Consider the following 144179-nt stretch of genomic DNA (forward strand, 5'->3'; position numbering starts at 1 on the left):
ACACAGGTAAATCGGCATATGAATGAGAGTAAATAACCTAATCATTTGTTTGAATTTCCTCTTATAATTTAAAAAAATACATTAGTTAAACATGTGGAAGGATGCAAAAGAGGTTTCGTCTCTAAGCTATTGTGATATAAAAGACAATGAACTCAACAACAAATACATTTCAAACTTTATTTAACAAAATGCCCGTAAACAAAATTCGACATCACAAGCATGCTTCAGATGCAGTCTACAGACACGGGTCTGAGGCCATGCCTGTACCTCTTCCAACATGTTCATGAGTCTATGAAAGTATAAGAATTTGAGGTCAATCTTCTGTTGCACTGGAAGCTCATCACTTCTCCAGCGGTGCATAATTCAACAACTTCTCAATCAGATCCACATGGGCCAGAAGCATCCGCCGACAGCAGTATCTCTTCAAACCCAGAGCATCAAGAGCGTCACTGTGAAAATAACAAGCAGAAAATTCCCGTTAGTCAAAAAACATCATTATTTATTCATTAATGTATCCTCATGTCATTCCAAACATATTTGCTGTTATTTTTTTCCTCCAACCAACTCTCTTTTCCATACAATGACAGTTCATGGTGACTGGCATGGCAGTCAAGCATGTCATCCAAAAAGAAAAATAATTTCTGTATCTCTACCACTAGAATCATCACAAAACATCACAATGTATATACTACAACAGTGTAGTAAAGCTTTATGTGAACTACCCAAGTGGTCTCAGACCCCCCTAAAAGTACCCAAAAGCGAACCATACTCAGACCACCAGCTCGTTTGTGGGTCCTTTTGTGGTTCAATTGATTTGCGCAACATGAAAGTGAAGAGGTACCAGTCCACTTTTCATTTTATGACATAAGTACCTCATGGCTTGCCATACATAGCTGCATTACATGCTTCATATTCCAAGTCACAATTTATTGTCCACATATGGGAATTTTAAGCTATATACCATGATTACCATGATGTGTTTTTGTGTCTCATGTTCCGTTCTTGTATTATTTGAGCAGCTAAAATTAACGGATTGGCCGCATTGAGCAGAGCAGCAGGTTAAGATTAACCGTTTTAAAGTGCTCTGATGGGCGTACCATCTACGGAGGTTCCCACCAAACTCCCACTACAATACAAGCGAGGATTAAAGTTTCACTTAAATTTTATTTGTGCCCTGACAAATGTTCTTGGCTCATACACACAATGTAAATGACACGCAGGAGGAGACGCTTGCTCTCTCCATTACTCTCGAGATGAACGATAAACAAACATATTTTAAAATGTACATAGAATATCAAATGTTTTCCTTAATGCGAAATAAGGGCTTGTAGGTTTATCAGAGGGCATTAACATAACGTGAGAGAGTGAAGAATTTAGGACAGAAATACAGATTACATTAATATAATTGCACATGTTTTCTGGGTTTCATAAATTATATAACATGTAAAATATTACTTTTCATGTCATTCTATCCCTGTGTAATATTTTTTAAGTAAAAATTATATATTTTTTAAGCCTTAAAATAATCATATAGCCCATATTTTTATATGATTTAGAGTTAAAAATCAATAAATTAAGGTGTAGGCCTATCTGTATGACAACTGCTTAAAATAATCTCATTTATTTAAGAAAAATTATTGTCAGACAAATTTCATAATCGTGACAGCCCTAGCTGTAATGGGGTCTGAGTTCTTAAAGAGTTGTGGTGTGAACAAGAAGGGGTCTGAGACCACATTAATGTGAAGATGACCAAAAATAAACTGGGTCTTCTTTTAAGTCCACTTCCACTGTGAACACCAAAAGCACTGAGGTCATTATTGGCTGGTTCCCTTTCTGGTTCACTTGAACTGAACTGGGTTTTGTTCACTAAAAACTTACTATATGTGAAACCACCCTAAAATAAATCTAATTTTGTGTCCATGGAAATATTGCAAGGTGAACCATAAACAGCATATGAGTTTGGAAATACATGGGGATGAGTATAAATGACAGAATGTTCATTTTTGGAGTGAACTATCCTTATACACACAAACAAGCACACATGCAGATATGATAAACTCACCCTTCTGTATACTCTGCTTGAAGAAGACCTAAATATGCCTCCCATTTGTTCCCAACAATTTTCCCACAAGTAAAACAACGAACTGGGATGATCATCGTGAAGGAGCAGAAGCCTGAATAAAATAATAAAAAAGGAAGTTTCTTAGAAAACACATGGCGAGGATCTTAAAACCTCGATAATATCAGGTTAGATTAGTTTCGAGAGGGCAGACGTGCCACTAATGTTAGTGACAACTTTGAAGTTTATCCGTAGGCTGTTATAAGTCCTCTTCAAAGCTGCAACATATACACAACATCGCCAAGATAAACACACTATCACCGTATTTCACATATATGTTATGTAAACATATATAAACTGCATTAGTGCCCTTCAGATCAATGAGCCAAATAGTTATGAGCCAATAAATAAACTATTAGATTGAGAGTCGGTTAACTGTTATTTCAGATGCCCGATCAATGAAATTGACACAATCAACATTTACCGAAATAGCCGCGCACTCTCCACGTGTCTCTTGCGCAGCTCACAACAAACGCATTTCAACTACGTCATTTCCTACTCCGTGTTGCTTCTCTTCAACGTTCACGGGCGGAAACAAAAGGTCATAAAAACGTTCCGTGACCCAGATTAGCAAACAAGCAACATGTGTGGTAATGTGTTAATATTCCACCAATTTTTTTTTTTACTTAACACCAAAATAATAATTATGAGAAATATGATACTTTTTTGCATTTACCATTAGTTAAAAATAGTTTAAAATTCATGACGCTAGATTATTACAATTATATCGTTTTTTTTTTTTTTCATAAAATACCTGCAATCATCATCAATACCAAAGGGGAAAGGACTCCCTTGTTCAAGCTCTTGTTCAAGCTCTTGTTCAAGCTCTTGATAGGACTGACTGGGTCATATTATGTTTTTTCTTAGACTTTCGGCTTACCCTCATGAAAAGACCAACATTGTTACTCACCAGCGTTTGTTGTATTTTGAGTGCTGGTCCCCATGCAAGCGATGCTGTTGTGCTGGTGACCCTACCAGGCTTTTAAACGAACTTAACCAGCTTCATCAGTTCCACTAGTTAGACCAGTACCAAACCAGCACTAAACAGCCCCAGGATTGGGCTGAAACCGATAACTAAGGTGATGGAAGCCAGATAACCGATTAATAGGCCGATGGCTTTTATAATCGATCGACAGAATTTAAAAAATCTTTCTGAGCCTTTTCTTACTGTTTTTGGGCACAGACACAGAGGCTGCAAGAGTCCAAAATTAATACAATTCTAGATGCAGTTTTTTGTGCAACCAAAATCCCAATCATTGATTCTTGAGATAAGAAATATATATATATATATATATATATATAAAATCACAATTTAGAACACTTGAGTTAGCTAATCAAAATAACCAAATTTGCATTGAAGTGAGCATAAAAATATGGGAGAACATTGTCTGTCAGTGATTTCCTAATTTTGATTTTACTTCTAGAGGCCACTGTAATATTGTAAGACCAAGTTGTTTTTACTGTAAAATCATCCAGCACCGTCTACAGAGGAACATGGAGGAATAATAATAATAAAAAAATAATAATAATAATAATAATAATAATGATCAGCATAGATTTTTGCATATGACCAATCGTTCCAGAAAGCAACTATCAGCACAGATTAATAGATAAAAACCGATATATTGTTCTCCCTCTAGTCTAGACCAGCTATGCAAGGTATAAGAATATGTGTTGGAATTATAATTTCAAGACTTTTAATTCCAGACCTATAGATATAAGAGCTGAATACCACACTCAAAACAGAACAAAAATAACTAGACAAGAAAACACTCTCAGTCTGGGAAAATATGGTTCATTGTCCTTTAATAAGGTCATCGAGTCACAAGGGAGCCATCTTATTTTAATTTTACACAAGGAACAGGAGGGAGACAACAGGCGAGGTTTTGTGCAAAATAAACACATTATGGCAGAAGGAAAGGACGGGCACATTAGAGGGATAAGTAAACTTCATTAGATCCAACAAATAAAATCATAAGCATTCATTATCAGCAGCATCACGATGATACGTTTGCCAACATAACCATCTTTTCTGATCATCTTATAATTACACAGTCCTATTTGAATTATTGCATTATATACGCACTTTATAAAAAATTAGATTTTCTGTAACAGTATGTAAGGTGAATTGTGTGTACATTAGGGTTATGTTAAAGTTGTATATTGTTTGTGTCTGCATGCATTTGGGGATTGTTTCTGTTGTGTAGCGCTTATCATAGTGGAACTGTGCTATTGAAGCTATTTGGCAGAGAGCCGTCACAATCTATGTTGCATCTATGTTGCATCACATGCTAAATCTAATTCCATTGGTCCACTTTGTAATAATCATCCAGAAAATCATCAACATCAGACAAGAAACTAAGAATTTTAAATGACACAGAGCTACTACAGTAGGCAAGATCCATATGTTGATAATAATTGAACGAATTGTTTTTAGTTTGAGGTGATAAAATTGTGATAGAAGAATCTGTTCGCATGTGCATCATTTGTCTAACAAAAAAACTACAATTGAGATTTCTTTACATGTTGACACTTTCAACAAGGCAAACTCCAATAGATTTCAGTGTTATTTACAAACAAATGCACCCTTACAATCACTGTACATATTGATTTGAACCACCATTTGAGTTGAAATTAATCAGTTTTATCAAGGTTTAAATAGCATTGAATTATCTTTGAAATTAAATTTCATGATTTATCTCCAGAAAAGTCCTGTATTTTGAAACTCACATCATGTATTCTAACATTGCCTTGTCTTACAGTTGGCAGTTATGCAATTAAAGGAGTAGTTCACCCAAAACTGAAAATTATCTCATAATTTACTCACCCTCATGCCACTTTTCAGCTCTGTAGGTCCATATAATGCAAGTGAATGAAGCTCCAAAAGCACATAAAGGCAGCATAAATGTAATCCATAAAACTCCAGTGTTTTAATCCATGTCTTCAGAAGTGATATGATAGGTGTGGTTGAGAAATAGATCAACATTTAAGCACTATTTTGTACCATAAATCTCCAATTTCACTTTCACATACATATTCTTCTTCTTTTGTTTTTGGACGATTTGCTTTCTTCATGAATATCGCCACCTACTGGGCAGGGAGGAGAATTTAAAGTAAAATAGGAGTTAAATATTGATCTGTTTCTCATTCACACTTATCATATCGCTTCTGAAGACATGGATTTAACAACTGGAGTCTTGTGGATTACTTTTAGAATTTTTTTTTTTTTTTTTTTTTTCAGTTGCATTGTAAGGACCAACAGAGCTGAGATATTCTCCTAAAAATCTGTCTTTGTGTTCAGTAGATTAAAGAAAGTCACACATCTGGGATGGCCTGAGGGTGAGTAAATGATAAGATAATTTTTATTTGTGGGTGAACTATCCCTTTAAGGCTGTTGAAACCAGGTTAAAAAACAGAAAGATTGACCTGTGTTAATTGTACGTCAGTTTTCAAGATGGATAACTGTATTCATATCAACATTGTGGTTCTAGTGAATATGACGTTATTTGAGCAATGTCACCACAAGCACTCAAATTAAAGCACAGCATAAAATTAAGATGCCTAGTGACTCCCAACCCCCTTATATAAACTTTGATAGTCTGTGAACTACTCAACCCTTCCATTTAATAAGCAATCACAGGCCTTAGGTCAGTTTTTCTTGGCTAATAAGATTACGCCCACCAACACAGCTCCAAGGGCAACTACAGCACCTCCAATCAGGAAAGGCTTCAAGCTTTCCAAGGTTTCACAGCAGCTTCCTGCGGACTCTACTGACCCCTGTTGGTTGGCAGCTCCATCTTCCTCTGGCTTCTCAGGTTCAGGAGCTGCAGGTGGCGCTGGTTCAGCAGGGATGGGGTCTGCCTTTACAGGGATGGGGTCTGCCTTAACGGGTGGGGCTGCCTCCTTCTTCTCTGCTTTTGGGGCAGACTTTGGTGCCCCTTTAGCTTTTGCTTCCATGAGGGAGTAGTATCAATTGGATCCAGCAGGTGGTGGGCTTTGAGAGAGAGATTTAGGTTCTTATTTTCTATTAACAGATATATGTGAACATAAAATATGTAGAGGCAGGAAGAGTAAGAAGATGACAATAGTTTTTGGGTGAACTATTCTTCATTTTTGTCACCCAAAAATAATGACACCACAAGTAACCTTTACAGTCTTCCTAGAATCTTTGACCTTGACATAGCAGTGACGTTAAATGCCATGACCATTTGACATTTTCCCATGCTATATTTGCTTGTATTAGAAACCCAAAGGAATGCATCCATTAGTGGCTGCTTCCGTAAAATGCATGTTTATGTGCCATTTGTAAAATGCAACATTAAAAAAAAAAAAAAAACATGGGACAAAAGTGACATGTAAGAGGTGGCTGATACAGCCTTATGCTCCCATCACACAAAGGTCAATACATATGTCTTCTGAGACATCACAAAGATATGCTTGATTCTCTGCTGCCAGTATAATGAACAACATGCAGAAATATTTCAGTATGGTTCTGTCTCCCTGTGGAACAACAGGAGTCATCCACATGATTGAAAAGAGGAGAGGAGGGCAAATTAGAAATAAAAAAGCTGTAAATTAGGTCTAAAACTGAGTCAGCTATGCAAAAAAATTCAATTATAAGCTGAAAAGACAGACTGAAAAATGGAGTAATAGAAGATGGGTGTGATAGCTGTTGGGATGCAGTTATGATGGGATTGCAGGCTGCACAGGCCACAGCAGCGCATCACATCTTCTCCCAGATAGACAGAATATAGACAGAAAAAGATTGTGATGGATGTAACATACCTTCTTGATGTTGCTTTGTAATTCTTCCTCACCTCCACCTTTTTTTCAAGGAAGGTTTGACACAGAGGATGAAACACAAAGAGATGTGCTCTGCAGGAAGGCCTGAATCTGTCCTCAAGGAGAAATAGAATCCACGGAAATGGAGTGATGATGGAGGACAGCAAGAGAAGGAGGAGAGCCACTGGGATGTACCACTTCATCTGCGTAAGCAGGGGAGCACAGGGCAGCTGGGATGTGTTCAAATTGGCTTCAACTTGTATAATGAGTGTTTTATTTGTTCTGTTCTAGCTCAACATCATTTAAATTATAGAGTCTGAAGCATAAAAATACAGTTATGTTCTGAAAAATACAGTCATTTTTCTGAGGCAATCTATGCATTCCTTTATCAAATTAGAATACCTTTTCATCTATCTATCTATCTATCTATCTGTCTGTCTGTCTGTCTGTCTGTCTGTCCGTCCGTCTTTCTATCAATCAATCTATTTATCTGTCCATCCATCTATCCGTCCATCCATCTCTCAGTCAATCAATCTATCTATCTATCTATCTATCCTATCTATCTATATCTATCTATCTATCTGTCCCTCAATTCATCCATCCATCCATTTATCCGTCCGTCGTCTGTCTGTCTGTCTCTCAGTTCATCCATCCATCCTTCCGTCCGTCCATCCGTCTGTCTGTATATCTATCTATCTATCTATCTATCTATCTATCTATCCGTCCATTCATCCGTCCGTCGTCTGTCTGTCCATCCATCTCTCAATCTATCTGTCTGTCTCTCAATTCATCCTTCCGTCCGCAGTCCGTCTGTCCATCCATCCGTCTGTCGACTGTCTGTCTGTCTGTCTCCAATCCATCCGTCTCTCAATCTATCTATCTATCTATCTATCTGTCTGTCTGTCTGTCTCTCAATTCATCCATCCATCCTTCCATCCGCAGTCCGTCTGTCCATCCGTCTGTTTGTCCGTCTATCTGTCCGTCTGTCCGTCTGTCCATCCGTCTCTCAGTCTATCTATAAATCCATCCATCCATCCTTCCGTCCACAGTCCATCTGTCCATCCGTCTGTATATCTATCTATCTATCCATCCATCTATCCGTCCATTCATCCGCCCGTCGTCTGTCTGTCCATCCGTCTCTCAATCTATCGATCTGTCTGTCTCTCAATTCATCCATCCATCCATCCATCCATCCATCCATCCGCAGTCCGTCTGTCCATCCATATGTCTGTCTGTCTATCCATCCATCCATCTGTCCGTCCGTCGTCTGTCTGTTGGTCTGTCCATCCGTCTCTCTGTCTATCTATCTATCTATCTGTCTGTCTGTCTGTCTCTCAATTCATCCATCCATCCTTCCATCCGCAGTCCGTCTGTCTGTCTGTCCATCCATCTATCAATCTATCCATCCATCCACCTATCTATCTCTTTGTCCGTCCGTCCGTCTCTCCGTCCATCGGTCATCTGTCTGTCTGTCCATCCGTCTCTCAATCTATCTGTCTGTCTCTCAATTCATCCTTCCGTCCGCAGTCCGTCTGTCCATCCATCCGTCCGTCGACTGTCTGTCTGTCTGTTCATCTATCTATCTATCTATCTATCTATCTATCTGTCTGTCTGTCTCTCAATTCATCCATCCATCCTTCCATCCGCAGTCTGTCTGTCCATCCGTCTATCTATCTATCTATCTAGCTGTCCGTCCGTCCGTCCGTCTGTCCATCCGTCTGTCTGTCTGTCTGTCTGTATATATATATATATCTATCTATCCATCTATCCGTCCGTTCATCCGGCCGTCGTCTGTCTGTCCATCCATCTCTCAATCTATCCATATGTCTGTCTGTCTGTCTATCCATCCATCCATCCATCTGTCCGTCCATCCATCCATCTCATCTGTCTGTCGGTCTGTCCATTCGCTCTCTCTATCTATCTATCTATCTATCTATCTATCTATCTGTCTGTCTGTCTATCTGTCTGTCTCTCAATTCATCCATCCATCCTTCCATCCGCAGTCCGTCTGTCTGTCTGTCTGTCCATCCGTCTATCAATCTATCCATCCATCCACCTATCTATCTATCTGTCCGTCGTCCGTCTCTCCGTCCGTCGGTCGTCTGTCTGTCTGTCCATCCGTGTCTCAATCCATCTGTCTGTCTCTCAATTCATTCATCCATCCTTCCGTCCGCAGTCCGTCTGTCCATCCGTCTGTCTGTCTATCCAGCCATCCATCCGTCTGTCTATCTGTTGTCTGTCTGTCTGTCCATCCATCTCTCAATCTATCTATCTATCTATCTATCTATCTATCTATCTATCTATCTATCTATCTATCTGTCTGTCTCTCAAGTCATCCATCCATCCTTCCATCCGCAGTCCGTGTGTCCATCCGTCTATCCATCCATCCATCTGTCCGTCGTCTGTCTGTCTGTCCATACTTCCATCTCTCAATCTATCTATCTATCTATCTATCTATCTGTCTATCTGTCTATCTGTCTATCTGTCTGTCTGTCTGTCTGTGTAGAAAGTAATTCAATTGTAACTGAATGGCCACATTCAAAATCTGTCTGATTTGGTCGAAATGTGTATAAATGCATAATTTATTAATTGGTTCATTATCTACAGCTGGTTGAAGTTACTCATACAAAGCCTTAAGAAATTCAGGAAATGACGTCGTTCCACGCCCAGCATACAATTTCGAAGTCTCCTCTGTATTCACTAAGTCCGTCCCAGCACTGTGCCAGTGGTTCCTAAGCAGCGGAAAATTGCAGCGTCGTGCGCCAATAACGTAGTGCCTCATACGGCACCCAGTAGATGACGTGAGATACGCCAGGAGCGCAGTCAGGAACCGGGATTCGAGTTAAACATGCGCAACTGGAGTGGAGAATAGCAACGACGTTGCTTGAATGGAAAAACGATCGTAGGGAAGGATATATGGCAGTCAATTCCACTGGAACCTGCTGCTGTTGCTGCGGCCAGTGCGTGATCAGGACTAACCGCACGATTTTCCAACGCGAAGAGGAAATGTCACGCCCAAGCCTGGCAAATAAAGGATTTGTGTGTAACTGAACATTTATGAGGGAATACGGTGTGGCTGCCAACGCGACGCACGCTCGGAAAGGCGTGAAAAATATCGGTGACGTTTCGCTGAAGTGTCAATGAAACGGTGGCGATCCATATCAAGTAAAATATCCGTTTCTGGACCACCGAACCGAGCCGCATTCAACACATCCATGCTCTTTCATGTGTGTGTAAATTAGGTTTGCATACACACCCGGTTTATAGTGGGCTGACGGGACACCGCATTAACGGGGACTCTTGTGGCTTTAGGGAGACTGACGCTGTTTTGAGACCTGTAGCTGCTTCGGGAACGTGATTTGGGTCGCTTCTGCGGTTCTGTGTGTATTTGCGGAGGATGGGAGAGATAAGAGAGTCCATGCAGAAGAAGGTCTCGGGAAGACACGATCATCAAACTATAGGTGAGAAGCTCTACAAGCGAACCTCTTACGAAATTTTGCCGTGGTTTGCCATAGTTTCCGCCTAAATCCCAATTACCATTGTATTACCATGTTTTTGGACACATAGAATGGTTGTACCATGTTATTATTTGAAGTACCTCGGACTATCCTGTCATACCATAGTACATGACTATGTTAATCATTCTGTACCATAGTATATATCGAAGTACCATAGTGTTGCCCTTTTAAAACTATCTTTGAATCATAATGCCAGAGTGCTTTTGTACGTTTGTTAGTGCTGGAAGATTCATAAATTAATATGAACTTTAAAAATATATATATATTATTAGTTGTGGACAATACAATAATAATTAAAGGGTTTTAGTGTAAAATAAAAATTGTACTTCCAAATTAAGTACTGTTAGGACAGAACGTTACCTTATTGATATACCGTGGTATTTCTATGGTTCTCCACAAATAATAGTAATAAAAAAAAAAAAAATGCCATACCCACCCTCATGCTGTGTATGACTAAAACATTTTTAGAACAATATCTCTGCTCTGTAGGTCCATACAATGCAAGTGAATGGTGACCAACATTTCTAAGCTCCAAAAGCACACCACAACTGCATAAAAGTAATCCATATAACTCCAGTGGTTAAATCCATGTGCGATTTATAAAAGTTTCTGTTATGTTGAAACCACTGTCCACAATTGAATCGAGTTCAGCTACAGAGTTATTATTCTGAGTGTACATTACAATAGTTACTGCATTTCATTGCTTGTGTAGATATCTGTTTATTTCCGGGCTATCATTATGACACTAATAGAGGATATCTAATTTTCTTTAGATATGTAGCCGCAGTTTTACTGATACTTTTAGTCTAGGAGACACACAGAGAGAGAGAGAGAGAGAGAGAGAGAGAGAGAGAGAGAGAGAGAGAGAGAGTGAGAGAGAGAGAGAGAGAGTGAGAGTGAGAGAGAGCGAGAGACGAGACAGAGCAGACAGAGCAGACTGAGAGCAGACAGAGTGAGAGTGAGAGTGTGAATGGATAGTGCAATTCAGAACCAAAAGCTTTTAATTCTTAATGGAAAGGTTGAGGTTGTGTCTTCAGTACTAGAGGTAGCCCATCAGTGATATGCAGGGGCATGCATGCATGCTCACTACAAGAGGAAATTGCTGTTAATTGTGTGCAGCTTTTAGTATGTGGAAGAAGAGCCTAGTTTATGATCATTACGATTAGTTGACGATGGATTTAACAATTGAGCTGTGTTTGAACATTGTCCTATTAATGTACACTTGTGGTACAGAACCGGCACAGGATTTTCAGTGGCCGATGCCAATATACTGTATATAATAAAATGTAACTATAGTAAATAAGATATAGGTACATAAAATAGCTGCTAAAATACACACAAAAACTATATTTGAAAACAAAAAAATTTTCAGTATCCATTGATAATGTGCAGTATCCAATTATTGCAGGTCCGTTGGTACATTTTGAATTTTTATCCTGATCCAGTGCAAAGTATTCCAAATATGTTTTTTGAAATAAATTCAACTATTACATAAACTAAAAAAAAGTTAGTCATCAATACTATATATATATATATATATATATTAAACATATCAGCCACAACATTAAAACCACCTGCCTAATATTGTGTAGGTCCCCCTAGTGCTGCCAAAAGAGCACCAACCTGCATCTCAGTATAGCATTCTGAGATTATATTCTTCTCGCCACAATTGTACTACTGTGTACTGAGTTGTTATCTGATTTACCGTAGACTTTAAGTTCAAACCAGTCTTGCCATTTTCTGTTGAGCTCTCATTGACAAGACATTTCCGTCCACAGAACTGCCTCTTACTGGATGTTTTTGGCACCATTCCAAGTAAATTCTAGAGACTGTTGTACGTGAATCATGACATGGACCAAATCAGTGAGATCCAATTTTTTCCCCCATTCTGATGGTTGATATGAACACTAACTGAAGCTCCTGACCCATATCTGCATGATTTTATGCACTGCACTACATTGCTGCCACATGATTTGCTGATTAGATAATCACATGGAGGATTGTTGGTGCCAGACGGGCTGGTTTGTGTATTTCTGTGACTGTTGATCTCCTGTGATTTTCATGTACAGTCTCTAGAATTTACTCCGAATGGTGCCAAAAATAAAATAAATGTGCGGCTGTTCTGAGGAATGGAATGCCTTGTTTATGACACAGGTCGACAGAGAATAGCCAGATTGGTTAGAACTGACAAAGTCTACTGTAACTCCGATAACTGCTCCGGAAAAGATGTGGGTTGGCACTGTTTTGGCAGCACGAGGGGGACCTACACAATATTAGGCAGGTGATTCTAACCATGACTGGTCATTTACATGTCTCAGTCACTTCAAATGCAAGCAGGCGATTTTCGGCACCCTCAAGAAAAAAATCGTCCAATGCCGATAATTAAAGTCAGATATCGTCCGATTTAATCAACCTCAGCTATATATTGGTCGACCACTATATATATATATATATATGTGTCAAATTCCACTGAAATTTTATAAGTTGCTCCCCCTCTGAAACAAAATTTACTTCTCGACTGGTATCTCCTAGGCCATGCGAGGCAGTAGACTGAGTTTACCATCAGCCAAATAGTCCTAGCTATTTAGGCATTGTTTTAGCTTACTTGCTTTCAGGTCTGGGATTGAATATACATTTTTCACAATCAAATCTAGATGGGGGAAAAAAACAGGTTTTGTCCTACGTGAATGAATATCCTGTTTCATGTGAAAGTATGTCACAGTATAGAAGTCTAATGAGTTGCCAGTGCTGTTACAAGCTGACTTTAAGGCTGTACCAAATCCCGAGGCCCCATTTAAACCTGCAAGTCTGCTAGACTGAGATTGTTCAAGCATACGTTTTTTTAAAATCAGATAATCTCCAGAATTTTACAGCCATCCCCAATATTGTTCACAAACAAGCAAAACAAAGCCTTTATCCAACCAGATTGCTGAACATCCTGTGTGATGTGGTGCTGTTTGAGGTTTGCAACAGACCCAAGATCCCACCTGGCTTACCTGCTGTAATCTCCAATATTGGATCACACTGAACATACTTGTGATCTTCATTGCACTAGTCCATTCAAGGCTCTTGCAGCATAAACAATCATCCAAGCAAAAGATACCCATTATTTGTATAATACAATTCATACGGAATAGTTGTTATTTTGGCTTGAGTCTTTTGAGACCGACTCTTTCCTCACAGCAGTGCAATAGCCATTTTTGAGACGATTAAAGGAATGTAACTGCAGTTCATTTCCTCTGGTACTTCCTTTACAGTGATTACAGAAATGGTGAATAAGGCAAAACATTCAGAGCCTGTGCACTATTCATGAATTTTTTTTTTTTTTTGCAAAAAACTGTACTAATATTATAAGTTAATCTTAAGGTACATAAAGACATGTCATTACCCCTTTTATGTTTCCTATAGAGGATGTCATTACACTAGTTGCACAATCTTTTATTGTCAGCAGCACCAAGGAGGTCCTACCCATTTATTTACAAATAAATAATAAAAAAGGCATGTCATGAACCCTTTAAACAGATAAAAGAAAGAAATATTAGTTGTAATTATTGTCACTGGGCCTCAATAATGAAACGTGTAAATCATTCAAAAACAATCCCTAGGTAAATTGTCCATTTGCCAAAGCAACAATTTTCATAAGAATGGCCTTAAGAATAATTTGTGCAGAAATTCCAAGTTAATTGGTGCATTGAATTTAATGTAATGCTTTAAATAAGAATAGTTTTACCAACAATTTACAGAGAAATTCTTCTTGTGTAGTATGATTGTGGTCAATTGTTTGATCTTGAGTTTCAATGGTTCATAACCTTTTCTACATTTCACATTTTTCGTGCCATCGCACTTTGCAGTCAAAACGGTTTGTGCCATCCTTGCGCTTATGCTGAAACATTGATAGCACAGAAGTGTGTGTGTGTGCGTGCACGCATGTGTGTGTGCGCACGAGTGTTTCCCAGATACCCAGTGTCTGCTTTAGAAATGCTAGAATTTTTTTCCCCCAAATTACTCTATGCAAGAACAAGAGGGGTATTGTGCCCTCAACACTCTGGCATCCGTCTCAAAAAGTGTATATATATATATATATATATATATATATATATATATATATATATATATATATATATATATATATATATATATATATATATATATATATATATATATATATATATATATATATATATATATATATATATTAGTAACTTTGCTAATCATTTTACTTTTTACATCAGAATTTAGCAGAGAAATTGGCCTGTATGAACTACACATGATTGCCTACTTGTTTGGTTTCAATAAATGTGTAATTAATGCTCAAGTAAGGGATTACTGCAAAGCGCCTTGAGAAAAAAAATGTACAAACATACTGAGTAATAAGGGGGTTAATTTGACAAAGCTAGTATAAAATTCGATTGGAAATCCATCAAGCCCTGGGCTTTTGTCACACTGCATTGAAGAAATTGCATTAGTAATTTCAACAAGATGAATGGGTTGATCCAACACTTTGTTCAGATGAAATGGTTGGTACATTTATTTTATTACAGAATTCTACAAGCCACAACTGAACTCTGGGTGACTGATTAGTTATAATATTATTTTTTTTTAAGCATTATAAATTGTGTTGGGATTTACAGTCAGACAGATTGAGTAATAATCTGTGATGCAGATCTTCATTTAAATTGATGGGCTAAGAGTCGACCAGCCTTTTCCCCATGTTCATAGAAAAATCAATGTGAACGAAGAATTAGCTGCTCTGTTTTAGATGTTGAACTCTAATTGTAATGAGTCTGAAGAGCAATTATTTCTTTATACATTTCAGTCATAGGTGATGTGGAATACTTGTGATCAATTTCTGATATTGCTGTAATGAGCTGTTATTGTTTTTTCCTTCTCTCTATTCACAAAGGCAGAATATGTTTTGATGTGTCCCTGATAACTTTAAAAGTCTTCCAAAAAAATAGGAGAAACCAAGTGTGATGAATTAATAGTTCAGAAAGTTGTCAATTGAGATTGATATGAATTGGCAAAATGCTTTGTCTGACAACAGCCTAGAATCAAAGGACAACCAGTGAGTGCAGTTCAATGAAAATAAGAGATCAAGTAGTAAGGGAGCATGGTCCGAATCCACAATGGCGGAGTATTCCACGCCTTTTAATGAAGTCAAAAGGTTTTTTATCTATGAAAAAGTAATCCATTCTACTATAACAATGATGCTCATGTGAGCGAAAGGAAAATGCCTTGCTATGAGGATTGAGGAAACGGCAAGTATCTACACACCCAGTTTGGCTCGAAACGAATTGTGGTCCCCGCCCAAAATCAAATAGTGTGGATTTAAATTGGACACCGCAGAAACCAGCTTATTCACAAATGCAGCATCGTACCAGTTGGGACTATAAACAATCACCAGAATGACAGGAGTGTGAAAGAAATGCCCCCAAACGATGGTTTTGTTACTTTTTGTAACAAAGAACAGTACAATGCTTACAACTCCTCTCAACAGATAACGCAATGAAATCCACAATATCCTAGCAACCTATCTAGGGCCATGTCAAAACAAAAAACTTCGCCCTGAAGGTAATCAAAACAAAAGTCTAAGAAAAAAGGTAATTACCCATCCCAAGTTCCTTAGAACCCCTTTTCCCTTGTTTACCTTCCTAACTGAGGCAAGCTGCAGTACTCCAAATACTGTAACACTTCCAATAAACCATTTGTACCTTATTATCTCGTCTTTAGAGCTCCCAAAAATATGAAAGTTATATGTTTCACCCCCCACAACAAATTGAAAAGAAAAACTCTAATGCTGGAGTTATTTATCACAATAACCAGTGCACCAACTTCCAATATTGTCCCCATATTACTCCAAGTACAGCACAAGAACCTATGAACAACTAAAAATGTTAACCGGTACCAGGCCAGTCTTTATCTGTCTAGATCTATAAGTGTTACTAGCTAGATTATTCACATGGTCTGTAACTGGAATGTCATCAGGTACATGTATACTGTTATTTTAATCCTTGGTCCATTCCAGTATCAGTAGGTTAAGTCATGTTGCGTTTCTACAGTGTTGCGTTGGTCCGCTGAGGCTTCAGCGTCAGATGCGGTTTCAAAGGTGACGGTCTCTCCCTCATATGTTATTCACAATCAGGCAGGATACACCAGTCTGAAGCAGATTCCTTTCTGGTACAATGCGGCTTTGTGTTTGAAGGCCATGCACTTTTTGGAGAGACTTGCACTCAAGTCGAGGTAAACCCTCAGAGTCTTCCTTCGATATCGCAGCACACACTGTTTGGCCCATCTCAAAGTACGCTCCTTATCCTGATTGGGATGAAAGCGGACCATAATGGGCCTCGAAGGCTGACCTTCCTTAGGTTTTGTTGCTAATGTGCAACACTCTCTTTCAAGTTCAGGTGATTTTTCAAATACCTATTCCCCCATGACTTCTTTCAACAAGATTTTGACCATCTCGGTTCCCATTTCGCTATCCTCCAAAACGTTCACAAACCAAAGAGTTTTGAGAGCTGTTCTCCAAATCATCTAGACCAGGGGTGCCCAATACGTCGATTGCGATCTACCAGTCGATCGCAAAGGCAATGCTGGTAGATCGCACAAAATTTCAATGTACTTTCGTTAAATTTTAATAAAAATAAATATAATGTATTTCCTTCTTTTAGTTTCTGTTTGACTTGCACTTGACGAGTAAATATTGACCAGGCGAGGTTTTGTTTATTCAGTTACCATGACAACTAGGTTTGCGCATATGTGCCTTCCAAGGACTTCTGAGAACAGAGCGTGAAATTGTCTGATTCCATTCAGTTTTGCCTAATCAGGGCAGTAGTATCGCAATTTCGCACTCTGTTCTCAGAAGTCCTTGGAAGGCACATATGCGCAAACCTAGTTGTCATGGCAACTGAATAAACAAAACCTCGCCTGGTAAATATTTACTCATCATCAGAATAAGGTAGATGCCCTGGCTATTGTAATCTATTGTGCTGTAGGTGTTTTGGGTTTAGTTTTAAAACTGGATGATATCAACATTGAACATTATTATATATTCTTTTATTAATTAGAAGATGAATTCCATGTAGGGATACATGCAGTAGTCCCAACAAGCATTTTCTTATTTTAAATGAAACAGTGTTTTTTTTAGTTGGTAGATCTTATTGAGTTGGTCATTTAAAAGTAGATCATCACACAAAAAAGTGTGGGCACCCCTGATCTAGACGGTCTAAAAGTGCTGCATTTGTTGCTCTTAATTCAGAAATATCCCCCTCCGCTTTGGCTAGAGCTGCAAATTTCTCACCCACCTTTTTTTCCACAGAAATGAGGCGCTTCCCAAATGTATCCACACTGAAAAAAATGATGTGCTGGATTTGCTTAAAAATATAGTGCATCATTTTTGCATCCAACTTTTTAAGCAAATTCCACTAGGAATTTTAAGCAACGTTAAATGCTAAACCGTAGTATTCAAAAGTGTTTACTTAAAATACTGTGCCACACCAGCTACTACATTTAAGATTTTTTTAACCTTAAGAGTCTCTGTTTACCCAACTATGCATTTTAAGCTCATTCAGCTCAATTGTAAGTGCTATTAGCCGCTTCAAATTCTAGGTTCTTTTCATTTACTTTCAATTAACTTTAAAATAAAAGGACCTGAAGAAATAACAAACAACTGGTGAATGTCAAAGGTTTTTTTTTTATTTTTTTTATTTACAATCTAACATAGATATTCATGCTCTCCTAGAACCAAAATATTTTCTCAAATACAAAAATAGTAACAATCATAACGATAAACAAAAGTGGGCAATGCAATGACTTAAAAATTTCAGAATCTAAATAAACTCAATTCAAAATGCATTTGAACAGATTGCACACTGCAGAAATATATGCAGGTAGGACAAAACTCTCTGAACTAATATTGTTACAAAAACACCAGAAACCGTTTGTATTTATAAATGAAACTATTCATTCAAAAGATCTTTTCAACTTGGTGTTGCATCTTGATGATGGCAGTGTCTGGCCATTTACTGTATGACCTCAAAAAAAGAAAGACAAAGTGTCAGCTTCTTTGGGTAGCTAATGTGAAGGGCATGAAGTAGCCCAAAAAGTCAGTGCACTGACCCAAAGTTTTGACAAATGTCCCCTGGTCATTTTCAAGGACAATCAATACATCCAGTGTTTTGAAAGGCAACTTTCACTCTTCCTGCTCCAAAGCATTGATGGCATCTGCTCCTCTTCCTAAATGCATAGTCAAATAATCTGTCAAAATGTATATTAAAAGTTTCCATTATATTTATTTGCAGAATTAAATATCCTCAAGGTAAATTACAGCTTAAAAAGAAAAGTGATGCTTAAAAGGATATTTCATCCAAAAATAAAATAAAATCTCTAATTTATTCACCCCGTGCCATCCCAGATGTGTAGGACTTTCTTCTGTTGAACTCAAAGATTTTTAGCAGAATATCTCAGCTCTGTTGGTATATTCAATAAAAGTGAATGGTGGTCAAAAAGAACATTTAAGGTGACATAATTTAATCCATATGACTCCAGAGGTTGAATCCATGTCTTCAGAAGTGATATGATAAGTGTGGTTAAGAAAAAGATCAATATTTAAGTACTTTTGTACTATCAATCTCCACATTCATATTTGTCTTTTTTTGTTTTTCGGGATTCACATTATTTGTGCATTTCACCACCTACTGGGCAGGGATGAAAATTCATATAAAAAGAGTCATATTCATAGCTTTTAATGCTACCTTTATGTCCTTTTTGTACTTTCAAAGTTCTGGTCACCATCCACTTGCATTGTGAGGACCTACAGAGCTGAGATATTTAATCTTAGTTTGTGTTCAGCAGAAGAAAGTAAGTCATGCACATCTGGGATAGCATGAGGGGGAGTAAACAATGAGATAAATTTCATTTGAAGCACACAGCTATTCAACCACTGTTGCATACATTTATATGAATGTAAGGGGACATGTTAAAATTGTGCTATATAAATATGAATAATGTCATTCAAATGTGTTTCCTAGATTTTAATTTTTTTTCGCCTTGAAAACCTCTGATGACTCTTCTTTCAGTTATAGTTGTAGACCTGCCCGAATTTAAATGACCCTATCCTGTTAGAAAAAATAAATCAATACAATAATAGTATAATTGTAACTGACAAGATAAGCAACACGTATGGCTAGTTAACATTTAAGATTCATGACAAGAGACAATTTTCAACTGCTGCAAAACCTGCTACATATTACAGCAGAATTATATTTATAATGTGATTTTTAAATTTTTTTATATGTTTAAAAAACATTTTTTTTTTTTTATAACAAACCAACTTACACATGTTGATATCAGGGTGTCTCCTTGAGGCAAACCAAAAATGATAATTCTCTCATCAATTACGCAGTCTTATGCCATGTCAAACTCCTTTTGACTTTCTTCAGGGCAAAACAAACAAAGATTTTTGATGGATATATGTGTGTTTGTATATACAATGGAGTCAGTGAGGTTAAAAATGTTCAAGATCCATAAAGGCAGCATCAATGTAATCCATATGACTTGAGTGGAATTTTTGATTTGTGTTCCACATAAGACAGAAAGTCATTGGAGTTTGAGAAGGCATAAGGGGTGAGAAGGCCAAATGACAAGAGAAATGACATTACTACTAAAATAATTTGATTAAGCTGAAAATGAACATAAACCAACACTCAGCTAATATAAGCTGGTTTCCCTTTAAGACTGAGGGGTTCAATGAGACATTTGCATTCAAACATGTAGAAAAGTTTACTTGTTGAAGTTGCCTGCTGCGTTTTTGCCATATGAGTGATGCCCGAGCAGCGGCTGAAGATGGTGAAACTCTCTCTCCGGTGAAAAATCTGCGGGAATTCTCTGCCAATGCCCGACAATGAGGAAGACCATATTTTCCCATGAGAAAAGTAGGTTTAAGCGCCATATATAGAATATTAACTATTGTCATTGACAACCTCAATGTCTTTTAAGGCAAGCGGCAATCACAACAGTGAAACTCGTTACAGAGACCGAAATTTATGCTTCTCATGATATTGTTGTATGTATTTATTCATGTCGTCTCAAACACTAACTGAGGTGCAATTTAAAAGCATAACCTGAATGCTCAGATGGTTCGTAAAGCAGCTTTAACAGGAAAAATAAATATAAACCAACACTCAGAAAATGTTAGCTAGTTTCAAGAAGTACAATTTGAAGTTTGCATTAAGCATTTTAAACTGGTGTAGAAATGAGATTTAACTTACTGGAATTACCTGTTGTTTGCGGAGTTTCTGCGATGCGAGTGAAGGCAGCGGTTGAAGATGAGTAGCATCTGCCTGGTGAAAAAATGCATGGGCTCTTTTGTGTTTGTTCGACTGTGAAGATGCCCACATCTAATTAGCCTCATGCAGACAAACATTTAATATACTGTAGATTTGCAAGCAAAACGCAATTTAACTTCTTTAAGCGAATAAAAACTTGAATACACCTTTACCTTTTTGAACTTTTTGGCAAAAACTTTGTGTTGTCCACCACTCATCCAAAATTGCAGACAGCCTCAAATATGCTTGCTTTATCACATTGAATCACATACTGCATCACGTGATTTCCCATGGAATCTTAAATTAGGCTTGATTTAATAACTTCAGATTATTGTCGCTTCACTCAAAATAAGTAGAAATGTTTCTTTGTTATTAAGAGTACAGCATAATCTCAATATCTTGTCACACATATAGCATATAATTATTACATTTTCAGTAAAATCTGTTTATTTTAATGAGCAATATTTGCTGAAGCAAGAAATATATATTTTTTTAGTGCACTGTTTGTTAAAGTCAGCTGTAACCATGGGCTGTATACAGCTGTATAGTAGCAAGGGAGGTTTGATTAATGCACTAATGTCTTCGTTATAATATTTGTGCTGTTTTTCATCGAGACATCCTCACTTGTGCACGAGGCCACTGCCATTTGCGCCACTTTAATTCTCAATGTAGACCGCATCGTGTCTTGATCGGTTTTATGTTTTGGGTTAAAATGATTCAAGTAAAAATTGAGAGACTCCCGCAGACTGTCCTCTCCATACATCATCTAAACCGGAAGTCTGGGAGTCTTTTCTGAGTTCATTCAGCAGCTGAATATAAGATTGAAACCGGATACAGAGAAAACATTCTGATGTTATGGTGTGGTTGTGAAGAGTATAAATCTGAACTGAAGATGTTGAGACCTAACAGTTGCAGAGTTTTCTTTTAACAGCTCTAGCCTATATAATAATTCTTGTTCTTGTTAGCATGTTGTATTAACAATGTTTCAACAAATGATTTAGTACACCACATGAGCTTGTCCAGGCAGATCTGCCCCCCCCCCCAAACTAATTCACTCTGGGAGATAATCATTACCTAACATAGATTACAACAGGTTGACGTGTTTGTTCCCATCTGTGCTAGCTTTTCCATTACTGCTCTGCTTTTGCTGTCAACGTGTTGTAGACTCATGAATAAATGAATCAATCCTTTGATTGACCGTGTCTTTGGTGCTATCGTCATGCAAAGTATGTTCATTATCGATAAAGCTTCTAATAATAGTTGCAATTTTTTTTTTTTGCAATTGGTAGAATAAGAGGCCATTCACGCAGGATCCATTGTTGTATTCCATGAGTGTGTGTGTGTATTCTATTTATTTTGGATCATCTGAGCATCTATAAACGTGTGAACTTAACATATTTTTGTACTTTAAAGTGCTGTAAAACACTTTATCTCTATAGGGCTAGTTATAATATTCATGAGTAAACCACTTTACTGATTTGGGACTGTGCTACTATAGTAAATGTTTGTTTCCTACTTCATAACAGATATTATTTTTATTTATTTAATTATTAATTCTTACAATAATAAAGAAAAGAAAAAAACATATATATCTGGAAGGGTCGGAGACTACTAATAAAATATTATCTGCGTAAAGCAAAAGCTTATGCACCACACCTCCCGCCATCACCCCTTGAAAATCATTCTCCATATCGTTGCTGCTAATTCTTATCGTGGGATGCTAATAATTCCAGGGCAAGACATGACAATAATGGGTAAAGATCCAGAGTAAAATAAACTAAAATTAAGACATTTGTTTGTACCGCTGCAAACGGGTGTCTATAAAGTAACTTCAGTAAAGTACTCCAAAACCAATACATTTCCAAAATCTTAAAGATAATCCCATTCTACCATATCAAAAGCCTTTTCGGCATCAAGTGAGATAGTAGCGACCGGAGTCTGATCATTCGCCACTGACAACATGATATTGATGAAACGCCTAATGTTATCAGAAGAGCTGCATTCCCGAATAAAACCCACCTGATCTATATGTATAAGAGATCTCATAACTTAATCGATTAGCCAGAAGTTTTGACAATACTTTTAACGTCTAGCTGGATCAGGGAAATTGGATGGTCACTCTTACACTCGCTTGGATCTTTGTCCTTTTCAAGAATCAGACTAATCCGGGTTTGCGTCATGGTTGGCGGAAGCATTCCATTTTTTTTTAATGATTCCATAAAACTTCTAGCAAAAGTGGAGCCAGTTTTGTCACATAAGATCTAAACTCAATGGCAAAGCCATCTGGCCCCAGAGCCTTGCCTGTAGGTAATGCCCTGATTACCTCACCAACCTCCTCCTAAGGTTATCTCAGAATCAAGAGAATTTTTTTGCTAGTCGGCAGTTTAGGGAGTTCTAAAGGTTCCACAAAGTTCTAATATCTTCGTCTGTAGATGAAGGCATGAAACCATAGAGATCAAGATAGCATTATTGTCAATGTTGCTCTGGGGGGCTTGCACACTTTTGCTTCACTATGATAAAAGAATTGAGTCCATCAAAAGAATAAATTCTACTCCAAATATTATATCATGAGGGGCACCAGTGGCCTGCAACATCCCTTCAAGATCTATAAAAAAGCCCTGATCATCATCATTAAGTGTGTAAATATTAGCCAAAATCAACCTTTGCCCCTGAATTCCTGCTAAAACAATAATGACTCTTTATCATTTATCATTAATCTGTTTGAGACATTTGAATTGTAGACGTTTACTTATCAATGTAATGACTCCCCTGTCCTTACTTGAGCCAGCACTAAAGAAAACTTGTCATTATCTTCCCATATTTTTCAGCTTCCTGCAGGGAAAGAAACAGTATTTCTTATGTTTAAGAAAAGAAATAACCTTTCTTTTTATGGGTGCTTCAATATAAATAATTCTGAGATGGAATTACACAGCAAAAAATAGTCTATAAAACATCCATCCAAAACTCCATCCAATAAATGGAACCAGCACAAGCAAACAAAAAAAAAACAAAAAAAAGTAAGGGGCTGTTCCAACTCAGTAAATGTCGACTCCATGGCCATTATCGATCGACGTATTACAGTATGATCCTCCAAGTCCGCAACGACCTTCGTCAGCATCACTGATATGCTGGACAGTTGCCGCTAGATTTCTCTCGCCACACAATCCAAACGGAGTCCCTGGTCTGCTCCCTTATCTGGGGTATCAGCTTGAGCACGAAAGTGTCTTTAATGTTTCTAGAACCCGAGGATTTTAAATTATTTTACATTGTCATCATAGAACAGTTAAGAATCAGGATGTAACGAATCTCACCAGTTTTCGACACAAATAGTAATAAAACTAGCAAAGTGCGCAGAGCTTGCCGTTCACACGTCCGACCCTCGTATGGTGCCACCGGAACTCCTTTTATCAGACTCCTAATAATTTAGCAATCCAAACCAGGCTAGTTTGTTTTCTAATACCAAACATCATTACATTACAATATTACACATAACTTTCTTCATAATTTGTATTCTACATTGTAGACTACTTGCTCTTGTGTTTACTGTAGTTAAGACCATGGATTACTCCTCAGTTGTTAATTAGGTAGTCTAAAATATACCGCTTATTTGTTAAAAATACCACAGTTGTAATGAAAAAAATCTTTAAAGTTTATTTGGTAAATATTACTAAGGGCGTGTAGATAAGAAAAGTATTGTAATTGATGCTGGTGCAGGTGTTTTCTATTTCCCTTGTCAGTGCTGTTAAGAATGTCAGTGCTGTAGCCATTTGAAATTGTTGAATCGCTTCATAGAGCTTTAAAATAGAAAATTATCTTGTAGAATTAAAATGGGTTGCATGAGGTTTGTCATACGCCATGATATCAAGGGATGCCCAGTTTAATCACGCATGTGATCTGCTCGGTGCTAGAGAAGAGCGCATCATTTGTGCAAGAGCTTCTCTGTGGATAGCGCAACATGCATGTTATACCAGTCTTCAATCACCCCGTGCACAACTGTGTACCACATGAGAAGCATAGCGCATCTTGCTTTCGACGCGTAATTTCGCTTCAGCGGCTCCCGGGAATTTTTGAATGCAGGAAAAACCATGCAAATACTTTAGGTCCTATGGCTGTACTGGTGGTGCTTTAAAGGGGTGAATTTAGAGACACTAGTTCTCTGAAAAGTTAAGCACACTAATTAAAATGCAATTGCTTAAAATATCAAAGCCAAATAAGACAAATACAAAACTGGTCAACCTCACTAAGTGACTGGTCGTTTTGTGGATGGCTAGTCAAGTAGTCGACAGTTGTGGCACACTTGATGTGGACTTGCAATCATGTGACCTTTTGTTTGTGTGTGTCTAATGAAGAATGTAGGGTGTTCAGTTTAATGAGCACTTTACAGCGGACGACTACCCAACAGACTCAAGTGTGTATTCTGATGAAGGTTGAGAGCACCATGAGAACCAAAGTGAACAACTCCTCCACACCTGTTTTAAGGTGTGCATGGTGTTCTGATTTGCTCAATACATTTATATTTACATATTGTTTTTTTAAATGGTTCCTGAAATCAATTATGGCCAGATATGCTATTCTGGGAACACATTTGCCCCATATAAGTCCAAGTCATGGACAGAAGTGTGACCTGTGTGATACTGAAAAAAACCCTGTATCCTTATGAACATCCTTGCATATTATAATCACCATTGGAAGTGGGCAACACTGTGAAACCAGGAAAATATAAAACATTTTGCTCATCACTTTAGGCTGTTTTCATTTGACTCACTGGGATTAGGTGTCATAATACAAGCATTAGCATATCATTTGTTTTAATGAGGCCACAAATTGAGGTGGGATGTACAATACATTTACTAGTGTTTTACAAGCTATTATTTAGCTATCTTATGCAGTGTCCTAATACCTTTTTGGGGCCATCGTAAGTGGGCGTCAAGATCCCATTATTACTTAACCGAGGAAGCATTTTATATTTACAGTATTGCATAACACTAAAATGTTCTGAAACATCATCTTTCAACACAAACTGTTGTCTCCAACACATTTTGTATGATTAGACAAGCTGATCATGAGATCTTTAACTGCACAGAATGATCTCACTGTGAAATCAGAAATAGTAGGTTGACTGTTCTTTTGCTAAAATTGTTCTGCTTACCAAAATTCGAATGCTGCCCCCAGTGGCCAAAGCGGTATGTGTTGTTGGGCGAATGGGCACTTGTGAGCTTCATTTTCAAGGGAAAATGTCCAAGGAGGGGCGCCAAAAGCAAGTTGTGAAGCAAGTTGTTTTCAGCTGTACAGGCTGTAATCCAGTGAAGAGTGCATGTTTTATAAACCGTACCTCCCAACCCTAAACCTAACCATCACTGGAGTAAAAATGGAAAGTTAGAGGGGAAAATGCAACCTCTGAATCACACTCATCATGGATTATGGAAAAACAATTACTTCCTGTTTATAACGCGTTATCTAAACCCGGGTTTGCCCCGCTACTAACCCAAAACGCTTCCTGTGGCCGGTCCTAGGGTACTAGAACTCTTGGAAACAACATGCCGAATTCCGTGTGATCATGTTGAACCCCAAGTATATTAAACCACAGCAGTACATTTTCTAATGATTTTATGTTGACACAACTTTACAAACTGTGTCTTTTTCTGATTTTTAAATACTTTACTGCTTCAATGTAATTAAAATCTTTGAGGGAATTATCTTCTCATGCCGTGAATATTGTAAATGTTATTAAATCAGAAACAATGGTCCAATATAAAGCTGTTGACTTATCATTGATTATAAGTATAAAAACAATATATATATTTAAAATTATTGCAAAATATTCAGATGCTAGAAAAATAGAATTAATAGTAATTTTAAAATGTAAGGAGTTTATGTTAATTGAAATGTTTCATGGGAATGGGCATTCACTGCTCAGCTCTTTCAGTGCGCTTCCTGTTTCCATGGTAATAGTGACTTCTGATTGGTGGATCTCTCTTCAGGATTATGGGTAGTGTAGATCTTCTCTGTGAATTTGACTATTTTTTATATATATATATATATATATATATATATATATTATTAATTATGTTCAAATGACATTGACTTACAGCTTCTAGAGAAGCATCGGTTAACATCCTGTTAGATCTAGACAGTTGAAAAAAATCTAATAGTTTTCTGGTAAAATTAATATCAGGTTTAATGTTGGAACCCCTACTGTTGCGTTCTGATGCTCATTCCACCCTAAGATTTATCTTATTGGTATATTGTTGAAACTTGGCATGGCATCTTAAAAACACAGTGCTTGGGGTGAAATACCAACAGGATGCGACCAAAACTGTCAGACATCTTTCTGGTGCATGTGTACATAGACCAGCAATGAAAAACGAGCTCAGATGGAAAACAAGATCATGTCTTGTGTGAACAGCCCCACAGAGTGCACAAATGCTAATTTTAAGTCCTAAGGCATGTTCAGTGTTGGTACAAGAAACCAGAATGACGGCATTACACCGACTGTATCCTGCTCTGTTCTATCTCTCATTCTCTCTGCTATATGCTCAACACCTTTTCCCCCTGTCATGCCCTATTTATTTTCAACATGCTGTGTTCCTCCTACTCTTTGTTGTACCATCCCAATCCTCAGTATGCCAATACATAATCCCTCTTTTCCATTATGAAGTCAACACTTCATTTCATGCATTTCAGAGCCAAATGCTGAATATGTTTCCACTTTTTACCCATCTTCCCTTTAAACTCATACATTGAATCTTTTTGACCAAATTCATTCACCTATTTTCTTTTTTCTCACCTCTCGGTTTCTTCTCATTTGTTATGGTATTTAGCATGTCTTTCCCCTATAATTCACTGTGACCTGTAGTTAGGGATGCACAGTATATCTGTACTCATATTGGACAATATGAGCATTTTCTTCCCGTTATTGTTCTGATTACAGATATTAGACTCACTAGGGAACGTTTTGTTTTGTTTGTTTTTTGGTCATGAATTTGTTAAAATAATAAATATAGCTTTGTCCTACTACTTGGACAAATGGTATGACTCTTGTGTCCTATTTAAGCTTTGAAGTCAGTCAAATCATCTGCCAATGTATGGAAATCAGCGAAAATTCCTCCTTTTTGGGGTTAGTAGGACATGAGGGTGAGTAGGCTGGAGTGGTGGTGGCATTGCTGGCTAAAGCACAGAACTTGTAAGCAGAAGGTTACTGGTTCAATCCTCACAGCCACCACCATTGTGTCCTTGAGCAAGGAACTTGACTCCAAGCTGCTCCGGGGGGATTGTCCCTGTAATAGGGGAACTGTAAGTCAATTTGGATAAAAGCGTCTGCCAAATGCATAAAAGTGTAGGCTGAATGATGATGGAATTTTTTCACTCTTTCCAGATTTACCAGCAGTGGTAAATGCTTAAGTCATGCTAGATTTTTCTTGATGTTATTGAGTATGGCTTTATATCTTTGATTTAAATAAAAAAAAACTGTTAAGTATTCATAGCAATGGGCACTAAATCTCTTAAACCCTTATCCGCCACACTATTAATCGTGGCTATCTACTTTGCAACAGCAATCGTGAAAGTCGCATTCACATTATTCTGGATATTTTTTAACTCCACATGAAAAGCGCTTGCAGAGAACTTCTTGTTTTGCTTTTAGCGTGGACACTGTGTACCTAAATAAAACTTTATCCAAATTTTCTGGTAAGACTGAAGTGCAGCACAGTGCCGGGGATATGCTGATGCTTCACTCCAGCAAGTCATGTGAATGCAGCTTTTCACATGTCCCATACCGAAAATATGGTTATCATGTCCTTTCTCAATCATTTATCATTGAAACGGAATCACTGTTGCATGTGTTTGTGGTGTGTGTGTGGATGTAATGTACTCTGACACCTCACAAAGGTTCTGCCCTATTCCAACCAGTGTTCAGCACTCGCACAGAGCTGAATGAAATTTCAAATCTGTAAATGGGCTAATTGCGATTTCAAGAAAAATGAACGCGTTAAATGTTTTACAATCACATGCGTTAATGCCTTAATTTCGACTGCTCTAGTAATATATCTGGCTGATAACTGATTTTTCTTAAACCGTTTTACCTTATTTTTCTGACTTATTTTTCTATTTAACCTCACCATTAAATAGTCTTGTTGGTTTTTCACCATCACTGTGTAACTACATCCTTCCATTTCTGTCATTTCTCCTTTTTCATCTCGCACATCCCGACTCTGAGTTTAGCTTCAACTGCTCTCATCTCTTGCTCAAATTCCGTTGCTCCCTCTTTCTTTCTCTCTCTTCCTCCTTTACTCATCCTTTCTATATCTTGTCTTCTGCTAATTTTCATGCTAGTTCTCTTTTTACCGCATCCTCATCTTGTTTTACTTTCACTGTCGCCCACTCGCTCCTTTCAACATCTTCCAGGCCCACCTGCAGTGTGTGTTTGTATGTTTATCTCTGCTTTTCAATGCATGTAAAGACACACAACAGCGACACAAGTTGACTAGACCCAGAATCTAGAGAATTTCCCCAATTAGTTTAGTTTTTTTTTTTTGAATCGGTAGAAATTGGAAGAAAAGAAACATGCCTACTAAAAATGGCAGATTAAAATAGGACAATATTCAATATTAATGGACAACACTTTAACAACCGCATGTATTGGATGATCTCAGTTTCCACAAATGAATGGTCAAAGCCATTTCCTCTTTAAAGATCCCATGGCACTTGACGAATGCAGTTTTCTTTCCTGTGCTGATGTATTTTCTGTTGAAACAGGACGTTGGTGTAAGGCGTCAACGAGCTTGTCCTTATTTTATATATCCAATAGCCTTTAGACTGTCACTTAAGGATGTGCACGAGTGCTCTAGTACTCTGGTACTCAGACGTGGCAGAAATAATTGATCATGAAAAAGATGTTCGATGGTGATGATGCATGATTTAACTTCTCAATTCGAAATTCAGTGACAATTTCCTGACAACTAAACACAAACTTGTCAAAGAAGAGCTTTTTAATTTTGAAAGTTTAACCGTGTTTTGAACACCTGTCTCCGCAAAACGTTTGCTAAACACGTTTTATTATCATTTAGATGACAAGAACTTTGACTCGATAATGGATATTATTTAATAAAAATTAACGTTTGTCACTGACTGTAAACCTCACTGCCCTGGGTGCCGTGATGTAACAAACCTGCATCTCGACTGAATGGTAGTTGAAGCATTTCCGCACAAGTTGAACTTTTGTGCATGAGTTTCCAAGTTAGAAGTCCAACATAAAGTGTCATTCCGTTGCACTTTCTCCAGTTGAAAGGTGGAAATTCAGACTGAGTTGAATGGAACGAGTCATCGCAGTAACCACAATACCTAGCATCACGACTTTTCCCACTGGAACGAACACTTGGGGAGACACACACACACACACACACACACACACACACACCAGGCATGTGGCAGTGGACTCAAACAGCTTAAACTTAACGAGCATATTAAAAACACAATGGTTATGACATCTCCTGTTCAGCCAACCATGATTTGAAAATAGTCTGTTCAGACAGTCACTAAAAAAACTGGTGTGCACTTACTAAGATTACTACGGTAACCTGAAGGAAGAACAGACAGATGCGTGTTGTGCACATTCTTTCATTGAGTTGGGCAACGAATCTTAGCATAATTACAAAATATGATGCATTATATTATGATTATACAATATTTTGTACATTTTGAAATGGATTATTTTATAACAGTCTCTAATAATGAGTAGATGATACATTGGAACAACAAGACGCAATGCAGCTGCCAAAGACGTTTGTCAGACACATTATGTACATGTCATTGACCATCGAGTGCTCGACGAGTAATTAGTCAGAGTACTCGAGTAGACAAAATTACCAAAATGCCCATCTGCATTGTCACTGTCTGGCAAAACCATGATTTGCTACTTGGAATTGCTAGTCATGGCAGGTGGTATAGAAAAGGGTATAGGGACTGGGTTCCAGAAGTTTTTCCCATTAATTTTCTCCATAGGCATTTCAAATAATTATTCGACAAAGATTTCCATGAACCCAACCAACCAGCTCACAACAGCTTGTAGAATCACAACACCCTATTGAATAAAAAACAATGGTACCTTAAAGAACTGGTAACTATATAATCAAAGATACTAATTATAAAAACAATATATTTAAAGTTTATTGCAAAGTGTGTGTGTGTGTGTGTGTGTGTGTGTGTGTGTGTGTGTGTGTGTGTGTGTGTGTGTGTGTGTGTGTGTGTGTGTGTGTGTGTGTGTGTGTGTGTGTGTGTGTGTGTGTGTGTGTGTGTGTGTGTGTGTGTGTGTGTGTGTGTGTGTGTGTGTATATATATATATTAAACTGTGATACAAGAAAGTGTTATTATTATTGATAAAACATAATAGAGGGCTACACTGCAGCTGTACAATTTAAAAAAAATAATAAAAATAAATATATATATTTTATTTTTTTTAAATAAAGTTGAAATCACCCTCACTTGTGGCTTCTACAGAAGCTTATCTCATTGCTTAACCATCTCAGAGCTGATGGTTGGTCTGTCTTGAAATGCATAATAGTCAAATCTATTTCTTTATGGAGAAAAATAATGGCATTATTACTTTCCCTGCTGTTGCACTTTTTTAGGGCGAGGGGACATTCTTATTTTGTCAGTTGTTGTTTTCCCCATAGAAATGAATGGGTAACTATATGGGTTGCCTGAGGAGGATGTTTAAATGCTAATTGTTTGTGATAAGTGTCGCATCATATTTGTTTTAATGTGTCTTTGCTATCTGTGGTGGTTAGACTGGCTGCATGTTATTGTTTGGTTTCAGGGACATGTTGCCATGGATAGAACGTTTGGGAGGAGGAGGGGTATGAAGAGGTGTAAAACCTGTTTTAACACGGGTGTAAAGAGAAACTGAAAGATTGGTAAATGGCTAGCAGAAATGCGGCACAGTGTAACCGTCTTTTGAATATGATTGTACAGCTGCAGTGTAGCCCTCTATTATGTTTTATCAATAATAATAATAACTAATAATAATACTTTCTTGTATCACAGTTTAATTTGCAGAAATTACTTCAAATAAGCCATTCATAGGTTGACTTCGCAAAGAGACTTTCAAAATATTAGTCTGTATTTTCAGCGGTCTGACTTGTCAACTTCTGACATAACCAATGGCATGAGATTGAGGTGGGACCACTTGTTTGATCGACCAATGGCTGAACGGGGGAGTCTTTGAAACTTATTATTTGTTATTATTCCTTATACTAGGTTAGAAATTTAAATAAATACCTTGCCCTAAAGCAGAGATGCCCAAACCAGGGCCCACGGGCCAAGGTTGGCCTGTGATGACCTTGCATATATGAAGGGGAAAATATGCTATTGATGCAGATTTCATTTTATTAATTTAGCATATTGCAGAGTAAAGTTTTTTTTTTTTTTTTTTTTTTTTTGTATAATGAAATCATAAAGGAGGGGTACCAGGGAGAAACTCTTATTTTAGTATAATGCGATTTGCAGGGCCTGAAAATCGGTGCGGTGTATTGCGGGGTTTTGGTAACAATTTCATTCATACCTGCAAATCTACCTCCATAATGCAGAAAACATTTATTCACTTTAAAGTGCAGCTTCAAATTAACAACAGGATGGGAAGGAGGACACAGGGAACTGGGTTTTCCACTCATAGGGAAGGCTTTAACACACTTCAGCGCTTTACAGCTTCACAATAGTAAATCAGCTTTTCAGCTTCACATTGACGGACAGCTTTACGACAGGACTCATAATTCCCAGACTGTGTCACTCTTCTTGCAGCTGGCACAGGTGTATGCACCCTTTCTGATTTCTCTCTCTCTCTCTCCAAAGGACCACGCCCCCACTGCCACAACTTGTTTTTGCATCAAACTGTAATTCCAGAAGCGCGCGCTCTCTCTCTCTCGTAGCTGTCAGCAGTGCAACCTAACCCTAACAGCGTTTAAACGCGCTTTGTTGCGTAGTTACTGAACTTAGGTTTATACATCTGTAAAATCTTTTCTAAACTTGTTACTTCGACATACAAATGATATTATACAGCGTCTCCGTTAGCGAGTGAAGCAATACAACACAATTGTTCCTGTTCATAATCAACAAAGTTGTTAACATTGCAAGCGCGTGACTGAGAATGACTTGCATGTCTTGAGGCTCCCTCATTAGTCATAATGCAGCACATTTGAAAGAAAGACAGAAATAGCAAACATGCTTTGTGTAATGTACCAGCAGCATGGTGAAGCAAGACACTTAAACCACACTTACATCTCTCATTTGCATCGATGGTTCCATCAAGGGTGAAAAATTATCGGGGGTTCTGGGGAAATGAATAAAATCACCTGCAATCTGATATAGTTCCAAATATATCCATCGTGATCTTCAATTTAATTTTTGCTGAACATTTATTTTGTTCTGTCCATTGTGCAGATGTTGCAGAGTCAGTGGCGGGTGCTCGTGCCATAAACGCTCACATGTGGGCACTCTGTCTGCTTCTCATGCTCCGTTGGTTTGAAAATACCAAATGTTAATAATAATCTATAATATTTTTTTTTTTACAAAAATTTAAATATATATATTATACTGTACATTATTCCAAATGTTTGGAATAATGTACAGATTTTGCTCTTATGGAAAGAAATTGATACTTTTATTCACTAAAGTGGCATTCAACTGATCACAATGTATAGTCAGGACATTAATAACATACAATTTGAAAATAATGTTCAGGACTTAAACTGCTTCAATGAGTTCTCATCAACTAATCCATGTGCAGCAATGCCATCTTTGTAGATTCATGGCATTCTTGCTGTTAGTTTGTGCAGGTACTCTGGTAACATTTCACCCTACACTCCCTGTAGCACTTGCCATAGATGTGACTGTCTTGTCGAGCACTTCTCACACACCTTACAGTCTAGCTGATTCCACAAAAGCTCAATGGGTTTAAGATCCATAACACTCTTTTCCAATTATCTGTTGTTCAATGTCTGTTTCTTTGCCCACTCTAACCTTTTCTTTTTGTTTTCTGTTTCAAAAGTGGCTTTTTCTTTGCAATTCTTCCCATAAGGCCTGCACCCCTGAGTTGAGGACATGTGAGGTGTCTATTTCTCAAACTAGAGACTCTGATGTACTTCTCTTCTTGTTTAGTTGTACATCTGGCCTTCCACATCTCTTTCTGTCCTTGTTAGAGCTGGTTGTCCTGTGTCTTTGAAGACTGTAGTGTACACCTTTTGTATGAAATCTTCAGTTTTTTTTTTTTGGCTGTTTCAAGCATTGTATAGCCTTCATTCATCAAAACAATGATTGACTGATGAGTTTCTAGAGAAAGCTGTTTCTTCTTTTACATTTTTGACCTAATATTGACTTTAAGACATACCAGTCTATTGCATACTGTGGCAACTCATAAACAAACACAAAGACTTAAGCTTAATTTAATGAACCAAATAGCTTTCAACTCTGTTTGATATAATGGAAAGTGATTTTCTAGTACCATATGAGCAATTTAGCATGATTACTCAAGGATAAGGTGTTGGAGCGATGGCTGCTGGAAATGGGGCCTGTCTAGATTTGATAAAAATGACTTTTTCAAATAGTGACGGTGCTGTTTTTTACATCAGTAATGTCCTGACTAGAGCCCAACCGATATGGAATTTTTTTAGACCGATACTGATTTTAGAGGCGTGGAAATTTGCAGATTACCGATAAGGTGGCCGATATAGTTAATTTTTGATCTGGAATGAAAACGGACCTTTTCTATGTGGAGTGTTCAATTCTAGAAATGAACACTGAGAACATTAAGTATAAAATAAAATAAATTGCATCAGTTTATCAGTACTGTTTAGAATCAGTCAAATGCTGACTATTTTAATACTGCCAGTCTATTAGGGGTTGTAAAACAAGATGAATTTACACCTGCCAAGTCAAGAGATGAACAGCGGAAACTTTCAATGGTGGAAAACCAGACTTTTAAATATAACGTTTAAATATAAAATTTTATGAATGCAATGACTGGAACTGTTTGGTTGAAGGGGGTGCCAAACTGTGAATCCTGAACAAAACCGTTTGGTGAATCATGTTTGCACATTAGCTTCCACTCAGCTGACGTGGTATGAAAGTAGCTACGTGGTTAGCTAGTTAGCTATAAGCTCGTTGTCACAGAGTAAAATGGACGTTGATTATTTACTTTCCAGCATTGCGTCTCATGAACTAGGTAACAAAAGTAGTGTGAAATCAACACTCAACAGACACAATCCACCACCGCACCATTGTCTGCTGAGCTGCAAAAAGATGCTCCGTTTGCCTTTCAATCTGCTACATTACTTACTACACTGACAAACTATAGCTGGTTAACAGCAAACAAATGTGATAAACATGAGTGACATTGTTGTCAGGGGCAGGGTTAACGTTATATTAGTTACAATGTAAAGGGAAAATGATGGGCTCACTTTATAACTTTCCAGTATATATTTCACAAACTAGTTAGCAACTTACCGAGAAGACACCGCTTAACTGCACCCCGCTTAACTCCGCCCTGTCTGCTGCTGAGCCACCATCAGTTCAGAGCCAGCTCTGTAAACAATGGAGTCAGAGCTGGCTATGCTGGACAAACTATGTTATGACACCAATTCTAAAGCATTGTTTTCTGCATTATATGTTCTGATAAAAAGTTTTCATATCTGCGCATATCGGTAAACATATACTGCAATACGATATATCGGTGAAAGGCTAATATATATCGGTCGGGCACTAGTCCTGTCTATACTTTGTGATCAGTTGAATGGCACTTTGGTGAATTAAAGTACCAAGTTCCTTCCAAAACAGCTAAATCTGTACATTAATCCCAAATATTTGTCGTGTTTGTGCGCGCGCGTGCATGCGTGTATACAGGCATGTATGTATAAGAATGTGTTAAATTGCCTTGATGTTAAAATGTTATTAATGATACAATAATAAATTGTACAGAACATTAACCACTTTGGCTTATGAATCAGATCTCATATTTTCATTGTTAAATGTTTATTTTTGCATTGTTTTTTTCAATTGGCATGAAGGTGCTATATTTTTATAATTGTTTTATAAGCTCCTCATTCAAAATCTGGAGAAATGCTATCATCTACTCCTTTGTGTCGGTGCATTAGTTTTGTAGGCTATGTTAATTTAATAGCCAAAATATTTGGAAATGAGGAAATAAAAGTTTTCTTTCAATTGAAATGCAAATTATGCATTGTAGAGATCATGCATTGATTGCAATATGCCATTTTGAAATGTAATTTAATTAAGTATTTGACATAAAAGGATGACAGAGTCATAAGGTTACCAGAAAATGTTTATTATAATTAGGGATGCACCGATACCACTTTCTGTTCCGATATCGGAAATGTTAGTATCGGCCGATCCAATACCAATATTGTTTTTTGCATAATCAGTTTAGAATATCTTTACATTTATTTATTACATCAACTTGCCTTAACTATTGACAAGATTTTAGAAAGGTGCATTACCTACAAGATTAGCCTAAAATGATTAGCTAAATAGATATTTGACATTGGTTAACGTTTAAACAATTGCTCGCACAGGCTAGTCTGTCCATATAAGGAAAGTCATTTCAAAGGCAGAGCAAGTTTTTACATTTTTAATGAAGGATTACAAAGACAAACGTTTTTGTCTTTTGGATGATATGCACTAATCATGCACAATTCTACCAAGAACATGTGTGAAGAAAGTAATTCAGGTAAATTTTGTATTCACCCCGATCCATTAAAAAGAACAACAAAACATGTGGTCGTCACATTTTGTATGATCATGCATAGGCCATCTAGATTTGTCTCCAAAACACTGTCGAACACTGTCCATTTAAATCTATTGATTTATGATTTCTGTTGTAATTAGAGTGATCTTGCCAGACCATGAAAGGTTTCTGTGTCAGAACGTTACGTGCTTTGGACTGAAAGTGGTTTCCGTGGAAACCATCTGTAGCACATGTTCACTGACAACCAAAAGATGTTTCTTCCTCTCTCTCTCTCTCTCTCTCTCTCTCTCTCTCAAGTAGGACTATAACTATTGGACATACAGTATTAGGGGTTGAGGGATTTGAAGAAATCTCTTTAAGCATTATATTTTAGTGTGTAACTTCTCCCGCACTGTATGCTTCGGACATACATGATACCTCAAATTGTGTGCGTTGTTGAGGAAAGGTGTGCTGCTACTTTTCTAAGCGATCAGACTTATGATTTTCACCTGACAGCCTTAGACTTATATCGAGAGTCATATCTAAGGACCAGAATTTTTTTGTGGAAATTCGTCCATTTACACAATGAAGATGAGTGATGAGCTCATGTAGCTGCAGAGTGTTTATATATGAGAGTGACATCTGCATTCTACAACCAAATCTATTCCTGAAGAACTCAAGCAGTGACAGCTGAATTCAGCACTGGTTATCAAATGGTTTTGTTTCAGGACCTCGTTTGTATTTAACTTTGGACCTTTAGTGGGGACCCCACCACACTACTAAAAAGTTTGTCATACAATTATAATCAAAAAAGTCCTTTTAAAACAAAGTATTAATATTTATTTTACATTGCATAGTTTTGTTAATTTCACCTGTGTTCCAAAGCGGTGGTTCTCTTGTGGCCCCCTTGTATGTTTGCTGAGGCCCCTTAGCGAGCCCCGCCCCCCTGGTTGAGAATCACTGGCCCACAGCAATCGCTAAAAAAATTTGTTGGTAGAAATAGCTAACACAAAACAGGTTAAACTGGCCGCATCTACAATACTGTGCAAAAGTCTTGGGCACATAAGATGTTTAACAAAAGCATTTGTCTTAAGATGATTATTTATATCTTTAGCTGTAGTGTGTCAATAGGAAATACGTTTTAGACTGCCAAACATTCCTTCTGCAAATAAGGACCCACAGAGACCCCCACTGAACATTGTGTCAGTCTGAGATTACATAAAGAGACAGAAGCGATTGATACAGTCTAAATGGATAGAAGAACTGTGGTGAATTCTCCAAGAAGCTTGGAGCATCCTATCTGCCAACAACCAAGAAAAACAGTGTCCAGGTGACCTAGGAGATTGGTGCTGTTTTAAAGACAAAGGTGACCACACTGAATATTGATTTAGCTTTTTTTATGTTTACTAGACCTTAGATGATGTTAATTGAAAAATGAGAACTAATGGCACTATTTCTGAACTAAAGCTGCATTTTGAGTCTCTGACGCATGATTATGGAAAATATTAATTTAAGGAACAGTTCACCCAAAAAATATAATTCTGTCATTTTTTACTTTAATGTACTCATTTCTTTCCAAACGTGTATGTCATTTTGTTTTCCATGTAGCACAAAACTAGAAGAATCTTCGTGCAGCTCTTTTTCGCACAACAACAGTTAAACTTGACCACAGCTGTCAAGCTTGTGGCATATTCCAAGACTTATGAAGCCATATGATAGCTTTGTGTGAGGAACAGATTGAAACGATGTTGTAATTTACTGACAATTTTCCACAGTCAAATCTCTGAAATCTTTCAGCTACAGGAAAAAAATAGACACCAGTGGTCCAAGACACTATAGGTTCTCCCATATGTCTTAACCGAACATAGTGGGCCAGTTCAAATATGCGGAATGGAGAATTAGGTTTTAGAGCTGCAATTGATAAATTCCCATCAGTCATAAATTACAGTAATGTTTATGTTGTGGAGTTTGGAATAGCCAACATGATCACACAGGAAGTCGGCATGCTGTTTCCGAGATTTTTGTAACCTAGGATTGGCAACATTATGCCGACTCGCTGACAAGCAGCATCTCCTATCAGACATTTTTGTACCGGCTCAAGCTTGTTTACCTTCCCTTGTAGTGCGACCGGAAAAGTGTTGTGTCATCAGCGTTGGAGACCTGGGATCACGTCCCGTATCAAAAACAGGAAGTAATTAATCACCGCTTAATCAGTGACTAGCGTGATTTGCAGGGGTGGAATGAGTACTGAAAAGTCATACTCAAGTAAAAGTATGGTTACTTCCCAAAAAATATAGTGTGGGTAGAGTAAAAGAACCAGTCCTAAAAACTACTCAAGTAAGGGTAAAAGAGTAGCTCATTTAAAAGTACTCTTGAGTAGTGAGTATTGAGTACTGAGCTGTTAAAGCTATGCCCCTTTATAATAAACACTGTATGCTGCAATTTCTAAATGTAGCACACATACAGTAATTTACATTCCCCTTTATGGCTGGTTATGGAAAGGTATTTTTGACTGGCAACTTATAAAATACATCGCTTATCTACGAAAAACACTACACAAATCTGATTCCCCAAAAAAATATAAGGGCGACTTGATTGCAGAAATGAAAAGATGAAAGTGTAGTTGTTTAGTGCAAGTTATTGTTGTGCATAAAACGTGTTCAAAACAATGCAAGGAATGCAAAAAAATGCTGAAAGAAGCAGGGTCACTTGGTGCGTCATGTCGCGCACAATAGAGCAGGTAGAGCAGGGGTGGGAAAAGTTGTTTGGTACAGAGGCCACATCGGTCTTTAAAGGAATAATTCACCCAAATTTACTCACCCTTATGCTATCCCGGATGTGCATGACTTTCTTTCTTCAGCAAAATACAAATTAAGATTTTCAGAAGAATATCTCTGCTTGGATCAATAAGTAAATTTTTACTATAAATTCTCTTCTCCGTCCAGTTAATCTCCACTTCTGAAGTCATGGATTTAACCACTGGAGTTGTATGGATTACTTCCTTTATGTGTTTTTTGGAGCATCATTTTGGCACCCATTCACTTGCATTGCATGGACCAACATAGCTGTAATGTTCTTCTAAAAATCTTCATTTGTGTTCTGCAGAAGAAAGTCATACACATCTGGAATGGCTTGGGAGTGAGTAAATGTGAAGATAATTTTCATTTTTGGTGAACTATTCTTTTAAGTAGCACTGTACATGGTGGGCCACAATGTCCTCCTTTTGAGATGCAATGTTTCACATTGATTTAGTTCTTGTATCTTTTAAGCCCAGAAATAGTTGTGCTCTCATTCTAATGCATGATGCACAATTTTCTGAAGTGTATTTGTGATTGATGATGGGCCTTTTTTGCCTGAAGTATTGCTCTATATAGGTTGATCCTTTTTTATCAGACATTAGCAAAATCTTGATAAAGGCTAAGCATAATTATAAATTTATTTTATCATCTCTACTTTCCTGGTAATGTATTATACCAATTAACACAATCTCTACATCAGAGGTTGGTATTATCAAAAAAAAACTAACAATATTATAAAAAAATATTATTAATATAAAAAATGTCACTGTTTTATTCTATTAAATTAATACTTTTAAAGCCAATCAAGTTAGTCAGCCAAAAGTTGTGAGTGTTATTGTTGTGTGATTTAATAGCCTTTATATGACATACTAGACAATGGTCTATTCGGTTACACTTCAAGTCCGACATTGATACAAATACTCTTTTTTTTTTTTTTTTTTTTGTCCCTCTGTTTATGTTCACTTTAGACCAAGTCAACTGTGTTTACATTAATGCCTCACCAAGACGGTCATTGGTGGAATTATGAAGTGTATTTGATCGTTTAGGTGCATACCCGCATTTTGACCAGTCAGTCAAACAGCGCGCAGCTACAGACGCCAGGAAATAAAGTCAATATTTTATATTTTATCTAGATCAACCAACCAGTGGTTGTCTTGCTATCGCAATTTGTATGATGTATTGTAATGATGTATTGACCACCCCTGTTCTAGATGTAGAATAAGTATAGAACATTACTCAAAAGTTTATCATCGATATTGAGGCCATCTTTTATTTTATTTTTTTTAATTTTTTTTCTGATAAACATCAGGATTGTTTTATTGCCCAGCACTATTGATAACATTTGCATTAATCTCTTACAGCAACCCAATAATCTCAGTGATAGTTAAATTACTGGCTACGTTAGAGACACAGAATCTAGTTAGCAGAAATATGAAATTTACCTTGAAAGGTTTCTTCAAATTAGAGGCAGAAATAATGCTGATATTTGGCTTGAGCAAGTTAAATTCACATAACACGATCAAGCAATTGGCCTTTTTCACCGCGAAAAGCGCTTTCAGGTGTTGGGACTGCTGTTTGAGGCATAGTCCACATCTATAACAGTTGCCGCCCTATCTACAGCTGCTGTTTAACATTTTCTTTTGTGTTTTGATTTGACGGGAGTCACAAGAATCTCTTAGCCAGTCACGTTGATTGATAAAAATAAAATCAGGACAGGGTAGTAGTGAACACAGACCGTGAGAAAATAGCATGGTAAAAGTACAGTTACTGCACTTAAAATGCACTCAAGTAAAAGTATACAAATTTTAAACTGCTTAACCCTCTGTGGTCCGAGGGTGTTTTGCCAGGATTTAAATTTGTATTTTTTTTATTTAAAAGTAGACATTTTAAGCTTTCTTTAGACATATGTTTCATGTTTGTGTGATAAGTATTCGTGGAGTTTCAGTTCATTTTTGTGACGTGTTTCAGAAATATGCTCGTGAACACAGAGACTGCTGAAAGCTCACCCTTTTTATTTTCTTTATTTTACAAAAGTACAAGGTTTTGTTGTTATTGTGAGTGTACACAAATAAAAGTAGACCCTTTATAGTCTCTAATGATGTCTTACACTTATCTCTATACCCCAAAATGATGGAGAATTTTATGTTGTTTCCGCTGTAATGACGGAAAAATCCAGCAGGACGAGCCGGCGCGTCTGTCGACCCCAGATGGTTAATTACTAGAGAAAACTACTTGCAGTAACATGACTTTTTGTCATTTGTTACTTTACACCCCTGGTGATTTTGGATTTTGCATTTTTTCCCTCCTAACGTAACATTTTTACTCCACTGATGGTTAGGTTTGGGGTTTTGTTTTTGGTTTTTGTTGTGTACAGTTTATAAAATATGCTCTGTTCTTCACCGTTTTACATCCTGTTCAGCTGCAAACAACTTGTTTCACAACTCTCTTTTGGTGCCACTCTGTGGACATTTCATATAGAAAATGGATCCCACATTTGTCCAACAACACTTACTACTTTGCCCACTGGGGGCAATGTTTTGCATTTCAGTAAGCACAGACCGAGCTAAAGAAACAAACCTACTGTTTCCGATTTCACTGTGACATCAGTCTGGAAATGTTTCTGCTGTAGGATTATCAAGTAGGATCATCATGTAGGGTGTCAAGGATTATCTTACCGTGATAGCATTTCCATGCTGTGTGTGTGTGTGTGTGTGTGTGTGTGTGTGTGTGTGTGTGTGTGTGGTAGTGTTTCTCCTTGGCTCTTTTTATCTCGTGTCTGCTGAAGAAATGAGGAAGTGGTGAGCGAGAGCTCTTTAACTGTAGTGTGTTTTTATGTATGTGTTTCAGGGCAGTGATGCCGGGCATGGTTCTGTTTCGGCGACGCTGGTCAGTTGGCAGTGATGACCTGGTGTTGCCGGCTTTCTTCCTGTTCATACTACACTGCATATGGTGAGTCTTTGTGTGCGTGCGTGCTCGTGTGTGTGTCTACAATATAATTTTGCATGTGACATTTATGCACAAATGAAATATTCAAACAGTAAGAAAATAAGTTGTTCTAACCAGTCCACGACACCATGTTTATTGAAAGACTTGAACTGAAATATTTAAATGAAATATTTTTTCATACAACACAGTAGGGGTTTCCGAACAATTGGTGTTCCCAAATCCAAATTATCCTTTTTTTTTTTTTCCTTTTGTTTTTTTTTTTTTCTCAACCCTTTTCTCCCCAATTTAGAATGCCCAATTCCCAGTGTGCTCCCAAGTCCTCATGGTGGCGTAGTGACCCTCCTCAATCCGGGTGTTGGAGGACGAATCTCAGTTCCCTCCAAGTTTGAGACAGTCAATATGTGCATCTTATCACGTGGCTTGTGGAGCGTGTTACCGCGGAGACGTAGCGCATGTGGAGGCCCATGCCTCCGCGGCATCCACCCACATCTCGCCACGTGCCCCACCCAGAGCGAGAACCACATTATAGCGACCATGAGGATGTTACGCCATGTGACTCTACCCTCCCTAGCAACCAGGCCAATTCAGTCACTCAGTACGCCCTGGATTCGAACTCGCAACTACAGGGATGTTAGTCAGCGTCTTTGCTCGCTGAGCTACCCAGGCCCATTAAACCAACCCCTTGCTGTTCCCTTGCAATTTTATTTTTTTGAGGCAAGGTGAGTGCCTACTCAATGACCATTGGGCCTCATTCATCAGAATTTGTCACAGATCCATTTACTCACATAACCACATTGAATTGAATGTGACAATTTAAGTATGTTAGAATGGGTTTACAACTGATTTACAAGTAAATTCTTCCTGGTTGTGTTTCATGAAAGGCCCATTGAATGGAATTGCATCAACATCACAGAAACCACTAGACTGTGTATTTTTCTGTTAAAGGATGTTATTTCTGGTATTTCATGCAGTCTTCCAGTCATTTCAGAATGATTGCATTTACATGATGAATGCCACCAAAACGTCACAATAACAAAACTCTAAAATATTAAGAGTACAAAACTTGTACTTTATTTTAAAGTCGTTTACTTTGTTTTGCTGTGCTACCACAAGATAGCTTCCTGTGTTTGTCGAGAAGTGAAAAAAGAGAAAGAATATGACATTTTCCAATATGTTATTTTATTCTGACCAAAACACATCCTGCTGTGATTACGTGATTTCCTAACTCTTACGTAGGCACTTCCCTGGAGGTCCGCATCAGTGCTCATGTGATGTTGTGGTTGTATTCTCTTGGCAGGCTGGTGGTACTGTCCGTGGTTCTGTTTGGGCTGCCGTACAGTTCAGAGCAGTCATGCTCAGTCACACTGGTGGATCACGGTCGGGGTTACCTTGGCATCCTGGTCAGCTGCCTGATCTGCGAGAGCGCCATCATGTGGTTAAGCATGAGAGGCAGCATCCTGTACACACAGCCCAGAGAAGCAGTGCAGTACGTGCTTTATATACGGCTGGGTAAGACAAACACTAGTTCATGTACCACAGAGACAACCCCGAAAGAGCTTTCATTAGTTTTCTCAGTACATGTGATCACATACGTAGGTTCAGCTCCAATAACTAGCGAGCTGCCTACCTAGACAGCATTTTAAGGCATCATTAGTGCTCTTCCAATGCAATGGCTGGTTCAAACAATAGACAACATAATTCTGCTGCCTTCAAAGATGCATAATTTTGGTCAAATTCTAAGGCAGCATCACAAATATACTTTACTGAGAAGGCAAGCCCATAAGGCATTGCGAGGAGCTTGGTGAAGAAAAATGTGAAAAGATGGTGGACTAAGCAAGAGAAAAGTCCTTTTAGAAATGTAATCAATTCAATACCAAAAGTATAAAAATAAATAGTTTTGATCTAATTATAAATAGATTATTTTACCCAATGTTTGTGTGTGCTATGTGTTTTTATGCTTATCAGAATATCATGTTGCTAGCTTAGCAACATGCTAACACCAAAATCTATTTATCAATTGTGAGACAAGTCTCTTGTGCACTTTGCGTGTGTTGCTGCCTATGTAGCATTCCACATACTGTATGTCATTTACAAGGTTACATTTTCAGTCAGGATGATACCTTAAAAGGCAGCTGCATGAGTAGGTAGTAGACATTAATGCAGCTAACTAGATTTTGTAATGGAGCCGTAGGTCTCTATGATTTTCTGGAGGAATTTCTTCACCTGTTTTATTGTCCACCAGGCAAAATGTTTAAATCTGATAGAAAAATTAATAGTGCTGCTGTTTTTATGAGTAAGGCAACCCTTGCCTGCAAAGGCAAACCTACGGCAACATTGAAACATTGACTTTAGTGTGGATTTTGTAGTTACTGCAATTGTCACGGTATTTTCTCTAAATCTTAGCATAGTTGAGCAAAATCTGTTACATGATGGATCAAAGTCTAGGAGACCCAATTTCAGGTCATACAGTAACTACATTTTGAATTATTGTTCTCTGTTCGATGACTGTTTGGAATACTGTTATTGACATATGACATATTCATTGGTAAATAATTTTTGTTCTGTGTGAATAGGCCTTAATTCTGACATTCTGGTTGAATTATTCCTCCTCTCTGCAGCCATCCTGCTGGTGGAGCTGGTGTATGCAGTGGTGGGCATCACCTGGTTGGCGCAGTATTACCAGCCTTGCTCTGACATCACAGCCAAGAACCTCACCCTGGGTAAGACACGGATACAAACAATACATGACATGTAGGGGTGGGCGGTGTGACAGAAATATTTAATCACATTATGAGAATTTCTATCATTTTATCAGTACGGTATATATTAGAATATAGTTATTATTTTTGATGGAAATTCAACAATCTTTTTTTAGAGGTACTTTGTGGAATCTGGGCTCTTTAGTGACATGGTATTATATAGACTACTTGTTTGCAAAATGAAATAACTGTCTTTTATATCGTCATTGTACTAAAGCCAAAATAAAGTTTTTAAATATTATCTGGACTATTATCAACTTATTAAGTTGACTGTGTATATTCTTTCTGTTAGAAAAATGTTAGATGTATTAACCCAATTATATATATTTTTTTTTAAAGCAGCTTAACAGAGAATAGTGAATTACAACACTTATTTATTACAAAAATAAATATTTTTCCTTAAAGGTGTAATATATAATAAAATAATTACTGTACTAAAGCATAAAATTATCATTATGTTATCAGGGATTTAGGAAAGATGCCAAGTACATTAGCTGATCAACTTGCAGTGTAAGGCTCGTCGCTTGCCATTGTCAGTTTGCTCGTTCCTGTTGCGTGTCCTCAACCTGGCAGCCCGCTTGAGCTTCGAGTCTGTGGAGGAGAGGGCGGGGGAGACAACTCTCCAATATTTTGAATTTGGACTGCAGTACCCATTTTAAATGCTTGATGTCAATGTTAAATATTGCTCCTTTAATGTATAAAATTATTTGCAGATGTATTTGTATTTTTTACTATTTATAACCGAAAATATGGCTATTAATAAAATAATCATGATCGTAATTATCCATGTAAACTGAATGATGCTGACTCACTTCAGGTCACCAACTGGCTCATAGTACACACGAAAATGGTCTTTTGCCTACACCTGCTGGCTAAAATATGTAAAGTCAAAAAATTTAATGAAAAGAGACTGATAGCTCTTAACACATCTGTACTGCTCTTTCACTTTAGTTTAGAACGGCATGAACACAAGAGGAGTGATTCACACAACTATTGTGTGTGTGCACATGCACTGGCAGCCAAAGGTTTGAAATAATGTTTGAGTAGTTGACCCAAAAATTAAATTTCTGTCTTTATTTACTCACCTTTGTGTTACTTCAGACCTGGGATACAAAAGGACAATTTTCCATTTAAATCACCATCATAGTAGTAAATAATCAGTGAATAATGTTTCATACACAAAGATATTGGATGACTTCAGAAGACTAATGAGTCATGAGTCATACTGTATATCTTGAAAATGTAGTTTTCCTCATTAAAATGTATTCAGGTAAAACGATTTTGTATCACTCTTCTTGATATCTTGATATCATAAACACATCTATATATGTGTGCGTGTGTGTGTGTACATTGGCAGCCAAAAGTTTGGAATAATGTACAGATTTTGCTTTTATGGAAATATTTTTTTACTTCTATTCACTAAAGTGGCATTCAGCTGATCACAATGTATAGTCAGGACATTAATAACGTGAAAAATTACTATTACAATTTGAAAAAACTTGAACTACTACAAAGAGTTCTCATTAAAACATCCTCCACGTGCAGCAATGCCATCTTTGCAGATCCTTGGCATTCTAGCTGTCAGTTTGTCCAGATACTCAGGTGACATTTCACCCCACACTTCCTGTAGCACTTGCCATAGATGTGGCTGTCTTGTCAGGCAATTCTCATGCACCTTACGGTCTAGCTGATCCCACAAATCTCAATGGGGTTAAGATCCATAACACTCTTTTCCAATTATCAATGTCTGTGTTTCTTTGCCCACTCTAACCTTTACTTTTAGTTTTTCTTTTTCAAAAGTGCCTTTTTCTTTGCAATTCTTCCCATAAGGCCTACTTATGGGAAGATGGTATAATGGTCTTTACTGTTGTACATGAAACTGGTGTTGAGCAGGTAGAATTCAATGAAGCTGTCAACTGAGGACATGTGAGGCGTCTGTTTCTAGAGACTCTGATGTACTTATCCTCTTGTTTACTTGTATTCCAGATCTCTTTCTGTCCTTGTTAGAGCTAGTTGTTCTTTGTCTTTGAAGACTGTAGTGTACACCTTTTGTATGAAATCTTCTCCTAATATTGACCTTAAGACATGCCAGTCTATTGCGTACTGTGGCACTTCAAAAACAAACACAAAATGAACCTGCTGAAATGGATTTAATGAATAGCTTTCAACTGTGTTTGATATAAATGGCAAGTGATTTTCTAATACCAAATGAGCAATTTAGCATGATTACTCAAGGATAAGGTGTTGGAGTGAGGGCTGCTGGAAATGGGGCCTGTCTAGATTTGATTGACTTTGACTATTTGACTTTTTTCAAATAGTGATGGTGCTGTTTTTTACATCAGTAAAAAAAAGTCCTGACTGTACTTTGTGATCAGTTGAATGCCACTTTGGTGAATTAAAGTACCAATTTCCTTCTGAAACAGCAAAATCTGTACATTATTCCAAACTTTTGGTCACCAGTGTTTTTTAGTTTTTGTTTGATTGTTTGTTTTAAGCTTGATGGGCAGTAACAAATAACACTGGCATCAGTGTAAAACTAGATTTGCATTATGTAAAAAAAAATAATAATAACAAATGATAAAATCAATAGTTCTGACATATTTCTGAAAGAGAACGGCGTGGGATATGCTTGCGACATAAAGCAGTCTAGACACGTTTATAGTATATAACAGAAATGGTATGTTTACAGTATATTAGAGTCCAATAAAACCTCCCCTTGTTAATCTTAGCTGATTCTTGTGAGCTCAACAGTAATCTGTAGCCATTCATGTCCAGATAGATAAAACATGCTTTCTGCATTTACAACAATACCGTTACTGCAGCTTTCCTGTGTGTGCTGAACATGAATCAGTGTCTCTCATTGTCCACCCCCTTTCCATAATAACACACTTTGTCCACTGGTGATCGACTGTCTGTTCAAGATACCAACAGACAAAAAGATGGTTTGTTTTACAGTTAACTGCATCCAGCTTAAATGGTGGTTTCATCTGTCTATATACAAATGATCTGTAATCGTTTACCCTCATGTGATTCCAAATTTGAATGGCTTTTCTGTGGAACACAAGGAGAAATGTTGATGCTGATTTTTTTTTTTTCTTTTTTTTTTTTTTTACATATAATGAAAGTGAATGGGGACTGAGGCTGACAGTCTGGATGGAGGAAAATTTGGATAACTTTTATTTTTGGGTGAACTATCTCTCGAAAAACGTGTTTTACAGGAATTGTGGCATGTAACTGGTTGGTCATCTTCAGCGTGTGTTTCACCATGATGTGTACCTTTGACCCCACTGGACGGACCTTTGTGAAGCTGAAAGCAACCCGCCGCCGTCAGCGTAACCTTACAACATACACTCTCAGGTATATTGTTCAGTGATCATTTTGAGAGTAATGTCTTTAAGTAACTTGTGGTAGTATTCAAAGCAGTTGAACAGCATTTTAGTTCTACCATTAACATTCAAATGCTCAATGGATAGACTGCTATATTGGCCAAACCTATGAATCTGATAATATTTGGCCATTTTTGTCATAGACACTGGCCAATAACAAGGCCCCCTCTGAATGTATTAACAGTTACTTAGTTTAATCATTTTAAACCATGACTTGCACTATACATAAGTAATATTGACATTATATTCATGATGTTAGCCAGAGGGGAACTGGTCCCCAGAGTGAGTCTGGTTTCTCCCAATGTTATTTTTCTCCATTAACCAACATCTTATGGAGTTTTGTGTTCCTTGCCACAGTCGCCTTTGGCTTGCTCACTGGAGTTATTAATACAATTATTATTTAATTACTTATTTTTATGCACGATTAACAATCTTATTTTATCTAATTACACAATGATGACTCATCGACATTACAGTTTCATTTTCTGTTAATGACTGATCTTCTGTAAAGCTGCTTTGAAACTGTGTGTTGTGAAAGGCGCTATACAAATAAAAATGACTTGAATTGACTTGACAGAACTCATAATATTACTCAGCAGAATTCAAACATTCATCATTCACAAAGATTTCCTGCACCCTGAGTATTCGTTTATTAAATATTTGGGCTAATTAAATAATGTTCTCTGCTCAGTTTAAAACATAAAACCATGTTTAAATCAATCTACTGAATATCACAGATCCCCCCCAAAATGAGTGCGGAAAACGTGAAAGAAGTCTGTAGATATCTTTTGTTCTCAAAATCTGAATGATCTCTTTCTTGTTTCTATTCCCAATCTTGATGAACTGATTTATTGGAAAGTAGAGTTCAACTGACCTTGGATTTTGCAGATACAATAACTAAGGTGATGGAAAAGGCAGATAACCAATTAAGTGGCTCACTTTAAAAAAAATTCCAGAATGTTCTTGTAGAGAAAGAAAAGGTTCATAGTCTTTCATTACTATGACATTGGTGCCAGACGGGCTGATTTCAGTTTTTCTGTAACTACTGATCTCCTGGGATTTTCACACACATCAGTCTCTAGAATTTACTCTGAATTGTACCTAAAACAAAAAACATCCAGTGAGCGGCATCTCTCTATCTCACTAGATCAGGTTTAAAGATACATACGAAATTGGAGACACAATGTATTTGCTGACGGAGCATTTATGTTTACTCATATTTTTCTTTGCATGCCTTGGCTTTAATTTAGAACACTTAATTATCTAATAAAAATAACAAAATATGCATTGATATGAGCTGGTATAAGAACTTTGGAATCCCCCAGCTCTGACCACAGTATGCTATGGAGGAGTAAAAGAAAACTATAGGCAACAATCAGCATAGATTTGAGCTGATAACCGATTGTTCCAAAAAGCAACTATTGGCACTGATTGATCGGTAAAACTGATATGTCTGTCTACCTGTATTGGAAAGGCAGATAAATCAGCCGATGTTTGGATATTTTAAAATATTGGCATCAGTAATAAGCTGCCTGCTTTTTGTGTTAATTTCCAAAATCTCATCATGGTATTTTATTATAAGTTGTAGTTTGGTGTCTCTCTCTCTTTCTTTCTCTCTCTCTCTCTCTCTCTCGCTCTCTCTCTCTCTCTCTCTCTCTGGTAGACACAGGCTAGAAGAGGGTCAAGCCAGCAGCTGGAGTAGGAGACTCAAGTTCTTCATGTGCTGCACTAGAGCACAAGATACACAATCTGTAAGACACAAGCACAAACTACAACACAAATGACAGTTACTATGAGGGTGTCTCCTACATACACAACCAATATTCTCAGTTGAATATATTGTTTCCCAGGATGCTTACTCGGAGGTGGCCAGCCTGTTTGCAGAGTTCTTCCGGGATCTGGATATTGTGCCGAGTGACATCATCGCTGGTCTGGTGCTCCTCCGACAGAGACAAAGGGCGAAGAGATCAGCCATTTTGGATCAGGTATAAACAAAGATGTCAACAATGAACTTGCCGTTTCCTTAAGGTGTTTATGCTGCACATGTCGGAATTTCTGTAAATACTCTACGAGTTTCAGACTGATAAGAACTGATAGTGTCTTGGACAAACTCATATTTAAGAGTAGGAAAACTCCAACTTCTTGGGAGAGCTCTTAAATGGTAGCGGCTTCATAGTTAAGGTTGATGTAGCTGCCTAAAACCACCCGTAAAGCTCCGTTCACATGGCAAGCGACACAGAGCAACAAAGCAACAGGATGCCATTCATTTTCAATAAGAACACAGCGTATTCTGGAGACGGTCAACGTTGGTGACAAAATGTTGGCGTGGCAAGCTGCGTTCACACTGCCAGCTACTATGTCGCTGCATGTCGCCAGTGGCTGGCGTTTATGTCGCTAGTGGTGCGTATGGAGAGTCTAAACGGCACTGTTTCTTTACAATTAATATTATTACAATAGCTCTACCATCTTCTCTCTCGTATTGGCTGTCGCTCGCGAAAGTCGCTCTTCATTTGCATAAAGTTAAACATTTCTCAACTTTGTTGTGTCGCTGGACACACCTACATCTGTTCGCCAACAGTCGCCATCGATTGTGTTGCCGGAAGTCGCCAGCTCTCATTGAAAATTGAGATGAGGCCGTTTTGTCACTTGCAGTGTGAATGCAGACAGGTGATGTAAGATCCACCACCATCCCTCTCATTGGCAGTCGCTCACTAGCGACTTCATAGTACAGAGACTAGCATCTCCAAGTGACAATGTCATTCACTCTATGAACAGTGCTTAAGGCCCCGGCACACTCACGGTGAAGTGCGGTTCTTTGCTCCGAGCCAAAAAGAAGTTTGAAACAGCTGAGCAACATCATACTGTTGGTGAACATTAGGGGGAGGCGTATATTAAAACATGAGGATGCTCAAGACTACATGTAAAATATCAACTAATATAACATTAAAATGTGTTATCAATGACTTCATGCCTCATTCTATGAGTAGAACTCACATGAGATCAGTAAAATATACTGTATTAACTATTTGATGATTATTTAAAGTAAAATGTATGCAGTAGATAATGTGTAATTTGTAATGTTTACCTTTTCCATTCATGGTGCTAATCCGCTAACATGCTACGCTGCTATAATGTGCCGGTTACACACTGTTATTGTAATTTATGATGACACTGATACTACTGCAAAAATGGGTGTACAAAAGAGTGTTAATAGGTTGAATACAGACAGAAGAATGATGATAGGCAAATCTTACATTGGGTATATGTGTGAATTGTTTTCGCTGCAGACTAGCAGCATCAAACAACAACAACAACAACGTCAATAGGAACTTGGAGTATTTGAGTAGATTTGATTCCTTCTGTAGACCAATTAAACAAGAAGCAGTAAGATGTTTAGCAGCTGGTCCAATGTTGTGCTGAAAGTTTGCCCAGGAGAGTCTGTGTGAAGGGTCCTTAAAGACTGCTTACAACACACCACCAGCCACCCAATACACCCCAACATCATACCAGCGAGTTTGCACAGCATTACTTTTGATTGGATTCCTTGCTGTCCAAATAGCAAATAAAATGTTTCTTTCTCTTTCAGGCAAACAACGATGTTTTAGCCTTTCTATCTGGGATGCCTGTTACTCGCAACACTAAATACTTGGACCTCAAGAACTCGGTATATAAAAAAAAAGCGTTAAATATCTCTTTGCAATTTGTGTTTTGTGTTGATCATTTGTTTTGAGTGTTTATGCTCTCCTTCTGTTTTCAGGCTGAGATGGCCATGTATAAGGAAGTGTGTTACTACATGTTGTTTGCCATGGCGGCGTATGGCTGGCCCATGTATCTCTTAAAAAAAACAGCATGTGGAATCTGCAGACTTGTCAGCACCTGCTCGTAAGTTAAATAAAAAGCTCCACAGAAGCATTACTTGTTTTCTAACCTGACATGACATGGTAAGTTAGGAGTTTTTGTCCTAACTAGCTTTGATGAGCAATAGGACACTGTGTTGATCGCTTGGTTTCTATTTCTATAGTGTTGCATCGGGTAGCCCGCCCACTGTGAATTCTCATTGGATCAAAATGATTCTCCTCATAACTGTACATTAAACATCAAATGTGTTCGGACTGGGTGTGATTGTGCCGTGTCCTGCAGCAGTTTTGTGTTCAGTGTGGAAAGACAATTTGCTAATCGCTGGCATCTTAACTGGCTAAGACAAGTGTTTTGAGAAAATAATAAGTTACCTAAATTTGGTTTATTTGGTTGAAAGTTCTCTACCTTAGTACTTTTAAAGTTTGCACACAGTAACTTTTTGTTTTTGTCATCTTGGACTTAGTGACACCTAGTGGTGTGGATGCAGCATCATTCAAATTCAATAGTTTTCAGTTAAATTGTATAAATTCACGATCCACAATCAGCCATGATTAATTAAATTCTTGGGACTAAAATTGGATCCCCCATGAGGGGCGCCCCTGCCCCATGTAGAATAAACCAGCTTTTAGAAGGTTACTAATAATCATGATTTTATACGTATGTTTCAAAATTACTGTTAATTTCTTTTGGAGTAAAACTTTTTTTTAATTGGGAAAAAATCCTGAGTGCACCTTTTTAAAGATACCTGCTTCTATATGGGAGAAAATGCTTAATGTAAACACCTCAAACTTTGGCTTTCTCCTTGGATTGCAGTGTCGTTGTTTTGGCAGTAGACAGTGTTTATGACAGGGGAGGTCATTGTTTTAGTGCATTAAGCCACATTAAGCTTTTTACAATGTTCCCAATAACTCAGATTAATGTGGAAGAGATTTGTCACATCTGTGTTGGTTTGAGTTGAACCTGGTTAGGACATTGTTAGCACATCAATGGCATCCATTGGCTTTAATTAATATTCCAGGTTCAATACATGTTAAGCCCAATTGACAGCATTTGTGGCATAATGTTGATTACCACAAAAATGTCAAGGTCACACTTTATTTATAAAGCACATTTCTAATACAACTAATGTATCCCAAGGTGCAGTACAAAGATAAATTCAACAGCAGAAAGTATAAATTAAATAAAACAAAAGCTAAATTAAAACCATTATTTAATACCCTTCAGAATGAGACTCAAAAGCCAGGGTATAAAAGTGAGTCTTCAGGGCTGATTTAAAAGTATAGAGAGTGGGAGCTTATATAATACTCAACGCTAACTTATTCCACTGCCTGGGACCAGCTATCTAGAAGTCACAATCACATTTACATTTTAGGCGTGCCCGAGGTATCTGAAGGGTGGTATCTGAAGGGAGTATAAATGGGCAGATCGAAAATTCCTTGCGGGCTGATGTAAATTCATCAGATCTGATAAGAAGGGGTGTGGCCAGTTAAAGATTTAATAATAGAACAAATAATAGAACCTTCAAATGGATCCTGTAATTGATGGGTAACCAGTGAAGAGAGGCCAGAATAGGAGTAATACTGTCGCTATTTCTGATGCCAGTCGGTAATCTTGCAGCAGCATTCTGTACCAACTGCAAATGGTACAGAATGTCAAAGACTACTCCAAGATTTTCTGCATAAGGGTGCTCTGAAGAAACCCCTCATATAGTTAGAAATTCAAGGGGTGGTGCTAAGAGAACCAAAAACAACAATTTCAGTTTTGCTCTCATTTAGATGGAGAAAGTCCAATCCAACATTTTACATCCTAAAGACACTATTAATATTTGCAGAGGAGCCATCATCAGGATGCGGTGGAAGGTACAGCTGTGTGTCGTTGGCGTAGCAATGATAAGAAATATGATATTTCTTAAAAATAGAACCAAAGGTAACATGTACAATAAAAATAAAATGGGGCTTAAAATGGAACCTTGAGGCAGGCCACTGGAGTAAGGGGCAGGGGGAGATGAGTAGTTACCTATACTAACTGCCAGAGACCTGTCTGAAAGATAGGAGGTAAACCAATGTAAGGCTTTGCCACTAATGCCACCCTCCTGCTTTAGACAATCTAAAAGGATGCAATGATGAACTGTATCGAACGCCGCAGTTCGATCATGCCAAATTAAAATGAGCTACCAGAGTCCAACATGAGCAAAAGGTCATTTGTCACTATAAGAAGAGCGGTTTCTGTACTATGATGGGGTCTAAACCCAAATTGGAAAGCTGTGAAAAGACATTCTTCTCAAGAACTTTCGATAAAGTCATTTTAGAGATAGGTCGAATGTTGTTGAAGTTGGTAGGATCAAGATTTGGCTTCTTAAGAAAAGGCTGAATCACTGCGTGCTTAAGGTAGGAAAGAACAACGCCAGTGCTAAACAAGCCATTCATAATGGCCAAAACAGATGGCCCAATCGAGCCTAGCACATCTCTAAAAAGCCATGTGGTCATAATATCCAAAGGTGAGGTAGTGGGTTTCATCTTTCATTAGCTTAGAGAGAGAGATATAGGGGTAAAATTGTTTAACTGAGCAGAATAAGATGTTTGAATAGAAGGATCATGGCTATTACTAGGAATACAGGAATGCAGAACAGTTACCTTGCTCTGGATATGAAGTAACCTTGGGATTAATTACTTTGTCCAAAGTATGACACAGAACTATTGAGTTATTTGAGTGTTTTTTTTTAGAAATTAAGAGCTGATAGATGGACTGACTGTTCTTTAAGATCTCGTAGGATACTTGTAACTTGACGTTTTTTCCATTTGTGTTCAGCTTTCTGGCGTTCCTGTTTAAGGGCTCGTGTATGGTTATTAGAGACTTGGTTCTAAAAGGGGCAATAGAGTATTTTGACTTATCCCTTTAAAAAAAAAAAAAAAAGCATAAATCTGGGTAACAGTGAGGCACTTGCAATGGAAATCAATGGGGCAATCCGTAAACATTAAAATACTCACTGTTTCAAAATTATAGCCACAAGACATAAACAACATCTGTGTTAACATGTTTTTTGTGTGATAAAATCACTTTGTAACCATTTCTGTGTAAAGTTATAGCCAATTTTACAACTTTATTCCCATGACGACATAACACTATAAGCCGTAAAACCTTAAATTGCAGTAGAACTGCAATAATGTACTTTTTTTTTTTTTCTCCCCAATTTTATATGCCCAATTTCCAATGTGCTCTACATCCTCGTTGTGGCGTAGTGACTCGCCTCCATCCAGGTGGTGGAGGACGAATCTCATTTGCCTCTGCATCTGAGACCATCAATCAGCGCATCTCATCACGTGGCTTGTTGAACGCGTTACCGCGGAAACATAGCGCATGTGGAGGCTCCGCTCTTTTCTCCGTGGCATCCACGCACAATTCGCCACGCGCCCCACCGAGAGCGAGAACCACATTATAGTGACCACAAGGAGGTTACCCATGTAACTCTACCATCCCTAGCAACTGGGCCAATTTGGTTGCTTTGGAGACCTGGCTGGAGTCACTCAGCATGCCCTGCCTTGAAGTGGCTCCCATTCACTTCACTTCCATTTTAATTGCCTCACTGAAACATCGATTTTTCTTTTCCCTTTTTTTTTTTTAATGGAGGATTTTTATTTTTGTGCTAATCAACATTATGCCACAAATGCTGTCGATTGAGCTTAACTTGTGTTGAACCCAGAATATTCCTTTAACTCCCTATTTATTTCTCTCTCTTTTTTCTCAGTTGTAATGCGTCAGTTTCAGGGTCTCGTCTCTCTCAGTCAGTCACTGTTGAGGAGGATAACTGCTGTGGTTGTAACGTTCTCGCCATCCGACGGCATTTTCTGGACCGAGATCTTAAAGAAGTCCAAATTGTCTACACATCCTGCCATGATGCGGTATGACTCCTGTTCTGTAACTCTAACCGTTGACTCAAAACCCTGAGGTAGAAATGTAATGCTGTCTTGTTCGATAAATATTTGTTTATTAATAAGTCATTGAAGCCTATAACTGATGCAATAAATGTGAGACGTGATTAAATTTGCTGTCCATATTTTGGTCTGATTTGTAGGTTTATGAGACGCCCTTCTTTGTGGCAGTGGATCATGCCAAGAAAAAAGTGGTAATCAGCATCAGAGGGACGTTGTCCCCCAAGGTGAATTTTACACTTAAGCACATACTTGTTCTTACTGAGGTCAGGATTCACCATATTTTCACAATATTCACGATTAATAGTGATATTTAAATGTAAATTTTACTTTATTTTGTAGTAAAAAAAACTATTTGATTATTACACAGCTCTGGACCTCTTGATTCGGTTTGGTCAACCTGCAGGCATATATTTATATTATGTCATGGTTGAATGCTTGATTCTGATTGGTTGACAGATGTTCCAGGGTGTTGATTTGGTTTTTAATTATCTGCACCACTATGAAATAGTTTGAGGTTTGATTACCATGTTACAATTCAATATTACTTAAAAGTAAATTACTAAAATATTGATCGGTTTCAAATTTTTTATGAAAAGCTGAATGGGACTACTCTCCAACCAAGTTGTTGCATCAGCTTAAAACTAGTTAAAGAGGCTTGGGTGACATTTTCAAGCTGGTAATATTGGTTTGGGATGTTTCTAAGCAAGGTGATCATTTGGTGGCATAAGAAAGCAGTTCTACACAAGAGAGACAAATATCTGAAAAATGTTTGAGATACACATGTGCATTTGATAATTGTGGTAGGAGAATTATTGACTACAGACATTATTAAAGTTTAGTTTCATGGTTCATGTATCACTCCTTGGTCTCTTTCTTTCCACATAATAACATAATTTTAACTCAAATCATTTTTTCATGTCCATTGATTTATTTATTTGGTTATCATTGGGCTGATGTACAGTGAGCTGGTCATTATCATAAAATAACCCTGATAGTTTTGCAAAATTGACCAGCAGGCCTTATATTAGCCCTTGCATTGATCTTTGGTTCACACTCTTTCCCTCTCACTCTTAGGATGCTTTAACGGATCTCACTGGGGATTCGGAGCGTTTGCCGTTAGAGGAACAGCATGGAACATGGCTTGGACATAAGGTTCTACGTACATGCATGTAGACACATGCATATTCAGAGGATACTGTACATGTCGACAGATATGAACATGAAAAATTCCTATCTGTGAATCTTTATTTTATAGGGAATGGTTTATTCTGCTGAATACATAAAGAAGAAACTAGAGCAAGAGATGATTCTCTCTCAAGCATTTGGGAGAGATTTGGTAAGTGGAAATCTTTCTTGCTTCAAACGTGATTTGGGCGATTCTGTGTATTTTGCCATAATTTTGTTTATAAATGTAATTTATTGTGACTGCTTATAACACCAAAAATTTTAGCATGCAAACATGATATTTAAAAAAAAGAAATTAAATTAGAGCAACCTCATTAGAGCGCATGTTAATGTAGAAACGTTTTGATCTGTTGACATTAAAAGCTTAACTTTTAGCTTATTAAATAATTTTTAATGAACATTTTTATTTATTTTTATATACATTTAATAATAACTTGCTTGCCTAATTGTAAAAATGTAATCAAACACATAGCCGTCAATTTTCTGATTAGGGTTTGTTCTAAATTCTAAAACTATTACAATTCAGAATTTTTTTTATTTTCATAATTTACTCCCACTCATGCCATCCTAGATGTGTATGGCTTTCTTCCCTATGCTGATCACAAACAAAAATTTTTAGAAGAATATCTCTGCTCTGTTGGTCGGTCACCAGAACCTTTGGAGACCCAAAAAGCACATAAAAGCGATTTGACAGATCTGGGTGAGAAAGTAGAAATGTATTGTTAAAAGTACTTCATATTGATCTGTGGTGTGACCCACACCTATCATATTGCTTCTGAAGATATGGATTTAAACACTGGAGTCTTATTGATTACTTTTATGCTGCCTTTATGAGCTTTTTGAAGCTTCAAAGTTTTGGCCACCATTCACGTGCATTAAATGGACCAACAGAGCTGAAATATTCAGCTAAATGTTTTCATTTGTGTTCTGCGGAAGAAAAAAAGGCACACACATCAGGGATAGCTTGAGGGTGAGTAAATGCTGAGAGATTTAAAAAAAAAAAATTATTATAAGAAATTTAATTATTTCTCTGATTTAATCTCAATTTAAATGTTCATAGTCCAAAAATCCTTTTCGGTGCTATAAACACAGTACTTAATCCTGTTGTCACCTTACTCCTCAACCCCTGCTGCCTGTGGGAGAAAAAATAAGGTTTTCATTAACAAAATGATGTTATAAGACCTGGCATCTCGCCCTCTCCACTAGACTTTACTGAGGTAACTTCAATTTCATATTATTCAGTCAAATGTGACTGTACAACTCAACTTGATGTAATTTGAAGCCTGCTTCCTGTTCTATGGATGTTGTTCCTCCACGTCGTCTTGTGGAAGCAGTAGACACTATTCGTTTACTTTCTAAAGTTCTGGAGAAGTTTGTTTTGAATAAAAATGAAATTTTAGACTAATATCAGTCCGGCTTCAGAGGAAGACACAGCACTGAGTCTGATCTCCTGAAAGTAACGAATGATTTGTTATTAAATTTGAACTCTGAATTGTGCCATTCTAGTTTTGCTAGATCTCAGTGCGGCCTTTGACACGCTCGACCACACCATCCTTCTGAAGCATTTACAGCAGTGGGTTGGAATTCGGGGTAGTGCACTTAATTGGTTTGACCCTCTTACCTCAAAATTAGAACCTTTTCAGTTGAGATTGGAAACTTTTCTGCATCAATTACCTGTGGAGTACCTCAAGGCTCCATTTTAGGCCCAGTTCTATTTTCTTTATATATATGCTTCCTTTTAGGCGCTATCATTCACAAACTCACCATCTCATATCATTGCTATGCAGATGACACTCAATTCTATCTTCCGATAGAATCACATGATGTCTCTGCCTTACAATCTTTGTTTGATTGTCTTGAGGACATTAGAAGTTGGATGGCAGCCAACTTTCTACAGTTAAACAAATTGAAGACAGGAGTCCTAGTTTAAGGCCTTCCTAATTCTATTACAATGGAAACCAGAGCAAGCAAAAGCTCTCTCACGTCTTCAGCTGGTTCAAAACGATGCTGCTAGGCTTCTGACTGGTACCAGAAAAAGAGAAGGTATGCAGTGCTGGCTTCTCTTCACTGGCTTCCTGTCCAATGCAGGATCCAGTTCAAAGTTGTAATGTTTGTTTACAAGTGGTTGCATGGTCTAGCACCTGAATACATTTCAGAGTTCATTTCTCTGCATCAATCACATAGACCTGTTCCCAGATCAAGATTAAAATTGAAGGGTGATCGAGCCTTTTCAGTTGCAGCACCAAGGCTTTGGAATAAGTTGCCTTTTCATATAAAGTATGCTCCAGCTCTTGATGATTTTAAATCAGGTCTTAAAACGCACTTGCTTGTTTTAGCATTTGATACTTTGCAATTGCAACATTATTACTTTTACTGTTTTGTGTATTTGTTTTTATCTCCTTTTGTGAATTGTTGTTCTGGAATTCTTGTAATGCATGCCTTACTTTTTAAATAGTTTCATTGTACAGCACTTTGGCCAAAGGTCTGTTTGTATACAGATCGTGTTAGATGACTCAGAGTTGGTGATCATGTTCGTGTATGTGCTTGTGTTTCAGGGTAAAGGAACGATGCACTATGGGCTGGTGATTGTGGGTCACTCTCTGGGTGCCGGAACGGCCGCCATCCTGTCCTTCCTCCTCCGGCCGCAGTATCCTTCACTGTGCTGTTACGCATACTCTCCTCCTGGTGGACTCCTCAGGTCAGTGTGACCTCTGATTGGGCCTACACTGCATTTATTAACAAAGTGCAAGATAACTCTGTGTGTTTAGCAGTCACTGAGGCATGATAACATTCATTAAGCCTCATGTGCAGAGATGAACTGATGTGTTAAAGGGATAGTACACCCAAAAATGGCAATTCCGTTGTCATTTACTCGACATCATGTCATTTCAATCCAGTATTATGTTCGGTCTTCCACGTAACTCAAATGAGATGTTACAAAGAATGTCAGAGCTAGTGTTTTCCATACCCTCACAAAGCCATCAATAGTGCTTTAGAAGACTTGAGTTATACAGTATGTTCTACTTCAGTGATACTTTTATGGTAAATTTGTGCCTTTTTGGAGCTTGACGGTATAAAGCGCCATCTACTTTTGTTGTATAGAAAAGAGCAGACGTTCTGACTAGCATCTCATTTTGTGTTTCATTGAAAACAAAAATCAGGTATTGGAATGATGGAGGTGAGTACATGAAATTGAAAAGATAGAAGGACTGACTGTCACTTTCATTTAGTTTTTCCATCTTTTCTGTTACACATCATTTACAATGCAAACCAGACCACAACTTGAACCTCCAGGATTCACTGTGGTAACTTTAGAAGGGGAGTTAAAGGGGTCATGGCATGCCTTGTTAATTATTTTAAAATGTTCCTTGAGGTTCACTATTTTTGTGAATTTATTTTGCACAAAACAGTCATGTAAAACACAATCATTTTCCACCCTCATTCGGACCCTCGCACTGTTTTGGTACTGCTGCTCCTTTAAGACTTGACAGTAAACACCCACTGTTATGATTGGCCAGCTCTCTTCTTGCCCTATCACTGCTCACCGCTACTGGACGGGGCTATGGAAGTAATAAGATAAATCAGGCATTAATGTGTTAACTGTGGTATTCAGACAACAAAATAAACCATACAGTCACATTCCTGAGAATGAGAGCTTTCATTTGATATATGACTTGCCTATTAACGTGCTATGTGAAAGACTTTTATATTCGTAGTAATATTGTACTCCATTACCTCTAGGGGGCGCTAATTTGCGAAAAATCTTTTAAGGCCTTTTGTTATTTTGTGTAACATAAATGCAAAAGTGATGGACTCTGAAAAGTCCAGATTCTAAGCTTTCAAACGATTCCTCACATACCTGATTTATGTATACGGGAAAGTTTTTCGCGATACAGCGCCCCCCTTTGAACCCACCTGCCTGTGGCAATCTACCATCTTAAAGAATTCTCTCTTCAATCAAAGAAATCATTTTAAGATTGAAGAGTTTCAATTTCATAACACAATTCCATCAAATTGTATTGAATGATCTTTAATAAAATACAATAAATATTTTAAGGTTAATTTAATTTAGATAAATATTACACAATTTAATATGATGGAATTTTGAAATGAAATTGAAATGCGTAATTCTTAAAAATAGGCTCAAATATTTCTTGACTGTTGATACCACAGACCCATTTGTTTGCATTTGCATCTACCTAAATTCATGAACTTAAAGGTGACCTATTATGCAAAATTTACTTTTACATGGTGTTTGAACATAAATGTGTGTTGGCAGTGTGTGTACACAACCACCTTATAATGATAAAAATCCACCCAGTCCTTTTTTTTTAATCCCCATTAATCATAAGCACGGTCTCAGAACAAGCCGTTCCAAGATTATGTACAAAGTGACATCACTTTGTACTGGCCCTGCCCACAACTGTTGACGGACACTGCCGACGGACGTGTGTGTGTGTGTGTGTGTGTGTGTGTGTGTGTGTGTGTGTGTGTGTGTGTGTGTGTGTGTGTGTGTGTGTGTGTGTGTGTGTGTGTGTGTGTGTGTGTGTGTGTGTGTGTGTGTGTGTGTGTGTGTGTGTGTGTGTGTGTGTGTGTGTGAGCGTGAGCGTGTATTTATCACTTTGTGGGGACCAAATGTCCCCATAAGGATAGTAAAACCCGAAATTTTTGACCTTGTGGGGACATTTTGTCAGTCCCCATGAGGAAAACAGCTTATAAATCATACTAAATTATGTTTTTGAAAATGTAAAAATGCAGAAAGTTTTCTGTGAGGGTTAGGTTTAGGGGTAGGGTTAGGTTTAGGGGATAGAATATAAAGTTTGTACAGTATAAAAACCATTATGTCTATGGAAAGTCCCCATAAAACATGGAAACACAACGTGTGTGTGTGTGTGTGTGTGTGTGTGTTGTTTCGTTATGGCGCATAGCGAGCATGTTGCTCATCCATCGTTGCAAAACTGCTGAAAAAAACTTCCTGGCTCATTCTCAAAGATTGACTCCGGTTCAAACATATAGAGCTGGACACCACTGTTTTCACTCTCAGTCATATTGCTAAGCAGAGATGTCAAAACTCCGCCCTATTCTGGATACGGGCGGGTAGCACCAGCTCATTTGCATTTAAAGACACGCACGCGCACACAAAAACGGCTTGTTTTTATTCCCACCCAAAAAAATAATGCATTTTCAATTACATCTTGTGAAAAGGAGCATAATAGGTGCCCTTTAAACATTCAGTGTTACTTAACTTTAAGGTTTATACATTTAAAAACTGCTTTGGAAGCGTACGCTTTTTTTCCCTTTTTTTTTTTCGTGCAGAAAAAACTTCTACTTCTCCATAAAGCAATGGGGATGGAGGCAATATCAGCCCAAATATTAGAGATTAAGATTAGTGCACCCAAATCCGACTATGTTTATAGTGGATTGAGCATTTGGGCAATATCAGCCCAAATGCTCAATCCACTATAAACATAGTCGGATTTGGGTGCACTAAACTAAATCTTGCATATGGTTTAGGACGGCTTCTGTGTGATTAGTATTTAGTCAAAGCTTTTTCCTGGAACACAAAGTTATTGGTTTAATTCAGTGCACAGTGTGTCTCACAACTCCCTAGAGACCCCTATGGGTCTGTGGTGTTTCAGGCGGGGGTCGGCCAATTATTTTGTGAAGAACAATAGTGTTAAACAAAAATTCAAAATTAAGTTAACTTTAACCAAAGATGAAGTTAAGAAAATAATATGCTGCTAAATGTTTCATTGTCCCCTTCCATATTAAAATGCAAAGCTGACAATACTCTTTGTATATTGTAATATTCCTTGTTAATGTAGATTTAAATGGCCTGGTTAAACACCTCTGTTTAATTCACAGTGAGGATGCGATGGAGTACTCCAAAGACTTTGTCACTTCAGTCGTGCTGGGAAAAGACTTGGTCCCCAGGTAAATGAGTCTTTGACCATGTTCGCATAAACGGTATGTATAAATATGAGCAGGAGGACGTTTATGTTGCGTTTTGATATGTTCATTCAGGATTGGCCTCTCTCAGCTTGAGGGTTTCCGTCGGCACCTACTTGAAGTCCTACAGAAGAGTGAGAAACCAAAGGTAAGCTGAACATATTCCGGTGACACTTTACAAGAATGTTCCATTTGTTAACATTAGTTAATGCATTCGGTATCATTAACAAATATATTTCTGACAGCATTTATTAATTTTACTTAATGTTGGTTAATAAAATACAATTGTTCATTGTTAGTTCAAAGTGCAATAACTAATGGTAACAAAACAAGTTTGATTTTAAAAACATTAGTAATGTATGTTGAAATTAACATTAACCAAGATGAATAAATGCTGCAAAAGTATTGTTCATTGTTAGTTCATGTTAACTAATGTAATGGTAACAAATTGAACCTTATTGTAAAGTGTTACCCATATTTCCTATTAGCCACATAGCGCTATCAGCATCAAAAACAGCTCAAGCAGCTCTGTAACTGTTAAATAGACTAATTGATATTTCTGATTGTAATTGCATGAGCCATATTTGAAATCATTGTACAATAAAAGATATCTGAGACCAATACTAAACATTACAATGGAAAAGAGACACAAAGTGACTTCATCATGATAAATGTTTGCCTTTTTATTGTCTTCATTTTTCATAAAAAACTTGCTTAGAATTTTCTTTTTCCCCCACTCTCCCAATACATATATGTAAGAGACAATGGACATTCGACCAGTCATTTTTGACTGAGTTCATAATAAAGTATTCCAGAGAGATGTGTAAATTTGAATATGTAAAAAAAAAAAGCATTAAAAATAGCATTAATTATTGAATTGTTCCAGTAATAATCTGCCCTCATTTTATTGGTCACGTACTTTCTCATGTTCATTTCCACTGGGACTATAAAGATAAATGTCAATTGTTATGTTACTAATTATAACTGTAGGAAATAGCTGAGGGAAAAGTGACTTTTGCATTGAAAAGTAGTCTTATGGGGGCCTGGGTAGCTCAGTGAGTAAAGACAATGACTACCACCTCTGGAGTCCTGAGTTTGAATCCAGGGCATGCTGAGTGACTCCAGCTAGGTCTCCTAAGCAACTAAATTGGCCTGGTTGCTAGGGAGGGTAGAGTCACATGAGTTAACCTCCTCATGGTTGTGGTTCTCACTCTCAGTGGGTCTCGTGGTGAGTTGTGAGTGGATGCCGCAGAGAATAGTGTGAAGCCTCCACGCGCGCTACGTCTCCGTGGTAACGCGCTCAACAAGCCACGTGACAAGATGCGTGGATTGACGGTCTCAGATGCGGAGGCAACTGACATTCGTCCTCCACCACCCAGATTGAGGCGGGTCACTATGCCACCACAAGGACTTGGAGTGCATTGGGAATTGGGCATCCCAAATTGGGGAGAAAAAGGGAAAAAGAAGAAAGTATATTTTCTGCAATTCCCTCCACAGGATATATACATTTTAGTCCGTTTTGGGACTTGTGTTACTACTAATTTTTACTAGTCGGCCTTTGTTTACACCCTAAAGGACTTACCATAGAAACTTACCATTTTCACAGCACCCACTTGGTTTGCCTAAAACATGCTTTGTGAACGCAGAGTGCTCTAGTTTAACTTTTTCTATTTTCACTTTTACGTAATGTCAAATATTTGAATATGACAGTTTACTTAGGCTTTGAATCAAAGCCTACATCACGCGTCGATAATCAGAAAACGTTGTTCTTGGAGAAGTACAAAAGCCTTTGTAACTTTTGTGTGTATAGTGACTAGATTCACAATTTTGGAATGCCACTTCCACCACATCGACACATCATTCGGAATTAAGTAAATGCTATATCACCCCCTTGTGGTCTCCCAAAGCTATTACGCCAGACTAGATTAATCTGAAGGCCAATTTACAGTGAATTGGAAAGCACACAAATTAGTCTTCTATTTTAAATGTCAGCTAATGTTAATATATCCATGCCTCAAAAACATATTGAAAAATAATAATCAATAATCGATATATCAATATGTTATTACATTTTAAGTTACAGTACAAAATTACTGACAAAGTTGTACCGGGCACAGTTTGAATACAGAGGAATTCTGTCAACCGTGTACAAAACAAGTGCACACGACTAGTGGGAGCAACCCCTACTCTACTATATCATTTAGATCTTTCTCTCTGTTTCCGTCAGTGGAGAATCATTGCTGGCGGTACAAAGTGCATCCCTAAATCAGAGCTGCCCCTGGATGATGGTCCCCCTCTATCTCAGGGCGTGACCCCCTCTAATTCTCGCCTATGTCTGCACCCCAGTGATCTGAGCATCGCCCTGTCTGCCTCCACCCCACTGTATCCTCCGGGACGTGTCATCCATGTGGTGCACAACCACCCTCCTGAGACATGGTGAGTAAAGGAATAATGGAATGGAAGGATGGAAAGAGGAAATAAGTGCATCTGCTCTTCAGATATAGTGGATAAATATGTGTTATTGTAGCAATGGTTGCACTACATTAAAATCATTATCCGTTAGCTTGACAGAAGCTGAAATACAAGTTTAACCCTTGGTCACTGTTCATTGCAGGCGGACACCTTTACTGTTACTTGTCAAATGAGACATCATCAAAGACTATTATTTGTCTGAATTGAAGTTTTTTGCTTTTGAACCGTTTGTTTTGAAGTGTCAGTTTTTGCAATAATGCTTTTTCATTCTTTTAGTCATTTATAGTAAACATTAAAATGCAATTACTAGTAAATGAATAAAAATGTGTGTGCATGCGTGCTGCATTGTGGCTGATATCCTCTGTGTCATAGCCTCACCCATTCATTTCCTATGGCGGGTCAAGTTTGACCTGGAACAGTACAAGTGTCCATTTGTTTTCTTTTTTTTTCTCCAACTGTTTATACTCCAAGTCCAGTTTTTATGTGTGTGTTCAGATGGCAAATTGACAAAGTCACCGAGCCTTGTTCAGCTCTGATGAAGGAAACCATTTTTAATTTTAAAAAGACATGTCAAATGGGTCAAAAAAGACCCGAACAATAAGCGAGGGTTAAATACCATGGAATTATTTTGAAATAATCTGAAAACGGGGTTCCTTCTGCATTGAAAACCTGGAAATATCAGGGAATTTTAAAATGGTAATTTCCAGGCAAGGAAAAGTCTGGGAATTAAAAAAAAACATATTTCTTCTTATGCTACAGTAGGCTGTTTCGTTGTGTTTCATTGATTTAGAAATTGTTCTTTGTGAGTGCAATCTCTATAAGAGGGTTTTTAATAATCCTTATCTAGTTGACTGTAACGCAAATGACTGGAAAAATCACGGAAGTTTATTGTTTAAAAGGTATGAGAACCCTGTGATAAACTTGAGCTATTCATTTATGTTTGGTGATTCCTTTTCATTTGGTAATGCCTCTCGATTCTTCCATTTTTCTAATGAAATGAGTGTTTTACATTTGCTATGACCCAATAGGCCTTACTGCTTGTGTCAAGTCCATAATGTGTGCTGTCATGTCAAATATTTATTACAAATGTTGACATCTAGAATTCATTTCAATGAATGAATTGAGAAAACCGGATGGTTTCAAACTGACTTTTCAACTCGAGTAGTCGCCACCATCAGACATAGAGAATGAGAGCCTTTCACTAGATTTGATATGAGGACAATATGAATGCAAAGAGAACTGGATTTAATTCTCTTTTGGTTCTCAGAGGTCTGAGTTTAGTTCATATAGAAAGGACTTTGGAACATTTGAACACCCTTAAAGAGCAAGTTTCTATTGGCAGCAATGCTAGGGCAAAATATAACTTGGCCTGGATACAAAATTTGTTTGTATTTTTTAGAGCTGCTTTTACCTTTTTGTTTTGTTTTTATCCTTGATATCTAAGTAGCAGCAATAAGAGATGTTAATGAGATGTTAAATTACTCTGATATCACAATATTTGTTAAAATAACCCTAAAATAATTTAACAAAATTGTGCTGCCCTAATTACTACCCTGAAAAATCCCAATAGTCAACATGGTTATAATTCAGTATTATTATGCAATAATTGTATATTTAAGTTGACTGGCTTCCAAAAAAGTGGGAATGAAAAGTGAAGCCCTGTCAACATAATTGGCCCAAAATTAGATTGAATCCACTAGGTTCTTTATCACTTGGTTCACTTTGGGTGGTACTGAAACACTGCCATATTTGGTTCTTTTTAGAGGACTCAATATTAAACACCCTTTTTTTTTTTTTTTAAATCGCAGTTTGAATAACAATCATCACAGTATTTGTCATAAGTAATTGAAATTATTGTTTTTTTGTTTTATGCAACCCTAGTGCAATGTCAATACCAGGACACTAAATGTATCACATCCCACATATTTTATAGCGGAGTCAGAATTTTGGGAGAGCTTGCATGACGTTACCATAAGACTGAATCTCTCTCTATCTCTCTCTCTCTGTGAAGTTGTGGCCAGGAAGAACCCACTTACTCTGCTCTGTGGGGGGACAACAAGGCCTTTGATGAGGTCATCATTTCTTCAGCCATGTTGAATGAACACCTGCCCCATGTGGTGATGGATGGCCTCAACAAGGTGTGTATTGTGTGTCTGATTTGTGTGCACGCTCACGGTCCAGGTCTTGCCACATGCCAAATCAGTGATTGAGCAAATCTGGGTAACATTAGATGCAACATCTATCTAATTCTGATCTTTAGAACAATCATACTCTTCCCTCAAGGGCTGGGTGATGTATCAAATATTCATGATGCATTTGCAATAAATTTGTTAGCAATATAAATGTAGGCAATATTATGAATAATTGCAATGATTTGTTCACACTTATATATTATATATTTTGGACATTCAGTTTCCTAAAGGCCCCATCATTAGATTTGTTTTGTGATCCTTGTCTCCTGGCGTACAAATATGAGAGCATTAAGATAAATTATTTTAATATGATCTCTTAAACTTCAGTAGCAAAAATGTCATTAGAGTTGATAAGTTTGTTTCAATTTCACCAATCAGTTCAAACTGTCTGTTTTATGAATGACTGTTCAAAATGATGGTTCCTTATAAAATATACTAATGTCAGTTTAACTCGTTAATTCGGTGTGATTATTAAAAAAATAATAATGTCCCCTGATGATGATGATAATAAGGATATCTCTAGCTTCAGAGCAATTCAAGCTTGAAGTACCACCAGGTTTCAGCAGGGGGCAGTATGCAAAACTCCAGCTGGATAGGCAACACGCAGCTGTACAGAGAACAAACTAGACACAGGCTTGCTTGACACCAGTGACGGCACAAGATGAGAACGCATTCTAGGGTTTAAAATCAGCTGGATGAATGCAGGGATATAGAGACTTTTTTTCTAAGTTTCAAACCATGTTTAACTTGACAAAGTGACTTAAAATGCTGAGTCTATGACGCAATACAAACAACCTGCAAATGCCTCAGACAGACACTTTTGGAGCGTGTGTGTGTGTGTGTGTGTGTGTGTGTGTGTGTGTGTGTGTGTGTGTGTGTGTGTGTGTGTGTGTGTGTGTGTGTGTGTCTTGAATGTTTAAAATTAGTTTTGAAGATAAAAATATAATTGTGCCACCATATTAATTTATTTCATTATAAAACTCAAATGCAAAAACAAAATGTAAAAAAAGGTTTTGAAATTGATGACTTGGACCAAACAATAAAGAAAAGCAGCCAATAATTGCCCAACATAGATGGGAACTCCTCAATACTGTTTAAAAAGCATCCCAGGGTGATTCCTCAAGAAGTTGGTTGAGAAAATGTCAAGAGTACATGTCTGCAAATTCTAGGCAAAGGGTGACTACTTTAAACAAAATCCAAAATAAATCAAAACTATATTATTATAGTTATATTTTAGCATATTCCATAACATAACTCCCACAGTTCCATTTAAGTTATTCCATAGTCTTGAAGACTTTACTAATATTCTAAAATGTGAAAAAAAAAATATATAATAAAGAATAAATGTTTCAAAACATTTGGTGTGTGTGTGTTTGCATGTGTGTGTGCGCACGTCTGCGAGTGGAGCGAGTGGATTTTGCATGAACCAGTTTGGCGAACCCTTGGAGATAATTGGCCCAGGGGCCTTTACAAGTCATAATCCATCCCTGGAAAGCGGAGCGTTTAGTGGAGCAGTGATAATTCCCCCTGAGCGGAGAGTGCCTTTTTGAAGATTCCTCTCGCTCTGCGCCGCTCGCTCAACCCAGAATGCGCTTCGTGATATGCTGGTTTCGGAATCTGCGACAAAGCAATAGGCCTGAGGTTATGGAGCTCTAACATTGTTTTAGTGAAGTTGCAAACTTTATAGACTAAATAAATGCAAAGTATAAATCAAACTTAAGAACGAGAAAATCGAAAGGGATTGTGGAGAGACCGTGAGAATTAGCAAAAATTCCTTTTGGAATCGTACGTGATGTGCTACGTGAAGATGGTAGTGAAGCAAAAGGTGAGCTAGTAGAAAACACTACCATTCGATAATAAATTAATTGATAAGTAATGTATCTTGTTGATTTGCAATCATGTCTGTGCAGCTGCCAGCTAGATGCAAGCCAGATTCTGTTGTGTTGCAAATGTTAGAGCACCCTCAATTGAATATGTAAGCTTAATAATACTGTATATTGGCAAAGCATTTTGACTTGAATCCCGGCAAACACACACAAAAAAATCCCTGCATCAAAACTAATAAACATGTGTGATCTTGCAGCTCAGTGTGTCCTAGTTTGCAGGCGAATCATTCTGCTTTCATGCCTCCATTGTACAATTGAGCATTTGATTGGTAAATATTTCCACTCTCGCATAGAGAATTTCATAGCTGAATGATCTCGTTTAATCGACAACCTGTTGCTTTAGATTTCTCCTCCGGGATAAAGTGGTACATAACTGCTGGCTAGTTTCCCAAAGCCAAATTCACACCTTAACGACAAGTGAAATGTAAAAAAATTACTCTAGTTTAGTGGTTGTAGATAACACGAAAAAAAGCCATAAATGATTGTACATTAGAAAAAAAATGAAGGCAGTGTTATTTGTGAATTTAAGTTTTATTTGATTTAGGATCATTAAACATGATTTCACGTAATATATATATATATATATATATATATATATATATATATATATATATATATATGTGTATAGATGTGTGTAGATGTGTATATATATATATATATATATATTGATGTGTATATATATTGATGTGTATATATATATATATATATATGATGTATATATATATATATATATATCTATCTGTCTGTCTGTCTATGTATCTATCTGTGTATCTATCTGTGTATCTATATATATAGATATATATAGATGTGTGTGTATATATATATATATATATATATATATATATATATATATATATATATATATATATATATATATATATATATATATATATTTGATGTATATATGGGACAAAATCTCACTTTATACAGGACAAATTTTTTTTATTTGTTAAATCCATGATTAAACATTGCTGTACATATAAAGAACATGATCGTTTGATGCATATTAAGTCCGGAATCAGTTTATAATGCTTTAAAAATATCAAGGAAAAACAAAGGGCATGCATGGTATCTACTAATATTTTAATTATTATATAAATAACCATGGTCCTTTATTTCACAGTCCATATGATTCATACATATAAAATTGTTGGTTAATATCAAAAAAGCAACAATACTGAGAAAGAGAAAAATGTTCACTGCTGTTTTCTGAATAACTTATTATGCCCTTTAAAACTGAATACAAAATTAGGATTATAAATTGCTCATTTTAATTTACAGGCCCAAAGTATGATGGCATTAAATCAGAAACATATTAATGTATCAAGTCTATAATCGTTCCGTGGAGACAACTGAAGAACAATTATGAATTTCACTTTTACCTGTAATATTTTTCCTGATACCAGTCCATGTTTTCATTATTGCCATAAATGACTCGAACAAACTTTAAAGTTGAAAAGATTGTGGTTTTCTGGGTCGGTTGTATCGCTCAGTTCCAGTTTAAACTGAAAAGCGCAAATTTGCACGTATGCGAGTTTCCATGCCAACGCACATATGTTTTATCATTGTAGACGTAGAGGCATGTTTGATGACTTGTTTTTAATGTAAATTTAAGGTAATTTAGAACTTGAATTTTTTTGTTCAATGGCATATGTGCAACAGAGAAATATTTCACTGATTACAAATGATAAGGAAGTTCTGGTCGATCCGATTATCTAACAGCTGTTGTGAACCAATTGAACGAATCGTGGATCAAATATATTTAAATGTACTCAAAAGTCCAATTTATCTATATTTGTGCTGTCTTCAGACCTGTATGAACTTTTCCTGGGACTTAACGTGGATCAAAAGCAATTTCTGTGTTTCTCGATATCGTTTCATGGGTGTTTTTCCATTCACTGCCTTTGTGTCCTCCCACTAATGGTTAAAAATATAGTGGCTGCAAGGAAAAAGTGACGTCACTGAAACCGGTCAATAGCGAGAATTGACGCAAACTTGTCTTCCATGGCTAGTTTTCTCACAGGTCAACTGCTGTCATGGCGGAGCAACAGTTTGAAGAGAATCTTGCTGAACAAGTTTGTTAAAGTTAGTTAAACTGTTGACATGTTTATAGCTAGTTACCTGAATAATAACATGTGGTTGAATTGCGCAAGCATCTGAAGGTCACAAAATAACCCTGTAATAATGCATGAATACGCTCAACCACACAATACCATTGCAAATCAAATGACTGCTTTTTGCTTTTAAGCTGTGCTGCTGTACCATCATGTTTTGTTTTTGAAAGTATGTTGATGTGTCCATTGTATGGTAATGTGTTGGTTTGTCTTCGCAGGTGCTGGAAACCCCATTTTTCTTTTCAGAACTGATTCCTTCTCAGGTTGGAAGCCAAAGAAATAGCACCAGAGTGCGTTTTTCTGTCCTTGACACACTCCCAGACACACCTCTTGTTCCAGATGAGTGTCTTGTGGTTCCAGAAGCTTGCTCTGTTCCTCTAACTTTCAATGAAACGTCTTCTTTCCAACCGCAGTCTTCAGACACTTCAGCGCAGAGTTTATTACTTACTAACACAGTCAATCTGTTAATGCCAACTTCCAAAAGTGTTACCGAGACATCAAACACTCAAAACATTATCACAGGAACTCCCACTCCAATTGCATCACCTACAATGTCTGTTTCTGAAGATGCATGTCTTATTGGGTCAGATGCAATACTTTCTGATTGGCCAGGAGACATTACATGTACCCTTCAGCAGTCAAATAACACTTCAGTTCATCAGTCCTTAGTTCCAGAAACATCAGCAGGTCCATCTCTGCCTGATTCCCCAACACTTGTAAGCGATAATTCAAGATCCATAGAACCTGAAAATGATGCTCAATCAAGCCTTACATTGTCTGTGGTTGACCCCTCAAACTTACCAGCATTAGAAACCGCCTCATCGGTACAAGACTCAACAATCCCACTACATTCCACCCCCTTTTATTCCGAAATGTCAGATTCTTCCTCTGAACTTCCACCATCCTCTTTGAGTTATAATACGCACCCTGAGACTCCCTCTCAGTTTGTGAAGTTAAATTCCTCAGCCCCCTCCAGTGGACGTAGTATTCCATCCCTAAAACCGACCAAGTCTTCCTCAGAGATCCTGTTAAACCCTAGCCCAACTCTGTGGCCCAATACCCCATCTGAAGGCCCCCCAACAAGACTAATGGCCAAAGGCTCTTCAACCCAGCTCTCCACAGAGAACCTTTCTCTGAAACCCCCAGTCTTTGATAACAAATCTTTAACCCCCTTGACGACAGACCATTCTCAGACCGGACTTAGTTCCTCTACCGGCCCATCTGAAGAGACTTCAACGGTTTTAACTCGTAACAATTTGTTTAGGTCTTCTGTTGCCACATGTTATGTGTCAAATATCTGAAAATACTTGCATAGATATTTATTGTCCAATGTACAACCAAATGCATGTGCCTTCTTCCTTTGCAGCCAACAATCTATGTTCTTCAGTACCAGAAACCTTCCCCAGCTCGAGTTTTGAGCATCTTAGGTGTTACCCTCTTTCTGCTGCTGTATTTGCTGTACCTGGTCTCTCTATCAATCAATTCTTCCTAATTTCCTGTTTTGGTGTCTGGTTTATAGCTTCAGCTCTTCGCAGCAGAATCTTCTTCTCAGCCTCTCTCCCCCTAAATGTGCCTTGAGTTGATCATCTCTTTGGTCCAGGAAAGAGCTGCTCTTACGCTCGTTGTCTTTCATGCTTCATGTTTGCTTGAGGAGGTTGCTTTAAACCGTGTGTCGGCTCTTGTGGTGGCAGCAGTTTTTGTTCACCCAGCTTGTTGCATTTCTTTCATTGCTGGTGGTGATGCGGTAAAAGAGGTTGGTGAGGCAAACTTAAGACAATTCTGCCTCAGAGTAGCAAGTTTAAAGGAATGGTTCAGCCAAAAATGCACATTTTGTCATGATTCATTCATGTCGCTGACAGCAAACCTGATGCATCTTCACACAGCAAGTTGAATTTGCAGTAGTATAAATAATGTTTTAGATCCCTGTCAAAATGGCATGATTTTCAGTGAAAAACACACATTTTGGTGAGTTCCTCACACAAAGATATCATATGACTTTAGAATATGTGGAATAAATGTTTACTTACTGGTCTGTGCCAAAAAAAAATAAATACATTTCACTCTTCACTTAAAATGTTTTTTTTTTATTTTTATTATAGTTTTTTTGTACTGACTCTTACAGGAAATGTTAAGTTTCTCAGCTTTGGTTTCTAGTGGTCTATGTCATCCTGCTGCTGGTTTTATAAGCTCACATTGATTGAGGCTTGTGGAAATGCTTGTGTTCATATGACTAATGTTCTAAACCCGCACAACATGGCTAACTTATATTTTAAGTAAACAGTTTTGTGTCTTGTGTAATTTATTACTTCATTGTTATTTGTTGTATTAATGCTTTTTTTTTTGGCATGGTAATTTTTTTTATACATTATTTCATTGCATTCCATTAACTGATGTGAATATTGGCTCTCTTATCATTCATATTTATATGTTTATGCAGATTAATTAAAAAAAAACAGCATCTTCACTTTATGGTTGATTTGTAAATTACTTTTTAACTTGGTTATGTGTTTTGCCACTAGCACAACTTTGTTCTTGTTGACTTTCCTGGAGAATATTTTTTTTTTTTTTTTATGTACATAATACAGGTAGACTGTGTACCTCTGCAGATTTTATAACTTATTACATAAACATATGTCAACTAAATATTGGCACTTTGTAGTAAATATGACATTTGTATTATGCTTGATTGCTCAATAATGCGAACAAAAAATGAATGGCTTGCATCTGAACTGAAGGAGTAGTTTTTGTCATTATTTACTCACCTTTGTGTTACTTCAGACCTGGGATACAAAAGGACAATTTTCCATTTATAATGAAGGGACACTATCAGGTTGCAAAAAGGGCAGAAAACAACATAAAATCACCATCATAGTAGTAAATAATCAGTGAATAATGTTTCATACACAAAGATATTGGATGACTTCAGAAGACTAATGAGTCATGAGTCATACTGTATATCTTGAAATTGTAGTTTTCCTCATTAAAATGTATTCAGGTAAAACGATTTTGTATCACTCTTCTTGATATCTTGATATCATACACACATCTATATATGTGTGTGTGTGTGTACATTGGCGGCCAAAAGTTTGGAATAATGTACAGATTTTGCTCTTATGGAAAGAAAATGTTACTTTTATTCACTAAAGTGGCATTCAACTGATCACAATGTATAGACTTGACATTAATAACATGAAACATTACAATTACAATTTGAAAAATAAAAAATCAGAACTTCAAGTACTACAAAGAGTTCTCATCAAAACGTACTCCCAAATGCAGCAATTACAGCTTTGCAGATGATGCTGTTTTTTACACCAGTAATGTCCAGACTATACTTTGTGATCAGTTGAATGCCACTTTGGTGAATACCAAATTTGTACCAATTTCCTTCCAAAACAATAAACATGTACATTATTCCAAACTTTTGGCCGCCAGTGTACACTCACCTAAAGGATTATTAGGAACACCTGTTCAATTTCTCATTAATGCAATTATCTAATCAACCAATCACATGGCAGTTGCTTCAATGCATTTAGGGGTGTGGTCCTGGTCAAGACAATCTCCTGAACTCCAAACTGAATGTCAGAATGGGAAAGAAAGGTGATTTAAGCAATTTTGAGCGTGGCATGTTTGTTGGTGCCAGACGGGCCGGTCTGAGTATTTCACAATCTGCTCAGTTACTGGGATTTTCACGCACAACCATTTCTAGGGTTTACAAAGAATGGTGTGAAAAGGAAAAACATCCAGTATCGCGGCAGTCCTGTGGGCTGAAAATGCCTTGTTGATGCTAGAGGTCAGAGGAGAATGGGCCGACTGATTCAAGCTGATAGAAGAGCAACTTTGCCTGAAATAACCACTCGTTACAACCGAGGTATGCAGCAAAGCATTTGTGAAGCCACAACACGCACAACCTTGAGGCGGATGGGCTACAACAGTAGAAGACCCCACCGGGTACCACTCATCTCCACTACAAATAGGAAAAAGAGGCTACAATTTGCAAGAGCTCACCAAAATTGGACAGTTGAAGACTGGAAAAATGTTGCCTGGTCTGATGAGTCTCGATTTCTGTTGAGACATTCAGATGGTAGAGTCAGAATTTGGCGTAAACAGAATGAGAACATGGATCCATCATGCCTTGTTACCACTGTGCAGGCTGGTGGTGGTGGTGTAATGGTGTGGGGGATGTTTTCTCGGCACACTTTAGGCCCCTTAGTGCCAATTGGGCATCATTTAAATGCCACAGCCTACCTGAGCATTGTTTCTGACCATGTCCATCCCTTTATGGCCACCATGTACCCATCCTCTGATGGCTACTTCCAGCAGGATAATGCATCATGTCACAAAGCTCGAATCATTTCAAATTGGTTTCTTGAACATGACAATGAGTTCACTGTACTAAAATGGTCATCTTTTAGAGCATCTTTGGGATGTGGTGGAACGGGAGCTTCGTGCCCTGGATGTGCATCCCACAAATCTCCATCAACTGCAAGATGCTATCCTATCAATATGGGCCAACATTTCTAAAGAATGCTTTCAGCACCTTGTTGAATCAATGCCACATACAATTAAGGCAGTTCTGAAGGCGAAAGGGGGTCAAACACAGTATTAGTATGGTGTTCCTAATAATCCTTTAGGTGAGTGTATATAAGTATATATTAGTATTTTCTTTTTAGTTGTTCTTGGTGGATTTAATCCTTAACAAATCACTATTATATCTCTGGTTCTTTCTATCCTTCTGCATCCTGCAGGTGTTGGAGAACTATAATAAGGGAAAGACAGCTTTACTATCTGCTGCTAAGATAATGGTTAGTCCCACGGAAGTAGACCTGAATCCAGAAACAATATTCCTCGATGCCTCTAGTTCCCTGCAGCCCACACCCGCCACATACCATCGCAGAAACAGTAGTGTCCGGTGAGTTCAAGGACCAATCAGAGCATGCCATTAGAGATTGAAACAAAGTGACTGACCAATGAGAACATGCCTATGAGTTTGACTTCAAAAGTGTGTGTGTAAATATTTTATCACAATCATTTTATCATAATTTTATTATTATCAGTTTAAAAAGGCATCACCTCAGTTAATTGAGATTTTTAGCATGTCTTTTCATTTGATTTTTAACTCTATTGCCTGTCCTTCTCACTCATGCCAACTGCAGAGGTACTGTTTATGGTAGTATACAGTTTCCACCCCGTCCTCTCTGGTTCAGTAGAAAAGTTCAGCATAGACTGTAGTCATGTTAGAGTTGCCTAAACATAGCCTTACCCTTTCTCCTCCTCTTTCCAATTTTTCTCCACTCCCTTCTGCTCTTTACATTTTTTTTTTTTAATGTTTTTGTCACTTTTTTTTACCTTTTTATGTCACATTTTAACTAATTTCCTATGAACACATCCTATTACCTATCACTTTCTTGTTACTGTTCTTTAATCGCATTTTTTGTTCCCTCCATTGTGTTTGTAATTTATTTATTTTTTAAAATTTTCAATTTTATGTTGAATTTGCATTGATTTTTATTAACAATTATTAATAACGCATATTTTTTAATATGATGATTTTATTTTATTTTTTTATATATGCTATTAATTTTGGTCCCTCTGTTTCTTCAAAAACACGTCTTTAATTCCATTTTATTTGTCATTTACCTTCTCCCTCTGTATTTCTGTCTCTGTGGTCTTTGTTACTTTTCTCCACATTCCCCTCTGTTCAACCCTCCTTCTGTGTCCACCTCTTCTCCTGTCCTGCTATAGTTCCTGTGCCCGCTCTGAGATCTCGATGGATGGCTTTTCGGAGTGTCCCCCTCCTCCTGTGCCTGTGGTGCTCATCGGAGCTCGTGAGCACTTGGCTGTGGAGCTACGGGAGCGAAAAGCTCCCCTCGCCATCATGGAGAGCCTATCTGATGCCGAATCTGTCTATAGCTTGGACTCTCGACGGTCCTCTGCCGCCCTGAGGGGCTCGCCCTGTCTAGGGTGTCTACCTTTCCCTCTGAATACCACCATCCCAGAAGAGAATCCTTCACTGAGCTCCCGTACAGAACTCCTGCCTGCAGATGGCTTGAGCCAGGATGCAGTGGACCATGAGCTGGGTGAGACTGGTCTGTACTGCCCTACCCCGCCTGAACTGGCTGTACCTTCCAATGACGCCTATCATCTCACTGTAGGTTCGCTCTACAATGGGCATTACCCTCCACTCTCGCTTGGGCAAACTACAGTAGATCGGCCGGCCAGCCAAGGCATGAATGTCCGCCCATCTCCAGAAACACCTGTGGCTTGCCAGCCATCAGCTGTTCCGAGTAGTCAAGAATCCTGCCTTGTTACATCCCGGACTGGCTCAAGGCAAGAAAAGCTTAGCGAAATGCCCAAGGATAGAGAGATTGAAAAGGAAGAGCAACAGGGAGAGGTCAAATTTGACATTGAGAGTGGCCGGCCCCAGCCTTTTCAACCAGTTCCACCATTGTCCAATGGAACCCCCAGCCAGGCGGTTCTGGAGTTCGCCCAATACCTGGACTCTCTGTTTAGGCTCGATGGAAGCAGCTCTCCCCCTCTCGAACTGTCTGATGCAGAATCTGAGTCTGGACGTGAATCTTACAGTCAAGCTGAAGAACAACATGAGGTGAAGAACTCTGAAAAGGACAGGCAGCTACTGGCCAGAGCCACTCTAGAGCCCAATTTGGTTCCCAAGCCCCCTCGCACCTTTGCAGGCTCAGCCGACCCCTCTTCTGGCATTTCTCTTTCTCCATCCTTCCCTCTGTCCTCATCCGGAGAACTCAATGATCTTTCTCCTCCCGATGGAGCAATACCTATCAACCATTCCACACTACGACCTTCTGCTGCTATTCCCAACCCCAAGGAAACAGAATTGTCATCTATGGTCTAGTGGCCCACAGTCGAACCTCAAAGTAATGCTCCCCTTTAATGTCTGTTAATTTATTTGACCCTACAGTGACCCTACGTTTTCCTTGCCCAATACTTAGTGGGCCCACTATCTTTGCTCTTCTGAACTGATTGTAGAAACTTGCATGCGTAGCAGTACGATCAGTCCAAGACTTCCAGACTTACGGACCGTTATGGATTCATCGAAAACCTAAGACCTCATTTTGTACTTGTTAGACTTGCTGAATGCATTGTGTCATGTGCATCACCATTACAAAGTGTCCTATTCGCTGCCTGCAACACACAAGGTGCTGAGTTGCTCCTTCAAACACTTAAGATGTTGTTATCATATTAAGAGGCTTGCACAAATGACTCTACTTTCACGTTCAATCCAATGTTACGGTTATGTTTACATTGAAGCCACAGAACACCAACCTATCACAAATGTTGAGATTTTCTTATAAGGAAAGGCTGGGATAGGCAAAAAGGGAAGACTAACAAACTAACTTTATAGAGTTATGAGGCGGGACGCACACAACAAGCATTTCCTCAGGACTTTCAAGAATGAAGAATGGGATATTCTCAGTCTCAGATGAAGGATAATAAATGGCAAAGATTAATTTTTTGGGGATTGTAATTTTTAATTTGAGATTGTGTGAAATGTCCTGCTGAGTATGTGTAATTGGTGGCACTGATAGTTGGTGAATATCTATGAGTTAAGATTGTCTCTTGATGTGCATGAGAAAATACTGTATGCTCATGTAAAGCAGTTCATTTAGCTAACTTTTGTCATCTCTTATTTACATAAATCCATTTGAATTTAAGCATGCAAGTTTTATATCATTTTTTCAACCAATTGCCAAAACAATGCCAACTACAGTGAGGAAAATATGTATTTGAACACCCTGCTATTTTGCAAGTTCTCCCACTTAGAAATCATGGAGGGGTCTGAAATTGTCATCGTAGGTGGCATGTCCACTGTGAGAGACATAATCTAAAAAAAAAAATCCAGAAATCACAATGTATGATTTTTTAACTATTTATTTGTATGATACAGCTGCAAATAAGTATTTGAACACCTGAGAAAATCAATGTTAATATTTGGTACAGTAGCCTTTGTTTGCAATTACAGAGGTCAAACGTTTCCTGTAGTTTTTCACCAGGATTGCACACAATGCAGGAGGGATTTTGGCCCACTCCTCCACACAGATCTTCTCTAGATCAGTCAGGTTTCTGGGCTGTCGCTGAGAAACACGGAGTTTGAGCTCCCTCCAAAGATTCTCTATTGGGTTTAGGTCTGGAGACTGGCTAGGCCACGCCAGAACCTTGATATGCTTCTTACAGAGCCACTCCTTGTTTATCCTGGCTGTGTGCTTCAGGTCATTGTCATGTTGGAAGACCCAGCCTCGACCCATCTTCAATGCTCTAACTGAGGGAAGGAGGTTGTTCCCCAAAATCTCGCAATACATGGCCCCGGTCATCCTCTCCTTAATACAGTGCAGTCGCCCTGTCCCATGTGCAGAAAAACACCCACAAAGCATGATGCTACCACCCCCATGCTTCACAGTAGGGATGGTGTTCTTGGGATGGTACTCATCATTCTTCTTCCTCCAAACACGGTTAGTGGAATTATGACCAAAAATTTCTATTTTGGTCTCATCTGACCACATGACTTTCTCCCAGGACTCCTCTGGATCATCCAAATGGTCATTGGCAAACTTAAGACGGGCCTTGACATGTGCTGGTTTAAGCAGGGGAACCTTCCGTGCCATGCATGACTTCACAAACCATGACGTCTTGGTGTATTACCAACAGTAACCTTGAAAACGGTGGTCCCAGCTCTTTTCAGGTCATTGACCAGCTCCTCCCGTGTAGTTCTGGGCTGATTTCTCACCTTTCTTAGGATCATTGAGACCCCACGAGGTGAGATCTTGCATGGAGCCCCAGTCCGAGGGAGATTGACAGTCATGTTTAGCTTCTTCCATTTTCTAATGATTGCTCCAACAGTGGACCTTTTTTCACCAAGCTGCTTGGCAATTTCCCCGTAGCCCTTTCCAGCCTTGTGGAGGTGTACAATTTTGTCTCTAGTGTCTTTGGACAGCTCTTTGGTCTTGGCCATGTTAGTAGTTGGATTCTTACTGATTGTATGGGGTGGACAGGTGTCTTTATGCAGCTAACGACCTCAAACAGGTGCATCTAATTTAGGATAATAAATGGAGTGGAGGTGAACATTTTAAAGGCAGACTAACAGGTCTTTGAGGGTCAGAATTCTAGCTGATAGACAGGTGTTCAAATACTTATTTGCAGCTGTATCATACAAATAAATAGTTAAAAAATCATACATTGTGATTTCTGGATTTTTTTTTTAGATTATGTCTCTCACAGTGGACATGCACCTACGATGACAATTTCAGACCCCTCCATGATTTCCAAGTGGGAGAACTTGCAAAATAGCAGGGTGTTCAAATACTTATTTTCCTCACTGTATATAAAAGTAATATATATTAGTTTTAATTCTATGAAAATTAATATATAATGATAATTTATTTTTACAAACCATAAATGCAAATGACATCAGAAAGAGTTATTGAATGGGTACAGGCTTGCACCACTCACAAAATGCTCCCTTTAAATGGCTTGCCTGAAATGTGATGTCTTTCACATGGTACGAGACTCTTGGGAGATGGGAAAAGTCCCATCTCATGCAGTATGGTATGGTGTGCAATCAGTAGCAAAATAAGGATAGAGAAATTTAGGAGGTCCTCTCATCTGCATTTTTTTTAAAATCCTTTCTACTGTTGTTGCTATATTAAAATAAATAGTTGTTTAACTCAATGGCAAAATATTGTAATAACTTGCGTTATATATAATTTCTGAATGAAGGATATTGTTTCTGGATGTTTTTGGGTGGAATGTGTTATGTGAAAAAGTACAGCAGTTTGTCACCACAAAGCTCTTAAAGCAAGTCACAAATTTGTGTAGTGCCGAATATGTTAATTTGCGTGCTTTTGATTTGTTTAAAATGCTGTATAGCACAAATTTCCAGCACAAATTTGTTTCAACTGATAGGTTCTGCATGTGACATAAATTTAAATGTATCACTTATTGAGTTTTGCTCTTCTTTTTTTTTTTTTTACTTCTCCCATGTATAAATGTACGTTAAGTATGAGAAAGTGTGGCATATATAGCAAAACAAAATAGTCAGGACTTATTTTCTAGAACTGCTACTCTACTAAGTGAAGCCTTTATAACATTATAAGCTCTGACTGCTGTACTTTTTCACAGGGTTGTGTATAGCACTGCCTTTTCAGATGAGTGTAAATACTGTCTTATTTCCAGTTGTTGTGTTAAAAACAAAAGATATAAAAATACTTGGGAATTATCAATAAAAAAAGCTCTATCATGTAACATAGTGATGACTTCTCAAATGTATAGCTATAGTATATATACTGTGTGTGTGTGTGTATGTGTGTGTATATGTGTGTATATATATATATATATATATATATATATATATATATATATATATATATATATATATATATATATATATATATATTAGTGCATTCAGGAAGTACTCGGACCCCTCAATTTTTTAACATTTTGTTGTTGCAGCCTTATGCTAAAGTGCTTTATTTATTTTTTTCACATCAATCTACACTCCATACCCCATAATGACAAAGCAAAAAAACAGATTTTCAGAACTTTGCAAATTTATCAAAAAGAAACAACTGAAATATCAAATTCACATAAGTATTCAGACCCTTTGCTCTGACACTGGAAATTTAGCTCAGGTGCATCCCATTTCTCTTGATCATCTTTGAGATGTTTCTACACTTTGATTGGAGTCCACCTGTGGTCAATTCCATTGATTGGACATGATTTGGAAAGGCACACACACACCTGTCTATATAAGGTCTCACAGCTGAAAATGCATATCGGAGAAAAAACCAAACCATGAGGTCAAAGGAACTGCTTGCAGAGCTCAGAGACAGGATTGTGTCAAGGCACCAATCTGGAGAAGGCTACACAAGTTTTTTGGCTGCATTGGCCTCCATAAATCTTAAATGGAAGAAGTTTGGAACAACCAGGACTCTTCCTAGAGCTGGCCACCTGGCCAAACTGAGCAATCGGGGAAGAAGAGCCTTTGTAAGAGAGGTGACCAAGAACCCTAGGGTCACTCTGGTTGAGCTCCAGAGATCATGTGTGGAGATTGGAGAGACTTGCAGAAGGACTAGCATCACTGCAACACTCCACCAATTTGGGCTTTATGGCAGAGTGGCCAGGCAGAAGCCTCTCCTCAGTGCAAGACACAAAAAAGCACCTAAACGACTCCCAGACTGTGAGAAACAAGATTCTCTGATCTGATGAAACGAAGATTGAACTGTTTGGCCTCAATTGCAAATCTCATGTCTGGAGGAAACCAGGCACTGCTTGTCACCTGCACAATACCGTCCCAGCCGTGAAGCATGGTGGTGGTAGCATCATGCTGTGGGGTTGTTTTTCAGCAGCAGGGACTAGGGGACTAGTCCGGGTTACTGGTCAGGATTTCCTTAATGAAAACCTGGTCCAGAGCGCTCATGTCCTCAGACTGGACTGACCCTAAGCACACAGTCAAGATAATGCAAGAGTGGCTTAGGGACCATGTCCTTGAGTGGCCCAGCCAGAGCCTGGACTTGAACCTAATAGAACATCTCTGGAGAGACCTGAAAATGGCGGTCCACTGACGGTCTCCATCCAACCTGACAGGGATTGAGAAGATCTGCAGAGAAGAATGGCAGAAAATACCCAAATTCTGGTGTGCAAAGCTTGTCATATCATATCCAAAAAGACTTGAGGCTGTAATCGCTGCCAAAGGTACTTCAACAAAGTACCGAGTTAAGGGTCTGAATACTTGTCACTGTGAAATTTCATTTTTTTCTTTTTAATACATTTGCAAAGTTATGAAAAATCAGTTCTTTGCTTTGTCACTATGGGGTATGCAGTGGAGATTGATGTGAAAACAAATATTTAAAGCATTTTAGCATAAGTCTGCAACATTTGTGGAAAAAAAAAGAAGGTGTGTGTGTGTGTGTGTGTGTGTGTGTGTGTGTGTGTGTGTGTGTGTGTGTGTGTGTGTGTGTGTGTGTGTGTGTGTGTGTGTGTGTGTGTGTGTGTGTGTGTGTGGTATACATGAAGGTGCTCGCTAACAGCACTTGCCCCTACAGTCTGTTAAGGCTAAATGGGGGATCTTTGTAGTATACATTATAAATAGAAAAAGTATGACTATTAAGGAAAGAAAAAACTAATACTGTGTCAATATGTTGACTACAGAAAATATATAATGATTAAACCATCAGTAAAGAAAAAACTTAAGTTTGTCACTACTCTGCCAGTCTTACCTTTAAATACATTCTCATTTTTGAAATGCACACACTTACACTGCCCTGCCTGTAATATAATAAACTGTACAGATCTCAGTCTGACTTATGTTACTCTTGACTTAATTTTATTAAGCATTACACTGGTTTGTGCTTGAATGTTTTATTTGCTTTTATTTTAACTAAAAATGGTGCCACACAAGAAGCCCTGTTCGAACCATGTTCAGCGGTCGCATGGTCTTGGACAATCTGGAAATATAATAAAATGTAATATAGTGTTCCGTCAAGTAACACCTTTCATCACAGGAAGATAATTTAGGAAGAGTTATTAATGTTTTGGCTGAAATACAGGGGCAAAATCTTATTTTGGCTAATATTTATGCACCCAACGCTGATGATCAGAACTTTTTTTATATAGATCTTTGGGGGTAAATTACAAGAAGCTGGGATCCTCCTTGATATGGTATTTGGTGGAGACTTATAAATAAAATAATAATAATCACACATTTATACTATAAATCCCTCTCCACTGTCCATCACCGAGAGGCTTCCAAAAAGGTCAAATAGCTGCCCCTCTTCTTATTAAACACCTCCAGGTTGCCTAGCCTTCTATCTGACATCTCCTCAAATGCCGCCACTCTGCCCATCTCCGTCCACCACTTCCGAAATCAGGGCACACCAGCCAAAATCCATTCCCTCAGAATGATCATAACATTGGCTAGGACCTAAATTCTTATGTATTTATCCCCTATATCAATGGCTGCCCATTCGCCTAAAACACAGAGTCTGGGGCTAAATGAAATTTGAGTGTCCAATACGTTACACAAAACTCTGAACCCTCAACCAAAATTCTTGAATCTTAACACACCACCAAAAAACATGAGTTGTGTCCCCAACTTCTGATTGGCATCACCAGCAGGTGGATTTGTCTTTAAGTAAAAACCATTCCCAGAGTATCTGCTGCTTTAGGGGGGTTATATGATATTCCCAAATATAGTAAAGAGCAGGTGGCACAGTTGTAAAAACCTAAAGAAATGAGACCTGGGAATCCAATATTTTTAAAGGAACTCAACACTCACAAATACGTGATAACGGGGTGTAATTAACTTCTCCGGTTAGATTGATAGAAAGGCTTTGCAATGTCAAAATAGGGGCACAAACTTCCTGTTCAATACAAAACCAGGGAGGGGCTCTCTCAGGTGGAACCGACCAATGAGCCAAATGTCTGAGATGAATGCATAATAATAGAACAAACACTTTGTCAGTCGGCCAGTGTAATTTTCTGAAGTGTAATCTGGGACGTTTACCATTGCAAATGAAGGACTTCGCTATGCTATCAAATTGGAATACAATTCATTTTAATAACATCAACCTTCCCAGACATAGATAAATGTAATGAAGCCCACCTGCCCACATCGCTCAAACCTTTAATTAAAGGGTCAAAATTATCTAACTAAATCACACAAATTTGCCGGGAATAGAATACCAAAATACTTAATGCCCAGTTTGGGCCACTGGAAGCGCCTGGCTGAAAAACTATTACTGGGCAGTAATTTCAGAGCCAAAGCTTCGGATTTGGACCAATTCACTCTGTATCCTGCGAATTTAGAAAATTAATTAATAATTCTGTGGAGGCAAGGCATAGATCTAGTAGGGTCCGAGACAAATAGTAAAATATAATCTGCATAAAGCAAAAGTTTATGCGCCACACCTCCCGCCACCATCCCTGGAAAATCATCCTCCTTTCTTATCGCATTTGCTAATGGTGCCAGGGCAACACAGAACAATAAGGGGGAAAGAGGGCAACCCTGCCGGGGGCCCCTATCCAGAGTGAAATAATCTGAAATTAATCAATTAATTTGAACTGCCAATACTGGATGTCTATAAAGTAACTTAATCCACCCAATAAAAGTATTCCTGAACCCATACATTTTCAGCATCTTAAAAAGATTACATATCTACAATATCAAACGCTTTTTCAAGCAAGCAAGATGGCAGCGACCAGAATCTGATCGTTCGCCACTGCCCACATGACATTAATGAAACTCCTAATGTTATCAGAAGAGTTACAGCCCTAAATAAACCCCACCTGATCTATATGTACAACTTACTAATTACAGGACTCCTACCCCCAACCCTGTGGTGGACCAACGACTGGCTGACGACCTGAATGTGTTTTATTGCAGATTTGAAAGGCCCAATTTCACACCCCACATGCACTCGGACCTTCATTTCACACAACCATTAACACCTCCTGCAACCCCCCTCCTACCCCCTCCTGCTACACTACCTGCACTCAAGATCTGTGAGGACGATGTGTGCCGTGTCTTTCGGAAGCAAAGGTCAAGGAAGTCTCCAGGTCCAGATGGCATCTCACCAGCGTGCCTTCATTCCTGTGCTAACCAACTGGCCCCCATCTTCACTCAGATCTTCAATAGATCACTGGAGCAGTGTGAAGTCCCTTGCTGCTTCAAACGCTCCGTTATTATCCCCGTCCCTAAGAAACCCAAAATCACAGGACTTAATGACTACAGACCTGTCGCCCTGACATCTGTGGTCATGAAGTTATTTGAGAGACTGGTGTTGGCCTACCTGAAGGACATCACTGGACCCTTTCTGGACTCCCTTCAATTTGCTTATTGAGCAAACAGGTCTGTGGATGATGCAGTCAACATGGGTTTGCATCACGTCCTGCAACATCTGGACAGACCAGGGACATACGTAAGGATCCTTTTTGTGGACTTCAGCTCGGCTTTCAACACAATCATACCAGATATACTCCGGACTAAGTTAAACCAACTCCCTGTTCTCACCTCTACCTGTCAGTGGATTACCAGCTTTCTGACGGACAGGCAGCAGCTTGTGAGGCAGGGAAAATTCACTTCCACCACCTGTACCATCAGCACTGGTGCCCCCCAGGGATGTGTGCTCTCCCCACTACTCTTCTCCCTGTACACCATTTACTGCACCACCAAGGACCCCTCTGTCAAGCTCCTGAAGTTTGCAGACGATACCACTGTCATCGGCCTTATCCGAGATGATGATGAGTCTGCATATAGAAAGGAGGTTGAACGGCTGGCTTTCTGGTGCAGTCAAAACAACCTGGAGCTGAACACGCTCAAAACAGTGGAGATGATTGTGGACTTTAGGAGGAACACCCCACCATTGTCCCCCCTCACCATTCTAAACAGCACTGTGGCAGCAGTGAAGTCATTCAGGTTCCTGGGCACTACCATCTCACAGGACCTGAAGTGGGAGATACACATCGACCCCATTGTGAAAAAGGCCCAGCAGAGGTTGTACTTCCTTCGCCAGGTGAGGAAGTTCAACCTGCCACCAGTGCTACTTAAACAGTTCTACTCAGCAGTCATTGAGTCTGTCCTCTGCACTTCAATAACTGTCTGGTTTGGTGCAGCTAAGAAATCAGACATCAGAAGACTACAAAGGACAGTTCGGTCTGCTGAGAGGATTATTGGTTGCCCCCTGCCCCCCCCTTCAAGAACTATACACTTCCAGAGTGAGGAAAAAGGCTGGTAAAATCACTCTGGACACCACTCACCCTGCCCACTACCTTTTTGAACTGTTGCCTTCTGGCCGGCGCCTCAGAGCTCTGAACACCAGAACCATCAGACACAGGAACAGTTTTTTCCCTCAGGCCATCCATCTAATGAACAATTAAATTGCACCATTGAGCAATAATGATGTGCATTACACAGTTTAATTTTAATTTATATTATTCAACATATCCACTTCTGCCATTACTTACATTGCTCTGTACATAATATACTGTTTTTTGTTCTTTATATACAGATTGTATTAGATTTGCACTACGTGTGTGTATGTGGGTATGGATGAAGGTGAGTGTACGTACGCATATGTATAATTATATTGTGTTCTTTTTTGTTTTTAATTACCTATGTCTTGCTGCTGTTTTTGGTATTGTTTGTATTGTTGTAGACTGGAAGCTCCTGTCACCAAGACAAATTCCTTGTATGTGTAAGCATACTTGGCAATAAAGCTGATTCTGATTCTGATTCTGATAAGAGATGCCATAATCGGTTAGCCCAAATATTTGACAATATTTTAATGTCTTGCTGGATCAGGGAAATCGAACAGTACATAAGAATCAGACTGATCCAGGCTTGTGTCATGGTTGGTGGAAGCTTCCCATTCTTTAATGATTCTGTATAAACTTCTAGCAAAAGGGGAGCCAGTTCTGTAGCATAAGATCTTAAAAATTCAGCAGCAAAGCTGTCTGGCCCCGGAGACTTGCTTGTAGACAAAGCCTAGCCAAGCTCTTCCAAGGTTATCTCAGAATCAAGAGAATTATTTTTTGCTCAGCTGACAGTTCAGGGAGTTCTAATGGTTCCACAAAGTTTGTAATATCCTCTTCAGTAGACCAAGATTTGGAACTATAAAGATCAAGATAAGATTCTTTAAAAGCATTATTAATATCAATGGCCAAGGTAAGAATTTCACCACCAGCAGATTTCACTGAGGGAATGGTAGAAAAAGACTCTCTCTGTTTTAGATATCTAGCCAGGTGTTTCCCTGCTTTGTCCTCCAACTCAAAGTATGAATGTCTTGCCCTGAATGGCCAAAACTCCACCTTCCGTGACAAAATAGTATTATATCTGTATTTCAATCGGGTCAATTCTATGAGGCCATTAGATGACATTCAGTGTTTCAAATCTGCCTCGGCACCTTTAATATTCCCTTACAATTCCATGAGTATTTGTGCTTTGGATTTTTGGTGAATGCGGCATACTGTATGATACGGCCCCTAAGAACTGCCTTAATTGCCTCCCAAGCCATGTCCACAGAGGATACTGAGGACTATATAGACATTCATTTCAGCCTTTAACATTTCTTGGAATTCAAGATTTTGCAAAAGGGATGCATTAAAGTGGCAACTATATGATTTCCTTTTCTCCATATGTGGCAACACTTCTAAACACACTAGGGCGTGATCTGAGACTAAGATGTTTACAATTGAGCAATCAACAACATATATTAAAAAAAAAATCTATTCTGGAGTTAATCTTATGGACTGATGAAAAAAGGGTATAGTCCCAACCAGATGGGTTCAGAAGTCTCCAAATATCTGTAAGACCAAGATACTTACACATACTGTGAAGTGTCAATGTTGCTCTAGGGGGCTTGGACAAATTTGCTTCACTATGATCAAGGACTGAGTCTCCTCCCAATATAATATCATGAGGAGTGCCAGCGGCTTGCCACATCCCTTCAAGATCTATAAACAAGCCCTGATTGTCAACGTTAGGTCCATACATATTAGCCAAAATAAGACTTTAACCCTGAATTTCTGCTAAAACAATAATGACTCATCCTAATTTATCTTTAATATGTTTGAGACACTTGAATTGTAGATGTTTACTTATCAGCATAATGACTCCCCTGCTCTTTCTCAAGCCAGCAATATAAAAAAACAAATGCCCACCTCATATCCTCCCAAATTTTTCAGCTTCCTGCATTTCTTGAAGAAACATTATATCATATTTCTTACGCTTAAGAGAAATAACCTCCCTTCTTTTTATGGGGTGCCCCAACCCATTCACATTTCACATGGAGAGAGAGAATCCACTCATATTTACTTTTGACATATAAAAATAGATTGTGTGTCAAAAACAAGATTATATATACCACATTCCAACATTAGTGCAACAATCAGAACCCGAACATCCCCCAGAACCAAACAAACAGAAAAAAGAAAAACGTGTGCATAAACCATGCACATGATAGTGCAAACTTGGATCCATCCCTCCAATCTCAAACACTCCAAAGTCCATGCACTGCCTTTGAATTGCTCAAGTCCGGTGTTTCTATAAAAATGTTGTGAGAAATAATTACACAGCAAAAGATAATCTATAAAACAAACTCCAGCCAATAGGCGGAATAAGCGTAAAGAGCATATAGATTCATCCATAAAACTGTCCTGAAGGTGTGACGCTCTATAAAATATACTCCAGATGCTAGGCGGAACCAGCACAAATAGAGCATGCATAATCCTCCACAGTCAAGCAAATGTTCAGTGAGCCGGTCCACTCTGCTGCAACTTGAGTGCAACAAATTACTTAATCACCGCAATGTCTTTGCAAGAAAAACTCCACAAAAATTTGGCCAGAAATATCAGTGCAAAAGTGACCTTCCGTTCATGGAAAAGTTTCTTGCATTCCTTGAATCGATCACATTTCTCTCTTGTCGAATTCACAAAGTCTGTGAATAAGAAAATGCTGTGATTCTTCTAAGATAGCCTTCCTTTTCTCCTTGCCTCGCATAACATAACTTTTACCGGTTGATCTCAGAAATTTGGCCTGTCTCCCTCAGCGGATCACCAAGCAGGAACCCTGTGAGCATGCTCCATTTCGGGCTTATGGCCTGCTATGTTGAGCAGATTGGGAAAGAGCCCTTCCAGGAATTTCACCATATCCTGTCACTCTGCTCCCTCAGGGATTCCAATGATATGGCCGTTATTCAACTTATTGTCCTCCAAGAACTGTTGGAACAGAGTGTATCGAATCTCACCGGTTTATGTCATAAAAATGATTAAAACTAACAAAGTGTGCAGAGCTCGCTGTTCACATGTCCGATCCTCACATGGCATCACGTGACCCAGACTTCAATCTTTTAATGTATCTGGTCCTTGATCATAGAGATGCAAAAGTGTATAGACACTTTAAAGCAACGTTGACACTACTGAGGATGTGTAAATATCTTGGTCTTACAGACATGTGTAGACTTCTGAATCCATCTGGGAGGGACCACATCTTTTTTTCATCAGTTCATAAGATTTTCTCTAGAATATATATATATATATATATTTGTTATATCTAAGTCACATATACTATTTGCCACTTATTGCTCAATTAGGAACATTTTAGTTTCAGATCATGCTTTGGTGTGTTTAGAGATGTCGCCGCATATAGAGAAAAGAAAATCATATAGATGGTACTTTAATATATACCTTCTACAGGACCCAGCATTTCAACAAATGTTAAAGACAGAAGTTAACATTTATGTAGAACCCAATTGGTCCTCAGTGTCCTCTGTGGCCTTGCATGAGAGGCACTTAAGGCAGTTCTTAGGGGGCTGAGCATAAAGTATGCCTCAATCATTAAAAAGATGGAAGCACAGAAATTCATGGAATTGGAAGAGTATTAAAAGTGCTGAAACAGAAATGAAGTGCCAAATGTCATCTAATGGTCTTAGAGAGTTGACTCAACTAAAATATGCAGGTAGGTACAATACTATTTTGCTTATTCAGGTTAAGACGGACATACTTTGCGTTGGGAGAAAAAGCAGGGAAACGTTTTGCCAGATACATCAAAATACTTTTTTGACTCTGATTTGATATTTGGAGGAGCTTGATGAGGTAATTAAAGCCTTGTCAACAGGTAAGGCATCGAGGCCAGATTTTGGCACATCATTTTTTAGATCTTCTGTCACAAAACTGGCTCCACTTATGTTAGAAGTTTACACAGAGTCATTAAAGAAAGGTGATCTACCGCCAACCATGGCGCAAGCCCTGATCAGTCTCATTCTTTAAAAAGATAAATACCCAAATGACTCTAAAAGTTATCCAGTTTCCCTTATCCAGTTAAGTAACAAATATTGTCTAAAATTCTAGCTAATGGATTACAGAGTAATTACATCTCTTATGCATATAGATCAAGTGTTCTTGGTTCTTCTGATAATATTAGATGTTTCACAAATATTATGTTGTCTGTAACAAATGATCAGAACCCGATTGCTGCCATCTCACTTGACGCCAAGAAGGCATTTGATAGGGTGGAATGGGATGGGACTATCATTTTAAGATTTTGGAAATGCATGGGTTTGGGAACACTTTTATTGGGTGGATTAAGTTACTCTATAAATATCAGTGGCAGTGCAAACTAATAGATACATTTCAGATTTTGTCTTGGATGGGGAACACAGCAAGGCTGTCCTCTCTCCCCTTTGCTGTTCTGCCTTGACCTGGAACCATTAAGAAAAGAAGATGATATTTCTGGTATTGTAGCAGGAGGTTTGGTGCGTAAACTTTTACTGTACGCAGATTATATAATTATTTGTCTCCGACCCTAAAAGATTTATGCCCAGCCTCCATAGAATTATTAATTATTTCTCCAATTTTTCTGAATACAGGATGAATTGGTAATAAACGGAAGCTCTTGCTCTGACAGCATATTGCCCTACCACAGCTTTCCAACCTGACACCTTTCAATGGCCCAAGCAAGGCATTAGGTATTTAGGCATTTTATTTCCAGCAAAATTGAGAGATTTATTTAGTTTTGTTTACCCCTTAAAGAAAAAGTTATCCTGTGATGTGGATACTGTATGTGGGCTTCACTACATTTGTCTATGGCTGAGAAGGTTAATGTTATAAAAATGAATTGTATCCCCAAATTCAGTTATTTACTGCAGTCTCTCCCTCTAGAAGTTCCTCTTTCTTATTTTAAACAATTTGATAGAATATCTACGTGTTTTATTTGGAATGGTAAACGACCTCTGTTACATTTCAGTAAGTTACATAGACCAATTGACAAAAGCGATTTAGGCCTCCCCAAATTTAGTTTTATTACTATACTATTAATCTTAGACTCTTAGCTCATTGTTCTCTTCCACCTGAGAGAGCCTCTGCCTGGTACAACATTGAACAGACTGTCTTTGCCACAATATCACCATTGCAAAGTAAAAGTAAAAATGCATCCCATTATTTAACACTTACTGTACATTCAATATGGACAAAGGTTTCCCGTATGTTCAGATTTGATACTTGCCTAAATGTTTCCGCAAGCATATGACTGAACCCCAAGTTATGTATTAACAAGTCCCCCTTTTGCTGGAAAGAATGGATAGAGAGGGGTGTTGCTATACTTAGTGACCTTTATGAAATGAAATGTAGTATGTCCCTACCAACTTTCAAACCAAACCGAAGCCCTTGGTTGTAACGGATATTGTTGTTAGGAACTTAAAACTCTTCATTCTGTTTAAATTAGCAGGTATTGGATATAATTTAATAGGCGACGCAAAGGTGACTTACATTTACTATTGTATATTTTGAGGCTCATGTCAACATAAACTTTTACAGTGCTAGATGACAAATAATTTTACAATAGGCATCACATACACAACTGGAATTGAAAGGCTGATAGAATCTGATTAGCCTTTGTGCTATTCAATCATATATGGGAATTTCACATGGATATTACCTTGACAAAAATGCTGTGGAGTTGCATGGACAGATGGTAGTATATTGCTATGACCTATAGGGGATACAAAGCTAGTCAGGTTAATTGGCCACAGCTTGTCATTTGTCCTTGTGAAAAGACATCTCTGCAGTCTTCACAAAACTTTGGCCTAAAGCATTTTAATTATGTTAATTTTTCTTCTTTGAAGAAGAGCTTGACTTGAGTGAGAGCACAATCGTGATCAGTTATTGAAGTCTCACAGAATTATAACATGGAAGTCGACGGAAGACACACTTGCACACACACACTCCCCCATCTTGTGTCATTGTCCCCCTAATGTTGCATTTCTAGATCTGGGCCTGTCATCAGGGCATTGCAAAAACCAAGAAAAAAGTATTTTTTTTTACTTTTAAATACTTTATTTTCTTTCACTCAAGTATGTTTTAGCTACCTTGACTTATAAATGAGCAAAATTTTGACAACTTTTGAGTAGGCCTCTACCCATATTTTAAAGGTGTACTGAGTAACTTTTTCGTTTGTGTCATGGGGGACTACCAGTGACACATAGCGTCTTGGATGCAGCATCGTTAAAAATCAATAGTTTGCAGTAGCAGATGCCCATGCAGAACTTCACTATTCACAGTCAGCCATTATTAATTGAATCTAAGAGTGTACGTGTCCAAAAACATGGTGGTAACATAGATTGCTGTGGCCTACAAGTGGAGTCAGAAATATCGTAATTGAGTTCCGAGCACATGAATGACCCAGCGAAGTTGTATGTGGCAAACTCTGAATTCTTGATACGCAAGTAGTGACATTGAAAGGGGCGTGTCGAAAAAAGAATATGATTTTGCGACGTTATTTCAATTTCAATGATTTTCAATTTCAATCATATTAATATGTTATATGTGAAAGTCAACAAATCACCCTTTGCATTTTGTTTTAAGACAATTAATAATTTGCTAGATAACATGCATTAATAGGCTACATCAGATAGGAAGTGTAAAACTGATGCAGGTGCTATCCACTGGTACAACAGACATAAGAGCTTTTGCTGTCATTCATTGGTTATTTGTTGAAGTTACAATTCAAAGAGCTTCCCAGGTCCACTTGAAGGCAGCTTAAGCAAGTAGTATTCGGCTGGTCATGTGATTCTAACATGGCATCCCCCATGAGGGGACCTTCTCCATGAAGATTTATAGTAAATCGTTTTTTATAAGGCTACTGATATGATGTCTGATGAGTCCTCATCTCATGTAATTGGTCATGATTTTATACATATGTTTCAAAATGATAATGAATCTATTTTGGAGTAAAACTTTTTTAATGAGGAAAAAAATGACTGAGTGCACTTTCAACATGAACAATTTCTCTGTACTTTTAAACCGGTCTAGTCTGTACTTTTCACTACCATCATAGGCTACTGAATAATCACCATCTTAATAATACACCATGGTACTTCAAGGGACTTAAAAACATGGTGTTACCATTTCGTAATGCCATGTTGATTTGTACCTGTTAGTGTAGGCCTATACTAAAGTTTACTGGAACCATTCTACAAACGAGCCTTAACATCCATATTTGCAAATTACCATGGAGTAACCATACTACTCTGGAGTACATGAATATAACAATCATTCAGTAACATTGTAGATATCAAAATATTATGGGATGTCCATCCGACAGGATTGGTTTGAAGACAGTTGGGAGTGACGCAGCAGTGACGCCGCGACTCTCCAAAAAGACTCGGCTCTCGTTGAGTCAGTGAAGCGCATATCATTGTGTGTAGTACTGACAGTGACACTCGCACACACATTCACTGATTATACAGGAACATATTATCATATTCACACAGACATGGACTCAGATGAGGGCTACAACTATGAGTTTGACGATGAAGAGGAGGAGGAGGACGAAGACGACGAGGAATGCAGCGAAGACAGCGGCGAGGAGGAGGCCGATGATGAGGTGGAGCTGCTGGACCCCGCGGTGGCCGGTGGAGAGCACGACGAGAGCGGCGAAACCGGCGGCGGCCTGGGCCCCGGTCAGGAGGACGAGGACTACCGCTTCGAGGTGCTGACCACCGAGCAGATCCTCCAGCACATGGTAGAGTGCATCAGGGAGGTGAACGAGGTCATACAGGTACATTATGAATTTTGAAGTTCATGGCAGTTTGTTTATGTGGAGAGGGGATGCTGTGTTAGCATTAGCGGCTAGCCGACTGTAGAGGGCGAGTAGTGTCTGAAAACCCCGCTTTAATATTTGTCTAAATTGTGTTTTATGATATTGTCGGTGTTTACATGTATATTCTGTTGTTTTGCCGTGTGTAGAGTGCTGTTTTGGTTAAAATTGTTTTCCTAGGGGGACCCGATTTGCAGAGACTGTTGATTATTTGACCGCTTTCATGGATAAAATCTAAACAAGTGTAATTGATTTAAATTTATAAGGATTATGTTATGAATCAGCGGATTGTTTATATATCTAACTTCTTGTTTCTTGAAACGGGCTTAAGTTTAGCGCTGTCACAGCAGCTGATAAATGCTAATTAGCTAGCAGGGTTGTTTACATTAAAAATGTATCTGTAATTTGACCGTTTATGAAATGTATTTAGTTGTTCAAACCCCAACACAAAGACACTTTAAATTAGGGCTGCAACTAACGATTATTTTGATAATCGATTAATCTAATGATTAAGATTATTCAACTATTCAGCGATTATTGTGCCGATTAATCATTAGCTCTTAACCGATTATTCAGCTTGTGCCCTGACTTAAAAGGTTGTATTAAACATGCTTACTAACAATAAAGAGGACAACTTTGGTGTAAAATTAAAAATGTGTTTGTTTTTACAAGGATGAATGATAACCATTGGGGACAATTGTGTATTTTATGAGTTCTTATTCCAAGGAAAACCTAGTAGTATAAAAACTTCCATGCTCTAAAAGATTGCTGCTATATGCATCCACATTTAATTCTGTCCAAAATACAAATAATCAAAAAAAGATAATCATATGGGCCTGGGTAGCTCAGGAAGTATTGACGCTGACTACCACCCCTGGAGTTGCGAGTTCAAATCCAGGCTATGATGAGTGACTCCAGCCAGGTCTCCTAAGCAACCAAATTGGATCGGTTTCTAGGGAGGGTAAAGTCACATGGGGTAACCTCTGTGTGGTTGCTATAATGTGGTTCTCACTCTCGGTGGGGCGCGCGGTGAATTGTGGATGGATGCAGCGGAGAATAGTGTGAAGCCTCCACACGCACTACATCTCCGTTGTGACTTGCTGAACAAGCCATGTGATAAGATGCAACTGAGATTCGACCTCAGCCATCCAGATTGAGGCGAGTCACTACGCCAACCTGAGGACTTGGAGCGCATTGGGAATTGGGTATTTCAGATTGGGGGGGGGAAGATAATCATGCACCCTTTGTGGTATTGGTTTTAAAAATGCACCAACACAAATGTCGCATTAGTGTCCCACATTAGTGTTTTTAAGTAATATGAGTTATTAAGTATATTATGAGTTTTCATAATACTAGACAGTAGGGCTGAAACGATTAGTTGACGTTATCAACAACGTCGACAATAAAAAATTGTCGACAAAATGTAATTGTCAAATAGTCGTTTGATCTCATTTAACGTAACATGATATCACATTAAACTGTAATGATGACTTGTGAGAGCAGCACTTCAGCTCACACCTGACTGAGAAGAGGAAGAATTACACAGATCACAGTCCAGATGCCCTCTAAACTTTCCTAACAGCTTCATCTTATTTAGATCGCAAAGTACAAGGGAATTATACAAAAATACCAAATAAGTAAATACAGAAGCACTCTCGTTGTGGAATAAGCGGAGCCGGAGCTCTTTAAAGGAAACACCCCGGTGTTACATCTTAAATGCAGTTATATTGAATGTGTTGAAGCTTTATTAAAGTTCAAATAAAACGGAAGCAGGTCATGTAAATAACTAGAAACTTGGCATTTCTCTGTGCGGTCAGCGCCTCTTCTATGAGTTGCTTGAATGTCCCAATCTAATGGGGAGAGATTGACACTGTATCCAACTGATGCGCACTCTGTTGCGGGGATGCTCATCCCTCGAGTGCGCACACTTAATGCAGCTAGATTATAACGGGATGGCTCGTCAGATGGATGTCACTGCATTTCTTATTGTGAAGAAAATTGGCAGTACGCAGCTTTATTGATGATAGAGAGTTAAAGATGGATTGAAGTGAACAGAAAGGTGAGAGAGGAAGTCTTCACCCCATTATACACTGCAACAAAATACGTTTATGATTTGTTTTGGCTTGTTTTCCAATAAAAATATCTAAAACTCATTTAAAACTATATACATTTACTTTAGCAGCTACAGTGCAGCCGGAAAGTATTCACAGTGCTTTACTTTTTCCACATTTTGTTATGTTACAGCCTTATTCCAAAATTGATTAAATTAATTATTCTACAAACAATACCCCATAATGACAATGTGAAAGAAGTTTGTTTGAAATCTTTGCAAATTTGTTAAAAATAAAAAAATGAAAAAGATCACATTTACATAAATATTCACAGTCTTTGCTCAATACTTTGTTGAAGCACCTTTGGCACCATTTACAGCCTGAAGTCTTTTTATGTATGATGCTACAAGCTTGGCACACCTATTTTTGGGCAGTTTCTCCCATTCTTCTTTGCAGGACCTCTCAAGCTCCATATTCAGATCTCTCCAGAGATGTTCAATCGGGTTCAAGTCTGGGCTCTGGCTTGGCCACTCAAGGACATTCACAGAGTTGTCCCGTAGCCACTCCTTTGTTATCTTGGATGTGTGCTTAGGGTTATTGGACTGTTGGAAGATGAACCTTTGACCCAGTCTGAGGTCCAGAGCGCTCTGGAGCAGGTTTTTATCAAGGATGTCTCTGTACATTACTGCATTCATCTTTCCCTCGATCCTGACTAGTCTCACAGTTCCTGCCACTGAAAAACATCCCCAAAGCATGTGAGTGCAGGTGATGAGCAGTTTCTGGTTTCCTCCAGACATGATTCTTGCCATTCAGGCCAGAGTTCAATCTTTGTTTCATTAGACCAGAGAATTTTGTTTCTCATGGACTGAGAGTCCTTCAGGTGCCTTTTGGCAAACTCCAGGTCGGCTGTCATGTGCCTTTTACTGAGGAGTGGTTTCCGTCTGGCCACTCTACCATACAGGCCTGATTGGTGGAGTGCTGCAGAGATGGTTGTTCTTCTGGAAGTTTCTCCTCTATCCACAGAGAAATGCTGGAACTCTTTCAGAGTGACCATCGGGTTATTGGTCACATCCCTGACTAAGGCCCTTCTCCCCCGATTGCTCAGTTTGGCCGGGCGGCCAGTTCTAGGAAGAGTCCTGGTGGTTCTAAACTTCTTTAGTTTACGGATGATGGAGGCCACTGTTCTCATTGGGGCCTTCAATGCTGCAGAAATCTTTCTGTACCCTTCCCCAGATCTGTGCCTCGATACAATCCTGTCTTTGAGCTCTGCAAGCAGTTCTTTTGACCTCATGGCTTGGTTTTTGCTCTGATATGCATTTTCAGCTGTAAGACCTTATATAGACAGGTGTGTACCTTTCCAAATCATGTCCAATCAACAGAATTTACCACAGGTGGACTCAATCAAGTTATAGAAACATCTCAAGGATGATCAGTGGAAACAGGATGCACCTGAGCTCAAGTTTGAGTGTCATGGCAAAGGCTATGAATACTTATGTACATTAAAGTACATTATGTGATTTTTCTTTTTTTTTTTTTTTTTTTTCATTTTTAATAAATTTGCAAAGATTTCAAACAAACTTCTTTCACGTTGTCATTATGGGGTATTGTTTGTAGAAAATAATGAATTTAATCAATTTTGGAATAAGGCTGTAACATAACAAAATGTGGAAAAAGTGAAGCGCTGTGAATACTTTCCGGATGCACTGTATACTGCAGAAGAACAAATTGTTATCTGACAATGTTTAATATAATGTAAAAAATACAAATATTTTAAAATATCTAAGAATACTTTTAAAAAAAGATGCATTAACCTGAGAAGCAGCATATGAGATATTCAGACTTGCTTTTAGAGAATAGATCTTGAATACAAGTATGTTTTGTCTTTACTGCACTCGCAGAAGTATAACCAAGTGAAAAATATTTAAGATACATTCTCTTAAAGAAAGTCTAATTATCTTATGTTGCTTCTCAAGTAAATTTATCTTGTTTTAAGAATTTTTAGACCATTTTAAATGGGAAAACAAGACAAAACACTTGATAACAATAGTTTTTTTTTTTTGCAGTGAATTTCTTTACAGAAGTAAACTTAATAAAAATGTATTTTTTCCCTTTAATTCAGTGAATGTCATTTAGAGGTATTTTTAAAAGATGATTTTGTCCTCTTTATTGTTAGTAAGCATGTTTAATACAACCTTTTAAGTCAGGGCACAAGCTGAATAATCAGTTTAGAGCTAATGATTAATCGTTGCAATAATCGTTGAATAGTCGAATAATCTTTCTAATAAGCGTTAGATTAATCGATTATCAAAATAATCTTTAGTTGCAGCCCTACTAGACAGTCTTATAAAAAGCTCCAATGATTCATCACCCCTCAGCTGTTCATGGTGGAATTATGGTCATGAAGTAAATGTTACGTTACTTCGAAAGGGCAACTTGTTCAATATCAGGGTGGTATTTGAATGATCTTTGGTGCAGTAGTCATAAGTCAGTTGATTTGTCTCTCATATACAGGGCTGTGATAAGCTAGATTTTTAACAAGGAATGATGTCTGATTGCAGGAATAGAGAAGAGTCTGACCAACATGTAAAGTGATCAACCACAGATTTACCTGGAATAGATTACACATCAATAAAAGACCAATACATTAAAATAATGGTGTGGCAGTCTCTGTTAATGCTTACAGAAGAAGAAAGAAATTGCAGAAAATGTGTATGGATGTTCCTCCTTTCTGAAAGTACAGATTATCTCACAGACAGAAATCAAAGCAGAAGCGAGTTAAGGATAGTTCACCCAAAAATGAAAATTCTCTCATTTACTCACCAAAAACACAAGAAGAAGAATGTAAAAGTGACCTTTTTCTCAGCCACACCTATCATATCACTTCTGAAAATATAGATTTAACCACTGGAGTCTTATGGATTACTTTTGTGCTGATGTATGTGAATTCAAATCTGGGATGGCATAAGTGTGAGTAAAGGATGAAAGGATTACAATTTTTTTGATGAACTATTTCTTGAACTGCTCTTGAAGGTGTAGCTAACACGCTAAGTATAGGTCAACCAATAGTGGCTTTTACCGATACTGATAACTAAAGTGGGGAAAACAGGCCGATAGATTTTAAAATCTATAATATGAATGAAAACTTTCCACACAATCTAAAATAGTGCTTAATGAACCTGGTGTCCTCCATGTTTCCGACAACAAAGCCCTTAAACGTGACATGCTTGTAATTTCGACTTCAGAAGTGGGAAGTAGGATAATTCTGAAGGCAGCAAAAACCTATTTGGTTTCTAGTGGGATTGACAAAAAACCTGCATGTCCACACACTCAGGAAATTCAGATTAGACCTTGCCAAATCGGCCGACAATTTTGTATGCATCATGCATTAGGCACTCAGTGAATATTATTTTGTCTGTTTTAGAACCCAGCAACAATAACCAGAATACTCCTTAGTCACTTCAACTGGGACAAAGAGAAGCTTATGGAGAGGTAATTTTCATTTTTATTTTTTTAACCGATATCTTTACTCCGATTGCCATAAAGAATTTGCACAGCTGGCATCATTGACTTAACTACTTTACCTATGTTAGTTTAGTGTTGTAATAATAAATATGAATGACAATGCACTGTGTGCAGTCTCAAAGTTCTCTTTCTTTTTTATCTTCCCACCATAACATTTTAATGTTGTTACACTGCAGGTACTTTGACGGAAATATCGACAAGTTGTTTTCAGAGTGCCATGTCATAAACCCCAGTAAAAAGACCAAGACACGACCAATGAGCACACGCTCCTCCAGTCTGGACATGCCATGCCAGATCTGCTATCTCAACTACCCAAACACGGTCAGTCTCACAGTAGAGGTCAGGTGTTATCCTATACTGTAACACTTTATCAGTTCCTGAGAAAGGCATATGACACCAAAGCTGTAGAGTTCATTGACGTGACATGTGAAGTGAAGACGTTTTGATGACTCATTTGGTAAGAGTGTATGCCTTCTTTCATAGTATTTCACAGGTCTAGAGTGTGGACACAAATTCTGCGTGCAGTGCTGGGGTGACTACTTAACAACAAAAATTATTGAGGAAGGGATGGGACAGGTGGGTTACTGTACAACTCATTACTGTCTGACATAAGAACTGCCCTTAACTGATATTTCTATGGAGTTTTTTATTTATTAATTTATTTATTTTGCTTCTGTTTTTCCAGACGATCTCGTGTCCTGCTCACAGCTGTGATATTCTGGTTGACGATAACACTGTAATGTACGTACTGTTATTTGTTTATCTTCACTGTGTTTTATTCAGGTGTTAAATTGTATGTCTCATTGTGCTTGCAGGCGATTGATCACCGATTCTAAAGTGAAGTTGAAGTATCAACATTTAATCACAAATAGTTTTGTAGAGGTAAGAATTTCTTAATTTTGGTTGTGTAAATTACATTTCTGAAATGCAAATGAACTGCTCTGAAACATTCGCTCCCTAAATAATTCTCATAGTGCACCGTAAACGTCAGGGAGCTTTGCTGACCGAAAATTGTATTGTCATGTAATTCTATGGGGAAAAAATTGCTGCTATATTGACTGAGTTGTTCAGAATGAGCTTTATTGCCAAGTATGCTTACATATACAATGAATTTGTCTTGCTGACTGAAGCTTCCAGTGCACAAACAATACAACAAGACTGAGATAATAAAAATAAAAAGCAAATAGAAAGTTTAAGTATACAGATAGTGCAAGGGAATGTAATGGCATAAGAGGTAGGATATGCATATAAATAGACTAAGCTCTTTATTGCACATCAGTATTGCTCAATGGTGCAGTTTAACTGTTCATGAGGTTGATAGCCTGAGGGGAAAAAGCTGTTCTTGTGCCTGACGGGAAAAAGCTGTTCTTGTGCCTGACGGTTCTGGTGCCAAGGCAACAGTTCAAAAAGGTAGTGGGCTGGGTGAGTGGGGTCCAGAGTGACTTTTATTTTTATTTTCCAGACCTTTTCCTCACTCTGGAAGTGTACAGTTACAGTTATAGGGGGCAACCAATAATCCGCTCAGTAGTCCAAACTGTCCTTTGTAGTCTTTTGATGTCCGATTACATAGCTGAACCAAACAAGACCGTTATTATAGTTCAGAGGACAGACTCGATGACTGCTGAGTAGAACTGTGTCAGCAGAGTGTGTGGCAGGTTATACTTCAACTGGCGAAGGAAGTACAACCTCTGCTGGGCATTTTTTACAACGGATGATGGTAGAGCCCAGGAACCTGAATGACTCCACTGCTGCCAAAGTGCTGTTCACAATGCTGAGTGGGGTCAATGTTGGGGTGTTCCTCCTGAAGTCCACAATCATCTCCACTGTTTTGAGCATGTTCAGCTCCAGGTTGGTTTGACTGCACCAGATAGCCAGCTGTTCAACCTCCCTTCAGTATGCAGACTCATTGTCATCCTGGAGGAGGTAGATGACGGCAGTGTCATCTGCAAACTTCAGGAGCTTGACACAGGGGTCCTTCGTGGTGCATTTATCCGTGTACAGGGAGAAGAGTAGTGGTGAGAGCACACATCCCTGGGGTGCTGATGATACAGGTGCTGGAAGTGCTTCTTGTCAGAAAGCTGGTTATCCACTGACAGATAGATGTAGCAATAGAGAGTTGGTTTGATTTAGTCCAGAGAATATCTGGGATGATTGTGTTGAAAGCCGAGCTGAAGTCCACAAAAAGGATCCTTGCATATGTCCCTGGTCTATCTAGATGTTGCAGGATATGATTCAGTCCCATGTTGATTACATCCACAGACCTGTTTGCTCAATAAGCAAATTGAAGTGGATCCAGAAATGGTCTAGTGATGTCCTTCAGGTGGGCCAACACCAGTCTCTCAAATGGCTTCATGACCACAGACATCAGAGCGACGGATCTGTAGTCATTAAGTCCTGTGATTTTGGGTTTCTTTGGCAAAGGGATGATGGTGAAGCATTTGAAGCAGCAGGGAACTTTACACTGCTCCAGTGATCTGTTGAAGATCTGTGTTAAGATAGTCAACATAGGGTTTTAGACAAGTGGGTGAAATACTGTATGGGCCCTGTGCTTTCCTTGTATTTTGTTTCTGGAAGCCCACACACATCGTCTTCACACATCCTCTTCACAGATCTTAAGTGCAGGTTGAGTAGCAGGAGGGGGTTGCTGGAGGTGTTGATGTTTGTGTGAAGTGAAGGTCAGAGAGGGTGAGAGACTGGCCTTTTCAAATCTACAGTAAAACACTTCAATAATTTTAATTCATGTTGTCAGCCAGCTGTTGATTCCCTACAGAGTTGGGGGAGATGGTATCGTGTAGTTGGCAATGTCTTTCAGGCCTCTCCACACTGATGCAGGGCCGCTAGCTGAGAACTTGTTTTTCAGCTTTTTAGAATAGCTTCTTTTAGCCAGTCTAATCTCCTTTGTCAGTGTGTTTCTGGCCTGATTGTACAAGATTTTATCCCCACTTCTGTAAGCATTTTCTTTGGCCTGACGAAGCTGCCTTATTAGCACCAAAATCATTTCACTGTGTTGAGGGTAAAAGTTGGTTTAACTCGTTCTGTATGCCCAAAGATGATATCCACTCAATCCATATGTCAGTGAATAATGTCTCTTTTAAAGAGACAGTACTGATTCAGCACCTGTTCTACTGTACATATCAGTGGAAATACTTGTAAATAGTTCAAATTTAGCAAGTAAACAATAAACTTGTAGCAAACATGTATATGCAATTGCAGTACATTTATTAATGGAATAGACTGAATTTGATTAATTTTCAAAACCTAAAATGTGATCAATATAATGAAAAACTAGTGATAAAATATTAGTAAAATTTATATTTTCAAATAGTACCTAGAAGGTTTCCCTAGGAGGTTAGAAGTTTATAATTTAGAGCATTATCTGAGAGAGAATTAATACATTGTAACAGAAATATTCACAGAGGACTCAATATTGGAATTGAATTGAGAGCATGTGAATCAGAATCAAACCGAATCGGGAAATCTGTATCAGTACCCAGTCCTACCATAATCAGTGATTTGTGGTGTAGTTTTGTCTCTGGCACTGGTTGTCTCTCTGCTCTCCTATAGTGTAACAGACTGTTGAGATGGTGTCCGGCTCCTGACTGCCATCACGTGATCAAAGTTCAATATCCTGATGCCAAACCAGTTCGCTGCAAATGCGGGAGACAATTCTGGTAAGAGTGTGATGCGAAATGCATTGCAGAACGTCATTCAAGAAGTGTCCTGTAGTTTTAAAGTCAACGTAAAATTCTGTTTTCTATTTTTGTTATTCTGACATATTTCCCAGTGAAAGCTATGTAAAAGGTAGCTTGACCTTGACTTGATTTTATCCATTGGGAACTGATTGGATTGTGAAATCTAATCCAGAAATTGGATTGTGGTTGTTACCTATCCGAATGAAACCCAGTGGTTGAGGGTAGTGTTTGAATAGTAAAATTTGTGACATCATTCATCAACTTTTTAGCATTTATTTCAGTTTTTTGTTTTCCTAAACCAGCTTCAATTGTGGAGAAAACTGGCATGACCCGGTGAAATGCAAGGTACGTTAGACTTTACATTTTAATACAGCATAAATTCCCAAGCACTGATATTAGATTAGAATATTCCTATTCCTTGTGTTTGTTTTGTTTTTTTTTCTCCTATAATCCTCTTTTTACTTAGTGGTTGAGGAAATGGATAAAGAAGTGCGATGACGACAGTGAAACCTCCAACTGGATTGCAGCTAATACCAAGGTACGAGGATTCATGAAGATAAGATCCAAAACAAGAATGGATTCACTTAGTCATGTAGTTTTATTCAGATTTGTGTGGTGTGCATCATCATCTTTATTATTATTTGCATGACTTGCTAAGCAAGAATCGCTATTGTAATTGCTCATACTTGGGATACTAATTTGACAAACCCTAAGCATTAATATTAGGCCTCTGCTTTTTCTTTGATCCAGTAATTTTTTAAGTGATCAGATTTATAATTTTCACCTGGCCGATAATGAAAGGGAAAGAGTTAATTTTTTCAGTGATTTTCAGGTGTGAGCTTCATTAACATAATAGCTCGCCAGGCGGAGGGAGACGTAGCTCGCATAAGCATCTGCCAGCGAGAGGTCATTAATCACTTGACCGTCAGGACTCACTGCCGAGTTAATGGCTTCAATAACTGAAAAACACCTCAGACTTGCTTAAAAAAAACATTCTGTCAATGGGGTCTGTCTCTTGTGTTCTGTGAGCTGCTTCTTTTACTGAGGAACTGACAAGAGGTCAAGCTGATCTGAACATTTTCATTGCACTCAAATGCATTTTATCACAAATGCTGATTGTAATCTGAAGTGATTCTTTCACCAAGCATTTATCCAGTTTTTTTTTTTTCCTTCACTAAAATGAAATCAGAAAGCAGAGCCACAATAGTCTGTTTTTCTTGAACGTCATTTATTTTCTCAATGAAAGCTGCATATGGACATACACGTTCTACAACAAGCCTTGAGGGGATAAATACATAGTCACGCACTTTCACAAGGTTAAGTTACCCCATGAATTGCTTCCTAAGGGTGTTTTCAAACCTGATTCATTTGGAGCATTTTCCTCGGAGCCTGGTGCGTTTTCTCCCTTGGTTCAGTTCGTATAGGCATATGTGAACATGGCAGTCACTCTCAGATCCGCCCCAAAACAATTGGTCTGAGCAACACCCTGGCAACCACCCAGAACACCTTAAGGTCAAGGTGCTGAGTTTTGCATGGGCAAGCACCAATCGAATTTCCACACAAACTTTGTCACATAAACTTCTGAGTCTTCAGCTTCACAATAACATAAAACCCTCAATAAGACACGGCAGTCACTGGTCACTCGTTTCGTTCTCTCTCTCCCGTCTGGCGGTGGCGTGGATGTTTATATGCTGCTCTCCCTATGCTCAATGGAATTAGAGACAGGTGTTAAGACATAATTTAGCTCAGGTGCAAGTGCCCTTACCGATTTCTCTCTCCGGACGGGTGCTCGACCATGCCCCGCTGCCACAGTATGCCTTTCAGGTCTGTTGCTATATAATTCTCAATATTTAATGCAAACTGGCAGGTTTTTCTGAGTAGAGTATATGTTGCAATTACAGCCTATATACAGTATGAAAAAGAACAAGAAAGAAGATTATAGTTTTTCAGAAGCAATATACAACTACCAACATATGACACTAAAAGTGCCAGTGAATAGGTGAAATTACACTATTATATGCACGTCTTTTAATTTTCACAGTTAAAAAAAATTGTGCCGTGAGTTTATGAGAAAAAATACTCTTTTGGAGTCCATACAGTGCCTTGAAGAAAAGCAATGTGATGTGTACATATACTGCGAATAAACCTACAGACCTGGCCATTTGTTTAACAAATTTGTGACTTATTTGACTGGCAATAACAAACAAATACACAGGCTTGTTCTGTTCCAAATGAATGAAAATATAGAAATGTCTGTATCTCAAAGCTTCACTAGCATCAACTTTATTCCAAAGCTTGGTATGTGTTGACAGCTTTGTTTGTTTGTTTTTACAAACGGACGGGTGATTAAGTTTGTGGCAATCGATCTAACTTGTTTGTAACCTGGAATATTTCTTCAATTTATTTGGGTATTTCTGTTCCTCTTAGGAATGTCCCAAATGTCATGTTACCATTGAAAAAGATGGAGGTTGTAATCACATGGTGTGTCGAAACCAGAATTGTAAAGCAGAGTTCTGCTGGGTTTGTCTTGGCCCTTGGGAGCCCCATGGTTCTGCTTGGTGAGTCCTGTTCACTTCTCATAAATACTCATATAAACCAGTTTGGGGCACTGATTTTTTGATATTCATGCTTTGTATTAAAATAACATGTACCTTGTTTTACAGGTACAACTGTAATCGCTACAATGAAGATGATGCGAAGGCAGCCAGAGATGCTCAGGAGGTAATGCTTGTCATAATCCTGTCCTAACATATCAAATAGATGTCAACTTGTAACTGTCTAAGGAGACTGAAATGAGCTTTTGTTGGAAAGCATGACTTCTGTTGGTTAAAGCCCCCTTCAGAGCAACCCATGAGCTTTTACCAATGTACCCCTGATTAAGACACTAAAAGGAAATTATCTCATCATTAACTCACCCTCTTCTGTGTGTTCTTCTGCTGAACACAAACAGATTTTTAGAAGAATATCTCAGCTCTGTAGGTCCTCACAATGCAAGTGAATGGTGACCAGAACTTTGAAGCTCCAAAAAGGGCATTAAGGCAGCATAAAAGTAATCCATTGGACTCCAGTTGTTAAATCCATGTCTTCAGAATTGATATGATAGGTGTGGGTGAAAAACTTGAATTGAATTGTATGGACCTACAGAGCTGAGATATTCTTCTAAAAATCTTTGTGTTCTGCAGAAGAAAGAGAATTTTCACTTTCACAACCCAGGGGGATTTGGCCTTGTATAAATGAACTTTAAAGTCAGATTTATACTATGGCAGAAGCTGAACTTTTTTTTCTCCTGGACAGACGAAGACAGCATTTATTCCTTGCACAATGTCGTTTTAAGCGTATTTCATTTAGGGTAATGTCACATGTTCAACTTACAGTTCCTGGCATGGAAGTAATGCCAATAATGCAGGTGGATCTCTGCTTTTAGCTCTGTATCGCTTCTTTGCCTTATTATACTTGTCATGGAGCCCCTTCCACTTTTAAAAAATCTAATCTCTCTCTCCACACTTTTGTCATGGCCACACTGTTTTTGTGGAGTTTGTGCTGTGAATCATATATATAGTTTCTTTTATATATAATGGTATCTTTTGAGGTTCCTTTTCAGGTAGGATGCTGCATTAGAAGGCAGATGCCTATGTTGGCAGTAGACAGCTATGCAGCTCTGTAGGTTTCACCACTGGTAAAGTTCCAGGCCTGCCTGTAAATATAAGATCAACAGTTCTTTATTTATGCTATCATTGGTTGCAAACAATTAATTATTTATATGAATCTTTTAAACTGGCATCTTGTGTGACCATCATAGGCCCCGTTTCCACCTGTTAAGATGCATTTTTTGTGTCCGATATCAACGTACAAAAATGCATATGACAAGCACGAACATCTGAAGCTCAGGCTAGTACTAGCATAATAATGGAGAATTCATCTCGAAATCTTGCTTGCACGCTTGAAACTAATATCAACTGCATCTGGGAGAAACAGTACTTTGTTTTTTTGCACTTTCTTTGTCTATGACTTTTTTGCGGTTTATTATCATGCTGTCACACACTGACATGGTGATTTGATGTATGTCATCATGAAATCAGAGACCCTCCCATTGAAATCAAACACAAGTGGTATCAGAAGATGTATTTGAGATGTATGGTAATACCAGGTGGAAATAGGAATGCGTCTTGGCTGACCACTTGTGATCGGATCAATGAAAACGCATCTTAATACCAGGTGGAAAGATTTTTTACTACATAAGCTATTTTATTGGTGTTTCACAGTGTCCTAATTGAGTGTGGTGTTGATTTTTTTCTTTGGTCTGAAGAATTAGCTACAAACACAAGCAACAAATGTGATTCTGCTTTTTTTTAAGTGGAAGAACTTGGTGGAATAGGTGTTATAATACATATCACACATTCAAAATGTAAAGAAATTATATTAGAGGCATGTATATCATATGCCCAATCATGATGCATAACCTACGGTTCTGATATTGATTAATACGCTGTCGATTGTGATCTATAACTTGTATTGTAAGTTGTTCTGATAAATATCATTTGTAACCTACAGACTTGTTGAGGTCTGTGTACTAACTTATAAGTCATTTGCATAAGAAGGTTATGTGCATAGCTCTGAAGTCAAGCTGTATAAATGTTGCAGCGTTCCCGTGCAGCCCTTCAGCGCTACCTCTTCTACTGCAACCGCTACATGAACCACATGCAGAGCCTGCGCTTCGAGCACAAGCTGTACGCGCAGGTCAAGCAGAAGATGGAGGAGATGCAGCAGCACAACATGTCATGGATCGAGGTGCAGTTCCTGAAGAAGGCTGTGGACGTGCTGTGCCAGTGCCGCTCCACACTCATGTTCACCTACGTCTTCGCCTTCTACCTCAAAAAGAACAACCAGTCCATCATCTTCGAGGTGAGAAGGGGAATCCCATGAGTCACATGGTGGACTAGTTTACTTCTGAAATGTGTATATTTTTGAAGTGTCAATTTTAAATTGTATTTATTCATTTAAAGTTTTTTTTGTTGTTATTATAAAGAAGTTAAAGGTGGAGTGTGCCATGTCTGCGCTGCTACCATCACCAAACACAATTGCAAAAATAACTCTTTTGTTTTAAAAAAGGTTTCCCGAAAGTTACCACTGTCTTCCATTGCTTGTCATTGGTTGAATCAGAGTGTTGACATCACTGTTGGAAACAGAGCAATATTGAAAGCATCACATTGTTTATACTTTTCTGCAATATTAACAAACAAATGGCTTACTTGTATCCGTCTGTAGACGTTAAACTGGGATAGCACACTGGAAAAGATGTATACTTGTCACCTGTAAGTAAATAAACAGCTTTTGTTTTTCAGAACAATCAGGCTGATTTGGAGAATGCCACAGAAGTGCTCTCGGGTTATCTAGAGCGAGATATCTCCCAGGATTCATTGCAAGATATCAAACAGAAAGTTCAGGATAAGTATAGGTGAGGCGGTCTCAAGAATGCACAAGGCTGTGACTGTTCTGTATTATTTGAAATGTTGAACTTTTAGTGTCATTATTGAGCTCTACATTTTCCTTTGGGACTGCCTTATTTAAACATGAGAACTGAAGAAGTGATTATAGGTATTGCTGGCCATTATGAGTCACACCAGTTTTGATACATCAGTTATTAAAGCTACACTACACTGGCCCTCTAGCGGTTGAAGCATAAAACTGCAAGATACTTTTGGAGGAACACTTTACATCATTTGTGATTCAGCACTGCTCTCCTGATGGAGATTACCTGCAGAGCGGAATCATGACACTCTTAATTAAATTTAATATGAATATTAAAGTGTTTTATCCACTACAAAATACCCATTAATGTTTGTATTGTACTACTCATCAATTTCAGAGGTGAAACTTTTAAAATGGCTGATATGAGTTCAATTGAAGACACTGTATTTTATATTACAATTTACAGCCTCAGTGGAGAATGCGAGTGAACCGTAATACTGCAATAGTAGGTCTATGCACGGTAAACAATAACACTTATATAACAACATTAAAACCACCTGCCTAATAGTCAGACCAGCCAATCTGGCACCAACAATCATGCCACAGTCCAAATCACTGAGATCAAAAACATTTCCCCCATTCTGATAGTTGATGTGAACATTTACAGAAGCTCCTGACCTGTATATGCATGATTTTATGCATTGCACTGCTGCTACATGATTGGCTGATTAGATAATCGCATGGATGATTGTTGGTGCCAGATGGGCTGGTTTGAGAATTTCTGTAACTGCTGATGTCCTGGAATTGTCACACACAACAGTCTCTAGAATTTACTCTAGAATGGTGACAAAAACAAAAAACTTCTAGTGAGTGGCAGTTCTATAGATGGAAATGCCTTGTTGATGAGAGAGTTCAACAGAGAATGGACAGACTGGTTCAAACTGACAAAGTCTACGATAACTCAGATAACCACTCTTTACAATTGTGGTGAGAAGAATATAATCTCAGAATGCTATTCTGAGATGCAGGTTGGTGCTGTTTTGGCGGCACTAGGGGGACCTACACAATATTAGGCAGGTGGTTTTAATGTTGTGGCTGATCTGTGTATTTAGCGACACTTTATGAAGCAGTTATAAAATACTCAGAAGTCATACATGTTAGTAAACATTTAACAAATTCACAGGAACAAAATGAAACTTATAAACACCACGGTCCGTACATATTCGATTCATTTAAGTAGAACAACACTACCAGAAAACATACCCACACATAACAGCAGGTAAACAACTTCACCAAACAGTTAAAATCCACGAGGAGAGTCATTTCACACTGCCGCTGAACAGCTGATACACTCGCTGATGCACTGCTTCCCTGACACTCGCGCTACTTCTTTCTGAGTTTACGGCCATGACATAAACACGCAAGGAGGAATGACGAATTTGAAATGCAATTTTGCCCCAAATTCGTCCCAACAGCTCTAAATAAAGATCTCTGTTGTAGACCTGTTGTAGAAAAAACATGGTTTGAAAGAAGGGTTGTTGGTGTACTTGCTCATTAATGACTTTGTTCATTTCTAATAAAAACAATCTTACATAGTGTAGCTTTAAAGAAACAGTTCAGTTTTCCCACAAAGGAGACGGTTTTGAAATCATGCAGCTCTTTTCCATACAATAATGAAATGTTTTGAACAGCTCACATTTGATGTGAGAATTTTCTGTTCCTCTACCTATAGATACTGTGAGAGTCGGCGACGAGTGCTGCTGCAACATGTACACGAGGGCTATGAGAAAGACTTGTGGGAGTACATTGAAGACTGAGCTGCATCATGAGCTTTTGAGCTCATCAAAACTGAACATGCCGTGATCCCCGATCACAGCTCTGGTGTCATACATCACCACAGACCCTCTCCATGTTGCATCCTTTTACATGGCATATGAGTTTTTGTTATTATTTAGAGTTTAACTTAATTTTACTTAAATAAAAAGGTAGAAAAAACAAATCAAACTCCAACGTCAGTATTGCAGTTTGTAAGTTGATTGTCGACACGGACAGAAATAATTTACATCCTCCGTGCGTGGAGATTCTTCAGTAGTCGGTTTGTTTTGTTTTTTTAGTGCTTTTTGTCATTTTTCGGAAGTTGTTTTTTTTATAGTGTGATTTAAGATTGGCTTGTGTGAAGCGTAGCTTTACAGGTCTGAGCCATGCAGTGTTTTTTCAGGATGCTTGGTCGGGTGGCTTAAAGCAGTTTCATGTCTTTATGCAGTGAGAAGGATGTGTGTATTTCAAGCTGTAAATAGCACACGTGCATGAAACATGGAGTGGGATGCATCTTGCATGTTTTTCTGTTTTTGATTTTTGAAAAATATTTATTCTTTGCAGATATCCAAGAATGTGCTTAAACAACATGTGAGGCCACATTACATTTTTGCCTCGAAGTTGTTGTCATTTTAAATTGCTGGAGGTTCAAAACCTTTCTGGGATGTTGCACACCCAAAACAGAGGCATGGTAAGGGCATAATTACATGCTAATATAACAGATTGGAAAGTAAAATTGGGTGAATCTCACAAAAAATGTTCTGGTTATATTTCACCATAAAATCAAAAGGAATGCTTAAAAACTCCTCGCCCCATTCACATTACTGAAATGCCAAAAATGTATTGAATAATACTAATAAAAAATATTTTAATAATAATTACTGCAATACAGATATGAAAATGATCTTAAATATGTAAATGTAATTTATGCTTATAAATACTATTCATCTACTTTCTAAATGTACTTTACAATTTTTTCATAATAGTTATGTCATGGGAATAATGCAACAATCCAAATATCATTCATTTGACTTAATGGTCCTAAAATAGGCTTAATTTTGATGTAAATGATCGTTTCTTATTTTCCCATTGATTTTGTTGTGAAAGATGTCCCTGACATTTCTTGACAGGTTTCATATGATTCATCAAATTGCTCTCATTGGCTTAGGCAATTCTGGAAGTGACCATTTAGATGATGTTCGGCTGTTTGAGCTAAGATCGCCTGGAACATAAACACCTTATTACTAAAGAGCTGTCACATTTGGGTGATCATTTATCCCTTTAAAACAGCTGTTATATCAAACACACTACCAGATGTTTTATGAGAGCAAACTTGAGTGACATTCACTCACAAAAATCGAAAGTCTCAGATGCTTTTACAAGGTTTATTTTACTTTCATTTTTTAATTAAATGTATGCACCTTTTGTAGTGTGAGAGGAGGCAGATGATATATTGGAAGCACTGTTGTATTTCTTTACATGACTGCCAAACACTATGTCGAGTAGTTCTAGTTATAAACCTTGCATAGTCAAGACTGGCTGTCATGAACAAAAAGGTTACATTTTCTGTAAAGCTAATAAGGCAATTTGAGTGCTGTGTTTACACTAATATCAGCAATGGCAACACACATCAAGTTCAATACAAAATTTGGCCAGATGTGACCCCTTGTCTTTTGTTTGTCTGCAAGAGCTTACTTACAGTTTTACTTCCTTTTTCAGGTCATTTCTTCACCCCAATTCAATGCATGGTAATACTTGTCAGTGCATCAGACACATATGCATCTGAACTTGGTTTGTATGGTAGTTTACAACAGCTTCTACTAATTCTAAAGTCACACTTTATGGCCTCCATGATTGGCGCCTGAAGTTTATTTTGCTCATGTCAGTTTTGTTAATCTTTTCTTGGAGAGAAAAAAAAAACCTAACAAACTGAGGAACAACAGCATTGCCTGTGCTGACAGATGTGATTTCTTCACCAAAGTGTGAATTTATAAATTGAAAAGAACAGTCTCTAGTTTAGAGAAGTGTTCGTCTTCAGTGGCTTTCCTGTGTTATAACCATTCTTATAAAAAAAAAAAGAAAAATGTCATATTTAAATAAACCTCATGAAAAGTATTTGTGTTGCTTTATTTGGTACTTCATTCAATGCACTGGAAATAATGTGCTTTTAAGTGTTGAATATTCTACCAAATGTACATATCAAGGAAATATGAATGTTGAAGCTGTTTATTTCTTGCTAAATTCATTTACAGTGCATTCAGAAATTATTAAGACCCCTTAATTCTTTCATTTTGTTGCAGCCTTATTCTGAAATGCTTTAAATATTCCTTTTCCACATCAATCTCCACCTCATACCCCATAATGACTAAGCAAAAAAAATGATTTTTGATAACTTTGCAAACGCATTAAAAAGAAAACACTGAAATCTCAGATTGACAGAAGTATTCAGACACTATGCTATGACACCTGAAATTTAGCTCAGGTGCATCCCATTTCTCTGGATCATCTGTGAGATGTTTCTACACTTTGACTGGAGTCAACCTGTGGCAAATTCAATTGATTGGACATGGTTTGGAAAGGCACACACCTGTCTATGTGGTCTTGTAGCTGTAAGTGCATATCAGAGGGAAAAAAACAAGTCATGAGGTCAAAGGAACAGCAGAGCTCAGAGACAGGATTGTATCATTGTACCATCCCAACAGTGAAGCATCGTACTGTGGGGTTGTTTTTAGCGTCAGGAACTGGGGGACTGGTCAGTACCTTTATGAAAACTTGGTCCAGAGAGCTCATGTCCTCAGACTGGACCGAAGGTTCACCTTCCAACAGGACAATGACCCAAAGCACACAGTCAAGACAATGCAAGAGTGGCTTAGTGACAACTCTGTGAATGTCCTTGAGTAGCCCAGCTAGAGCCCAGACTTGAACCTAATAGAACATCTATGGAGAGACCTGAAAATGGCTGTCCACTGATGTTCCCCATCCAACTTGACAGAGCTTGAGAGGATCTGCTAAGAAGAATGGCAGAAAATCTCCAAATCCAGGTGTGCATAGCTTGTCACATCATAACCAAAAAGACTTGAGACTGTAATAATTGCTGCCAAAGGTGCTTTAACTAAGCACTGGGTTAAGGGTCTTATGCTTATTTCAATGTGATATGAGTCTTTTCTTTTTAATACATTTGCAAAGTTATCAAAATTATTTGTCATTATGGGGTATGGAGTGTAGATTGATGTGAAAAAATAAAATAATTTAAGCATTTTAGCATAAAGCTGCAAAATGTGGAAAAAAGAAGGGGTCTGAATACTTTCTGAATGCACTGTATACACGTGTATTTATGTACATATATGTCGATATTGTCACAGTCTGGCCTGACAGTTCCTCTGACCATCAGTTTGTTTTGTCTGAGTGTTTTCCTGTGTTTGTCTCTCTCTCCCTCTTGTGTATTGCAGGTGCCACGTGGTGAACGCCAGCTCTGTTACCCAGACAACAGCTCGTTCTCCAATTATTCCATAATTGGCGGCACCTGCTCTCAAGTTTTCAAGTTTATCATTCTGTTTCTGTTTTTTCTCCTCATGGGTATTTTGGTTTGAACTTTTTGATACTGAAAAAAATAAAGCCCATATTCTTGCCTCCCTGTGTTTGGATCCTGCCTTGCTCTCTTAGTCGTGACAGAAAGATTCGACCAGAAATGGGCTTTACTTTTTTTTTTTTTTTTTTTTTTTATTATTATTATCCCACTCTAGCACGAAAGGAACCAATCTCTCAAAATACTGCCCAGCTCACCTACACTATGGCCAGCTCCCAGAACGGTCATGATTTTGGCACCTATGCTATGGAGCTGGTCATTGAGCCCCACAGATGGTGCTTTGATGAGACCCAGTTAAAACGGCTCTTTCAGGTTTGGACCTGAATATATATATATATATATCACACATGTATGTTTAAGATCACGTTTTTTATGTGCAAGTATTTTAATATCTTTTGATGGTTATACAACTTGATATTTTAAAAGTTTTTTATTTTTATGAAAATGCTATTTAATGAAATCGTTTTCACAAACTTGACACATATATTTTTAAATTGAATACCAAAGATTTCTTATTTTTATCATCATGGACAGCCTTAGATATTTGCCAGTGACAGACATACAATCACACCTGTATGATATATATATATATATATATATATATATATATATATATATATATATATATATATATATATGTATATGTATATATGTTTTATCTGCATATCACAATCATTGCAAAGAGATAAATCATTCATTTATTTAAAGTATCTGTAGAGGGCGCAATTTCCTTCATTGGCTCGTAAAGGCAGAAAATAAATGGAGGGTTTTAATCCACTTCTACTGACCTCTCACTGTGGAAGGGTGCGGCCTCAAGTCTGTCCAAGAATCACACTTTAACGGCACATAATTTTAACTCACGGCATGCCAGATTTGTGGAAATTGAATCTGTGTCCATGTTACCTTCAATAAAAAAAATGGTGGTTTCTGTGAGAAACGGGAACTTCCCCCTCTTCACATGTATTCGCTTTATCACAAATATCTACTAAAATTAGTAACACAAACCTTAACCTGTGCCCTAGCTGACAATCAACAGCTATTTCATTGTCATACCAACTCATTCAATACACTTTTACTATTAGGCAGCATTAAGTAATAATAGAAAGGATGTGAATGTTGCATTTAGAAATTAACTGACATCAACTACCATGACACAGCTGTCAATCAGAGAAACAAATGTACAGCATTCAATTAAAGAAACTGATACCACACAAGTAATGCTAAAAATAAAGCGTTGTGGTTTAAAACGCAGCATACAAGTTCCGTACGGAACAACGTGTGGTTTGAGTGGTGTGTCTTAGGTGTAGCACTGCTGTGTAGAGAGAAAAACATATCAAAGTTCACCCAAAAATGTAAATTCTGTCACAATTTACTCATCTTTATGTTGTTCCAAACCCGTATGACTTTCTCTCCATAGTGAAACACAAAAGGAGATGTTAAGGCAGAGTGTAAACTGTTACAGTCCCTATTCACTCTCATTGCATCTTTTATCCATACCATGAAAGTGAATGGTGACTGAGGCTGTCCTACTGCCTAACATCGTTTGTGTTCCATGCAAGAAAGAATGTCATACAGGTTTGGAAAATCATGAGTGTGAGAAAGTGATGACAGAATTTTTATGTTTGGGTTTTGTTATTAAAATTTTGCATGAGGGTCTGATAATTTATTTTAGAGTGGCAACTTGGGTTAAAGTAACAGTTCACCAAACTTTTTTAATTCTCATCATTTACTCACCATCATGCCATTCCAGATGTGTATGACTTTCCTTCTTCTGCTGAACACAAACAAAGATTTTTAGATGTATATCTTGAATGGGGCCGAACGAGCCGCGATAAGCTGAAACGGGCTGCCGTGTTATGCCGAAAGGGCCGTGGCAGCCTGAAGTGGGTCCGCAAAACGCCGTCATGATATGCAGAAAAGAACAGCATCCCGCTCAACAACTAGCTATCATTTTCTGCATAACGCGGCTGCCCGTTTCAGTTTATCGTGGCTGTAATTGCTTGTTTTGATTATTGGGGTGTTACCTCCCCATCCCCCCTGGAATCTATGCCCCTGACTACACCTGATCACTCTGCTAGGACACCCTATAAACTTTAGGGGAACTGACTTCATATCCATTATATAAAAGTAGCCTAAGTGTAGCCTATGCAAAAAGGCTTAGAAACTTAAAGTTAGATGTGAGAAAAGGTTTAGTATAATTTTGCAGATGGAACTTATTAATTATTAATATTATTCACAGCCTATTACCCATTTAGGAATTTTATTTTTCTTATATTTCCCAGGTATAAATTGTAGGCCTATATTTATGCCTCCATCAACCCTGACAAACATTATTATTGTTTGCGTAACTATTCTTTGCATATTCGACGAGTGACTACATAGAGAAGTATTAGTATGTGGCTGAAACCTTGTGAGCTGTCAAAACATTGTTGACCTTTACACATTTTTGTAATATTCAGAGTTTTGACGCGTTTAACCATTAGACATTACTGGAAGGTTCAGAACTCGAAATGTTGGTAATGTTTGGCGCATTCCGAGGCAACATAATGTGTCTAAGTAGGCAGCTCACTAGGTTTTGAGACATATCGTGTAGTCTCTTGGTAGCGGCAGAGGCTTTTGGTGGGACTTACCGGAAACAAAACTTTTTTTTAAGCCAAACTTGAAGCATTGCTGAAGTCGAAAGAGGAAAAGAGCAAAAGTACCGTTACATTTCAGCCTCGCATACAGTTCCTTGTTTTCCATCGTCATGTCGGATCTGAGAAAGTTCAGAAGAAGAGAAATCGTCCGTTTTAACTCGAGATAAAGACCAGCGTCGAGAGTTTTCTTTTGCATATAACTGGATCATTGTGATTTTTTTTTTAAACATGGAAGATGTGAGTATATATTTAACTTTACTTAAGATATTTGCAAGGTGAAAAATGTTTAAAAGCAACGTTATTTAAAAAATCTCTAAATTCCACATCGCGTGCCATCTGTTATATTGTTGCTATTTTTTACTCCCCATCTTTGACGTCATGATGAAAAAGACTCATCACGACTCAAGACTGTATTTAGTCCACTGCTGATGAAGACTATTATTATTTCTCCTGTGATAGGATAGTGTAATAAAGGGAAACTTTGGCTGTTGAGCATCACTTGTTTATTTTAACTTCGTTATGTAATGTGTACTGGAATGAGAGAGAAAAAAACTCGTGAAATGTCCCAACACAGTCGATGTTATTAAAGATTTAATTATCGAGATTTTGTCCTTCTGGAGAACAAATCGATGTGATGTTTCTTTTGATGGGTAGCAGGAAGTAAATTACACCCTCTTATGGTCCTGTTTACTTCACCAGCATCCCAACGCCACTCTCAGTCAAGCCTTGTGTTTGCCATTTGTTTTCTGTTCATTTACATAGTATAGTATAGTATAGTATAGTATAGTATAGTATAGATAGATAGATAGATAGATAGATTTATCTAGATAATAATCTGTCTGTCTATCTATCCATCCATCCATCCATCCATCCATGTCTCTATATAGATAGAAATAGAACCCTTTTAAAGCAATTGCTTGTTAAAATATATCTGTAAGTGAAACACAAACATAGATTGTAAGATCCTGTTACTATGTGAAGGACTAGTTTTGGGAAATTCTCTAAAATGAAGAAGTAACATGGGCCAGTAGCAGTTGAAAGCAGAGCTGAAACCAACATTGCTAATATGTGGCATACAGAGACAAAGCTGGAATCTTTATTTATTTAGCTTTGATAAGAACAAAATGGCATCCAGTTTACTCTACCTTGACAAAAAATCAGCCCCACTTTATTTTAGGGATGGGCATATTCAACTAATTTTGTTGTTGAGTAGTCTAACCCACAAAAACGAGTACCTGATGACTCTAAATAAATTACAAATCCAAAAATCACATAAAGGCAGTATGAAAGTAATCCATATGAATCCAGTGTTTAAATCCATGTCTTCAGAATTAATATAATAGATGTAGGTTAGAAGCAGATCAATATTTAATTCATTGTTTACTCTAAATCTCCACTTTCAGATGTGAAAGTGAAATTAAACAGGCACCACATGTGACTTTCAGATGTAACAGTGAAAGTGGAGATTTAGAGTAAAAAAGGACTTTTGATCTGTTTTTTATCCACACCTATTATATCGCTTCTGAAGATATGGTTTCTTTTATGTGATTTTTGGAGCTACAGCAGTGTGTTTGAGCACTGAAAGTGTGCATCCTGATTTTTCTAACCGTGCATCTTTGAATACATATACACCTGGAATTATTTGCACAAATTAGTGGATCCACAAGGTGGCAAAACTCACATATGGGTCGTTGCTATCACTAAGAAATGCTAGAAGGTGTAAAAACAACAACAGTCATAGCGTCCATGTGCTACTGCCTGTGTATGCGCACACCGTCAAATGGAGTATATTTTGACTGGCTTGCACTCTACTGTACGCAAATTCGAAGTGCACTTTGGGCTTTCTATGACACTTTGGCCTCACTTGTCAAATCGAATGCTTTGTCGTTCTAGAACTCCAGTCATTGTTCTAGGTTCAAAGCCCAATGCTCTAGCAATTGCGCCACCATATAGGCTAAGTTTGTCACGCTCGAGTAAGCTTGTGTATGTAAGAGACGCAAGCATTAAAATATATATCTTCTTTCAAATCATGCGTAAAAGTGCTTTGATGTAATATAATAGTATTGTGTTGGGAACAGTGTGAAAAATAAGTGTTTATAAATGGTTTATGAGCTGTTTTATTTGATTTGCTGTTGTAGCACCTCTAGTGTTTCACCAGAAAACTGCAGCGATATGTAAAAAGAGTTATACGTAACGTTTTTATTATGAGACCAGATTGAAATCATCATGAAAGTAAATGGCTTTCTCATTCATTGGTGTATCATGACATGTCCCGCCAGGTTTGATGTCAAACGTTGCCAAACTCCATTGGTTTTCAAGTGTTTCGGAATCAATTGCGAAATTGATTATTTGAATATAAAGTTTACATTAAACAATGACTTTTGAACAAAAAGCTATAATATGGCTACTTTTATGGTTTTTTTATTGTCCTTTTTTAGTGCTTGACAGCACATGGTTGCTATATGCTTTTGCTGTATAGAAACGACCAAACCCGATCTACAGACACAAGACAGTATGACAAATAAGTAAAGGGATATTGTAAAGTAAGCTGGTCATTATCGCAAAATAAACCCCAGAAATGGTGATCAAGACCCTGGCACAGAGCAGAGGGAGTTTATTTTGCAATAATGACAAGCTGACCATGCGTTATCCTGTTTATTACATGGCTCTCTACCAGATTAATAATAAATAAAACAAGTAATATTTTTGTGGGTTAAAATATATTTTTAGTTTATTTGTAGAGATCATGGAGAGACAGAACAGGAGCACAGCTAGGTTGGAAACAAAGGTTTCCTGGATAAGCGGAAAATAATCTGGAAAGGTCTTCTGCATGGAGAACGAAAGTTTAAATTAGGCTATCTTTGGTTGAGATCTAGCACTACGAAGTTAAGTTTTCAGGAAAACAACTTCCTCTTTGATTAACCCATTGTTAAGGCTTGTGCCTCAGCTAATTTCCTGCTTGAATTTACATTTTAAACCATTTTTAATCGACTTGTCTACAGTCTCTCACGCCACCAGCCCTGACTGCTGCTCACTTTTGCGCTTGCGACAGCACAGAGCCGTATTGTGCTGTACTCTTCTACCAAATTGCCTCCGCTCTGTTTTTTCGCAATATATATTTTTTCCGTCCCACCCAAAGTCTCTCTCTCGAGCGAGAGTGTTGTGATGTGCCATGCGCTCTGTTCCAGTTTATCCACAAACAGAACGAGGAAAACAAATAGCCGCCCTCACGCTCCATCCTCCCTTTCTACAAAGACAATGCGAGGGTGTTTAGTGGCCTGTTGCCCATGTTAGTTTCTTGGACAGGACAGTGTGTTAAAGTCTGCCCCATGACACTGTGCTGCTCTTATTATTCTCAACATTTTCCTCCCTCGGACAGCTGCACCTTCTGTAGCATACGCTGCTCTTTCCAAAGGCCCAGTGCAAGTGGAAAAGCAGCTTGATGACCCTCCAAAATGACATCCTAAGGAATTTCCTCCCGTAGACTTCTATTGAAAACCCTGTGATTTTCTAATTCAGCTGCATTTTTAATATAATGAAAAACATATTGCATTCTGAAAACTACCAGCTACATTGTGCACTTTTTATTCAGTCGTGATGGTATAAATGACATCATAGTGGTCATGATGGTAAAAATATAAACTATTAGAGTGGTGCTTGCCTGTGCAATCTAGTCAACACAATGTCAAGATGTTATGAGTGGTTGCCAGGGTTTTGCTATGCAGTTTCTAAGATCAGGGTTCCCACGCTTCCTGGAAAACCTGTTTGCAATTTTGCAATGTAGTTTCCTGTCATGGATAAAAAATGAATGTGTGAAGTCGGGTGCTCATACACTGAAAACACCTCATCACGATCATCACAGGCGTTCGTGTATGTGTGTGTGTGAGTGCCTTGAAAAGTGAAGGAACACTGAAGGTGTACCGAGTCATTGTAGGCCACTGATATTCAGTTACAGGGGTGTTCTGGGTGGTTGCCATGTAGTTGCTTACTGGTTCAATCCAAAAGAGCCCACACCCATGTCTCTAATATTCTGGCCCCTAGATATGACTCAGGTCCCTCTTTCACAATAGACTATAGCATTTAATAAAACAAAAATGTTACACCAATCGCATAGAAACTTGAAACTATAGGGGCTAGGGGTTAATTCAGATCCAAATAACAATAGTCTTGTTTGGCTTAGCAAACACTAGTAATAACAGGCTGAATAAGGAATTCAGATAAGATCCCCAAAAGTAACGAGAATGCTATAAAAAATAACAAATTTGGAAAAGAGGCATCATCTGTCCTTTCTATTAAGTCGAAAAAGGTGTTATATGAAACCTACATGCTGCCAAAATATGATAAGCTAGCTGCTACATACTTCATCCTCCCATTTCAGGAATGCTCTCTCCGGACTTGGATATCATATTTGAAATTCATGCCAAATCTAACTGAAATTGTGCTCCACTAAGAATCCGCTGATTTCCTTCTTCCTGTGCAAAACAGGTAGTGAAAGAGGAGCCAGTCAAGCCCAAAGAGGTGAAGAGCACTGGGAAGGCTGGCTGGTTAAAGAAGTCTTCAGGGAAGTTCTTGAGCGGCTACAAGGACCGATTCATTGAGCTGGAGCGAACAGAGATTGTGATCTATGAGAACGAGGTAAAACAATGTGTGATAAAATACAGTGAAATGTATATCGACTTTGACAACACATTTCACTTTGATAATGTGACATGTATCAAAGTGTATTATGATAAATGTAAAAGCGTGAAAAATGAGTTATCATTAGCAATAAAGATTATATAAAGTAATTTAAATTGTTTCATTTTCCCTGCAAAGTTCACAGTTGTGTGTGAGTTTTATTTAATCACCATAAATACAACACCTAATTGTGCCAAAACCTCCCATAGGATAGAAAAAAGACACCACTGGGATTCAATAGAGGGCCAACGGGGGGTCTGGGTAGCTCACTGACTACTACCTCTGGAGCCATGAGTTCAAATCTAGGGCATGCTGAGTGATACCAGCCAGATCTCCTAAGCAACCAAATTGGCCTGGTTGCTAGGGAGGGTAGAGTGACATGTGGTAACCTCCTCATGGTCACTATAACGTGGTTCTCTCTCTTGGTGGGGCACGTGGTGAGTTGTGTGTGGATGCCGCAGAGAATAGCGTGAAGCCTCCACATGCGCTACGTCTCCGCGGTAATGCGCTCAACAATCCACGTGATAAGATGTGTGGATTGATTGTCTCAGATGCAGAGGCAACTGAAAATATTCTCTCTCTCTTGCAGGAATTAACAACGTGCCTGGAAAAATTGGACCTGGACAACTACGATAATTGTCAAGAGTTAAAGAGTCCATTCAAGAAGAAACACAGGCTGGTGCTAATACGAAACCCCAAGAGCGGTAACAAGGTAATAATGACAATTTCAGCACAGTACCAAGTCAAATACATCAGACTGCCATTCCCTTTGTATGTGATATAAAGAGTGGCTCTCATCGGGGTGACAATGCAATACACAGTTGGTGATGGCAGGCTAGCAGTCATGACATCACAAGTTCAATATGGCATGCACTAGAGGCACACTGGGTCATTGTGCTGAGCGTAATGAATCAGACACATATCTGAGCGGACACATGACCAATGATGAGCCTCCAAATTGCTCATGCCTCATGCGCTCTGTCACTTCGCTGGTTTCAAAGTGGGTTTTTTAAACAATGGCATAGCATGTGGAAAATAGCTTAATACTGCTTCTTTTTGTGCTGGGTGTCATAACCAATATCACAACATTTTATGATAAAAAACAAAACAAATTGTGTTATACATGACATAACAAGATTGTTGTAGCTTGTGCAGGGCATTACTTCCTGTCCTAGTGTTTATCATTGCAAAAGATAAGGGTAAGAAATCCTGTATGACTATGCAAATACTTGTAGTAGTTATACCAAAACATTTGTTTGCTTTCTAGTGAAAGTGGCATTTGTTTCTTAGGCCACAACTTAACTCTGAATGTACAGTATTCACTGAGTGCAGAATTGTAGATGCTAGGGATGTTCCTGTATAGGAAATGTGTCTACCCTTTATTAAGGCAGATAACCTATATGATGGCCGATATTATAAAAGTATACTCTTTTATAATGAACTGAAAGAAATATTCACAGCTGATTTTATTTCCTTCCAATATTGGCCAATTCAGACCTATTTGATCATTCAAAAACATACAGTACCAACATAGTCACAGATATAACGTGCATCCCTGGTATACATACACATTTTAAGGACATTAACCATTTCATATCCAGTCTAATAAGCAAGAAGCAGGATGAGATTTTGTATTTTTACCTTAAAAATAAATGGGGAGATAGGGGCTAGTTGTCCTATGGGGAGGTTGTCACAAGAGCTATATCTCTATATCTCTTTAGATTAGCTTTTGAGGCCAAGTCCAATTAAATAAATGTGTTTTCTCTGGCAGTGGTTTTTGTAATTTATGTTGGTCTCAAACATCTCTTTTATATTGTTATGAATTCAAACCTCTGAATTACAGTCTAGTCATGTTGATATGGCAACTAAAGGTAGACCAATATATCGGATTTACTGATTAATCTGTACCGATTGTTGCTTTTTGGAACTATCTGTTATTGGAAAAAATAAATTGCACTGATTAATTGCTGATATTTTATATATATATAAAAAAATATTCCTTATCAATAAACCTCATCTGGTGAAATACATACATACAAAACTCTTCATCTATAGGCTACAAAAAGCTTAATTTGGTAAATATTATACTGTTAAAAAAAAAAACGGCAGCTGTGGTTGCCAGAATAATTATGCAAATTAACATAACCTGTAAATAAATTTGTAATTTACATGACCACACTGGCACTGACATTTTTGTTTTTAAAATAACAGTAAAACATTTTTTTTTATAAACTTTATATTAACCTAATGAAACTGTAAAAATCTGCTTTTGTTAATCACCGTAAAAATTACAGAAGAGCACATGATGACATGAAGTTCATCGACAGTGGCTCCTCCAGGAGCAATCACCAATAAACATGTAGAGACAGCGCTCAGTGTCATCACACAAACACTAAACACCATCAGGGTAACACATGTGAGATTTAAATAATGCAGTAAACGTTAACTAAACTACATTAAATATAAAACAGAACACACCAATGTACATAACTGATATTAAACATAAGAAGAAACTTAAAATATAATGAAATATGATGGGTCATGCAGGGAATTGTGGGAACACCCGATTATTGTTTTTTAAAGTAATTTAAAAAAATACTGTAAAAAGTCTCTTGCTAAAGAATGTACATTTTTACCATTAATTATACAGGAAATTCATACTTTTTACATATAAAATTTTTTTTTTTTGTCTTTTATCAGTAAAATGACAAATTTTTTACAGTGTAGTGATGTGCGAGACTAGTCGGCTAAACGGTTCTGATGCTGCTAGTCGACACTGGAATTACTAGTCGGTTAATATTTTTCGCCATTAAACTGTTTTTACACATTTATGTTTGCTTTATATTTTTACAGAGGTTGCACTGAAATTACTGTCATTAATTTTACACATTTTAAATATAATTATTATTACAAATATTTTTTAAAAAGAGGATATCTGGAGCAGATACAAAGTTTAATTTTATCTCAGGCAGCACATGATTCCCTTTCTCACTTGCAGGAAAATGTCCTCTCGCCAGACAAGCAAACTCAACAAAGTTGTTGTGAAATCACTTCGGTGGTGGTTCGAATGGCTTGAAAGTCAGATGTTTTCACATTGGAGTCTTCTTTAAATCCGCCTTTTCAAGCACAGGATAGCCGACTCGGGTGAGTCAAGTCCCGTCTTTCACTGGACTATGTCGGCGTGTTAATTTTGCTCATTAAAACATTTATGATTTAAGTCGCCTAAAAATGACTGTTTTAAGGTGCGTACACACTGCCAGCGACATCGCGCGCGACAGCGACTCAATACCATTAATTTTCAATGCGAGCACAGCGACTTCCAGCGACACGAGCTGTCGCAACCATTGGCGCTAGATGTGGGCGTGTCCAGCGACGTGACAAAGTTGAGAAAAGTTCAACTTTGGAGCGACTAACGGAAGCGACAGCCAATAGGAGAGACGACGAGAGAGCTCACGTGATCCTTCTCTCTCTCTCTCTCAGCTCCTGCAGTAACGGAAAGGTGGATGAAAGGCTAATTCTTGCTGTTAGAAATTTCCCAGTGCTCTATGATATGTGTCTTCCCACGTACAAGGACATTATTAAGAAAAATACTGCGTGGAAAGGTGTATCTGAGATCGCGGGGATTTTATGGACCCAGACAGACCGGCATTTGCATTTTCGCCGCAGATAAACAGCCGCTCTGGCAAACAGCACGCCTGGTTTCTCATTCATCTTTGATATAAAGCATTTTATGTACTGATTCCATTTATATTTAGTCTTTTCCCTCCAAAATGTTTGTTTTTAGTGGCAAGAAAAGAGATTCACTGTCAACAGCAATGGAATGACATCCGTGAATGTCATTTATAAACGTTACTAGGCAACCAGTAGTGGAACGCCCACTAGCGACTTCACCGCCAGCCACTGGCGACCTGCAGCGACAAAGTCGCTGGCAGTGTGTACACACCTTTAGGCAAGGAATGCCATAAAGTATATTTTATTATGTGTGCATGTCATGTTTAGAGTACATTTGGTTTATTGTAGGCTACATCACAGGCCTATTTTTTCTATCCAATAGCTTTTTTTTTTTTTTTTAGATCGTAACTGTTATTGATTCTTTACCAAACAGCTGTCAAATTAGATCAATGGCTAATGCACGACTGCACATTGTGAAATACGCGCAGGTCATTTTTTTTCCCTCGTAGATTTGGCTTACTTGTTCATTATTTTCAACAATGTTCCGACTGTTTTAATATGTTAAGTAACTTTTACTTGGTGATTTCCATTTAGAACATGCTATTAGGTTTGCGCTATTGCTGCACTATTCCTTTAATTGATTTTAATAAATAAACCTCTTGAATGTGTATCATGCTCTGTATTTAATGTACAACGATGAAAATGCAAAGCGAACACGTCGCAGATACAGTAAATGGCCCTTTTCAGTGGAATTTAGCGTCGGATTTGGAATAGATTGAGGATTTTAAATGGGTCGCATAAACAATTTTTTATACATTTTGCAGCCTCAATGTCCATGCTCATCATAGTCAGGGCAGAATAAGATATTTTTATTATTATGTAGATGTAAAAAAAATCAACTATTGGCCGATTTATTGGTTATCGGCCTTTTCACCACTTAAGTTATTGTATCGGCAAAATCCTCTATCGGTCGACCTCTCATGGCCTGTGCAGCTTAGTGGTAAAGACGCTGGCTATCACCCCTGGAGTTCGCTAGTTTGAATCCCAGGTGGTGCTGAGTGATTCCAGCCAGGTCTCCTAAGCAACAAAATTGGCCCAATTGCTAGGGAGGGTAGAGTCACATAGGGTAACCTCCTCGTGATTGCTATAATGTGGTTCGTCCTCGTTGGGGTGCGTGGTGAGTTATGCGTGGATGCCGCGGTGGATGGCGCGAAGCCTCTAAAATTGGGAAAAAACCATACTGGCATACATTAAACTTAAAGCAAGGGTCACCTTTAATGAAGATATTAACCAAAAGGTTCATCTGTGTCCTCAGGATGAGTATTCTTCATAAATGTCAGGTCAGTGCAGATTGTCATGTGTTTTAAATTTGATACAGTATATTTATTAAGATATCTGTTGACCAAACAACTGTTTGATATTTTTGGAAATGACCAATTAGTCAATTTTATCAATCATTTTGTGCTTCATAATTGTTTTACTGTTTAAGTTTCACTATAATAGGCTGTATAATTTAAGGATCCCATTATGAGGGCTTACCCCATATAGTATGACATCATACCCCACTAGGTCAATGTGTGTTTGAAGATGCTACAATGTAGATTCCAATGTAGATGGTTAGCTTTGCTGTTCATTTTATGATTTGATCATTCCTGACACAGAGATTAATATATTTTCTTAGATTTATTAAATGAAATAATCAACCGTTCTTTGCTCTTTACACATTTATAGCTCTCTCTATATATCCTACATACATCCTATATACATTACCCTGGAAATGAATTAGCCTTGGCAAGAGTCCATTTAAGCTACTGATACTTGAAACTAAGTGTACCTAAGTACAGTATCTAAGTAAAAATACTGCCCATCACTACTTACTTTTAATAGCATACAGACACTCTGAAGTGAATATGATGGGGATTTTTAGATCAGATTCACTTTGAGATTGTGCACAGCTGGATTGTATTACTATTGGCCTTACTGTCCTTTGCTGACAAAAAGTTGCCATAAAGGGTAAATGATGACTTCATCTGAAGGGGGAGTGTATTGCACATGAAATGTCATAAACTTTGAACACACACACACACACAGGATGTGTCATAATAGGCTACTCAATGAGCTCAGATCAATTACAAACTTGCTAAACTATTCTTTATATGTGTGTATAATTCTTTTGGATTGCTTTTGTCTACTATAAACTATAGTACTGAATTGAGCGATTCTTGGATGTAAGGAAAAGTCTTAAGAAGTGTGGAAGATACCTAACTGGTGAAATATGCATTATTACTAACAGATGGTGAGACTGAAGCATTAGCGAACTGCAAAGAGCTGAGCAGATGTCAAGAGATTTCTCTAAAAGAGAAAATGTGTGCCGTCATGTGCGTAAGGTGTAGCCAGACCAGCATGTCACTTTTCCCCTAAATACTATGAGCAGCCAGCTGTATGAGTCAGACATCACATGTATGAGTTTTATTTTATAACTAACCCTCACAAATTATGTAGTTCTTGAAAAGAGTTGAAATACTTTACACAGGCCAATTGCTTACCTGCTGTTTCATTCAAAATTATTCTAGGACCACTCTCGTCAAAGATCTATTTTTTTCTTTCATTTGTATTAATGGTGATTGTTATAAGGTAAGCATCACCATAACTATTGCTTCAGGGATGTCATCAAACTTTGGCTCGACTCGTCCCACGTTGTTTGAACTATGGACATAAATAATACATCAGATTGTTAAAGCGATGTGTGCTATAACGTTTCCGACCTAAGCGATCAGATTTATGATTTGTGCTGGGTGGATGATAAAAAGGCAGTTCGAAATTCTGTAGATTTACATTGAAGGATGGACCAGCTCCATATCTAGAGATAACAATATCATAAGAGACTCAGAGGTGAGCTCTTTTGACTTGAGACAATAAGTTACCCTCAGTGTTCAGTTCAATCCACTACAAATTACTAATCACATCTATAAAATGTAATCAGATTACTTTACTGATTACTTAACGAAAGTAATCACATTACTGATTACTTATATGTTACTTTCTAAAACACCTTTCTCACCTTTACTTTTTTAGCCCCTGAACACCCTACCATTATGTCGACTAGTTTCGGACTGGCAAGAACTACACACTTCTGAAAGAAAAAAAAATCTAGTTTTTATGCACTTCAAAGGCACATGCTGAGCTTGACAATATACAGGATGCTAGTCACACATATTAACCTAACACAGCTGAACTACGAGCCATAAAAATAAACAACCTACACATAATGACAGATAATTTTAACTCTTTCATATAAAAGTAGATCAACTTATGTATAAATGTAACTTTATAATTGTGTTTATTTGCATTTTTAGGCATTATATTTTTTCATATACATTTATTCATGCATATGCACATAGAATTACACGTTTCAGTCTTTTACTGGGTCTAAGGCTGTTTGTTTGTCATTTTTAGGTCCAAGATGTAAAATTTCAGGCTCAAACTCCTGAAGAGAAAGAAGCGTGGATCAAGGCATTCAGTGAAGGCATCAACAAGGCAAAGAATACAATTTTAGATCAGGTATTATTCATTGTTTGGCTATTCATTGTTTCATTGAATATCTTGATTTCTAGAGAAATGGCACAATAGAATGTCTCTTTGCAGCAATTAGGCTAATATTATGATGGCCATGTGACCTGTTTAAAAATACTTTGTGGTAGATAATGTGAACTTCCAGAATAATTATGGTGTGGCATGAATAGACATAGTTACATTTACTTCAAGCAACTTAATAATAATAAAACAATAATTTTTCTTAAAATCTCAGGTAAAAGTGGATGGAAGCTGCTCTTTAGAACATGTTACACGCTCTCGGCCAAAAGGGAACCGTGGAAGAAGACCACCAACCAGGATACACATGAAGGAGGTATGCCTATTATTTCAGACTGTGGCAGTGAGGGCGTGGTCAAGCGTCCGTCCGGAGCGAGAGAAAGCAGTAAGGGCGCTTGCACCTGAGCTAATTTATGTCCAACAACTGTCTCTAATTACAGTGAGCACGGGGAGGGCAGCATAAAAGGCCAACACAGAGAGAGAGAGAGAGAGAGAGTCGTAAAAAAAACTCACCGGTTCTCTGTGCCGTCGCTCGGCCCCTGATCACTTCTCCACCCTCTCAGGCAGACGGCAGCCGCTCGTCCCCGGGCGGACCAGAGCAGACCCCTCCGTGTTCTCGGTGACCCGTGGGGACGCTCCTCCGCCCCTGGCAGTGGCCCTACCACTCCAGGCGGTCGGTTCGCGGATGGTGGTCTTCTCGACCCCTCCGTGTTTCTGGGGGATGGCAGGGCACTCCTCCGCCCCTAGCAGCAGCTCCTTTGCTCCAGGCGGTCAGGGAGTCCAGTCCCCACTTGCCTCATGGACGGCGGCCTTTCTCTGCATCCGGGCGGTCGGGCTACTCAGTCCCCCGTCAGATGGCAGCGGCACTCCCCTGGGTGGACGGCAGTGTCCAGTGCGATGGGCATCCCTCCTCCCTCCCGGGTTTCAGTACCAGTGTAAAGCGGGTTAAGGGAAGGAGGAGGCGAGAACCGGCTTGACAATATAAATAATAGTTTTAATAATAAAAAACTGAAGGAAAAACACACAAACATAAACACACCGAGCAGCTGCCTGTCATTCTCTCTCTCTGTTGCTCCGTGTTGACCTTTTATGCCGCTCTCCCCGTGCTCACTGTAATTAGAAACAGGTGTTAGACATAATTAAGCTCAGGTGCAACCGCCCATACCGCTTTCTCTCTCTCCGGATGGACACGCATACAAAAACTATCCAAAAACAACCTTTTGGCATGTATCAGTCCTGTTGCAGAACAATAAACTGTCAATATCCTCTAAATGTACTTGTTTAACATTCCAACAGGCTGCAAATATTTCAAGTGATGGAATTTTGAGACTGGACCTTGAAGGTGATGTTACCATGCAGAATGGAACTCACACTCTTAATACGGAAGGGGATAAACAAACTGAAACTTTGAAGTCACCTGTGACTTTGAATGACATTCCTGAAGAGGACATCAATGAAGATTCCACACCCCAGAAAGAAATTATAAAGTCACCCATACAGCCATCGAAAGACGGTCATAAAGAGGATGAACCCAACAATGAGGAACCTTTACCCAAAAAGAAGATTCTTATGCCCCCAATGCCCCCATCAAAGCAGAATAAACCCAATTTCTCAGTTGATGGAAGTGCTGTTGGAGATAATTCCTCAGATGAAGAGAATGCTGACATCTGCGAACTGACACCGTCCATCAAGAACATCCAGTCCCCAGCGCCTCCATCCAAACATATGAAGCCCAGTCAAATGGTCATACTAGCCACAGTCACAACAGAAGGAAAAGAAACTCAAGAGAAGGATGAAGAGGTTGACGGTAATGATACTGAGGAAGATTCAGCTTCGGACACTCAGAAGAGAAATGAGAAAGAAGACCAAGTGAAAACGGAAGAGGTAGAGACCTTTACTCTATCCAGTAATATTATAAAGCCACAAGTAGTGATGTGGGATTCTCCCACTATAGCATCAAAAGAACCTCCGGGTGAACAAGAAGAGCAAAACTCAAAGAAAGCATCAGACATCACTGAAGAAATTACAACCTTGATAGAACCTTGCCAACGTAATGTGACACCAGTTTCAACCCCTGAAGCAGTAAAAAAGAGTCCTGGACCCCTTGCTCCACCCAAGAAGAAGCTCTTGAAGCCACCTGTAAAAAAGGAGGACATTCCTCCCCAAAGTGACCCCATGGTCATTACCAACACCACCACTTCATCTTTGGAAAGGGTCTTGGAGCAGTCTTTAGAGAAAGATGACATCAAACTGACAACTCCAGAATCCAAAATTGAGCCAGGCGGCAATATGTCAAGTGAAGAGTTAGAGGAGAAGTCTTTAGACAGTGGTCAGCACTCAGGTGAAGAGTCTGAGAGTGGTGACCAAGTTATGTCATCCACCGCAAAGCTGAAAGGTAGTTCCCAGGGTCTTGATGGGGAGACAAGTGAAGATGATCTAGAACCATCCGATAGCAAAGCCGAGAGTTTGGAGGAACCATCTTTAGAAACCCCCACACCCGCCCCTGAGAATTCAGTTCTCAACATGCATCCAACACCAAGCCAATGTGCTAACAAGTCCCTGCACCTAACTATGCCTCCCAAGCATTCCTCCAAGGCTCGCTCTGCATCCCTGGGAGACCTCTTTGCCAAAAACACAGAGAAAATGGAAGGCAAGGGGAAAGAGATACCAATTAAAGAGTTGCTGAACGAAATTGCAACTGGACAGAGTATGGAAATTAAGGGGAGAGCAAGTCCAGAGAATTTTAAAGATCATAAAAAAATCAACAGATTAAGTTGGTAATGGTAAGTAATGGTGGATGGAACCTGTAAGGACAACATAAGCTTTTATGTTGAAAATACAAAATATGCAAATTATCAAATGTAATTCTTTTCCCCAACCCAATGAATTTGTTCAGGTCTGACCACCTTTTAAAACTTTGCCAGCCAAAATTCTTTATAGTTTAGCTTGTGTAGCTATAAGTAGTTAAGATGCTAGTCCTTCACCAGTACTTAACTAGCCTAATCAGCAAGACTTCATTGGTCAACCACCTTCAGCTAAGTTTTGCTGGTTCACCAGCTGAACCACAACCAAACTAGCATAAACCAGCCTTTAACCAGCGTAGTCATAACTGGTCTTTTCAATGTGGGATCCTCTTGACCAGTTCTTTGAGCTAAATTTGATCATGGTACCATTTATTTTGTGGCACCAGCTAATTTGCAATGTGTTTCTACCTTGCTGAGGTAATGATCTTAAAGATTCCTTAATATTTGTTATTCTATGAATTTCGTCTTGTAGGTAGTTATATTGTGCACTTCAATGGAGTGCAACAGTCAGGTAAAGTAAAAATCCCATTATTTTCTCCATAGGTACATTTATTTTTATTGATACAAATATAACATAAACCTTTAAAGAACTACTGTAAGCTTGGAGGTTGTTAATTGATGGTATATGCTTCTGTTGGAGACATCAGTCCATGTAATTTCAACTTCTTTTATAAACAATTGTGTTTAATTGTGGAAACTGCTGGTAGTTAACGACACTACCCATGATTGTTAAGAGAAAGATCCATCAATCAACAAATCATGCCCAATAAAGCATGCCAAAAGAGCTCCTATGAAACACTGTAAATGACACAATCTTATATTTGGATGTTTTACAACAAACTTAAAATGTTTTGTTTCTATACTTTTAATAAACAACTTTAAATCAATAGTGTTATATTTTCAACCAATTACGGTAATTGCCGTAATTACGCTAATTCGATTACGTCATGCGTACTGCTTCACGCTAACTGTAGTTTATCCCCTCATGAAAGACGGTAATGCAAAGTATTGTACCTTTGTCTTATTTTCCAACACTATTTTGCTTTAAATCAAAGTTTGTAATATTGTGATTCACCTCAGAGCTGGTTGATTTGTTTCATGGCTTAGAACACTTCATGAAGAACTTTATGAAATCCCTATGGAAAAAATTAATAAGAACAATAATTCCGGGACCAAGATGGCTGAAAAAGTGAGCGAGCACTGATGCGCTTTATAGACAGTATTACTGTAGATGTTAAAATGGATCACCTCTGTCACAGACTAATTGCCCCCACAAATGCAATATGCACATAACCATTATTAGGATTTTTTTGCTCAGTTAGTATACATTAGCTTTTATGCTCACAGATGTTTGTTGTGCGGCGTATGTTGTATGTAGAATTTTGCACTGTTACTCCTGTATAAAAAATGCTGTATGTTTTGGGGCATCAGTCTTTAAGCTCTGTTGTTACCAGCAGACAGCTGTTCAGTTAGCAAATATAAAATGAGTGAAAAAAAAAGAAATTGCAGGGGAGAAATGACTCTAAGATAATATTGATTACCACAAAAATGAAAATTGACTTTTTCTTTAAAAAAAAAAAAAAAAGCAAAAATCTGGGTTACAGTGAGGCACTTACAATGGAAGTGAATGTCATAGTAAAAGGGAACGACAATGGTATTTTTAAGCAATAAGTAAAACATTCCATAATCATTCCATAATCTAATGACTACCTATTCTAATAAAATATCCACGTTTTTAAAATGTTCATAAATAGGATCACAGCCTGTTTTACACATCATCAATCTGTTGGATACAGTGTTTCTACTGTACGTGTAACCTGCGTGGTGCTTTCTCGCAAAAGTGACTACAGTTTAAGTTGTTAGTAGTCTTCACTTTAGAGGTTGGATTCCATTTAAAATTCAACTCTTTACAATAAGGTTCTGTTTGTTAAAATAAGTTCTGTAAATGCATTAAGTATCATGATTGCATCGTAAATGTGATCCTCATGAAAATTAGAATTAATGATGATCGAGTTTGTAATAGTTCTGTTATCATGCATGACCCTTATAGAAAATACTCAATGTGGAAACCCAGAAATGACTTTATTGTCCATATAAAGCCACAGCTCTTTATGTGTGACAGCTCAATGCTTCGCTCAAGTTCTGCAGAAGCAAGATTTGTGAAACAGGCCAATGCTGTAACGCTGTGTTGAAGATACTTTACCCAACTTCATTATCTGCCATCATCACTGTAAAGTGTTTGCACATCATAACACACACACATAATAGTGAAAGCAGTGTTAGTTAATAGTCTCATGTTCTTGGAAACACAGATGAAGAGGGCACAGAGGTTTCCTGTTCACACACTTTATTTTCTTATTAATAATGTACAGAAACTAGCTTCCTCCTGCCTGGCCTATATTACTTTGAGCTCCATTATTAGAGAATAGTTGATATTATTGCTATATATATATATATATATATATATATATATAAAATGTATGTACAGTACTGTGCAAAAGTCTTTGGCACATGAGATGTTTCACAAAAGCATTTGTCTTAAGATGGTTATTTATATCTTCAGCTTTAATGTGTCAGTGGGGAATATAAACGTTAGACTCACAAACATTACTTTTGCGAATAGAAAAGATTAGAATAGAAGAACAGGGAGCCCTGCAACAGATGTCATGGCCCCCACAAAGTCCCCCACTGAACATCGAGTCAGTCTGAGATTACATAAAGAGTCAGAAGCCACTGAGACAGACTAAAGAGAGAGAAGAACTGTGGCAAGTTCAACAAGACACTTGGAGCATCCTATCTGCCAACAACCAAGAAAAACTGTCTCCAGGTGTACCTAGGAGAATTGGTGCTGTTTTAAAGCCAAAGGTGGTCACACCGAATATAGATTTGGCTTTTTTGGGGTTTACTGGACTTTGCATGACATTAAGTGATCAATGAAAACTATTTATGTCATTATTTTTAAAGACATCCTCACTATGCAACATTTTTCACCAGTGCCTAAAACTTTTGCACAGAACTGTATATTCTGTATATTAAGAAATCTTTGCTGTGTGTAAGAGATAGTTAGTTTCACTTCTACTTTGTTTTCTAAATTAAGAACAGAGGGGAAGAACATTTAAAAGGCACAGTTACTCTAGACACAACAGAGCTGAGTGAAAAGTTTCTTTGTGGTACAATTTAGTAAAATATGATCTTGCATGTTAATAGCACTTGACATAAAGTACTTAGTCTTTGATAATGAATACAATTTTTATTTTAGATCTCTGCCCTTCTGGTCTTACATTTCTTAGCATCTTCCCTCTGATGTTACAATGTGTATGATTTAGCTCATATTTCAATGAAAACTATAGCTCAGTGAATATATGAACATTATGTTGTAAATAACATGGCTGCCAGTGAAATGCTTAATATTTAAGTTATTCATGTTCTGACATGTCTTTTTAAAAACAATGCTTACGATCACATATACGATTCACTGTTGTATGTCTATAATTTGATTATTAATGTTTGCTAGAGGCTTACGGTTTTAATATGTCGTACAGTATTCGTTAATGGTTGTTGTGTTTACTAACTGGTCTAATATATATTTATAAAACAATCTAAATGGATATGGAATGTGCAAAAATTGGGAAATAATTGCTTTGTAATGCATTTCTTAATAAAGACCAAGTGTGTCCTTAACATGCAATGTCTTAACAAACCTTTGGTGTCTTTATTTCTTAATTTTTTTATATTAGAGGAGACCGGGGCAACTTGTCACAGAGAGAAGTTGTCATATTTCAATAACTGTAAGGGTTTGAGTCAAAAGTCCTATTACACAAATGCATTTTTTTCTAGCATTGTTGTTATGACAACTGTTTTCTCAGAAATGTCAGGTTGGGGCAAGTTGCCACATGTGATTTTAAACCATTTATGAATTTTAATTAGTTAAATTTCACATTTTTGTATTTGAATGGTTTTACTGTTTACGTTTTGCTGAAAATCCTACTTGATCTACAATCCTTGAATGTAATATTATCCTATATTACATTCAATTGCAGGTTCTATTATGACAACGTCTTACCTCATATGGTGTGCCAGTATGCCTCGCTATTGGGCATGTTGTCATAATATAAGGAACATGTTTAATTAACTTTTTTAAGCAATAACAGTGGACATATCTATAGCTTTTATGTGGTCAAACCCTATAAAGGAACTGACTTTCAAAAATAAAATTCCCAGAGAAATATTCATCGGCAGAAAAGGTGCGATAACCCCAGAAACTGTTTCTCTTCCCCATATACTTTATATGAAATATTAATCAAGACATGATAATGAAATCTGTTATGCTCAGGTTTACTCAGCAAGTACTCTTTACTCTTCTGGTCAGTTTCTTGTCTATTTTCAGTTAGTAATGAAAAGCAGCTGAAGAAAAGCGGGTGCAAGTTCCATAAAGGTGTCTCTAAAAGATTTGTTTTAAAATGACTAGATTGTCTATAGAGCGAGAATTAAAGGACTTGTTTACATAAACAGCTTAATTAAATATGGTTGAGGAGAATCAGTATGGTGTGTATGTGTGTTGTAGGTGGACATGGGCAGGTAGGCTTATTTTTAAGATTCAGTTTTGCCTCATGCTCTGGTAACTACAGAAGAGTGGTCTGGTCAGCAGGGCACTGCCCACTTGCCTCAACAGCACTGACATACAACTGATCAGTCTTCTCACACATTAGCATTAGAGATGAATCTTTTTATATATAGCGTTTTTCACAATGGTGGACCCTAATCTAAAATGAATAAAAAGATACTGTAAGGAGCATGAAGGCCTTTTAACAAAAACTATCCTGGTCCTAAACAGCCTTTAATACTGTATGTGAAAATATGCATCAAAGCATTTTTGTTTTAAATCCCTTTAATAAAAATCCTATGCTGGTCTAAAATGGTTTATGTTGGTTAGTGCTGGTCTAGCTGGTGGACCAGCATAGTCTTTCAGGTCTTTATACTTTGCTGGTATAATGAGATTTGTTTCGGAGTCAAGTCAGTTATGTCTCAGTATTGTGTACTTAGTGTACTATAATGTTTAGAATAGCATACTACCACACTATCTTTACTATTTCTCCAGTTTACTGTATGTATACTGTGAACAGCACACAATGTTTTTCTGCATACTGCTTTTGTCAAAATGTGTGGTATACAACCATTGCACACTGCATGGAGTACTGTAACCCACAATGCAATGTACTTAACACATTGCAATTGGACTCTTCCGTTTTTATTTCTCAGATAGACGCCATGCCCAAAATGAGGTCATGTGCAACAATATTGCATGCTCTTGTTCTAAAAATACAGTAGCCCATATACTGTACCATGTAGTATACAGTATGTTAGCATAGCATTCTGAACATAGCCTGACACAGGGCCAGTACTAGGATGCGACTTTCTTATTTTCTGCTGAAAACAATGTTTGTAGAAGAACATTTGTGGCTGTGGCTCAGGTGGTAGAGCGGGTCGGCCACTAATCGCAGGGTTGGTGGTTTGATTCCTGGCCCACATGACTCCACATGCTGAACTGTCCTTGGGCAAGACACTGAACACCAAGTCGCTCCCAATGGCAGGCTAGCGACTTGCATGGCAGCTCTGCCATCATTGGTGTGTGAATGGGTGAATGAGACGAAGTGTAAAGCATTTTGAATACCGCTAAGGTTAAAAAGGTGCTATATAAATGTATACATATCTGGGATGGGATGAGTAAATGATGAGAGAATTTTCATTTTTGGGAGAACTATCCCTTTAAGGCCCTTTAAGACTATTCCCCCGCCCAGGGTGCCAAAATGTGGTCCTCATGGTCGACGCTGATATTCCTACTTAATACTAGGTCACATCAAAAAATGTGGTTGTTTTGCACAGTAACCACTATGCATTTATGCAAAATGATGTCACATGGACAAAACATGATGGTTACTCACAGTAACCACAATGCAAATACAGAAAACACAAAATCACATGGAAAAATGGTTCTGCTTTCTATTTATAGAGCCAAACCATCAGGTTCTTCAAGTAGTAAGAGAGAGAGTGCAGTGAGGAAAATTGTTTTGATGGTTTGTAACATCAGAGCAGATTCAAGCAGTTGTAGTTATGTACTTGTGTTTGTGCTAGAAAAATATCCAAGAAAAAAAATTGTGTGAGAAAATATTCTACAAGTGTGCAACTCTCATTGGATGAATTTACATACTGATTTGCGGATGAGCAACATTTGTCTCAATAATTGAGAAAAACATTCAATTTATGCAAAGACTCAATATTTACAGTGTTGACCCTTGTTCTTCATAACCTCTGCAATTCACTCTGGCATGCTGGATATCAGCTTCTGGGCCAAAACCTGACTGATGTCGATCCATTCTTGCCTTATTAGTGCTCGGAGTTGATCACAATTTGTGGGCTTCTGCTTGTTCACTCGCCTTTTGAGGATTGACCACAGGTTCTCTATGGGATTAAGATCCGGGGAGTTGCCTTGCCACGGATCCAAAATTTCAATGTAATGATCTCCGAACCACTTCAATGTCACTCTTGCCTTGTTACACGGTGCTCCATCATGCTGGAAAATGCCTGGATCATCACCAAATTGCTCCTGGATCATTGGGAGAAGTTGCTCTTGCAGGATGTTTTGATACAGTTCTTTATTCATGGCAGTGATTTTGGGCAGAATTGTGAGAGAGCCCACTCCCTTGGATGAAAAGCAACCCCACACATGGATGGTCTCTGGATGCTTCACTGTTGGCACGACACAGGACTCATAGTAGCGTTCACCTTTTCTTCTCTGGACTATCGATTTTTTTCCAGATGTCCCAAACAGTCGGAAGAGGGCTTCATCAGAGAAAATAACTTTGCACCAGTCTTCTGCTGTCCAATCCTTGTACGTCCTGCAGAATTTCAGTCTATCCTTAATGTTTTTCTTGGAGAGAAGTGGCTTCTTTGCTGCCCTTCTTGACACCAGGCCATTGTCCAAAAGTCTTCGCCTCACTGTGGGTACAGATGCACTAACACCAACCTGCTGCCAATATTGAGCAAGCTCTGCACTGGTGGTGACACAATTCCATAGCTGACTCCTCAGGAGGAGATGGTCCTGGCGCTTGCTGGACACTCTTTGATGTCCTGAAGCCTTCTTCACTGCAGTTGAACCTCTCTCCTTGAAGTTCTTGAGGATCCGGTAAATGGTTCTTTCAGGTGCAATATTCTTTACAGCAATTTCCTTGCATGTGAGGCCATTTTGATTTAAAGCGATGATGGCTGCACGTCTTTCTTTAGAGGTAACATTGCTAACAAGAACACAATGATTGGAAGCACTTCTTCCCTCCTTTTATAGCAATCAGTCTGCTCTTATAATCCAGTCAGAATGATAGAGTGATTTCACCTGACTAGTACTCGTTCACACTTTCCCAGTTGCTTCTGATATGATTAGTGAAATTATGTTAGCTGGTCATTTTGCGCCAGGGCCAAAAAACAGTGAAATTTGGGGTTTTGTGATAGTTAATTTTTTTGGCCAGTGAAGATTTTTGCAATTATTTAAAATGAATCTGATCACTCTGTACAATAATCTAGAAACAATGTGAATTAACACCTCAACAACTGAAGCAGAAAACTTCAAAACAAAATTTAAAAGATCAATATATAATTGATTGTAAATACATTTATAGTAAAAAAGGACTTAAATATTGAAGTTCTGGTCACCATTCACTTATATTGTATGGACTACAGAGCTGAGATATTTTTCTTTAAAAATCTTTGTGTTCAGCAGAAGAAAAAAAGTCATACACATCTGGGATGGCATGAGGGTGAGTAAATGTTGAAAGAATTTTAATTCTTAAGTTGGATCTGCAATTCTAATCTTGAAATATCCCCTTATATTTGTGTAAAATTAAGGCATTGCATACAAAAGTGTTTGTCTGGCACGGTTGCAGCTGCATTCCTGAATTTGACTCGAGTGACAAAGCGCAACTGTAAAGTTCCGATGTCGTAAAAATCCCATTAAAAAATCTCAGTAAAATTACACATTTATTAAAACTTATTTAAATAAAATCAGTAAATGTAACAAAAGGAACGTTGCCCATTGTAACAAAGTAAAATAATTTCATTAGAAATTTACTTAAGAGTGAAACGTACCCATTATTAAACCTACTCTTAAAAGTAAATGTAGCATGTTACTACTCACCTCTGCCAAATGGAATTGCAAAACTATTATTGTAACAGAGATTCAGGCTGAGTGGGATCCATGTGCGTTTTTTATTAAATGACAATCTCAAGGTCAGACAGGCGTACTTCGATAATCAGGCAAACAGTGTTATCAGAGACAGAGCAGAATCGTAGTCAGACAAGCAGAAGTTCAGGGCAGGCAGCAAACAGCAATAGTAGAGATCCAGGCAAAAACACAACAAAGGTAGGCAGCAATCAGACGTAAACGACAGTTCAAGGCAGAGTCAGTTCATAGGTGATCAAGACAATGAAATGGTAAACGCTTAGAAATGTAGCCAGGGCAAACAAGACTTCGCAAAGTGTGAGCAAACAAACAGGGCTTAAATAGAGAGATAATGAGGAACAGCTGTGGGATAATCAGACCAGGTATGCGGGCATATGGGAAATGTAGTCCAATGTTAATTTTCGGGAGAGAGAGAGAGACCTCCGGTGGCCGATTGAGGAATCTTCACCGGCATTCGTGACAATTATATATATTTTGTAAAGAATGGACACAAACACAAAGAAGCAACAAAACAGGGCTTTATTAAAGAAAACAAAAATAAGGGGGCCTGGGTAGCTCAGCAAGTATTGATGCTGACTACCACCCCTGGAGTCGTGACTTCAAATCCAGGGCATGCTGAGTGACTCCAGCAAAATTGGTCTGGTTGCTAGGGAGGGTAGTCACATGGGGTAACCTCCTCGTGGTTGCTATAATGTGTGGTTCTCTCTCTTGGTGTGAGCATCCACATGCGCTACGTCTCTGCAGTAAGGTGCTCAACAAGCTACGATATAAGATGCGGGGATTGACGGTCTCAGACATGGAGGCAACTGAGATTCATCCTCCACCACCTGGATTGTGGTGTCACTATGCCACCATGAGGACTTAGAGTGCATTGGGAATTGGGCATTCCAAATTGGGGAGAAAAAAAAAAGAAAAATACAACTTAAAAACTCACGATAGAGAAAAAAACGGCAGCGGCAGGGGAACAGCCTCTGTGGCCAGAAGCACCGGCAACTGCAGGGGAATAGCCTCTAGTGGGTTTGGTCACCTCTAGACGGTCAGCAGCGGGCTCCTTCACCTCGCCATGAGGTGAAGGAGCCCGCTGCTTCCCAGTGCTGTCCGCCATGAGGTGAAGGAGCCCAAACTCCGCCTTCTGGCGGTCAGCAGTTAGCGTCCTCTTCCTACAGTGGCATGAAGCCTGAGAAAAACCAGGGGAAGAACAAACTCGGTCAGCCAAATCCCAATAAGGCCAAAAAAACTAATCGCACCTAGCTCCTCTGCAGTGTACGACTTGTCCAAGCCAGACAGAACATTTTGTTTAAGGAAGGTCTCACCAATACACCACCTGATGGCCACATTGGCAAGTTCCATGGCATAGATGCCTATGGGCCATCCATCCTGAGAGAAGGAATGGAAGGTGGAGTCCTGGGTGGTGTCCTGGGAGACCATTTTGCCCATTTTGCCTCTGCTGGGTCCTAATCTGGCCAGATTGTTGTCACGGTTTGTAAGGACAGGCTATCACTCAATACAGAAGAGCATGTGTCATATGAAAAAATACAAACAAAGCCATATGCTCACACACACATGACAGACATGATACAAGTGTCAGGATCCAGTCACAAAATCTTGACACTATGACAAGACTCAAGAACACATGGCAATGAAAACAAATCTAAAGCCATGTGTTAACACAAGACAGAATAAAACATGGATGTCAGAATACAGCCACGAAAACTATAAACCAACAAGTTGTCTCTACATATTAATATGGGATTGGAAAAATGACATGCTGTTATCTGCCATAATAATTTGAAATTGCGCATTATTTTCCAAATGTACTTCAACTTTGACCTCTACACAACAGGAAAATGTGAACAGAGACTGGGACTCACTGGTGGGAATAAGCCTTACCTTAAGCAGAACCATCAGCAGGAAACAGAACACATCCGATCTGTCCTTTGGAAACTTGCCACTAAGTATCTAAATCCAGGAGAGTGGAAAACACTGGCTCAGCACTGGAAGTTTTCAGAAGCTCACATTCGAGCCATAGAGCACCAATGGACAGGTGGCTACACAGTAAAAACAATGTATATATTTAATACATATTCTCAGATTGTAGTGTGTTATAAATGTATTTAGTTTTCAATTGTACCACCATAGTACTTTTTTTAAGAGTGTTAGAATAGTTGAAAACTTTTATTTTCTGGTATTTCAGTGAATTATTTTCATTTGTATATGATGATGCCCAGAGACAATGATTGAAATATATGTTTTCCGAAAACAAACTGGGCCCTATTTTAAGAGCACTAAGCGCAGCACTATGCCATAATTCATGCATACAAAGTCAATGGGAATGGCAATGAAGTTTTTGTATTTTCGTGCAAGTATGCACTATATCTAGGCACAATTTGGGGTTTGCAAAATTGTGTGCCCTAAGCGTTAATGGGCTGGATCAGGTGCAATATAATTCTGAGGTTCTTCTCAGTTATTGCACCCTCTGCATCCAATTATATAGTCCATTCCCTGTCAAGAACCAGCAATATAAACAAAGACAGCACATTCGTTAGAATAATAAATGTAGTGTAAATGGACTGTATGCAATGAATTAGAAGAATAGAAATATGGACTGTTCATTTGTGCAGTAACTGCATCCTTGTTGAATGTCTGGCAAATTTCTAGTTACACAATACTTTTTATATGCATGGAAAATGGGGTTGTTGTCAGGACTGGAATGTAGGCTCCGTTAAATTATAGAGAATGTAAGTCTTATTAATCAAATTGATATACTGACACACAAATCATGGCCAATATTAACAGTGATTATATCAGCATTTCAAGTTAGGCTGTGGATTGAGGGATCTTATACACCACTCTACGACAACAGGTG

The 144179-nt window shown here is 38.2% G+C and overlaps 4 protein-coding genes across 5 annotated transcripts; 3 read left to right on the top strand and 1 right to left on the bottom strand.

Moving 5' to 3' along the window:
• Nucleotides 1-163: 163 nt before the first annotated feature.
• LOC127647330 (DNA-directed RNA polymerases I, II, and III subunit RPABC5) lies at nucleotides 164-2639 on the bottom strand. Its single transcript, XM_052131506.1, has 3 exons — nucleotides 2544-2639; nucleotides 2063-2174; nucleotides 164-449 (listed from the first exon to the last, which is right to left on the bottom strand). Exons 2-3 carry the CDS (start codon nucleotides 2155-2157, stop codon nucleotides 341-343), a joined length of 204 nt encoding a protein of 67 aa, XP_051987466.1. The 5' UTR covers nucleotides 2158-2174; nucleotides 2544-2639; the 3' UTR covers nucleotides 164-340.
• Nucleotides 2640-9805: 7166 nt separating this feature from the next.
• LOC127647237 (diacylglycerol lipase-alpha-like) lies at nucleotides 9806-78842 on the top strand. 2 transcript variants are annotated; one of them, XM_052131380.1, is made up of 20 exons: nucleotides 9806-10362; nucleotides 42117-42218; nucleotides 43513-43724; nucleotides 44834-44935; nucleotides 48193-48331; nucleotides 50024-50111; nucleotides 50211-50345; nucleotides 51947-52024; nucleotides 52118-52242; nucleotides 55964-56117; nucleotides 56291-56374; nucleotides 57225-57302; nucleotides 57406-57486; nucleotides 59891-60033; nucleotides 63201-63269; nucleotides 63360-63432; nucleotides 65512-65720; nucleotides 67768-67894; nucleotides 76697-76860; nucleotides 77694-78842. In XM_052131380.1, the coding sequence occupies exons 2-20, from the start codon at nucleotides 42124-42126 to the stop codon at nucleotides 78817-78819; spliced, it is 3282 nt and encodes a 1093-aa protein (XP_051987340.1). In that variant the 5' UTR covers nucleotides 9806-10362; nucleotides 42117-42123; the 3' UTR covers nucleotides 78820-78842. The 2 variants fall into 2 exon arrangements, with proteins under 2 accessions (XP_051987340.1, XP_051987347.1); XM_052131387.1 differs by lacking the exons at nucleotides 76697-76860; nucleotides 77694-78842 and adding an exon at nucleotides 72167-74917.
• Nucleotides 78843-95130: 16288 nt separating this feature from the next.
• On the top strand, nucleotides 95131-115739 carry LOC127649756 (E3 ubiquitin-protein ligase arih1l-like). Its single transcript, XM_052134984.1, has 14 exons — nucleotides 95131-95529; nucleotides 101041-101108; nucleotides 101318-101462; nucleotides 101625-101717; nucleotides 101827-101882; nucleotides 101957-102023; nucleotides 104706-104812; nucleotides 105136-105178; nucleotides 105300-105371; nucleotides 107261-107391; nucleotides 107497-107554; nucleotides 109475-109735; nucleotides 110176-110288; nucleotides 112035-115739. Exons 1-14 carry the CDS (start codon nucleotides 95245-95247, stop codon nucleotides 112117-112119), a joined length of 1584 nt encoding a protein of 527 aa, XP_051990944.1. The 5' UTR covers nucleotides 95131-95244; the 3' UTR covers nucleotides 112120-115739.
• A 2589-nt stretch (nucleotides 115740-118328) lies between these two features.
• On the top strand, nucleotides 118329-136771 carry LOC127650860 (pleckstrin homology domain-containing family O member 2-like). The gene is made up of 6 exons (XM_052136496.1): nucleotides 118329-118576; nucleotides 122825-122974; nucleotides 123606-123728; nucleotides 130145-130249; nucleotides 130497-130595; nucleotides 131576-136771. The coding sequence occupies exons 1-6, from the start codon at nucleotides 118568-118570 to the stop codon at nucleotides 133058-133060; spliced, it is 1971 nt and encodes a 656-aa protein (XP_051992456.1). The 5' UTR covers nucleotides 118329-118567; the 3' UTR covers nucleotides 133061-136771.
• The last annotated feature ends 7408 nt before the right edge of the window (nucleotides 136772-144179 follow it).

Source organism: Xyrauchen texanus, chromosome 1 (assembly GCF_025860055.1).
Source record: "Xyrauchen texanus isolate HMW12.3.18 chromosome 1, RBS_HiC_50CHRs, whole genome shotgun sequence".
NCBI classification, from domain to species: domain Eukaryota; kingdom Metazoa; phylum Chordata; class Actinopteri; order Cypriniformes; family Catostomidae; genus Xyrauchen; species Xyrauchen texanus.

Coding starts and splice junctions, on each gene's coding strand:
- LOC127647330 (XM_052131506.1), bottom strand. CDS start 2,157: ATGATCATCCCAGTTCGTTGTTTTACTTGTGGGAAAATTGTTGGGAAC. Junction 450..2,062: donor CAAGCAGAGTATACAGAAGG/GTGAGTTTATCA, acceptor TTATTTTCACAG/TGACGCTCTTGATGCTCTGG.
- LOC127647237 (XM_052131380.1), top strand. CDS start 42,124: ATGCCGGGCATGGTTCTGTTTCGGCGACGCTGGTCAGTTGGCAGTGAT. Junction 56,118..56,290: donor ACACATCCTGCCATGATGCG/GTATGACTCCTG, acceptor TCTGATTTGTAG/GTTTATGAGACGCCCTTCTT. Junction 56,375..57,224: donor GAGGGACGTTGTCCCCCAAG/GTGAATTTTACA, acceptor TCTCACTCTTAG/GATGCTTTAACGGATCTCAC.
- LOC127649756 (XM_052134984.1), top strand. CDS start 95,245: ATGGACTCAGATGAGGGCTACAACTATGAGTTTGACGATGAAGAGGAG. Junction 95,530..101,040: donor AGGTGAACGAGGTCATACAG/GTACATTATGAA, acceptor TGTCTGTTTTAG/AACCCAGCAACAATAACCAG. Junction 105,372..107,260: donor GGATTGCAGCTAATACCAAG/GTACGAGGATTC, acceptor TGTTCCTCTTAG/GAATGTCCCAAATGTCATGT.
- LOC127650860 (XM_052136496.1), top strand. Junction 130,250..130,496: donor AGAATACAATTTTAGATCAG/GTATTATTCATT, acceptor TTAAAATCTCAG/GTAAAAGTGGATGGAAGCTG. Junction 130,596..131,575: donor CCAGGATACACATGAAGGAG/GTATGCCTATTA, acceptor ACATTCCAACAG/GCTGCAAATATTTCAAGTGA.